Source organism: Paramormyrops kingsleyae, chromosome 8 (assembly GCF_048594095.1).
Source record: "Paramormyrops kingsleyae isolate MSU_618 chromosome 8, PKINGS_0.4, whole genome shotgun sequence".
Taxonomy (NCBI): domain Eukaryota; kingdom Metazoa; phylum Chordata; class Actinopteri; order Osteoglossiformes; family Mormyridae; genus Paramormyrops; species Paramormyrops kingsleyae.
In genome coordinates this window covers 7,594,186-7,733,409 of record NC_132804.1, presented here as the reverse complement: position 1 = coordinate 7,733,409, position 139,224 = coordinate 7,594,186, and the positions used below count along the sequence as shown (strand labels likewise).

The following is a 139,224-nucleotide window of genomic DNA, read 5'->3' as shown; positions in this document are numbered from 1 at the left end:
AGTTGGAAGATGAGGGTGAAAAAGTAGTGAAATACTAACATGGGAGACAGATTTTTCTCCATCACTCCTGTATTCTAACAAGGAACCCAGTCAGATTGGTCTGTACGTCTTTCTTTATGTGGATAACGAGGTAGACTACTGATTAGGTGTCATGCCTCAATGGTTGTGGGTTTAGATGTGTGTATGAATAAATAGATTTTAAAAAATATAAATTAACTAAGGATTTACATGTGAGGAATATTTTCAAGTTAATGTAGTGGCTAAAGATGCTCCAAGAGAAAGGCAATAGCTACTATTTTGTATGGGTTGTCAACGCACAGCCTTCTGATTATGAAATCCAGTTTCTGAAGCATCATACTTTCGTTGTACCTGGTGCCCCATTTCCTGATTTGAAAGAAGCATGAATTGTTAATGAAACGCTGACATTTTAAAGTGAGTGTGATTGCCTGAAACAGGTAATTGATTTTTTTCTTATCTTTTGGTCCAATTTTCTCATATTCATACTGAGCCTATGGAAGAGGGCATAAAATTGCATTGCATATGCAAATTCGTATATTATTTAATATTTTTTTTAATCCTCCTGGGATCAATAAAATATCTTATTTGATATAACTCAATTATGAGTTATATGATCTATTAATGGCTTGTGTTGGACGCATAATCATTCGTACAAATACACCATAACCCCAACTCCAATTTCTAAAGCCATTTTCCTACACCATATTTCACTAATTACACATATAGTGCGTGTTTGTGTGGCCAGGGGTAGGTTGTCAGAAGAAGAAGAAGAAGAAGAAAATATAACAACAATATGTTTCTTTTTTTTAAGCCAACATAATAAAAATGTAACCCTCCCATTTAAACTACCACTCCATCCATACCTGCATGTTTCTTAAGTTATTGCTTTTAAAAGTAGCAATTTCGACATAATGAAAATGGAAGAAATAAATATGAGGTCCAGAGTATGAACATAAAATAAGTTCCAGTGACACTTATTTTTGTGCATTTGAATTTATAAAAACATTGTTAAAGCACCGCACATTGGACGAAGAACGGGGACAAGTCAAAGACGGACTGTCGAATCTGCGGATACTAATCGACGGTCAGCAGACCTTAGAAAAAGGAAGTGAAGTAATAACATTGGGAGTGGGAAACCCAGCAGGTGGTGGAGGAGGTGGGCGATGCGGAAATGTAAACGTCAGGTGTTTACTACTGGTGGCGAACGTTTTGTGGACGCAGATTCTGCTGTAATGGTTTAGGAAACACCACAAATGCTTTCGAGTCTCTGATTATTGAGGCATCAGGGTAGCTAGATGCTTGTCTATAGCAGCGGCATAGTATCGGGCGCTATCACTAGTTAGTGAGCTAGCTAGCGATGTCGTGTTAGTACTAAACATATAGCTAGTTCTTGCCGGCAGTGATTCCCGACTGCTGAGAAGAGGCTCTGTTAATATTAACCGAGGCGTAATATGACATAAGTTACACCCTGGTGAGATGGGTGGTTTGGCCAGGCTCGATGGTAACCGTGACTAGCAGCCCGGTGACGTCACGCCGTGAACTCTGATCGATTTGTCTTGTTTCTGCAGCACCGTCGGCGATAGAAAAAGACCTTTTGACGGGGTCTCTCTTAATAGACTAATGCGTTTTCGTCATTGTTCCTGGTACTACACTCGTTTCGCAACAAATTGCATAGGTTGTCAGTGTGACCAGACAAGTTTTAATTAGGTTATTTGTGAGGAGAAAAATAATGGCCTTATGTTGACGAGAGCGTGTTTTTTTAAATCGACTCTAAGCTTCTCTGCCCACGTCGACCAAGTCAAATGCGTGACCTGCCTGTGTATGATACTCAGTATGATAGATTCGACCGGGTAAATGTGACGAGCACTGCATGTCGTCTTCGTTTCCATAAAAATGGAAACGACATACTCTCGGTTTAGTTAAAGAAGATAAACAAAGAATCCAACAACGCCTTTTAAAATCGCCTCATTGGCCATGGGAATGACACTGAGTGAGCCTTGCATCTATGACAAACTGTCGGAAAGTATTGATATTCTGCGCCAATCTGGATATCGATATGGCATGTCAGAGAAGGAGATAGAGAGGTTCATCAAGCAGGTGCTGGAAACGAATGAGCCACGAAGGGAACCACCGCAGTTCCCCATTCTTCTGGCTACCGTCAAGGTGAGAGACCTCCTGGACACTGTTACCCTTTTATCATGATTGGTTAGTTCGAAAACAACAGTTTGATTATATCATACTGCCTGTATCCGCAAAACACTGAGCCATAATAAATACATCTGTAGTATGCTAAATACAATAATCTGATAACTATATATCTCTGACCCCCCCTCCCCCCAAGTGTGGCCCATCAATTACTGGAATAGATTCTGACAAATGCAGGACTTTGTTAAGCTGTGTGTTCCAGCTGTTCATTAATAAGTAATAGCAGGAAAATTGAGCCACAAGTCTTGACTCATTCAAATACAGGGATGTATTTGATGTGTTTTGTTTTTTCTTAACATTTTTAACTGTATTGTCTCCAGTTTGTAGTTGCAGTGGGCTTCCTTCTGGTGGTAGTGTTGGCCTTCACATATCCACAAAGCCACCCCCAGCTGGGCTGGACCATCACTGGGAGCCATAACTGGTCCTCCCCCCTCAGCCATGTGCGCCTCCTCTCTCTGCCCATTGCCAAGAAGTACAACCTGCAAGGTATTGTGGGTGTTAGGCGGAGGGAGAAGGATTGTGGTCTGTACAAAGGGATTGTGGGTACTGCAGATGACATCAGTGCTGTCCAAGGAGTTCACTGGAATAGATGCTATTGGAAAGGGGCTCTTTAGCCATGTGTAAAGCAGAAAGGGTTGTGCTTAACCTGCACCTGTGCTTCCACAGGGTTCCACCAGTGGTGGAGCATGGGACACCCAAGAGCAGAGTCGGTCAACTGTTCTGGGTGTGCGGCTGTCTCCACCATCCTGGACGTGGTGCAGTCGCTGTCTGGTCCCACAACCTTGCGCAGGGGCGTGCAGCCCATACTGTTCAAGGTCAGCCGCGTGTCACGTTCCTCATCGCATGCTGTCATGAACTGAGTGAGACCCCTTGCCCCTTGATGTCTGTCTGCTGCTTGTGCACTGCGAGTAGTGTTACGTGAGTGACGGCTCCCAGCTCTCAGCCCACACTGTACGGCTCTTTCTGTTTTTGGCTCCGCCCCCCCTTGGGAATGACAGCCCCTGAAATCTGTGGCTGTTCTCCATGTGCACGGCGAGTGACGGCTCTTTCTCTCTCTGGGTCTGCCCCCTGTGTGAGTGACAGCTCCTTGTTCTATATTGCTCTGCCAACTGCGTAAATGGTAGCCTCTGATCTCTGTGGCTTCACACCTGTAGCAATTCATCCTGGTCTTTCTGACCCTGCCCCATGAATTAATAAGTTATTGCTGCTAATGCTATTGGCCTTTGTGTAAATCCCCTAATGTCTGTGGCTCCGCCCCCTTGGAATGAGTGATGACCTTTGCTCTTTCTGGCTCTGTGCAGTGAGTGACATCACTTCCTCTCTGTGTGCTTAGGGTGGGGAAGCACTATGGCTGCAATACCACCAGTTGGAGCTGCTCTACTCTGCACACCCAGAAGACTTCAGCATCCTACCTGGAGATCCAAGAATGTCTCCCTCCCAGGGATTCCCACCAGAGCCTGCAAACTTCACTCTGCTTTTGTGAGTGCCTTCACCTGGTGGGATGTTTCTGAGCTTATAAATATCCTTGAAGATTTGAAGAAGAAATATTTGAAGAAATATCCTTTTCTATCTATGCCTTCCTTTGGACAGGAGGTCCGTGCCGGGCAGCGGGCAGGATGTACTGCATTGGCTCTTCCCTGGAGTAGAACTCTGCCCCCTCCTGGACCTCACAGGAACAATTCTGCATGGCTGCCTTGTGTCCCACACCATAGAGACACAGAGCAGAGTGAGTTTTCCAGCTATATAGACATTGTGCATTACACAAGCTCTAAGGCATATGCACGACAGCAGGCAGAACACAAATGTGCTGATAGTGTGTCCTGTGGTGCCAATTTCATGTACCGTGCATGGCCATGCATGTGTTGGCGAACATTGCTTTTGTGCATTTGTGTGTGCATGGTCCCTGTTTCTGTTGCAGGCCCTGCATTGGTGTCTGTCTCATTACAGGTGCTCTGTGTGTGTCAGTGAACAGTCATTTCCGTTGCAGGCCCTGCGGTTGCATGGCTGGCTGTTAGTTGGAAAGGGCTTCCCTACAGCTCGACTGCTGCCTGTCCCACAGTGTCACATGTACTGCAGCTCCTTCAGCCTGTGGCTAGGCCCCGGGGATCTGGGTGAGCAAGACGCACACAAATACACTGCATCACCCTCCTGCTCATATGTATGGTAACTTTCTAAGATTGTTAGGCACATGCCAAATGTCATTTATACTCTGAAAATTCCGGAAGCACAGAGCTGGGCAGTTCTTAACCTGATTTCCCTGTCAGCATCTGTATTGCATCTGTATTAGTTGCGTCATTCTTATAACAGGCTAACTGGGGAACATGCACAGTGGGACTAATCTTTACTGTCTCTCTGCAGTTTATGCGGACCCACGATTCTGGCAGGTGGAGCTTTTTCCTGGCAAGGGGCAGAATATCGTATGTGATGGCTCAGTCCCCTGAAATAAGTACTGAAGATTGGAGAGAGAAGACGGCTGGGAGGTCACTGTAGCTCCCATTGGCTGAGCTGGCTCTGCCTTTTAATGTAAATGTAGAAGAAGAGGGAGAATTGAAAAGGGGAGGGGGCAGAACTCAAAGCCCTCCCCCAGCCGCCCCCCATTAACTCCTATTGGCTGAGCTGCCACTTTGACGTACCACGTTAGCCAATTCATCATACATTATTTGCATTTAAAGCCTTTGGGTGAGAGATGGAGAGTTGGGTCTCCTGAGAACACAAACAGCACCTGATCTGTGATGGCAGCCTTACATCACTGGAGCTTCTCCGAATTGCTGTTACATCTTTGCTTTGCGCCAGGGGAGCAGGTGGGAGACTCTCATGCAGACTCAGCTGTGTGACACCTGCGACTGCCATTCCAGGCGTGTTAAAAGCACAACACGAACCCTTGTAACTGGCATGTTTGCTTGCACCTGGTGGAATCTGCCCCCCTCACCCTGGCCTGTACTCTGACCTCAGTGACAGGTTAATGCAAATTACACTTACAATTAAAATCAACTGTAATACGATTACACTCTCAATGTAAATGTGACTTTTGAAAATGTTCCAGTTTACCAAACCTTACTGGAGAATGTAAAGTTCAACATAGGTCTAACAAAAAGAATATTTGTAATGATGTACTTAATTTTGCATTTGTGGCTAGCCTTGGGTCAGAATGAAAATCAAACCTTTGTACTTGATAACTACCAAATACTTTGGTAGAACTACCATTCCACCTGGGGCAGACGTCCTCCTTTCCGTCCCAGTGCCATGCTTTTTAGCAGAACCGAAGCTGCCCCTGTCCGCATCATTGTTTGCTGCTGCAGGTCTTGGGTTCGTCCTGTCGCCTGTCTGCACAGCTGCCTGTCAATGCACTTTAACAATCTGCTCGTGTTGATGATGTCATAGACCTGCAGATCTTCTCTCCCCCAGCGGTTCCTGTACTTAAAACACTGATTCTTGCCAGCAACTTATTTCAGATATTTATTCAGCAGGGTGCAAAAGTCCCACTTAGGTGGTTCTCTTAATTTTAATTTATGGAGTTATTCCCACCCTACTCTTATGACAGGCGTACATTTACAAAATTACAGTAATGTATTCTATAATGGCATTTTAAATTTAAAGGTATCGCCCTCATATGATTCCTAAGACACCTGTTTGCATTAGACACTAGTTATCGAACACATTTGAAAATGTTTAGTTTGATGTTACTGTTTTTGCATGAGTACACATATTGCTCACTTTCCCTAACTTTGAATCACTCAGTATTCTGTGGTTATAATAGCCGTTTTGTGGGCAATGGGGGTTATGATGATATGTTTTATTAGGTTGGATTAAGATGCCATTTCAAAAAATAGTCAAGATTATGAAAGACTAAATCCACCCCTGACTCTGGAATAAACTTAATGGGCTATGAGATGGATTATTTTTTTTCGATATTAACTGAAATTTAGCTGTTGATTTACCCTAGATAAACTTCCACAAGACAACGTGTTTTGAATGCCAAAAAAAGTTTAATTACTCGTAAAATTGGATATTGAATATCAGGGTAGAATCTGATATGCAGAATGGCAACTCATCAAGTTGGAAAGTGTGGTGGACATACCAATAGCTAGGTGATGGCTTGCAAAGTTACATCATGGACTATTAAAAAAATAAAAAAAATAAATTAAAAAAAGAAATTTAATAAATAATATTAAAGCTTCGTACGTCATGTAGATCGATGTGGACAGCAGCTTCAACGTAGTCAACGGTAGCTGTAAAACTAGCAAAAGCTTCAATGCCGTCACTCTAGAAGTTAAAAAGCTAGATGACTGTTCAAGTCACCTCGTGATGCACCCTTCAAAATATTGGAAAAAATAATTATAATTTGCGGTTTTTTTCTTATAGTATATCGACAAAACATGTAGTATGGGTGGGAAAGGTTTGGGAGGAAATGATACACATAGTAAGGAGTAACTCATATGATATATAAATGTCATATCATTAAAAATTAACGTAGTTATCGAGAACTGTTCCCATTCTTTTGGGCTGGGACCTACTGGTTGCCACTGTTAGTTAACCAGGAGTTTTACATGGTTCCAACGGCACCTGCATCTTGGTAATAACTTCACAACGCAAAAAAATACAACGCTGCACTTCGTACAGCGTGACACTGCGCCACCACGTTTTTTTTTTTGCCCCCTCCCGCCTGATAAGATGCAGGTAAGATGTTTTGCACACTTTCGGCATTTCATCCAGCTACAGAAACGAAGGGTGTCGCCGAGACAGGAGGCTGACCGAGGATTTGCAGCCCTGCATTCCGGTGGGCAGCTGGATACGGCCAACTTCCGAGCCGGGATCATGGAGAATAGCTTATCCAGATTGCCGGACCCTTCTTCTTGAGCCCACGAAACACTGTTAATTTGCTATCCAGATTACCGGGCACCGCTTCCTGAGCCTGTAAAGCACGGAGGATTAGATATTCATATTACCGGATCCCTGCTACATGCTCCTTTAAAACAGGAACGTTTGGATATTCAGAGTACCGGGCCCCACGTTTCGCGCCAGTAAGGAAAAAAAACACGAAGAATTGCATATTCATGTTACGGGGCCCCGCCGCTCCCTGGTGCATGGCGGTCTGTTGGAGGTGAGTATCCCAGTTTGCGCTGCAACTCCTCGCACCGAGGGAGAGATGGGATAGGAAAAATGGGAGGAGGTGTTGGAGGAGGAGAGGGCGGGGGAAGATAGGAGGGAGAGATTCGACGCAAAAGTCGTTTGCGGGAAGCCGGTTTTCGGTTTACCCTGCTTTTTAATGCGATTAAAGCGACTATTATAAACGCCTCCGGTTCGGGACAGAGAGCAGGACGGGAGGGGGGTGTCCGTCTCTGTGTAGCCGGATGTCAGTCGTGCATAAGCTAAAATGGCAGAGTTAAGATGGACGCGGCCTATTTTAAGTCCCCTTTGCTTTCCCGCACAGCGTTATAAAACTTGGAAAAGGTCTGAAAGCTTAAGGTTGTCATGTCTCCCCTGCAGTCAGTCTCCAAGTTAAAAATAATTTTAAATATTTCTATGTTGGGCCATGGTTACTTTGCGTTTAAACCAATACGTAAAAACATGCAAGTGCTTAACCGCTTTGAATAAATTTGGCCAGCCCGCTTCCGGTTCCCATGTTTCAAAACCTGAGGTTGTGCATTTGAGTCCAAATAAAGCGGTCCGAGCATTTATATTAAGGGGAGCCTGTGTTGGTTAAACCGAAATCAATCTACAAGTCCTACTTCCATGTGCACACATAAGCCCGATTCCCGTTCGCATTGCACTGCATTTTAAATATCAGTTTTCTTCTATCTTATTTCTATGAATTATGTGCTTAATGGTTAAACTGAATGATCTTCAGCACCAAAACGCCTTTCATAAATTTCCTGAATATTAACATAATGTAATAATTAGTTGTATCAGTATGACTGTGCAAACCTAAACATGCGCATTAAAACTGGAAATGTTGTGTAATTGATGTATGTTTGTCATTGTGTGTGTGTGTGTGTGCATTGCGTGTTTAGCAGCGATTGGACTACCGGTTGTAAAGTTATTAGTATCTAGAGAATGATGTAATTCATTGACGTAACTACACTTGTGCTCCTTGAAGAGTCTGTGCCTGAAAGTGTTATATCAGTAATACCCCACCAGTTACTACTGTAAGTTTTTGAACACACATTCAGAATGAGATAGGATAAGTTAAAAAAAAAAAAAGTTACATTTTTCAAAATCTACTAGAAAGTTTAATGATAAGTACATGGAGAGAATTTTATATTAAGGAAGGTTTTTTTTAGTCACAGCAAAACATTCTTATATTTCAACCTTGATTTATATCAATTAATAGGCCTAAATACCAATGTTAAACAAGCAGTGCTTAAAGCCGGTTGTCCTGAAGATGTTTAGCATGCTTTTCTTTAAAGAGCACGATGTCCTCCACGACCGTTCAGCCCTGTACGTGTTTGATTTATCGTGACATCAGTGGTGTCGACTTCAGTCACAGTTTGATCGCAGAGCTGGGGGTTGAAGCCTTACCAGTAGCTTTCTTTATGGACAGTTGATTGCTTGCCCTTCTATCTGGAGAGCAAAACAAAGGCCTGGAATCTTCTGTGAGACCTGCCGGGGGAGAAGTCGCCACGTGCCGGAAGGATGGAGAGCGTGGGGCTCCAGGCCGTGGCTCTGAGCGACGGCTCGACGGCCTACATCCAGCAGGCCATCAAAGGTGAGCGTGTGGCCTGCTCACTGCTGCGGAGGCTGGGCTCAGGGCGGAACGACGCCAACCGGCTATGACTTCAACAGGAAGCCAACATAATTGATAATTAGCCTAAGTCTGTAGCCGAAAGATTATTCCATTAAGTAACATAGACCAAAATCAGGTTCTCTCATCAGTAGCGTTTAATAACGAGCATGATTCTCTTCCTCCAAATCAATATTGGAATGAGTGTCTGACGTATTCCAGCCTTAGGCCTCATACAACCAATGATTTGTATACCCTACAAATAGTGGTTGTTGCATATAAAGGGGAGGAAGGGCCCAGACCTTTAAATGGGTTGGGGGACACGGTAGACTGAGGGCCCCTTTCGTTTTGCAGATGGAAGCTTGGTAGAAGGCGATACCATTCAGCTAGAGGACGGCACCACCGCCTACATCCAGCAGGTCACAGTACAGCAAAAAGGTCAGTAGAGGGCGACTCCCACCTTTCTGCTGCAAAGAGACCAGTGAAGGGAGCTGCTCTACTACTCTAATGAAACTTTCTCCAAAGACGTGCTGCCTTTCGAGGACGGACAGGTGGTCCAGCTGGAAGATGGCAGTACTGCCTACATTCACCACACTCTGAAAGGTAACTTGGTCCCAGCTGAAAGGTTTGCCTCAAAATTACTGCATGCAGCATACCCATGGTCCACAAGTTGCAGTGAGGCGCAGGCTCTTTTGACCTTTGACCTTTGACTTGACAGAGGGCTATGACCCCAGTGCAGTGGAGGCAGTGCAGCTAGAGGACGGCAGCACAGCCTACATCCACCACCCGACAGTGCTGCAGTCAGGTCGCACCACCCATGCCGTGCAGGTAGGGGGAGCCCTGGAGGAGCCCCTGGACCCCAACACCATTGCCACCCTGGAGCAGTATGCTGGCAAGGTACATGCCCCTTGAACAGTTTAATATTTTTTTTCTCTAAGAATTAAATTGGTCAACTCAGCTTTTCTCACTCAAGCAGGAGGCAGAAGACAGCATTGGCAGTGAGCTTCAGAAGGTGGATTCCAGAGTGGAGCATACCACTGTGCAGGTGCTACACCATTGGCTGGGAGTATGGTGGGAGGGGCTAGGGCAAAACCATAGTCAATTAGATATGACGCTTCCAGTGAAGTGTGGCAGGGGCTGGCCCGCGATTGGTCAGAGAGGCCAGATTCAGTGACCAACTGCCTGATTCCTCCTTCAGGTGATGATTGAGGGAAAGGCCTGGGGCTCCACCAAGACCCAGCAAACACCCGAGAAGAGTTTCCGCTGTGACTACGAGGGCTGCGGACGCCTGTACACCACCGCACATCACCTCAAGGTGCCGCTCATGACGTGACAGAAAGTCACTTTGAAGGCTCTATGTTATAGGAACACAGCCGCCAATCACAACAACAGTCACTTACGTCTTAGACAATCAAGTTCTCCATGGTTCTGCTTTATCTCCAGATAATTTATCTTCCTTAAGTGCCAGGGAAGGGGGTGCAGAGCGGCTTGGGATACCAGCCCATCACAGGGCACATCTGCAGATGATTTCCAAATCCTCCATAATGACACTGATTACGAGGCTGCCGTGTCACTTAATCCTGGTTGCGGCAGTGGGCTCTGAAGGTTTTATTTGTGCCTATAGAGCCGTTAAAGAGAATACCACAATTCATATTGCGTCGTGCTGATCAGACCAAGGATGAACACCTTCCTGTTATTTGGAGGGGAGAAAGGCAACATTTGTGAAATTTCTGAAGGTGCTGTAGCCACACTGTGGGCAAACCTCCAGGGTTGGACTTCGATTCACACTCCTCTCTGTTAGGAGTCTGCATGCTCTGATTGGTTAGTGGGCTGTCTTCACTGTCTGCACTGTTTGTTTCTGCAGTTGGATGAATGGGTGTCTCTAAACAGTCCAGAGTGTGTGTGTGCCCTGCAATGGGCTGGCGTCCTCTCAAAGCTGTTTCTTACCTCAGGCTCAGTAGTTATTAAAAGCAGATGCATAGACTGCTTAAAAACCGCTGGTCGCTCAGGTTTGGTTTGTCTGTGGCTCAAATTGTGCTAATCATTCACTTCTGGTGAATCTGTATAAGAGCTGCATGCTGCCTTATGATTGCCGTCCACCGCGGCCGGAGGCCACCTGGTGAGTGAGAGTGAGGTAGTGAGACAGCCCCCCTCCGCGGCAGGTGCACGAGCGCGCTCACACGGGCGACAGGCCGTACCGCTGTGACGTGCCCACCTGTGGCAAGGCCTTCGCCACCGGCTACGGGCTCAAGAGCCACCTGCGCACGCACACGGGCGAGAAGCCTTACAAGTGTCCCGAGGACATGTGCTACAAGGCCTTCAAGACGTCGGGGGACCTCCAGAAGCACGTACGCACACACACAGGTACCGAGCCCAATGTGCTGCGTAAGCATGTGTCAGTACCTCTTTGTTTTGGTTTAATTTGGTAAGATTTAATTGAAACTTTTTGGAATATTGGAAAAACCCCCATCATATGGCACAGACACACTCACATACATGTTTATACTCATATCTTTGTGAGGACCGTCCATTCATTCAAATGTGGAAAAACCCTAATCCCAGCAATGACAACCTTAACCCCTACCTAGCCGTAACCTTTACCATAAGTAACCAAATAAAATAAAATATTTCATTTTTAGTTTTTCGATTGCAGTCGCAGATTTTTATAAAATTGAGAGAATTTATGGGGACTGAAGACACAGGTTTTTATTACATTATGGGGAGTGGAGTATTAATAGTGTGTGCCACACTCCCCCCAGGCGAGAAGCCCTTTCGCTGTCCTTTTGAGGGCTGCGGCCGCTCCTTCACCACCTCCAACATCCGCAAAGTGCACATCCGCACGCACACGGGGGAGCGGCCCTACATGTGTCCCGAGCCTGGCTGTGGGCGGGGCTTTGCCAGTGCCACCAACTACAAGAACCACATGAGGATCCACACAGGTGAGGTGCTGCGCGGCCACTAGTGTGTGTGCCAAACACACGCTGAGCGCACGAACACACACACACACAGATACACATCTTCACACTCATGACCGTCCATTGATTTCTATGGGCAAAATCCTAATCCCAACAATGACAACCTTAACCCCTACCCAGCCCTAACCTTAGCCATAAGTAACCAAATAAAATACAAGACTTTTAGTTTTTTGACTACAGTTACAGGTTGTAATTAAATTGAGTTTCCCCTGGAGGGGACCGAAAACAAATGGTCCCCACAATGTCAAAATAACAGGCTTTTATTACATTGTGGGGATGAAATACATTATAGACACACGCACATGCAGATTTAAAATGCCCATAGATCTCAGGGGCTGCATTGCAGTAGGCTTTTGATGAGACATTTTACAGTTTTTCTGAATTGCTAACACTAAACCCCTTTCTTGGAAAAAACCTCCAACTGCCAATTCTCATTCATTGAGTCAATCACTCATTTGGCAAAACTATAAACAGTGCTCACATAGTTAGACGCAATTCGCAGATCTGAGTCACCCTTTTTACAAAACATTCGTGTTCATCAAAACACATTTTGTAGCGTGGTGAACTCTGATGCAAAATAGAGAACACAGGCCCCTGAATTAAACGCAGCCAGCGCACAGTAATCGTCATTTTAAAATAATGACTCAAATTTGTTCGCACATGTTTCTGAACATGTGAAGAAGCCAGTGAGTGACTAGAACATAGAATACGTGCTGGATGAGCAGGAGGGTGTAGATGGGTCACAAAAGAGGATTCCTCCTCCATTACCAAGCAAAGGAGAACATTTTCCATGATGTATGTATTCTCTGTCCTGACCCAGGCCAAAGAGCTGATGATGAGGTAGAATTAATATTCTTCCTTGACTTTGGCTTGGCAGTTGTACAACATTTTATTTTACTGCAATGAGCCTTTCATTAGGATTTTTTTTACTTTGTGTTTTACAGTATTTTTTTTGGTATTCCTCTTTGCTTTACATACACTATATGGACAAAAGTATTGGGATACCTGGCCATTACACCTACAGAAACTCGCTCCCCCTCCCTCCCTTCCTTTGCAGCTATAAGAGCTGCCACTCTTCTGGGTAGGCTTTCAGTAATAATAATAATTGATCCCCATGGGGAAATTCTCTTTACGTCTCCCCGAACTTGCTCTCTGTAAGTGAGAGCAAGCTGGCTGTGAAGGGCAGCCAGCCATATCAACGCCCAGGGAGCTGGGGGTTAAGGGCCTCGCTCAAGGATCCACAGACATGCTGAGGCTGGGCTTGAACCGGCGACCTTCTGATCACAGGCAGAGAGACTTAGCCCACTGTATCACACGCTGCTTCCGCAAGATTGTTGAATGTGTCTGTGGGAATTTTTGCCCATTCATCCAGAAAAGCATTTGTGATGTTGGACATGAAGGCCTGGCTCACAATCTTCATTTTAGTTCATCCCAAAGGTGTTCGATGGTGTTGAGGTCAGGGTTCTGGGCCAGTCAAGTTCTTCTACACCAAACCCACCCAATCATGTCTTTATGGACCTTACTTTGTGCACCGGGGCACAGTCCTGATAGAACAGGCTGTTCCCACAAAGTCGAAAGCATTGAATTGGCAAAAATGTCTTGACATGCTGAAGCATTGAGTTCCATTCACTGGAACTAAGAGGCCCAGCCCAAACCGTGAAAAACAACCCCATACCATTATCCCTCCTCCACCAAGTCTTACAATGCAGTCAGGCAGGTAACGTTCTCCTGGCATCCGCCAAACCCCTTTTGGTTTCCAATTCTGCATCTCAACATGCAAAAGACCATACTGACAGTAGCCATGTTTCTCTACAAGCCACCAACAATTTTGACTGGTACCATTTTCAGTTTTTAGCTGTAGTGTGTAGTGAACGCTCAGTAGTGTTTATGTATTGGCCGGCTTTATGTGTGACATGAAAGCAGTGTTTCATTTTGAGTACAGTCAGTTTTGAGTAAATTGGTTTTGCAAGACAAGTCGAAGGTTTTGTGAATATAATCTGAAAATTGGGTTTCGTGTTGGCTACTTTGAGAAAAGGTTTCAGGAAACGTGCTTTGGCAATTCAGAAGAACTGTAATGAGCACCTCACTGATACAGGAACCACCAGGCGAGGGGAATTACTGCTTAAAAGCTATTTATCTTAAGCAGTTATTATATGAGGAACAAGCAAAGAGCCATGCACTCATCTCCAGATGAGTCTGGCTCTTTTGCATGTGTGCTGACAGTCAGTTTCATGCCGTAAACATACATAAGTGGGGGGTGGTCCACATGTACTGCACACGCGTGTGTTTGTAACGTTCTGGCAAACTCGGAAACCCCCGCAGGTGAGAAGCCGTACGTGTGCACGGTGCCGGGCTGCGGTAAGCGCTTCACTGAGTACTCCAGCCTGTATAAGCACCACGTGGTGCACACGCACTGCAAGCCCTACACCTGCAGCCACTGCGGCAAGACCTACCGGCAGACATCCACGCTGGCAATGCACAAGCGCACCGCCCACGGTGACTTCGACACCCCCGAAGAGGGTGAGCGCACCGGGGAAGGGGGGGGGTTATCATATTATGAACTGTAACAATAATTATGCTAATAAATTAATAATAATGATGGACTTAATGTTTGAAAGGGGGGATTGACTCATCGTCGCCCCCTCTGGTCTGCTTTGTCCATTGTCGCTCTGCCTTGCCCACCCCCTCTGGTAGAGGGGGAAGCTCTGGAGCCACCTCTCAAACAGTCCCGTCTGGCTTTCCTGGATGGGGGGGACACTAAGGAAGAGGCCTCCCATGTGACCATGATGACCGGTGACTCCATAAGCCCACAGGTGGCCCTGATCACTCAGGACAGGGGTCAGCAGGTCAGTTACGATGTCATTTTAAGTACTTAGTTTTATTTCAATGGCTCAAAGTTGAATGTTTGTAAAAGAGTAGCCTGTCAGCCTATACATAGGTTCTTTCTCAGTACCAAGAACACAAAGACCAAACTTGTGGTCTTGGCAAGAATGGTCTAGCTGAATTGCCTTCCAAGAACGAACTTGGGGTGCAACGAATCATGGGATTGGTCTCTTTTGGCAAGGATACAACCAATGTATCTGAGGCGGGGCAAGAACAACATCTGGTGATTTTTATCGCCCTCTGTACTTGTGTTTTTGAGTATTTTGACTGGTCTTCGGCAATGGATGATGATGTAAAACGGGCACACAAGAACACAAGTACAGTCAAGTACGCATATTGAGAAACACCCATAATCTGATACCTCCTGGACCTGGTAGTAGTATCCTGGAGCATGTATTTTAGAAGATCTTATAAAGCTAGTATTGTTTTAGTATTGTTATGTACCTGAATTTTATCACCCAATTTGCTTTGAATGATAATGTTGATAAATTTCATTATTATTGCTGTGCTTTGCGGAGGGTGTCTACAGTCGGAACATCATGCAGGATGTGAGCTGAGCCTCTGTATCTGCAGGTCAGCCTGTCCCATGAGGAGCTCCAGGTGCTGGGCACGGCAATCACCATGGTGACTCAGGACGGCACGACCATCACGGTGCCCGCCCACCAGGAGGTGGTGGACGGCACAGGCCAGCACACGGTAGCCATGGTTTCCGGGGACGGCAAGGAGCTGCAGCCGGTAGGGGGGGTGGGGGGGGGGTTACTGCCACTTCATAGATGGGGAAATAATCAACACATCCCCTTAAACCCAGGGTGGAAACATTAGTGGTTGGATGGGATTGGCAGGTTTCTTTTGTAGACCAATGATATCAAGCCGGACCCAACATTTCTTAAAAACACTGGGTGAGATGTGAACTCTCTATATATATATAGACATGTTGCACTCTCCTTCTCTCCCTTCTGAGGTTGCCATAGTGACATCAGACAGCATCATGACTGGAGGCACTGGGATATCAGGCCCGAATTACCAGCAGGTGGCGCTTTTGGCCACAGCTAATGGCACCCAAATCGCTGTTCAGGTTAGTGTTGCATGAAAGCTGTTGCATGAAAGCTGTTGCATGAAAGCAGGCAGGAGACAAACTGAGGGATAAGATGCTGTCATGGCAGCTGTTCTGGGCTGTAGAGAGAGGGCGCTTGGCTCTGCCTTGTTGTCACTGCCATGCTAATAGCCAATAATGGCTGACTTTGGATCAGAATGGCAGAATCTCATATAAGTTGATGTGTGTGTGTGTGTCCTCCACAGCTGGAGGACCAGCAGACTCTGGAGGAGGCCATCAGCATGGCCACTGCCGCTATCCAGCAGGGGGGCATGTCCCAGGATGCGGGGCCCTCCTAGGCAGAACCTGAGGCACCACTGAGAGGTCAGGGAGGGGTTGGGGCAGGGCTGTTCCTCAGGAACCCACCATCAGAGCATCTGTAGGCTTCAAACATCTCCTCATCTCTACCCACCACACTACCGCCTTGCCTCAGTCAGAACAACGCCCAGCCTACCCTCCCAGTTCTTTTAGCTTCGAACCGTAAACTTTTAAAGGTAAAAAGCTTTAAAAAAGGAAAAACAACAATCTGCTTTGGTGAAAGAGACCTGGAGAAGGGAAATGTCCTCCACAGCTGGCACCTTTCACCAACCGTTTTCACGAGATGTCCACGTGCGAACGTGTACTGGAGACTGACCAACAGCTTCCTTTGAGGCATCACACTTCCTGAGCCTGGGTTCAACGGTGAGGTTATTTACTAAAGGCCCACACGGGTTTTAGCAGCTTCAGGGATAATCCGTTATGGGTTAAGGAAGGTCAAAGTTCACCCTTTAGACATCTGTAGTCTTCACAATAATATATATTGATTCCCTGTTGAAAGTCCCTGTAAAGTTAAAATCAACAGCATGTCTGACTGTTCCTGAAAAGGTCTTGGTACCAGAACTGGTGTATTCTTCATGTTCTTCATCTTCAAGCATCAGGACCAGTAGAGTTACTGATGAGTATTGCGAATCAGACTCAGACTGGTTAAGTCCTAATGAGGTATGAGGGTTTTGAACGGGCATCACCTGGTAATAAACCCAACTGTGAGACTCAGCAGTTTTAATCACGTGATGCAATGCAAACCCAGACTGTTTGCTATCAGTCTTCCATCCTTGTGTTTAAAGACCAGAGACTTTAAGTACGGGTTGTGTCACCTATCAAGCAGGACGTCACTCCAGCTTTAAGGGCAGAATCGGGGAAATCAGTCTTGCATTTGACTACACATCATTTAATATGTTACCAAACTTATTAAAATGGTGTTGCACCATTTATAAATGTGTATCTTTTTTTAATTCCAAAAATAAAGCTGAATATTTAAGAGGACTGGTTGATATATCTTGGTTGAAGTACACATGTCACATTAAAATTGTGAATTATTTTTCATGCTTACTGGAAATTTCTTGGCCAGGCAACTCGTTTGGCTGATTTGTTTTGATTGTTCTGGATAACTTTGCTCTTAACCTAGTGTTGTCACACATGTACTCCTTTAAGGGTGCGTGAAGCCACTTTAAAATAATTTTTTTAGACATCCCAGGCTACCCCACATTGTTAAATATGTTGGGTGCCCATACAGGATTTATGCTGCCTACCTTTGTGCCACTAGGGGGAACCCTTGCCCAGCCTTCCCTAATGTCAATGCACCGTATTGAGCTCTCTTGTCTGTTATTGGTCTATTACTTTTCTGTTTTTTTTGTGTTAAGACATTGAAAATGTCTAACTAAATTATGCTGTACTCAAACTAGGCATAACAGATGCCTTCACTTCTTTGTAGGACATATAACAATTTGCTTGGGCAGAGTGGTCACCCCTGTGGGCTCCATGGGCACCGTTGCCAAGCTCGCTGTCACATATATGTGTCTGTGTGTCACAGAGAGCAAGATGGGGTAGATGGAAGTAATAAAAATCCCCGCATGGATCAATAAAGTTTCATTATTATTGTTAATCTGTCCAGGATTGTGCATATAATAATTTCTTCAAAAACAAGAAATTAAAGTATAGTCTGGTGACATTCCTCACAAGGTCTTCCAAAACTATGTAAGTCGAATTGCTAGGCTGGTTAATTTTTTTGATGGGCTTTTATAAAAGATCCATGTTATGTTTGTAAAATGCTGATGATTGTGTATGTCTGAATCAGTCACCTGCCCAGTTTGGAGGTCAGTCCTGCCTGTTTCATCGGTATATTTCAGTAAGGTTTTGTGACAGGTCTGGGGACGTTTCCTGCAAAGGGAACTCGCACTTAGAACGCGAATAATGCAGATGGAACTGAATGCACTGGCTTCATGTGTGGCTGGGATTAGTCTAAACAGAAATCTGACATGATCAGTTCGTCTTGCCCAAGGCACCGAGACTCCAGCAGTTGAGCCCAAGAAGGTGGGTTTCCAGCACTGGGGGGCTCATCGGGGGGGGGGGATTGTCGTCTGTGCTGGTTCCCCCCAGAAGAATCCTTATGTAGGAATAAGAATACAGCGATCCTGGATCTGGTTTCCCTGGTTGAAGGTGCAGCAGCATAAGGAAGCGACTCAGAGCTGGTAGTGGTTTCCATGGATATAAGCGGCAGTGACGTGGTTAAAAAAAAAATAAAAAATTGTTGCCTGTCACCTGTTTGGTCTTGAAAGGTGAACGTTCAGGTTGCAGGCAGGCAGGTGGGTCAGTGGGTGGGGCTGCTTTGAGGGCCATTGGCTTCTGTTCTAGTTTTTTTACACATGACTACAGCCTGATGGGTGTGGTTTCTGCCTGTGACTGACAGCAGCTGGCGGCGTGTGGGCGGAGCATGCAGGCTTCTGACCACACCCACGTGTTCATACAGGCGGGGTAGCCTGTACTCTCTGCTTCTGTCATTCTTCCTGATGATCCATCTGTTTTCCCAAACCGCGTATCCAGTATAGTGTCTCGTTGATATTGCAAAGCAAAGATGTTAAATGTTCTTTTCCCAAAGGGGAAAGCTGACATGGTTCAGACATCTCTGCCCTCACCCCCCCTTACCCCCCACCCCACAGTGGTGACTAGCTGTTTAGTCTCTTGGCTCTGAATGAATCTGCTTGTTAAATCTGTCCCACCCTCCCTGACACACACAGTCATCGTTCTGTCCCGGATGAGGACAGATCTGCATCCTGTAAGCCTTCCCGTTGCTGTGTTCTGCCCGCTGCAGGAGGCACAGAGTGAATGCACATCTGTGAATCTCCTGTTAGGTGATTCTCGGCCTCATCAGCAAAGGGCCTTAAGACTCGGCACAATCCAATACTGAGACAGGCTAAGGAAGCACCTTCATTGAAGCACTCGCTGCTTGCTGAGGTAAACTTCAACCTAATCTGGGAGGTATGCCGGGGATGGATCGCCTGAATCTCTACTGTGAAGGCACCAAGTCAGCTAAACCATACCTACAAACTGCAACTAGAGGTCTCCTTGTGGTTACCAACGGTGTGTATGTGACCTTGGATAAAAGAGAACAATCATTAAAAGATCAAAATGATAAGTGGCAAGGGCAGAAAAACGTGTCTCGTTTCCCAGGGTGCTCACCTGTGATTGGGTATGATGACACGACTGTTGCCAAACACATAGAGAGACAAAACACAGCGTCACAATGAAGATGCACACACCCAGTTAGTCATGTTAAAGTGGGGTTACAGCTTTTCATCCACACAGAGGTGTGAGTATAGAGGCTGAGCGGAGATTCCTGTGGCTGGGATGAGGTGCCAGGAAGCTGCAGCGTTCTCTGGACTCTGAGCTGGAGTATCGCATACTGTGGTCACCGTTTTGACTCACGAGTCCACAACGTGTTTAATTAGGGAGTGTTTTCCATTAGGCAAGGGGGAAATGAAAGACACCCGAAAATGTCCGATCTCATGGAGATTTCACTTTCAGATACACTTGTGTTAGGGCAAAATTATGCTCTATTCATCTGTAAATAGATGCGCTAAGATGTTGGCAATCGCTTTTGGTGCATGGCAACGTCCTGTGAACCTGTTAGCTTGGACCACCGTAGATGGAATCTGCCTGAAACTCACACGTAGCTCGTTACCGATGATCTGTTTTTCTCAATTAGTTCAGCACTACCAATACGTGCCAGCTGCACAGACAGACGAGCTTTCAGCTGAATGTTCTCTCATGCCCAGACCTGCTCCCTCTGACCTAAATGACCACCAGAAATAGTTGCCCGTATGTTGGGACGTACTTTCACGCACGTGAACATCTGAGTGAGATGGTAGCGTCCCAGGCTGAGCAGTGAGTCGCGTTGAGCCGTGCGAGACGTGAGCGATGTTTGGGTTGGCCGCCCTGCTCGTGCACCAGTGAGTGGGTCGCAGAGGAATGTCAGTCGATTGTTTTCACGTTATGCCTGGGCGTGTTTTTCAGTGGTGAGCGGGGAGGGGGGGTCTACCGCAGAGCCTCTCCCTGAGGAAACACTCACGAGGCCCCCCCCCGATGAGGAGCACGGGCTCCACGCCCATCCAGAACCCCTCCCCATCGATTTCCCGAGTCTCTGACCAGTTGTCACGGCCACGCCTCTGTATGCTCCTGCGTTTGGGGTCCAGTCATGCCCAGACAGTGTTTTTATTTATAACTTTAAAACAACATAAGTGTACGACTTAAGGCCTTGTACTCTGTCGTGGGGGGGGGGGGGGACACTTTCATCTGCGAGGGGAGCAGCTAGTGTGGGTGTGGAGGAGGAATTTAGGGTGTGGGTCGGTGCTGGGGTGGGTGGGTGAAGGGATTAGCACGAGACAAAGGTGGGGGCACTCTGATATCAACTGGTGTCAGAGGCAGGGGGTTTACTACAACCAGTTTGCTCCAGGGTGCAAGGTGTGTGCGTGTGAGTGTGTCTGTGAGCCTGCGCCCTCAGTAGAGACTGAAGTGACAAAGGAGTAGACCCCCCAAGACTGGGTGTGGGGCCATTACTAAATGAGCACGGGGGGAGGGGGGGTAGTTTCAGCCGTCTCCTCCCTCCCCCACATCAGGACAGCTTACAGTCTTTCTTTGTACTCTTTTTTCCCAGGCTAATAATGGAAACGCACCAAACGACTTCCTTAACACATAAAAAAACATTGACTTCGATCGCAGTTTGGGCACTTCTAGCAGCCGTTCATTGCAAGCATTTTTAATGGTTTTTTTTTTTCCTTTTTAAGTTAAGATGGACTTTTTTAATTCGAATCAGGTGGTAAATGTAGGTGAACCCCTGATTTTGTAAATGTGGGAATTGTGAGAGGGAAGGGGAAAAGTCTGCATGGAGACAGAGGAAGACCAATCAGAATGCAGCGATATTGTAAACAAAGTCTGACTTCCTGGGGCAGCTGCGCGGGTCAAAGGTTGCCTGCCTGCTTCTTTCCCATAGTAGCTGATGGGCTTCAGCTAAGAAGAATTTGGGAAGGATGCATATTGGTGATGTACGCCAAGATTGGGTCACCAAGGCTGTAGCACCCTGCCAGTCGTCCATTAAAGTGTGTAAGTGTGTTTCCGCATCAGTCGGAATGGTGAGGGGACCCAGAACAGCTTTCTCTCAAAATGATTATAGAATAGAGACGTTTTTTCTTTGATTTCTAAAATTTCTGACGTTCTTCTTTAAGTCAGTCTTGATATCTGACTGACTCCCTCTTGACTAATGCAGATATGAGAATGAGGCTCAGCATATCATGCATAACTGCGTAATTATCTTTTAGTTTTTATTAATAATTGCATTATTACTTTCCCATTGTAATGGATTTAGTGAATATCTTGCTATTATTCAATAATTATCATTTGCCCGCCTACAGTGGTACAGCTAATTTTATATCCCCCCCCCTCCCCCCCCCCACCACCACCTACTGCACAGCAACTGGTGTGCCTGTCTGTAGTGGGCGGGGGGCCCAGTTGGGGTTACAGAGCGGCTGGGCGGAAAGGCAGCTGATGTAGAGCAAGCAGCAAGGAAGCCCAACACTTGTGTGGAGGTGGGGGCAGATTTCGGGTAGGGGTGGGGGCGATATTTGCACAAACACGTGTAGTAACATGCAAATGCAACCTTTACAGAGACACGTAAACGAGCAAAGCAGGAACACAAAAGCACAGCATGCAAGCACAGCGTTACAGTTACACCAACAAACACAGTCACTTAAGAAATATACATTGTGTCATTTACCTGCAAAATATGTAAAAAGGTAAGTTATACCGGTATTCATGAAAATGAGTATTTTGGACAATGACGAGTGAGAGTAGAAAGTCACCATTCCCATACTGGTTAAATACAATCCCATGAGCACCGTGAATGGGACTCGACTATAGATCTAAATGACCTGTAACTGGTCCCAGTCTGTGTTGCGATGGTTGCCAGGAGAAGCCTTTGAGGCTCAAACTGAAGTGGGGGGTAGAAGATGGGGAGGGGGTCATATTCAAAGAGGCCTTGTGCTGGCAGTTTGGTGTGGGGTTAGCCACTGGGGGGAGTGAGTTTGCTGGGGTTGGGGGGGGGGGCGCAATGGCTTTCGCAGATGGCGTTGGGGACACTGAGAGAGACTGTGTAAAGGTTTTTGGAAGCTTTACGCTGGGGTGGGGGGGGGGGGGGGTTATTGTCTCCTTCCCCCAGAACACCAGATGCCTCTTTTCATGAAAGGTCTAGCGAGGTAATGCTAGTTACTCCATTCGCTTGCAGCAGCCCCCACCAGTACTGCCCCCCCCCCCCCCCATAGCCATAGCTCTCCCTGGGTTACCCTGGTCCGCCCCCTACTACTCTGTGAGGGGGTCAAAGCCTTTCAGTATTTAGGTCAGTCCTTAATAGGGCTTGGTGAACAGCCAGTGCTGTTTCAGCTGAGGGAGACTGTGTCTGTTCTGGGAGCCACTGAGTCACTTTTGGGCCTTTCTGATGGAAATCACCTGCAAGCAGGCAGCCTGGACCACAGCACTAACAAAGGATCCAGGCCTCATCGCCCCTGCTGCGGTTGTCTGGGAAACTGCAGTTCAGCTTTCCACTCAGGGTGGCTGATGGTACCTCAGATTGTAAAAAAATCAATCGTCACCAGGTACCGTTGCATCGATTAAATGCATATGAGGCTATGTATCTGCATCTGAGGCACAGAGACACGGAAAGTGACACTGGATTATCCAGAATTTCAGATCTCCATCAGCAAATGATCGGTGGAACGCATTTGGCGCTCTAAGTCTTTGTTTCTAAACACTAAATCGCGTAAAATCATCAGCAGAGTATTTGTTAAGCGTTTTCTATAACGTCATTGGATCAAACATAATCCAAGTTCATTTATCAAATGCACAACAGTACAAAATACAGCAGGCAATGAAATGAGTTTCTCTGACAGCTCCCTGTAGTAAAGTCATAACAGACAGAAATTAATAAAGAATAGAATAGAATAGAATAGAATAGAATATAGAGTCCATACTAATCAGCTGCTGAGTAGCCTTAGTGCCTCAGGGCAGAAGCTGCTGTGGATCCGTTTACCTGAGAGCAGCAGCGAAAACGGTTTGTTGCTTGACGACCGACTTGGCTTTCTTAGGCCAGCTACTTATTTAGATGTCCTGGATGTCAGGAAGATCACAACCAGCGATAGCCTGTCCTGTCTCTCACCACCCTCATTGTCTCTATCCCTCCACGGTTAGAAAAAAAAAAATCTATGGTCATTTCAGTTAATCAGTCACAAAAAGAACCTTCCCATAGAATAGAGTCTCAGTCTATAAAGGACCCAGATGTTAGGTGTAGTTTCCGTTTGATGAGGTCAGGAACGATCGTTCACGGGGGTATATCTGACGCTGTGACAATTTTGTTTGTGGCCTCTTTTACAGAGTGCCGAGGCCCTGTCTGACAAAGGGCAGTTTTCCAAAAGGTACTGGACTCATTCAGAGAGTTATGGGCCCCAGTTGAGCAAACTGAAAGCTGCCACCCTCTTGACGGACTTACGCCAGTGGAGAAACTGGGCTGCCCCCAAGCAAATTTCAGGGCAGTTGTCTGATGTGCAAAAATAACAGGAGAAGTGAAAGACCGAAACAGATCTCGGTGCAGAATAAGGAACAAAGATGATGTAAATGCACAACCCCAGGATAAGGAGAGAGGGTTAGTGGTCAGCATGATTTCACTATCAGCGGTACATTTACTCTCGCTGAACCACGTCACGCCTTCCTGGTGCTCTCATACCTCTGTGTGTGTCTGCTATATGTGCCCATATGAAACTGTTCAGTCTGCTGTAAATTCTCCACTTGCAATTAGCACAGTGTGTTCGTTGCGATTGGTGCTGCTTCGTGTCTAAGCTGTGCTCTCGCTGCAGTGGGAGGCGTCACGCTCTGCAGCGTCCCGTTAAAAGGACGTGATGCAACACTGCGTTAAACGAGGGTGAAAACTAAGAAACGCGAAAAGAGGAAGTGATTTAATGATACAAGAGTCTCAAAATGCCGGAACTTAAATATGTAACTTTCCTAAATCTTTATTTTCATCAGGAGTTTGTTTTTGTAATGTAAGAGAATTTCCCCACGGGGATTAATAAAGTAATTCTGATTCTGTTGTTTGCAGACTGATCTGGGTAAAACTGGCTGGAATCGGCCATCCCTCACATGTCCTGACATGCCCCTGCATGTCTGTGAGTGACGCCCTGTGAGATTAACGGTACACAGACATGTGGAGCCAGCAGCCGGAGTTCCAGCTTCCTTTAGTGCAGTGTTTCTCAATCTCCCTAGACGGTCTTAGTTTTTTGATCCTAGGAGGAAGCGAAAATTTTGACTGTTTAGTATGGAGCTGGGAGGGAGCAAAAACATGGACCGTCTGAGGGTCCCTGAAGATGGATTTGAGAAACATTGCTTTTGTGAGCCTTTGGCTGTCAATGTCACTTGCCAATAGACTTGCCCACACAGATTTCGTATCCGGCCTTTTAGGAGTCTGCCAGCGGACCTCAAATAGTAACTTTAGCTGCGTGACGCAGAGTTGAGACAGGCTTTATGTAGAGTTTTCACTTGATAACTGGCAGTCGGTGACAAGACTGGGAATAGTAATCTGGAAGGGGGGGGTCGGTGTTGATTGTTCTCATATTTAACAATGATCCATTTGAGCAGGCTGGCAGTAGTTCTGGCACCTTCTGTGTGGGGATTCCTCCTCCTATTTCATCACCATGATGTAAAACAAACACTGTCATCTGTTTGCATTACGAAGGAACAACGATGGCTAAGCTACCTGACAGGACATTTCACAGGGTGCCAGCCACACACACGCTCAGTCTGTCACATGGACATACATGGACATACTCAGCTATTTATCTGGCTAGTAAGTGTGTACTTCAGCTGAAAAAAAAAATACAATCTAAATTAACAATAGAAAATAAATAAACAAGTGAACAATAAAAGAATAACAAGAATTTCTTCTGTTCTCCAAAACGTTATCTTGTTGGTTGGTAAAACTCTGTTTGGTTCCCAAACCTCTCAGAAAACTCAGCCATTCCATGTATTTGACTTTAACAGATGTAATCTCATAGTTTTACACTAATGTGAAAACCATTTGAACATCATTTTCTTTGACTGCCTTTTGCATTGTAATGTATATATGCCTGTAGATATTTTTCTGTGTGTAATCATACATATATTATTATCTACACATGCAGAAACACACACACACACACACACACACAGCTTGATAGATAGGGTGATGCATCCTCTAACTGCTCAGATAAGGGTAGCTTCTCCTGTCCCTGCCTGCATGCGCACTAGTAATCAACACACCTAGGGATTCACGTCATAACAGGCACACTGCAGACTCAGCAACGTCCACCTACCCAGCATTCTGACACATTGCCGTGTGCTGATGCAGCCCAACGGCGCTCATGTTCTCCCCACGCCACCCGCTGACATCCATCTGGCCGTACCTTCCTGGTACCGGGTCTCCCAGAACCGCAGATACAGTGGCTGAGGGCGTCCACCAGTGGGGATGACAATCCTGGAAGCATTCTGTGCTACGGAGAGGGCCAGCACTGCCCTGTAAAGGCCGTTGAAACATTGTCTTGACATATATCACATTAAGTGGAGAGTTTAACATGTATGTCTTACGTTACGACAGTCCCCAGGTTACGAACGGGATTGAACGAAGTTGAATTTGTAGGTAAGGTAAAAAACAATAATACAGTACATGATAATTATAATAATTATACAGTAATAATAAAAGTAGATAAATACAGTACTGCACTGTACCTCAGGCCGACATTTTCACGAGCGTCACAAAGTAGTGCGTACGTTCGTTATTACGAACCATCGTATTCCACCTGAATTTTTTGTAAAATAGGCTTTATGGCAGTCCGTTCATAAGTACGACTTGTTCGAAGTCAGATGTTCTTAACCCAAGGACTACCCAGTGGGTAGCAATGGCAGGTTTCCACCTTTGTGTGTCTGGAGTTTGCATGTTCATGTTTACACGGGTTTTTCCTGGATTCTTCCCATTGTGCAAAGAGATGCTGTCAGGATAATCAGTCTGTCTAATTTGCCTGTAGTGTGTGAGTGCTTGTGCATCTATGTTTGCCTTGAAATGGCCTGATATCCCACCCAGGGAGTTCCCCGTTTTGTAGTCTTTGCTTCTAGGAACAGGCTCGTTGCAACCCTGCATTGGGTCGGTGGTTCTGGAAAATGGATGCGTGGAACTTTTTTATATATATATATATATACCGTACCAGCCCCTTATGGTAATTATTTAATGTTTTTGTGGCGACACTTTACTCGACGGGACACAAATAACTCAGTTACTACTGAAGTACAAATTATGAACAAGTCATGAACGAATATAATTGCTACTTGATTTAAAAGATGCGTCGCGATTCATTAATGACGAACAAACACGAGATCAGTATTTCACTTGTGTTATTCATGACTTGTTGCTTCAGTAGTTCATAAAAGTTTACAGAAATAACCGATATAGTAACAAATATAGTAACTGCTTGGGATAAAACATTATTCCATTAATGGTCAATTAACATGAGATCAATATGTAGTTATGACTTATGACTACTGACAGTTTGTGGTTAATTAATACATAAGTAGTATGCTATATTATTTGTGCCCCATCTAGTAAAGTGTTACCGTTTTTGGAGATGCCAAGGTTTGATCGTTTTATCTTCCCTCAGCCTGTCCCTCACCAAGCATGAGATGTGCAGTGCATCCACCTGAAAATGCTTAGGTGTCAATCAGGTAACCGAGCAGTGATTCCGCAGCTCTATGGAGGGTGTAATTAGGAGCTTTGAAGAATGAGCAGACTTGCAAATGGTAACGTGAGGATGGCAGATTGACGCGCCACCCCCCCCCCCTGGTTTTTTACTGGTTGCCTTCAGTAAAATATACACCAATAACTATTAGCAAGTATTAAATTGTGTGCTTTGTAAATTAGCTCGGATAATAAGGTGAATTAAGTACATCAGCCTTGTTCTTATGTTATCCAAAATATATCTCCGTTACAGACTAACGTAGATCTTTGCCGTCTTCCCCAAGAAGTGCAGAACACAAAGCAGGGGCTCCCTGGGCGGGACGCCAAGGAACAAAGGCTAACTGTCATTAGAACCACAGAAGATAATACAGAGACGGCCATATGTTTGATGGACCTGTTTGGAGCCCTCATTGGTGGCAAACGTGCAAGGCCTGGCTCCGTGATATCGCAGCCTGTTCTCAGAGCGAGGACTATAATAGGATGGGTGTTGATAGTGACTGTGGTGTGGGGCTGGCAGCCTTCACTGATAAGCAGGCAGACACACGAGTGTGAAATGTGCAGGATCCCAGCGCTCTGCTGGTGGGCAGATTAGATCCCAAATGCAAACATTGCTTCACTGTTATTCCGCCCGACCAAAACAACGCAGAGCGCCAATGAGAAAGACGAGCTGAGTCATTAGCACCAAGAGGGTAACAGATAACTGAAATAAGGACATTAGACACAGATGTAAGCGAGTAGAGCAGCATAATTCTTCACCTCCCTATAATCTGAATCTGCTCATTTGTCTTGTCTAGTTTTGAGGGATCCACTAAAACCTCCAGCAGATGGCTGAGAACATTTATGATTCAGTTTAGTATTTATGTAGCTTATTCCAAATGTTGCCTGACTCACTTGAAGGGTATCTGGCATCTTTGCCGTGTCAATTTGCGAGTCATTTTTTGTGGTCACCACTTTAATACACTTCAATTTCATTTCTTGTAAAAGTAATAAAATTAGCTGGAGACTAGTTTAATGACATTTACATGCTGTGACTGGGGGTTGTCAGTAAATGTATTTGTTACATCAGGTTATGTTTTAGTTGCCATAGTAACCTGTTTTTTTCCCCCCCAGTTTCTTTACATAAGGAATATGGATCACAGTTTCTAATATTTTAAGAAAAGTCCTATCAGAAACCCTTGACAAATTACAGTAGCCCAATAGATAAAGTTACGTTTAGCTGAGGGACATTCAGGGGTCTGCAGGGACACTCCATAAACTGTAAACATAAAGTGAGTAATGACATACCCACGTCCAGTACGTGCAGGTCAGTATCGATGCATATCACAGGATGAATTTAACTAGCACAAGGTGGATCATCTTCATCATAAAGTTTTATTGTTTTAAAATTAAACTTGTCAAGTACAAAACTGTACACTCTGTACATGAACGCACCCACAAAACAAAAATGTACATAATGCATCACTCGCAATTCATCGTGTAGAAATTCTACATTTTATAAAGAAAACAAAACAATAAAACAGTACATGAAATCAGCTGCTCAACAGCTCAGTCAAAGAGAGATTAGATAGGCGGGACGTCACGATCCCAGCATGGGTTTCACGAGTTTCGGCACCATGGTGTTTCACAATCCAGCCCCCACCATAGCCCACTCCCCACAGGCAATACTTTCCAACTGGGGATTTCTACCACTCAAAGGCTTTCAATACAGGAGATCTTCAAAAACGATTTCTCTGAGGAAGGCGGCATTAAAATATGTAAACAGTGGCAATTTCATCCAAAACACAGATTACTGGCAGTAGCCATTTTGGACTGTACCACGTTACATGACTGGGATCCTCTTTGGTTAAACCTGGTGAGAAGGGGTGGAGAAGCTTTACGGCTCGTTCTCCATCATCAGGGGTCTGGTGTCAGGGAAAGGGGTGGGGGGGGGATTTAAGGCCAACAATGCCAGTCAGTCATCTTATGTTACACTCCTCAGTAGCTGGAGTCACATTATTGCACTGTAGTATCAATAACAAAAACATTAGTATCACCCCCCCCCCCCCAAACACCTGGCAGAAGCACTAGGGTGTTTTTGAAAAGAAAGAAGAAAAAAAAACAGCACCCAGGCCCAAAACTAAAGCTGTAGGCAGTGCAAAGAACAGCCAAGGTGGGGACTACAGATAAGTCAGCCTCTCTGTCAGGTCCCAGTCACTTACAGCTAAAAACGCTGGACTTAGTGCATTTTCATTGCCCTGCTCTTCGCAAACATCAGTGGGGCAGGATGAACAAGAGCTTAAAAAGTTTAAATAGTACGCAATAAATGCGCCGAGTTGTGCCTGATGGAGGACGAGGAGGAGGAGGAAGGTAGGATGCCGTCTAGTGACCTGCAAAGCCTTGCTGGGACAGTGGGATACCACCCTTCCTCCCTCCCTAACTGGAGACTGTCATCAGGTAATTTTTTGGCGGGCTGGTACGGCCCATGAGGAAGCTGTTCTGGCAGAACCGGGGCCCGTGGGCAGAACTGTTGGGCCCAAGGGCCTGGGTGGGCCCCGCTTCGTAGAGTACACAGATGGAGCCATCTTCACCGATACGGTACGACACGTCGAACGGGTCCACCCAGAGGGTCAGCTCACGGGGCAAGAGCTGGAACAGCTGAGGGCCACTCAGGCCTACCCTGCCAGCCGCCCGGCCCACTAGGGGGTCCATCTCGTGGTTCATCCGAATGCAGCGATACCCCGAGCCCTTCTGGGGTCTGTCTGGGAACCAGTGGTGCTCATAGTGCTCTAGGGGAGATAAGGCAGATTGTTAAACCAGGACAAGTGTCCCCTCCCCCTCTCTACTAGCCACACAGTCACACATGTATCTCATTGTCATGACAAATGCAGCTTTGCCAAAAGACAGGAAAAGTGACGACAATAAACTGCTTCAACGCTGATGAAACGTGCGTGAAAGACCGCTCTGAATAATTGTAAGAACTCGTTTCAAGAGTTAACACGCTGGCGATTTTGCCAAGTAGTGCGGGCTTGTCTAGACTTGGCCCATTAATTGCCAGAAACAGTCATGGCGTAAAGAACACCGTGACTGTTGGTGAAGTTTAACTCAAGTCTAGCAATCCTGAACAATCACGTTACAATAGCTACTTATTGTATTCAACAATACGTAATAAGCAGATAAACACTGCTGAACAGCGGGAAACGAGTACACTTTACAATCTAATAATTAAAACGACTGTAATTAGTATTATTATACTATAATACATGTCCCCGCCTAGATCTGGGGTACACGTTTCGATGTAGTAAGTTAGACTCAGCCCCCCCCTCCCTCCCACCCACCAAGATATTAACAGATTCGCCTTTCCCTCAAGGAAAAAACGAGATTCTGTTAATCGAGAGACTGTATAAAACTACCTGTCAGTGATTGTCGCAGGCAGTCGTTAAAGACCCGAAGCTGCTGCTCGCTGAGGGATCCGGTCGTCGCCAGCAGTCTGGAAATAAAAGCTGCCGCTGCCGTCACTTCGGGGCCCATGTCCACACCCGGACCGCTCTGGTTAACAGCTGGTACAGTTTGCGGAGAGGTATGGGGTTGAAAAGGGCAGAATCAGGCCGACTGACGGCTGCAGTCAGCTGGCGTTGGTGATGGAAAAAAGGGGCAGCAAAGGGCTGGTAATCTTGCAGATAAGGAGGTGATGTCCCACAACGATGAGGCTGAGATCCAGTTCAGATGCCTAAGAACTCGTCTGCTGCCCGGGTGCGGAGGATCTCAGAAAAAGACTAAGAAAAAAATCCTCCAGCTGGTTCGTACTGCTCTGCCGTGGACTCCTTTTATGAGTGATACACAAAGGAATGACGCCATCGCCACGCCTCCTCGATTGACACGAGCGATCAACCAATGAGAGCGTTTAGAAGGCCTCGCGACTACGCCGAAGAGGGGAAAAAAAAAAACACGCAAGAGCTGAAGCATTTTTCGGGGTTACTATGCAAATTCAGCTACGCCGTCCAATCTTAGAAATACTGACGTCAGAGCCGAAACTTCTGACGACAGAACAGGTCCGATGTTTGTTCGGTACATGCTGGGACATTTCACTTATTATGATGTCACAGCCTGGACATGAAGATTACTCTAACAAGCAAAAATATATACTTATGATTATTGTAAATCTTATCTATATAAACGTTTTTAAAACGACCGTTCAGCGGAAGGTTTGATGCAAACAGCTGATGTCGAGTTATCCAAAACAATGAGTACAGTACTCTTAAAACCATTTTAAAAAGACTACCAGTTTCTTGGTTCCGTCTGTAAAAGCATTCAATGGATTTAAGAAGTGAAAAACTACGACACTGCAGTAAAAATAAAACAATGTTCTTTTTTTGTAGGTTTACAAAGAAGCACATTTTAATAAAACAAGCTATTTGGGATCAGTTGTGGGTTATTAAGTTTACGATGTGCAGAAACATTTTCAAAAAATGTTTACTTACACTATAATCCCGTTTTATGACAGGATAACAGTCTGCCCATTTCCGAAACTAACACGTTTTCCTTAAATATTCAGAGAGAGCAGACAGTCACCGAGGTGTAGGTGATTTGTGAATTTAAAAAGAAGTTGTTGAACCCAAATAAGAGACGGAGACAATTGAGTTTCGGCTCGTCTATGGCGAGCGGTTTCTTGCTTTCATCTTCACAGCTTGAATAAAGATGGAATTAGCAACTTTTTAAAGAGGCTACGCCCCGGGCCTCATTTATTTACGTGCACAATACTGTATTAGGCCACACCGAGAAACCTCTGAAAGAAGGGACAACTGTACACAAACTGTTATTTTGACCACTACTATGATCTAAGAAACAGAATGGAATATATATATATATATATGCTTTTAACGTAATTTTAGATGATTATGATGATGATTATAATAATAATTATTATTATTATTAGTCTGTCAGCTACAGTTATTTGATTTACGCCGTTGTTTCTTTGTATTGTGCTCACTGACACCACGAATATATGTCCGTATCAGGTGATATGCCCAGACTGACGACGCTGTGGAGACACCAAGTGGACAAACATTGAACAATGAATTGTATTTCTTTTTAAGGAGCTACATAATATATAAATACACTTTTCATGCTCTTCGGTGAGGAAAAAAACAGCAGTCTTTTCTGTTCACTATTTGCTCCAATTTATGGTAATGCATGCTTCATGTATGATTTGTGCAGTGTAATGCAGTGTTATACATGATTTTTTTCCGTTTGTCTTACACCTAATGTCACGAACTGACCACTAGAGGGCTCACCAATCATCTGAGTAAAGGGTATCTTAACACCCTGCGCATTTACCGTCAGAAAGCAGGTATGTGTCTTTTCACAAGGTCCCTGATTACGCCGTGACGTGTTAGCGGAGGTGATGGATAAATTAGATGCATATGGCAATAAACCAGGACGGGGGTCCTATGCTTAAATGCAATGAGTGAACCTGTTTTAGCCTTTGTTTTTCCCTTTAGGATACTATTATGGATGTTGTTTATAGGTGGAGTCCAGCTGTTTATAAAAAGTGCTGCTTTGATTAGGATGTCATTATACCTGGTGTTAAATATTTATGAGCCAAAAAGAAATGGGTATAGCGTGATACATTACAACAGCAAAAGAAAGAAAGAAAGAAAGAAAGAAAGAAAGATAGCTGAGGACAGGAACCAATAACTCCCAAGTAGGGAGAGAAAAAAACCTCAGGGGGTTGAAGGTCAACTGGGTGCCCAACCCCCTGGGCATGATAACATTATAGAAAAAGAAAGAGTGGGCTTGCTTGCTAAAAGCTACATATAAACTGTGGTCAAGGTCAAAGCTAAAGTCCATCAATGAGGCAGTTCTGCACGCTGGCCTGTGTAGGGAGGCAGATTGAAGGCTGGACCTGTGATGTTATAATTCGGAAGTCGCATCCACAAGGTCACTCCTCCATGGGACTGAAGCAGGACTCCAGCTCAGATGGTGCCCAGCATCATCTGGAGAAGGTAGGATTGGTCCCTCTTGCTCCCTCTCTCTTACTCTCTCTCCCCACTTTTCACTCTCCTTTCTGATGGCTCATCAGTTCATCTTGTCCTTCTTTTCCATCACACAGCAGGCAGCAGCCCCCAGTCCTCAAGACTCAAGCCTCAGCTTCTCACCCACTCTTCCCAAAACACAAAATGGCCAAAGAGTCCCCCCCCCCCCACACAACGCAACCATGCTGTCCAGCTATGAGCTGATTATAGTGTCCAGTCGCACAATAACTGATCATGTGGTCATGAGTGTGTTCCCAAAGGACTATCTTCCCAGCTTCAGAAGGATATGTACAAGACAAATGAAGCTGGTTCCACCAGAACTTGAGACATGGACTGTATTCTGCTTTTCTGCAGACAAAAAGATGCCAACAGTATTCATCTGCCAGTAAAAGAAGACAACTCAACGTATAGGAAGTTAGGGTTATGACTCATGTTTGACAGTTTGAATTATCAGCTTTGACCAATATCTAAGAGCTAATGCTTCTAGAGGTACTTTAATATCCCTTGGTGAGAACACTCTGAAAGTAGCAGTCGGATTTCTGCTCGCAAATAATTTCCAGTACACTGCAAACCCTGTTATCTATCCCAGGGCTGCAGTGAAACTGGAACCAGTACCAGCCAGCACAGTGCACAGGGCTGAGGGAAGACCCTAGATGGGATGCCAGTCCATCACTGGGGAACCTCGTCCTTTGCTTTGATGCTTTCTCCCTACACCTCAGCAAAAGCCATCTACAGTTGGTGTTTACCTGCTGAACTTGTTTTCTTTCCGCAAAAAGTCAAGTTTAATGCTCTTCCTGACCACAAGCAGTGTTGTCATCCTCAGAAAGATCTTAAGCCTCCCCTGGGAGTTATGCACAAGCCCTTCTGAGGAATTGCGCCTCTGTAATTCACTTTGGCTCCCATTTTAATGAGGATAAATTGCTTGAGTCTTTGCTATTAAGTGTCGCTTCCCTGTGCATTCTGTTGTCTTAGCTGGTCTGTTCATTTTTTTTCTGCCTGTGTAGCTCACATTCTGGCAGTTCATCAAGTCCTGTTCTCTGGCCAACAGTCATCTGGGACGTGTGAAGATCTCCCACCGGAAAAAAATGTCTTCCTTTTAGCAGCCAGCTTGGCCGTGGTCCTCTGAGTAGCACGTCGAGTTATTTTTTGCCGTAGTTCAGACGGTGACGGCCGCTGGTGAAATTACACCTGTGTTGGTGGCAACAGTTAAGCTTCTGACGAGCCCTGCTTCATACAGACAGTGTCTGAAATACCCAAAAAAAGACCTAGGGGAAGATGAGCTTGATTTTATAAACACAGCTTTATGAGGACAGAAAAAAGACGTTCCATCCCAAAGTATCCTTCAGCAATTCATACTTTCCAATTAATTCAACAACAAGCAGGAGAGAAAAATACTTAGGAGCAATTTACTATTTACAAGCGTTGATATTACAATTTTGGTCAAACAATAGAGATCAATTAAACTTTTATTTAGTTGTATAAACTAGAATTGGAAAGTAATTGTTGCTATAATTAATTATATGTGTATGACATTAATGTTCAGTATGTGAATCACCATGTTGTTAAATTACCAAAAGTAGAAGTTTTTCTAATAATGCTATGAAGTATTGCAATATGCAACTTGAACTAAATATAAAATATAATAAAGCAAAATCATTTAGACAGATTGAGCTTCAATTTTCCAAGCTCCTTGCCATAATTTATACCATCACAGCAGGGACCTGCTGAATGATAAACTCTGTGAATGTGATTCAGACTGGTATTTCTGCACACAGATTATGTTATAGTGTTTAAAACCTTCTGTAACTGCAATCCCATCATTCTTGCAAGAGCCTCACAAGATTATCATACCCTGCTCACCCCTAACAAGTGCATATATATAGTAATACGGCAAAGCATAATACGTGTAATATGCTACTTCGTGATACTTAAAGGAGAGTTTAGAATAGAGCAGTAATGTTGTAATGCAGATTATGCATGTGAATCAGCAGCGTGTGTTTGCGAAGACCAGGTGTGTGTGTGTGTGTGTGTGTGTGTGTGTGTGTGGATCAGCTGTCAGCACCACACGCCTCTGTCTCCTGTGTCTCCCTCCTTCTCGCTCGCTCTCACTCGCTCTCTCTTTCTTTCTCTCTCTCCCCACCTCCTCGCTAGACTGCACACCGCCCACTGCTCCAGATTCATGACAGTCACACACACATCAGCAGCATCAGTATCTCACACGCGCGCACACACACACGCGCTCGCGCACGCACGCGCACACACACACAAAATACATTAGTAGTGCTAATAGCTTGCACTATTCTTCATATACACATGCAGGAAGCTCACACTTACCCACAATTTAAACAAAGTCATACATGCAAAGCCACACACTAAACACAGATACCCAAATAAGACATCCCCAAAATAATCACACACACACAACCATACACTAAACACAGACATGCATACACACTCAGTGTGTACAGTTCTTAACAAAAGTCATACACATACAGACATACTTAACCGCACAATCAAATTACACACACCTGACAGCGATTCACACACCTAAAACGCGCAGTTAACACTGCATTTCCTCCTACATTGCAGCTGGAAGGAAGCATCTGGCTGCAAACGAGCTTTATTCACAGCCTGAGTGACTCACTCATAAAGGATTGTCTCTTGAAACACGCACACACACCCTGATACAGACACACCGTCACACACAGGGAAATGGCCGGCTCTTCCACATATCACATGTTGAGTACATGTAGGGTGTCGTCGTGTCACACACGCCGACGGGGTGCAGGAGCATACAGCGCACTCGCTGTCTGAGAGCTTGTCCAGGGACTATTCTGCTCCACCATTTCTAGAAAATGCAAAAATACCAGTGAAAATATCAGTGAAGGAGTGGAGAGAGAGACAAAAGCGAAAAGGGGAAGGTAATGAGGAAAGGAGGAATGGCTTCCTGAAGGGAGGAGGATGGGGGGAGAGAAAAACAGTTTACATAAAAATTACAAGTATCTCCCTTCATCCTGTGAAAGTCGTGACACACTATTCTTTTATCAAACCCAAGCGGAAGGTGCTCCATCCCAGGATTGGCCAACCGCCGGCGGCAGGTGACCAATGGCGGGAGAGGAGGGGGGCAACCCGTCTCAGCTGGGCATCTCTGCATGAGCAAGGCGAGCTGGCTGGGGGGGGTGGGGGGGGTGGAGCTAGCCAGGCTCTGAGGAGGAGAGGGAGAAGGAGAGAGAGCGAGAGGGAGCAGAGATTTCCCTAGTGCCGCTGACAGCCGCACTGACTGGGCTGTTCTGCTACATCCACGGTGCCTGGACTGCAAACGCACACAGCCGGGCTGCTGCATCCACGCCGGCTGCGCAGCCACTCCTGCGGCTCCCAGGCTGCGCACCACCCAGGAGGACATCTGTATCCGAAGCATCTGGGCTACGTCCACCACACCTGGATCATTCCCACGGCAACCGGGCTGCTCCTCGCTCAGGGAGCGGGCTCCTGCTTCGGGGACGTCCCATGCCAGCGTACTCCTCTCCTGGCCCCTGGCACCAGCCGACTCTCTTCCTCCTCTTCGTCCTCATCTTCCTGGACCCCTGTGTGCACAGACTCCCAGAAGCCCCTGCTCCCGCCTACCGTGGGAATGGGCTGCCGGCTCTCTGGGCTGTGGCTCGGAGACGGAATGGGGGTGAGTGTGGGAGTGTGTGTGTGTGTGTGTGTGTGTGTGGGCGTGTGTGTGCGTGTGTGTGTGTGTGTGTGCATGCACACTCAGGTTCACAGCTTGCGCAAGTGCGGGAAACATGCATGTTCAGGGGCTGTACCCATCCGTATGCGTACACATATGTGCTCATCTATGGAAATATCCATGAACCTGTCCATTTGGGTGTGTGTGTGTGTGTGTGGGTGGGTGTGCACGTGGGAGTTGGGTGAAAGATCACACAACGTGACAGTTGTACTTGTGAACTGAAGTAATCTGTGCATATGTTAATGTGAGAGGTATATAAAGTGTGCACCTCTGGATGTGCATGTGTGTGCGTGTGTGTGTGTGTGTGTGTGGGTGTGTGTGCACACATTATTCATGCGTGTTGCGACCTCAGGCGTGTTACTGTGTGTGTCCATGTGTGTGTGCACACAGCCGAATAGACATGAGCGCATGCGCATGACTCACTGTGACAATAAATGGAAGTGACGAAGCCAGATTTTCAACTCTTGTTGCCCCACCGTGGGGCAGAATTAAGGCTGGGAGGATGGTGTGACAGGCCGACTGGCTGCCCGGTGAGCCCCGCTGAGGCCCAGAGCTATGGCACGCCATGTCGGCAGAGCTAGGGGGTCAGGGGCCAACTCTGGGCTTGCTCATTGGCTTAAAGGCCTCTGACACCATCACCAGTCTGGGACGATATGTAGAGAGCATGGCAGGTACTTCTGGTGGTCAGGAAAGAAAGCAGTGTGAGCTTAGGAGAGCCTTGAATGCAAGGATGTTCAGGGAGAATCGCATGAGGTCAGCCTTGCACACAGACAGAGATCAAACACGTGCATTTGGACATATATTTATTTATAACCAGCCTCTCCCTTCCTCTCTCTCACTCCCCCTCTGCCTCCCTCTCTCTCTCTTTCTCTCTCTCTCTGTCTCTCTCTCTCTGACACCCACCTAGGGTGAGATGCGGGGCATGAGTCATTGTGGATGGAGCCCTTAAACGTGTGTGTTGTGCGCATGTATGCGAGCGAATTAACGTGTGCACAGGTACAGGCTGTATCCGTACACATCCGAACGCGTGTCTTGCCGTGTGTGCGTGCATGCTGGTGTGTGTAGCGTGCATGCTGGTGTGTGTAGCGTGCATGCTGGTGTGTGTAGCGTGCATGCTGGTGTGTGTAGCGTGCCTCGTTCTCATGTTAGGGATCGTCTACGGTGAAATATGTGGTATGTATGTGGGTGACACAGTGTCCAGATCTCTTAAGGCAGAGCACAAGCTCCCGTCTTGTCACATTCCCCGGATTCAGTCGCTCTTCACACGCATCTCATTCCCACTTCCAGACGACAAATGCCCAGGCTGAAGAAACTGGTTACTGCTGTGTGTTACTATAGAAACTTTACAAGAGCCTCCTGCTTTCAAGAATATGCTAAATGCACAAGGACATTATATTATAAATACAGAATATGCCGAAAGACCTTGACGGAAAAGTAATTAGAATAACCATTTCAATTATCTCTATTTGAAATACTAACCATTTCTGACTGCATTAGCTAGTCTGGCCTAACTTGTCCACCATTGGTTCTGTCTGAAGGTGAATGGGCGGGATCTGCCTCAGGTCAGCCAATGGGAGGCTCTCCGGATCCTTGGTGCCTACGGGCAGCCGGTTGCCCTGCAGACAGAGGGGCAGACGAACATGTCAGACATTAGCACACAGACAGAAAGGCCGCGAGAGGCCCTCAGAAGCAGAGGAATCAACAGAGGCCCCACATCCAAGCCGCATACCTGTACTGACAGGTAGGGGGACTACAGCTGAGATTTCTTGGTTACATAACTACATTACAAATTACTTTAATCAACACCTCCTCAGTGCCTATATGTATGTGTCCAGCCCCTGACAAATTTCTAATTTAAACATGTTTCGTGAAACATTTTGCTAATGTTGTGGTACTGCAACCATTCTGTATCCTACCCAGGTCCCACTGCGGCCACATGACCCCATCGGGTGAGCCCTTCCTGCCCACTATCTCCCAGGAGATGGAAGCTGTGGACAGGCTAGCTTACAGGGTGAGTGCTTCCCGCTACGGACGCTCTTTTCACGTCTGGGTCAAAGGCTCAAATGCCTAGCAGTGGAGCTCTTTATAGCCTGGAGAGCTGTCACCAAGGTCACCATCAGTCTAGGGGTGTGGAACTCACCCTCACCCATTCTGACAGGCAGCAGCACTGGGGGTCACAGATATTCATTTTGGATCTAAAATTGAAAGCATGTGAACCAGCGGTAAAGGGTCGAACAGGCTCATTGGCTACAATTACAGCACGCGCTCTGTTGGCTTGGATACCGCTTTAGTGGTGGGGGGACTGTAGAATGGGTGGGAGACGCAGATGAGATTTGCCACCTTGGGTGGGGGGAATTCTGCCTCGGAAAGTTTCTGTTTTTGTTGCTATAATTTCATCGTCGAAAAAGAAAAGGGTGGCTCTTTTCTGAGAATTTTAACAATCTGTGCAAAAAGCATCGAGAGGGAAAAAGAGATACCTCACACCCCCCAAGGAATACTATTGCTGTGTTATTTGACAAACCCAGTGAAGTTGTGCTCAGATGTGCTATGCTCTCTGACCAATCAGCTCCAGGACCCCAATGCAACTAACACCGCCTCCAAGCGCCATAGCTGTCTGATTGGATGCTGCACTGCCAATCTGGAAGAGCCCATCCCATTCCGAAGCCAGGTAGGCACTGTACCTCCCTCTAGCCTGACGCCCAAGACAGCTATCGGACCTTCCCTGAGCGACAGGGGAAAGTTTATGAGAATTAATTTAATATTTACAAATTGGCCCAATCAGTGTTCTTTGCTGCAGCAGTGCTCTGATTGGCTAACACAGCTTGCATTTGTGTTGCAGACAGAGGAGCCTCCTTTTGGCCCCCAACTGCTGTTACATGAGCTGGACAGCGGTCTGGGCTGCACCGATGGCAGCTTCCACCAGGGGGAGCTATCCGGGGTGGAGACGGAAGAGGAGGAGGGAGCCGTGGAGGAGTGCACCAGCCGGGGTGGGTCCTCCTCCTCAGAGTCATTCATCTCCTCAGAGCTCAGCGACTCCGGCTTCTACAGTGTGGGCCCTGGTGAATTCCGCCGCTTTCAGAGGCTTCTGGAGAAGAAGATTCGGTTGTACCGTTCCAGGATGGCACCACATGGAAAGCCAGGCTCTAGGGAGAGACGGGCATCTCAGCGCAACCGCCGGGAGCTGGAATCCATCCCTGAAGCACTAACCTTCCAGCCCGTGGAAGCCTACCCACCCCCAGGACTTTCCTACAGGTGCACAGCTGAAGGACCCTTAGCCCAGGGTCGGAACTCCGAGAGCCACAGCCCCAGGATGGACGCCTTGCATTACCCAGTGGCGGCTCCCCCTGTCTGTAGGACTTCCTGCCAGCAGAGGGTGCTACTGCACCCGCACGCATCCAGGGGGGTTCTGAGGAGAAGCTGCACACTGCACCGTTGCCCCCCTCAGGTGATGGACAGGAGGCGGGCAAGCCACCCCACGTCCACTAGCTACTGTAGTGCCACCATGCACCCGAGTCTCCGGTTCAGCACCGACCTCTCCCAGGAGACAGATCTGGACCACAGAGTTTCTCCACAGCGAGACGAGGTCCGGCGGGGGTACTTGCCCGGAGGGGGGTATTGTGGTAGCACTGCCCCTCAGCCAAGCGGCACCGAGGCACCAGCCGGTACCCGGGCCAGAGCCAGGGAGGACCAGCGGCAGGACCACTGGTTTCACACTCTGGGTCATTCGCAGGACATCCACGACACGTGGCCCAAGTCAGCGGGCCGCGGCAGCCTGAGACCCGGGCTGTACAGCACCCTGGACAGCCACGCCCCCGGCGTGCCAAGGGCCATCCCCACAAACCCCAGGGCGCAACGGAACCAGCTGCTGCGGGAGCGGGCTCTGCGGCTGGCAGATGAGCGTGGCGGCGTCACCACTGACGAGGAGACGGAGTCCAAGGCGGGCCGCTACTGGAGTCGCACAGAGCGGAGACAGCAGCTGCAGCTGGCCCGCGAGCAGCGGCTGCAAGCCCTGGCGCGTGGGGAGGCGGGGCCCAGCGATGGGGGGCCCCGGCCCACAACCGTTCTGGAGCTCAGCCATCGCAAGCTCAGCCGGCTGCGTAACCGCAAGCTGCTAGACGACTGGACCACAGTGGAGGAGCTGCTGACCCACGGAACCAGGCTGAGCAGCCGGGACGGAGTGCGCTGCCCCGGCTCCCTGCTGTCCGTCACCACGGTCTAGCCCCCCTGGCATTGAGCCCAACCTTGTGTTGCTTATGCGTCGACCGCAGAAATAAAAGCACACTGGATATTTCGGCGCTGCGCGCTACACACTAATGGCGGAGCACGTTTACTTCTAGGTGCGTAACGAGGAACAGGATGCGCGAGGGACCTGAGGTTCAGATCTTATTGCCTCAAAGCGTGAGTGCGTCTTGTTGTCAAGACCTCTGAGGCCAACAGTCTGTGAGAGGGTTGGCCAAGCTGGGTGTTTTGAGACAGTTTTTATTCTCATGTCAGTTATATTGCAGTTTAGGGATTTTTTTGTGACCTGTGCTCAGTGGCCAGTTTGTTATATACACCTAGTAAGTACAGGGTAGAGCCCACTTTTGCATCCAGAACCACTTTAAGGGTAAACAAGAACATTTAGAGATGCAATTCTGCACACTGAAGCTCTAATGAGCCGTTATTTTTGCTTGTGGCCATCCTGTTAGCTTTGACGTGTCATTCTCCTCTGACCACTCACATTTACGTGTTTTGGAGACAGACACACCATTGACTGGATATTTTTATCATACTATTTCCTATAAACTCCAGACACTAGTGTGCAAAAATCCCAAAATGGTGGCTGTTTCTGTGATGCTTGAACCAACAATCACACCACAATGAAAATCACCCAGATCATGCGTCTTTGCCATTGTAATGATTAGCCATATTTAATCTCTTGACCCTGTCGGTGCTGTATGTCTTCAGCAACCCCATGACTGGCTGTTAAAGCAGAACGTTAGTATTAACAGGCAGGTGCATCTAATGAACTGGCCATTGATAGTATGCAGAAATGTTTCCTGCATTTTCCTACGTTTGTCGTTTTAAACAAGAGGAGACCAACCCTTTGTACCTATATCCTGTTGACGGTGGTTGTTCGTATATTTTTCTTCTTCTTCATATGTTCATAAGTCACTTTCTTTAGCAAGAAGGCATTCAGTAACTTTGTTTTTATTACACTACAATTATTTAAACTCAATGTTACTTAAATGACAATTCACCCAATCTGAACGTCGGGGCAACGGTTGCGTGTGTTTGGAGCTGCACCGGCTGCTGATGTCATCACTGGGAGACGACTGTTAATTCATTGTCAGCCCGACTCTAATGTTCCCTGGGGGGCGCTGAGGAGCTGGGGCGTGGCAGCCCAGAGGCCCGCCTTTGGCCAGGCATATCGGGAGGATGCCAATTTGGCGTGCAGCAGGAAAACCCGGGACCTCCCACCGCGGGGAACGCTGGTCCACGGCGTGTGGGAGACGTGGCGATGGAGCGCAGCACTCTCCGTGAGAGCGACACCGTGCCAGCATTCGCCCGCCACCTACTGGACAGTCCGCGCATCGCAAGTTACATAACTGAATGACTGGAGATACGGATGAAGCCATCTCCGCCGAGCGGTGTGAACGCAACAGGAGGAGGACATGCGAGCTGAGTACAGCCCAGCTTTCCCTTTGCCTCCTTCATCTGCGGCGTGAGTCAGGTCGCTGAGCTCTGCACGGATACAGACCGGGCGGCTCTGTGGCACTCGCCCGTTACTGCCGCCAGCCAGCGTTTCACATTGTCACTGCGATCTGCCTCATCTTCGGGCGCTGTGACTAACTGAGCCCCTCCCTCAAAGGACAACGTCCCCCTCTGCTGTAAAAAAAAAGCAAAAAACAAACAAAAAAAGACTTAAGCTATTTTCTCTCTGCTATCTAGAATTTTCATCAAAACATTGTATATGTGGATGTAATAAAAGGTGAAATGGCGACACCAGCAAATGTGACGTGTGACGGTGGCATTTTCTGCGACTGAGACTAGGGTCTTCCCAGTTCAGGGGGCATCCTCTCCTCTGCTGGTTCTCTAGATGTGATCGTGACAGGGAGGCACCTGCACATTTACAAGTTGTAGCAGGTGCGGTGTACCTTCCCTCTGACATTATTCCCATCCTTTGGGTCGATCCTCTTTCACTGCAGAGAAGCCTTTCGTTGATTTTCACTTGCAGCTTTCTCCTGCTGAAGGCCCCGCAGCCCTCTACTGCTGCAAAATTCACAGCTATATCAGGGAAACAAATGCACACTGCCATATTTAGAACAGGCATCTCAGAGCAACTCAGGTGAGTGACATTTCCATTGACGTACTGCTTCCCGATTACCAGGTATAAAATAGTTACAAAACACCACCACTAAGCACACACGTTAAGCGCATAAATTACTTGATAACACGTACATGTTTTTGGCAGACCTGCAAGTACATTCGAGTCGATTTGGTTTTTAGTACAAAAAGTACACAAAAATAGCTTCGCATGGGAAAGTAGTATCGTTTTGACAGCATTCTGCTGCCCCCTAGTGTTCGTAATCTATTCGGTTCATTAATTGAAACATAACCGCAGTTGCGTAACCGAATGTAGCAAATGCGCCTTAAGCAGCTTAGTCCGTTTCTTCGCTTTTCTTACATGGACAATATTTATATTTACATTTGAATGATTTTCATTACATTTTCATTAAATACGATCTTAATAAAGGCTAGTATTTTATACCAGGAGTTTGTGGGATTATCCTTCACCTATAAAAATGTAGCTTTTATCTTACAGACATCCCAGTTATTGTGTGTATACATGTGTCTGTTTGTGTGCATGTATAAGAAATATATAATTTGATCATTAATTAGAAATCAGTTTTCACAAACATGGATTGGGTTGTGACACTTTTTTCAAATGTAACTAAAATTCTTTAAATGCATTGTGAATAACTGAAACATACAGAAATCATTCACAGCACCCACTAGGATTGTGTCTGACTTACTGCTGGCAATGCAAACCAAACTCTTGCTCTGGTTATATAGGAACCTAATGGCCCAATGACCCTGCAACCCACACTCCTAAAGCACCCCCTCTGGACCCCTGAGGGACAAAGAGTTTGGTTCTAAGTCCACAAAACACATGTAGACTGGCTGGATAGACTCCCACAAACCCTCCAAAACCATTGTGAGGGTAAAGAGTTGGTCCAGTGTTCCATGACCAGGACGGAATCCGCATTGCTCCTCCTCGATCTGAAATCTTGGTCTGGATTTTTATGTCTTGGACCTGAGCTATAAATCCACCTCCTTTGTGATCATAACAAGATTTCTCCGTAGGAAAGCCAGGTTCACTCGCCATGAAAGGGCGCAGAGACCCGAAATACAAAAGGACCTCAAATTAGAGCCACTGCTGAAGGTAGGTTGGGTATCTTATAAGGAATCCACCTACTCAGCTCCCAAGACCCCAGTCCTCCCAGGTACCTCTCGTTGGGCAGAGGCTCAGGGGAACATCCAGGACATCCAGGATTTACTGCCAGCTGGCTGGGGAATGTCTGCAGATCCCCCAAAATGAGCTGGACGCAGGTCTGGTCTGACTAGATTAACATGCTGCCATTGGAACCATTACAAGGAAGAACAGCGTAAAGAAGATGAAGATGGCAAAACACAGAGCCCCCAACACCCCTGTGCATCCAAGAGGATCTGTACAGCAACTAATGGACAGAGTCTCATTATTCCTTAAAATGAACTGTAACTGTTGCTTCTAAACAAGCCTCTGCTGTCTCAGAGTGTAATATCTGTGATGCCTGTGCTGTTCGCCACCTGTGCAAAAACACAGCCAGCAGCTTGGAAACTTGGTGCATCCATGCTGATGAATTAAACATGAGTCGCCCCCCCCCCCCCCCGGAGGCTGGAGAGGGACCAACCAAAGCTGTTAGTTGATATGTGAGGTGCCCCACATCTCTCTCCAATGTTCTGGACTGGCCGTCTAGCTGTCTGGCCGTCTGACTGTCTGGCTGTACCCAGCTACCTGTATTCAGCACCCATCACTGGCCAGTGCATTTGCCTTACCATCTGCACTGACGGATGGTCTGACACCCTCCTGGGAGGTCAGGCAGATGGTGCGAGGCACCTACAGCAGGAAAATGCGAAAGCTGTGAACTTCTGCACCAAGGGTTTTCAACATTTCACTAATTTTCAGTTTTTTGTGACCTATTTAAAGCATAAAAGTATTTTGTGTCCATATGTTCTGTAATTTAAGCAGCAGACACTACATATGACTATGCAAAAAGCTGTGAATTTCTTGAAACTTTTTTTTGTGAATTATTAGAGATATTCTAGTGTCCTTTATATTTATGAAGTAAAATTTTACCTAATGCTCAAGCAGATCAGAATTTTATATAGCAGTAAAATGTTATTTTTACAATTATAACTGCATGTGTGTGTGTGTTGTGTTAATAAACCCATTTATCTCACTTTTATAGACATTAGAAAATATATCCTATGAATGCTGTTCCCCCTTTCATACACATGATTGACAATAATGTAAATTAGCTGACTTTAATATAACTAGCCGGTGTTAACTGCTTAACATATGATTATGTGTGGATGTGTGCTCTGTCATTGATTGACATCCCATCCAGAGTTGTGCCCTGTGCTTGCGGTGACCAAAGTATTGGTGACCCTACCCAGGATAAGTGAATATGGAAGATGGACGAATTACAACATGCTCATGTGGTTTAATTTTGAAAGAGGAGTCATGTATCTTTTTTTTTTATTAACTTTTGAGAACTTAGACTATTACAGGGGCAGAAAGGTCAAGATCATAATGTATCTTATGAAGTAAAACCCTTTTGAATAGAAAGTAGCAGCATTGGTATGAGCACTCGCTGACCCTGAACCTTGACCTACTGCCAAGGCATATTGAACCAACTTCCAGAGGATTCAGATGAACAGCAGCTCCCTTCTGGTCAATCCTGCAGGTCTCAGTTGCCATCTTTTGTCCACCTTCTACTTGAAGCTCACTGATCTGAGGATATATGTTACTCACAAGTCGTCATTCTTATACCTTCGACACAATGCAATGGGAATTGGAATAATGTACCTTTAACCATTAGAACCCCTGCTGGGTAACAATAATACTCCTTAGGTCCAGTGTGTTCATCATCATCATCATCATCATCTGACCAAGGTGGAATACTGCAAAATCTTTTCAAACAACTCTGCAATCAGGAATTATCGATAACGGTTGAGGCCTGCAAGCTTGGTGTAATTATGATGGATTTTTTTGGATGAATTCATCAATCATCAGTACTAGGAATAGCATACAAGGGAATATGATCTGAAATTTCCAGATATGAACCCAACTAAAGAACAAACAAGAACTACATAGATTGACTGTGATACAAAAGTTTTGCCCTCTCAGATTTAACTGGTCTTGGAAACTTCATCCAGGCTGCAGTGATTCTAAGCAGTCAGGCATCTCACCATGGCGACACTGCACTCAGCGGCACTGCGTTATCAAGTACTCAGTCGGACATTACAGTTTTATGTTCACACCCCTGCTTCTGGGGATTTTTCCAGTCTGGTGTCAACTTACCATCCAATTAACTTTTTCCTCTGAAGTTTGTCCTCCTCCACTGATGAAAGTAACGACTCAAGACCAAGCGCATGGACACGGGACGACGTGACCATTTGACCCACCGCATGCCATGAAAAGTACAACACAGGGATGTCATCGAAAGAAAGACATAAGATGACTGACAGACACCGACGAGTGATGACAAATGAGGCACTGAGGGGGGTTTTTAAACTCTCTGAGCAAGTGTGCATCTATTATTCCATAACAAGACCAATGCCAAAATGTATATCAAAGATGTTAAAACAGCCAAATCAGCCTTCTACTTGAGCTCTGCATTCCCAGATAAACTTTTCCCCAATTCCAGTCCCAGAGGGCAGAATCCAACACAGTCTGCAGATTTCTCTGCTGAAACATCTTAATCAACTAATTACCAGATGTAGTAGGTGTGTTTGAACAGGGAAATCTGCAGACTGTGCTGGATTCTGCCCCCCCAGGACTGGAAATGTGGAACCCTAATTTAGGCGCCCAAATATGCTCCTTGCGGTTGATGGCACCTCAGCATTTGAAGTAATTAACAGGTAACCTTCTTAACACAAGCCCCACTGGGACATCTGTCTGATCAATCAGGCAAATGGGTCTGTTATTTGGCAACATTGCAACTCAGGAGTAATAAACAAACATGCACCTGCACCAAAACAGCTGTGGGACTTTATTGCAGTAGGAATAAAAATATACAAAATTAACTGGTCTTCAGCCGCATTACAGCCAGCAGAGACCATTAACATATAGTTACGCACACGTAAGTGTTCTAGCCCTTGACAAATCAGCTTAAGTAAATAGGCTTTTATGCGATACAGGACAGAAAATTTCAGTTTGTCTCCAGAAAACAAAACAAGGTGACTGAGGAATACTAACAACTACATACAGCAGAGTGACAGCAGTAAGAATGACCTGAGATAAGGCTTGGTAGGACACACACCTCTGACATGGAGAAAGACAGCTTTACAATCATCACCGTGGGATTCGACTACACTTCCCAGTAAGAGGAAGCCAGACAGTTTTAAACCTGCTTCAACCTGGCAAATCTCATTCAGTTTCAGAATGGCTGCACAGATGGTCTTAAGTCTTTTTTGAGAGTTTCGACTCAGGACATGTTGAAGTTCCGACCCTCCTTACTCTGCCTTGTCCTTCTGCTTCCCCGTGGTGAGAACTTTACTGGTTACTGTGGAACTCACTGTGGACACACCCCCAGTCACTGCAGACACGCCCACCTTGACGAGGCCAACGCCCACAGCTGGGACAGCGCCCACTGCAGTCTTTGTGATCTCCAGGCCCTTGCCACCCAGCCAGGCCACACTGCCAACTGTGGCACCTACCACCCCCTTGGTGGCACTGAAGAGGCCACCGGTCACTCGCCAAATCATGCCAGGAGGTGGGGAAGGGTGCTCTTTACTGCCATCTGTGTGTAGGAACAGGCACAGACAGGGATTACCTCATCGTCACTAAAGCAAATAATCTTCTCTTCAATGACCTGCCATACACAAACAGACACCATTAGCATTCAGTTTTCTAATGGCGCTACGACCAATCTCACAGAAAGCGGGAACACAAAACTACACATTAAGTAAAAAGTATTCTTAGAGAGCAGGTGCCAAGTAATTATTGGCTTCCCACAGAATTTTTTTCCCAGAAAAATGTAAAATATTACTCCAGAATACTCCAGAAACCAACACACAGGTTTCAGAAGAAATGTGTACCCTGAAGTAAAAATCCCATGATGGGTGGATGCATACACTTTTACTGTATTTCATTGTCTTATATCTATATTTGTACAAATACTATACATTTCTTTGCAGTTTTGTTTTTTCTGCATGTCTGTTCTGTGCAAGTACATAGAGAGCAACGAAAAAACACTGGAGACAAGTTCCTTGTATGTGGCAACATACTTGGCCAGTAAAGCTGATTCTGATTCTTATAAAAACAATTTCACTGTACTTTGTCAGGATGGCCACTAGGTGGCATTCGTTTGTTGACACTAAAGAAGGATTAGTGAGCTCTCACCCCCAGCGCGTCCGTCGGCATCGAAGTCGGGTTGTGGTTCTTCGTAACAACCTCCTTGAATAATCTCGTTGTTCACATTCTGATGGGGTGAAAAAGCACCAGATATTACTACATGTATTAATAAAGATACAGAATGAGGAATCAATAATATTTCGAACAATGAACTCAGCCATGACTGCATTTCTGATAAAACATACTGAAGAGGAAGACATGGCTTTAATTAATTATATTTAAATATAATTAACCAGTAAAATGGGCAGTTTGATTTTACCTTAAGACCCTATTCAATTAACACCGCCTGCGTTGCGTGTACTTGAACTACGCTTCTGATCTAATATCTGACAATTATGAATGCAAATATTTAAAAACTCTTCGCAAGGATTAGGTGCTGCCTGTCTCTTTAAAGGATTAAACCTTTACATTACATTTATTTACGATTACATTTATTCCGTATATTTTTAATACTGACAGGAATGCCCCCAGGCAAAGAGCTATAAGGATCACATTACTCTGAAATGTGCTTTTGCAAAATGAAAAGCAAGCATATATATTTCATTTTCATTCCAGAAGATTTGGATGGATCGATAACCAGAAGGTTTTCGTACAAACTGTTATATTAAACGTGTGCGTGGAATTGTATTTTTTCGGGGGGGGGAAATAAGCAACCATGTATGTGTATGAGCACAGAGTGCTTATTAAAGTTAACAACAATTAAAGACATTCATTTATTTCAACGATGCACGTCAATCAATAAACCGACCACAATTAATTTTAATTTAATAGTTGCACAACTGTGTTTGATAAGTTCGCGAAAGCAAAACAAAGTTCTTACCTTCACCATGATTTCCAGAACGTTCCCAGTAGCTGCGGCGCTGTGCTCCAAACACACCTGAGTGCGATAATCTAAGATCGTCTCCTTGGCAGTTCAGATCCCAGCGGTCCGGCGTGGATTGGCTTGCCACTCGGCTCGGTTCCGCTCCCCTTGGCTACCAGCTTATTATAGGCGTACAATCATAACCCAAAGTGCGGGATTCGGGCACTGCGATCGCCAAGGCTGCACTTCTGCCTCCGGATCTTGCGTCACCCACGATTTGCTGGAAGGGGGGATATTGTTTTGTACTCGAGTGTGATTATTTTTTATTATATTTTTACAAGGAATACAAGTACCTGACACAATCATATAACAGTAATCGCTATCATTTAACAACGTGTAACAAAAATTCCAATAATAATAATGTAAGTATATATATACGTCCATGGACTACATACATTAAATGCATTCAGTTCTTACCAGTGCATGAGTGTGATGGTCTGAAGGCAGATGACTATTGCGTCATGCTTTATACTTAAATGCGGCTTCGATCTTTTTGCGGCGAAACGTGATGCGCTCCACTTTGCCCTTGAACTTAAATGACTAAGGAAGTCAGAAACAATGGTGCTGCGTTCAGTCAAACTCTGCGATCTCTATTGAACTTTGTTCTTGCACAGAAAACATTCGACTGTGTTAAAGATCTGAGCAGAGTATTTGTGATTCAAGATGTCTGTCTTAACTTAATTCCTCACAAAAGAGGAGCAGATGCTCTAGCTCGTGAATCCAGACGATACAAACGATACTCATTCACCGTTTAAATCTGCACAGCAGACGTCACTTTCGTCATACATCAGTTTTTGCTGATTGCGCTGCTTTAGTATTGCCATCTGTATGTCCGCCTTATCTCTATAGCATTATTGCAGATCACCGAGGTTCTTCTTATTCCATGCCTGGGGGGTATTTGTGCTTGGGACAAACATCACCTAAGGGCATCTTTGAACCTTAGGTTCGCTGTCTGACCCGCATGACCATCACATAGTGCCTGAAGAGACCTATCATTTAGCTCAGCATACGTTTCCACAGATTAACATCCCTGATATAGAGATTCTGCAGGCCGTGGACCATCAAGGATGTTTTCCAACAGGAAATGATCTTTGGTGGTTTACCTCAACGAGCAAAACCGCAGTTTATACAGCATTATAATAAATTCTGTGAGACAGGTCAGAAACTAAACACTCACAGTTTAACGATGACCTGTTGGGAAGTTTAAGATTGCATGGATTGCGGACTGTTTACATTTACAGCGTTAGCATGGTGTAGCTGTTATGACTGTGTCTGTCTGATAGAGGGAGCCATGGAGCCTTACGCCTCATCACAGGACACCGTAATTTGTGTGCGCGGTGTTTATTGTATAAATAAGGCTGCACAATACCAATTATAAGTACCGTAACAAAGTGTGTTTTTACAACAGGGCCCCCATAGATATATATGCTACTTGGGTCTGAAATAAATAAATATGTTATTATTACTATTACTATTATTTACATTTATATACTGTATGTGGGCTAAAAGTTTGTCCCCCAGTTGAAATGATCTAAAACTGCCGCTGTTTTTCAATAAATGTTTCTTGAATCCTGCATTCCTTAAGTCAACATGAATTGGTTATGAGGACATGCTTCCTTCCCCATGTTCTCAGGAGCCGTGCCAGCTCTGACCACACCCCTGGAAGACACCTATCAGTCTTGTTCACTGGATGCCTTTGTTCATCGTAGTTACAAATATAAATTTCACACATACTGGAGCTAAAACCGCTATTAGCCATGGTGGCTGCTGCCTGCACTGGGTCTCTCAGGAATGAGGGGAAAGCGGCAAAGCTCTGGTCGATCCGGGTGAAGCCGGTTTGGGCCTGGGAGGAGGAGGAGGTACAGGAGGTGAGAGGAGGGTTGGGGAGTCAAAGGACAGACACCCAACAGCCAAAAAAGAAAAGATTTTATCGACTGGTTGTTTTCTTGACAGTCGTTGGGTCCAGCTTCGGAAAGTTCAGCCATCCATACCGTGCACAAACAGAGAGACAGTTTAGATGATTAGAGCAACAGATAGATAGGTTAGGTGATAGATTAGGCTGACAGGCTGAGGCCAGTAGGGCAGTGAGTTGGGGATGATACAGAGTTTGGGGACGGCAGGAGAATAAAAGCACAGGGACACATCTGTGGCTTCAGCCAGGTTTGATTTTCTGCCTCTGTCTTATCGGTGTGACTTTAATCTTTATCTGCTACCCTGTAGCATGTGACTCTCACAAATTTCCTCCTCGCCGTCGTCCACAGGAGTTGGGTGCTTTGTGGGGGAACGTGAAACAAGTAATCGATCCCTCAGTTCAACTCGAACTTGAATCCCCACTGGGATATTATTTAGCACAGTGTGGCCACTGTATGCAGGTTTTTGGGATAACCTGTAGGTCAGCTGTTCAAACCCAGGTGTCAGGACTCTTCAGCCAATCAGTCCTCTAATTAGTAATCTAATTAGGGAGTTGCAGCGAAAACCCGCATACACACCGGCCCTTTGCGGATAAGATTGGGCATCCCTGACATAGAGGTACGAGCCCAGCCACCATTGCAGGTCCTGCAGGCTCTGCAGTAGGAAGCAGCAGAGCAGTGCAAGTCACACCCTCCAGGAAGGGCCGGTCTAGCACATACACAGGGAGCACTGCAGATAAAAGCCAGTGCCACCACCAAGATGTTGTCATGGAGACGCCACCCCTTCTAGAACAGGTCCAATAACTGCCCATGGCAGCCCATGCCACCTATACCTACATACAAGAGCTGTACAATTCTGGGTAAAATATGAATCGAGATTTTTTCCACTTTGAATCACGATCACAGTTTTCCCTCATGATTTTTAAACATTTATCTCATTCACTATTATTATTATTATTATTATTATGCATTACATATTGTCTTTTATTTTATTTTATTTTTTATTTTTTTTTTAATTTTTAAATGTGTTCTGTCCGACATATTGTCTTTTATTATATTGTCCATAGTGATGAATGAGGGATTTCGTTGGCTCATTTACCACTTGCATGAGATCTCGAAGTACCGGCCTGAGAAATGTTCAGAATTCATTATTAAATCTGCCTTGCAAATTGATCTTCCGTTTTCTACAGAAATCAAAAACAATGTAACATCCTGCTAATCTGCACCTGCAAGCTGAGCAAGTTAATCGGTATTGGCCAAAATGTACGTATCGGTACATCGCTAGCAATGTGATTACTACTGAAATGGCATTGGTACGGTAACTTTGCAGAACAGAAAGGGCACATTCCTGGTTTTCAACAAACAACTCATTTAACAATGCAAGAAATTGAAACCTTGTAGGCTCACTTGTTTATCTGCACCCTCTTCCTCTATGGTGGTGTAACGCAGTCCTATCATTTGTCGATACGGCTTAACGAGAAAAGGGGAGCGCTTGGTTTGATGGCAACAGACCTCCCCGCTAATGCAAACACAGCAGAATCGTTGTCATGTAAGAATCAGAATCAGGATCGCAATTCAAAAACGATTAATCATGCAGCCCAATAGCCTTCAGGTATGAATCGAGATTGTGATTTAAAAATGATTAATGATGCAGTTGCTTAGGGTCCAAACTGCAGAAGGATGCCAATCTAGCCAGTTAATTTCACTATGTCTTGTATACTTGTGTTTTCTTTTGATCAGAGAAGTGCTATCTAGACATCAAAGACAACATCAAGTTCTGTAGTGGTCAGAAATGCCAGTGGTGTAGCTGGTTTACAGCAGGCTTGGACCGGCTCTGCTACCTTGAAAAGAGATTAGGACCACCAACCCACAAAAACCATGAACTGTCATTATTTTTAGACTTACACTATCACACCTGATTGAGCTAATTGTGACACTGGAAGTAGGTCACTTTATCCAAGTAAGTAGGTCAGGCCCTCCGTCGACGATGTGCGCACTAACATGCCACCCTATGAGAGGAGCCACTCTATAGGCTGACATTAACGATCTGTGATGTAATAAAATGAATTATATAACGTCATGCGTTGTTCCCCACGTTCGGCCTCCAAGGCAACTCTTGCGCATGTAAATTCCGAGTATTTGTTCATCTGCAGTGATATTATTTATTCTGATATTTATTGTCAACCACTGTACGTATTGTTTTATATTTCTTTGGCGCTACTGTCTGTAGGAAGTAAGCAAAAATGTTGTTGTACTATGCAGAGGCACTTTCAGGATTGTACCTCGGCATATGCACCACCCAAACACACACACACACACACACACACACATACACACACACACACACACACACACTCTCTTAGCTGTCCATCGTGTCCGATGACGACGCTTGCTCCCGGGGGAAGGGAGGGGGAAGGAGGAGTCAACGCCGTTGACGTTGGTGCCACTTCATATGGCTGTGAAGGCCAATGCGGGAGCCACACACTCGCTTGCAAATGGGGCAAATGTGTCCTGATGTTGGAGCGATTCCGGCTGCCCGCTGGTGTCGTTGGGCACATCTCTCGGCCCTTCTTTTAAAGAAGATGTCGCTGATTTGTTCAGTTGCCTTGTTATCAAACACCCTTTTACGAAGTTGCCCGAATGCTGATGCAGCATTGTTGATGCTGTGATTAATTTCCATGTCAAGAGAACAGTCTGATGTAAGTGTAGAACCAAGGTAGGTAAATTGGTGAGCAAGGTTGAGAGGGCTCCCATTAATACAAAAAAATGATGGTGAGGGAAGTTGGGTGGAGAGCTGAGCCATGACCTCGGTTTTCTTGACATTGATGTGGAGACCGAAAGACTGATATAGGCTGGAGATGGTATCTAGAGCATGCTGCATGCAGTTTGGGCTGTGTGCCAAGACAGCACAGTCATCAGCATATTGGAGCTCATAGATTTGACAGGTTTTTGTTTTTGTGTGGGCCTGGAGTCGCCGGATGTTGAACAGGCTGCCATCAAGGCGGTATTCCAGGTGAACGCCATCGCTGTGTTTCATGGCATGGTGAAAGAGGAAGGTGATTGCTGAGAGGAGGAGGTTGAACAGGACTGGGGCCAGGACACATTCCCTGCTTCACCCCTACGTTTACCTTGAAGGGCTCTGACTGGAGTCCTCCCATAAGAACTCTGGCTTGCATCCCATGGTGCAGTTGCTGCAGGATGGATAGAAACTTGGGTGGTATACCAAGTTTATGGAGCTGTTTCCAGAGCAGCTCACGGCTTATGGTATCAAAAGCTTTGCTGAGGTCAATAAATGCTATGTAGAGGTCTCTATGCTGCTCTCTACTCTTCTCAAGCAACTGCCGCAGAACAAAGATCATGTCGATAGTGGATCTGGACTTCCGGAAGCCACACTGCGTTTCAGGAAGAGTAAATTCTGAGATGTATTCCACCAGTTGGTTGAGCATGATCTTTGCTAGTACTTTTCCAGCGGTCGAAAGAAGCGAGATTCCCCTACTCTTGCCACAGTCTGCTTGATCCCCTTTTTGCTTATAGAGGACAACAATGTTAGCATCCTTCCAGTCCTGAGGGACTTTCTCGCACTTCCAGATATGAGTAATCAGGAGGTGCAGACGGCGTGTAAGGAGATAACCTCCGTGTTTAAGAACCTCAGCCGGAATGGCATCAGGTCCTGGGGCTTTGTTGTTCTTTAGGCCCCTGATGGCCTGTTGGGTTTCAGAGAAGTGTGGTAAGGTATCCAGTTGTGGCATTTGTGGTAGGTCTGGCAGTTTATCAAGAATGTTTAAATCAGCTCGGTTAGTATAATTAAGAATAGTTCTGAAGCGATTTGCCCATCGCTCAATGATTTCTTGCCGGTCCTTGAGGAGGTTGTTTCCATCTTCAGATCGAACAGGGGTTCCTCCTGGGACCATATAAGGTTTTAATGGCATCATAGAAGCCCTGGGTATTATTGCAGTCAGCAAAATGCTGGATTTCTCCCGCTTTTTCCATCCACCAGCTGTCTTCCATGGTCCGAAGAGCCTGTTGAATTATAGCTCTGGTCTTGGTGAAGCGTGATTTTAAACTGAGTGATCCTGGGTTGGAAAGGAGAGCTTTGTGGGCATTGTGCTTCTCTTCTAAAAAAGATTGGATTTGCGCAGAATTACTGTCAAACCAGTCCTGGTGACATTTTTTTCTTGTACCAAGGGCTTCTGAGGCTGCAGAATGGATGGCTGCAGAGAGAGCTGGCCAGTCATTGACTCGAAGCCTGGTCCCCAAAATACATATTAATACATAACTAACCTAATCAGGCATTCTAGCATTGTCAGGAGTAGACAGCTCTTCATAAAAAGGACTGGAGGTTCCTCTTTTATTAAGAGCTCACTGCCAGGGACAATCAGCTGCGGCACAGACAGAGGAACTCTACAATCTTCACTAGGGGAAGATACTATTGAAAAACACACAACTACACGGAAAACACTACTTGGGTATTACATGGATACGGTACTATTTACAATGTAAATGCATGGTACACACTTAAATAACACAGTTAACACATACGAGCTGGGCCTCGCAAGGCATGCCAGTGATCTGAATCGTCTGACCGGCCCTCCACCATCCTATCACCTCCCGCCAAAGGGTCCGCCATCCCTGGCAACCCTGAGTCCAGCACAACCCAACCCTGGGGGAGTGCAGTTGTCATCATGGCTTGTGTGCCACAATTCCCAGGTCCCCCCGCAAGCCTCCCTCCTTTGGTTGCAGGGGGGGGGGGGGGGGGTTATAAGTGAGAACCAGGATTTTAAACTGAACTCTAAAAAGATCTGGCAGCCAATGCAGAGAATACAAGACTGGAGCGATATGTGCTCTCTGGTGAAAAGCCAAGCAGTAGCGTTTTAACTAACTGTAGCTGAGAAAGGAGAGATTTGTTCAGACGTGTGGCCTGTACTACGAAGCAGGGTTACTGGCTTATTGGGGTAACTTGTCGGATTTAAGGTAAAACTGTTTAAATGGACTTCATATTCGCTCACTTACATTTTGCCCAGACTATCTTAAATCCGACAAGTTACCCCGATAAGCCAGTAACCCTGCTTTGTAGTACAGGCCCCTGAATACAGAACGATACAATAATCTAGACGTGAATAAATAAAAGCAGGGACTAGCATCTCCAATTCTGATTTTGAAACATCTGACCTCAGTTTCACATCCTTCCCACTGAGTTTATATGGGGGGTGATCAGGACAAATATATCAGCCGTAGGGGAGGCCTTGCGAAAAAGCTTGAATACCTCTAATGTACTGAGAGATTACCCCCGCCCTACTATGTAAATTCTACCTACTATGGGATTCGCATTTCTTCAGATTAGAAGTGCCAACCCTAGGGGGAGGGTCCAGAATTTCTAGCTAGACGCCTTAGTTCCTGTCCGTGTTTTAAATATACCTCATGGGCTTTGGATAGTGCCAAACTATAAATTCAATTCCTTTCAAGGCTATGTCATTCACACACGGCGACATGCAGCAAAGACCAACTGCACAGCATAAAAGCTCGTAGCTCTTGAGGCAGCCTACCAGTTATCTGCTTGGCAAAGTCGGTTTCACAAGTCGGTTTGTAGGAAGCACAGACACAGCGGCCACTAGACATTTTAAAAATCAATTCCAGTACCAAACACTGTTTATAGACCAGGTTTTATCAGTTTTATTGCTAGAGTGTCTTTTAACATTTATCTCAGAGACAACAGGTACAGAAGAGGTTATCAGTTTTAGGCAAGATAGATGGCTATCACAGTTAAAACAAGCTTTCAAAAAGTGGTTCGCAACAAAAAAACGTCCGGCATCCGTGAAGTTGTGACAAAAGCTTTTTTGAGCCAAACACTGCAATCTGCATAACTATCGATATGTGGCAAATCACACTGGGAAAGATTAACCTGAAGCAGAATCACAGGGCTCTTAGTGGTTGACAAATACCTCAGTGATGTGCAGGTATATGGCTTCTAGGAAAAAGAAAAAACAAAACCTAAAACACAAAATAACAGTAGGCTCACCAGGGAAAACACACTATGGGAAATTCAAAGATGTCAGTTAATCTAACAGTAAGTTTTCGTACTTGCTGGAAGAAACCAGAGTATCCACTGAGAAGCCATTTGTCATCCAGTGATAAAACACAAGCAAACTATATTAATTATATAGGTGTAATACAGTAACACCAAGTCTTATTAGGACAGGTCAACAAATCTAGCAGGCCTTTGACTCCATGCTTGGATTAGATTACAAAGCTTTGACACTCCTGGGATTTGTACCTGTAGAAGAGCAATAAGCAATCCAAACCACTGCTATGTTTGTAATCAGAAGGTACCAGGTTTATATCTCAGGGTCAGCAGTGGGAATTTTATATATGTGATATATATATAATGACAACTCGTAAATATGGTGCTTGTCAAGGTCTGGTTTATATTCGGCACTCGCAGTCGTGCCGAAGACATGATCAGGGGTAAAGACCTGAGGGACTTTGACAAGGGCCAAACCATTATGGCCAAATGGCTTCTGAAACTACAAGGCTTGTGGGGTGCCCATGGTCAGCTTTGGTCTACACCAACAGCTGCACCTCCACCCACCCGTCTGTCAAGCTCCTGAAATTTGCAGACGACACCACCCTCATCGGACTCATCTCTGATGGGGACGAGTCTGCCTATAGGCAGGAGATTGAACACCTGGTGTCCTGGTGCAACGGGAATAACCTTGAGCTCAACTCCCTGAAGACAGTTGAGATGACTGTGGACTTCAGAAGAAGCTCTGCCCCACCTCTACCCATCTCCCTGCTCGGCTCACCAGTCACCACTGTGGAGTACTTCCGCTTTCTGGGCACCACGATCAGCAAGGACCTTAAGTGGGAGATGAACACCTGTTCTCTCACTAAAAAAGCCCAACAGAGAATGTTCTTCCTAAGGCAGCTGAAGAAGTTCAGTCTGCCCAAGTCTATGATGGTGCACTTCTACACTGCCATCATTGAGTCCATTCTCACCACCTCCATCACTGTCTGGTACCCCGCTGCCACTGCTAAGGACAAGAGCAGACTACAGCGCATCATCCACTCCGCTGAGAAGACAATCGGCTGCAACCTTCCACCTCTACAGGACCTGTACGAGTCCAGGGCTCTGAAAAGGGCAGGAAGGATTATGGCCGATTCCTCTCACCCTGGTCACAAACTCCTTCGGACTCTTCCCTCTGGCAGAAGGTTGCGGTCCATTGGGACCAAAACATCACGGCATAAGAACAGTTTCTTCCCCACCGCGGCCCGCCTCATCAATAAGGCCAGGAACACTCACTCAAATCCCATTTCCCCATCCTAACTCAAGTATGTTACATATGTATATATTCCACCCTGAACATACCCAATGTACATTTTATTTATATTATATATTTATATACTGATATATCTACCTCCACATCTCTGGCACCAACCATCAAAGCAAATTCCTTGTATGTGTGAACGTACTTGGCAATAAACCCGATTCTGATTCTGATTCTGGTGAGTACCTACTGAGAGTGGTCTGAGGACAGAAAAACCATGATCCACCGACAGAGTGGTGGGCGGTCAAGTCTCCTCAGGCCAGATGTAAACATAGACTATCTCGTGTGGGTCAAGGCAACAAAAGAGAGAGGAAACCAAACAAACCACCAAGGCATAAAGCACACAGATCAACAATGGCGAGATGAAAGGTGACATCTGAGGACATCAGGAAGAAGGTGGTGACTACAAGACCATCTCCAAAAGATTCCAGCTCCATCCATCCACTGTAAGATAAATTGTTTACAAATGGAGGGCACACAGCATCATAAATTACTTTTGTTGAATAAATAATGAATAATAATGAAACTCCTTCGCCAACTTAATTTCCCATGGACAGTTTCTGGAACTTTTTCGCCCTTTTGCAACTCTATTCGTCATACATGTTGATGCACACAAAGTGAGTACTTCATGAAACTAGGTCACGTATCCAGTTCTTGGAAGTTTTTCATTGACTAACATTTTCTGCTGAAAGAGTAGCTGGTTACGAGGAAAAGGAGAAGACTTATGAAATCATAAGAAGCAGAAGACCTGGAGATTGTATTCCTATCCGACATTTCCGTTCTCTCCCATTTACAAACTTTTCAGTGCTATTTTCCTTATAATAAAAACATATTGGGCGGTCTCATGTTGTTACGGAATGATACCATTCTATCATTAAGCTTTTCAGAAATATAATTACGTTAGATCTTAAACGCACTTAACGTTTCCAGTTAACACAGGTAATGTGAAGCGTGCATAAGTATTACCTCCAAAACGGATAGGTTCACTTGGGGATATTTATAACGTAAGCACCAAAGAACGTGAAGAAAATAATTCCTCACAATGTCCGTTAAACGGGTTCCACCGAAAGCTCAGGAATCCAGCCGTGCAAACCACAGATGCCAAAGGAAACTTCGGCGGAAGAAAAGGGTTTTTTTTTTCCATCACCACGACCTTTAGAGTAGCTTTAAAACACACTTCGTAAGTATTGCAAAATCTAGGCAAGCAACCGCTGAAGCAGAAGCGCGGGTTGCAGAGTGATCGGCTCCCCTTCTTTGATGTACTGCTACCTTGTCGGATTGCGTGACCAGCGCTGCGTTTCTAACGTCCGCGCCAGCAATAAAACCACGGGTCCGATTTCGATTACCCGGAGACACGTCCGCCTCGGAACGGCAGGGCATCAGCTGACAGGTTTCAGATGGTCTCTCTCAACCATGTCCAATAAGCATGAGTCTCCACCCCACACACACACGGAGAAATACCCATGCATATAACCATGAAGCTTTAATGAAGTTTCACGTCGATCGGACACTTTGGTTTTATGAGGTAGGGATCAAAGAATAATATCAGACTAACTTAACTACTGCATGGTGATGACAAATTCAGAGTAGGGACTGCAAACGGAGAAACGGAAGCGTGGGCTTATAGGAACCGATTCGTGTGCAGGTGTTGTTTACCAGACTGGCAGGTAGTGTGACGTTAAATATGATTTGATGACGCTATGTTGTTCTAGTAGCCATCTGTCTTGTTTTGTACTCTCCACCTCATTTTATTGTATATATTTATTTAACTAGTGCAATATAATGTGACCGAAAATAAATACTTTTTATTAGGGGTGATGTCACGTGTGTCGTTAGAAAGTGCACTAACAATATTCAGGATACTCTTTGGCACTACAAAGAAAACTGAAATGGGACAGGTTTTGGTTTAATGGGGTTCAGAAGAATACATGAATATACGTGACTGCATGTATGTTAGGACGGCAAAGGCTGACCACTGCGAGCAATTAAGTCGTTGTTACGGATTCCCCATGAGCGGAACCAAATTCAGCCAGTATACGCATTATTGGTGTTTTTACAACTCCGTTACTCACCAACTCCCCAACTCCCCAGTCTTGCATGCCGTTAAGATGTGCCTTTATTTGTATTGCAGGTTCCAAATTTGCAGTTTTCTAAATGTTTTTGCAGATTCCTCCATTAGCTATATCCAATAAGTTTAAAGATCTACTGGATCTATAGAAATAACCACAAGGCAGATGCGAACGAGGAATTTGACGTCAGTGAGTTAGTGTGAACTTTAAACAGCACGAGCCTGAGAGCGAAAGTGCAGCGCTCACGCGGGTTTCCTTTGCTGGGGGTAAAGCCGGGAGCCCAACTCTCTTATAATCTTATTATTATCTTATTATTATTATCCTATCGAACACGCATGACACCAGGCGGACGCGGCTGAAAAAGAAACGGGGAAACTTCTAAAGCTTCTGTTCTTCTTGCTGTGGCACACGTGAGCTCCGGGATTTTGCGTTAAATTAGGTCTTCATGGCGATTTTAAAGAAAACTGAATAAATGCAAGGCGAGGGCAGCCAATTCCAGACGTTAACGGGGCGCTATGAACTGGGACAAGATAAACGGGGCTCGGGCTCGTCTAAGAAACATCGCTCCTAATTTTCTGAAAAACACAAGAAGTGAGTACGCACTTTATTACAGTTTATTAATTGACGCATGGGTGATTATATAGTGGCTGGAATCTTTTTTTCTTGATTACATCGTCTTATATTCTGCTTTTAAGTTAAACTTCTGATCGCGTAGTTTGCGTATAAAATGTGAATTTTAAAGCGCAGTTTTGTTTGTTTATATTTTTTAAATTTATTAATGTATTTTTATTAACACGTGGGCGATGTAGGGCTATATCGGTGCGTTTTTAAAGCAGATATTGCGAACTGACTACGCTTTCAAACCCGGTACAGGCTGTTTGTTCTTTCCGCTGTCAGTTGACAACACGACAGGCTGCCAGACCGCTAGCGTTTATCTGAGCAGAAGAGACCGGTGTCTGACAGCAGAAGCGCACCGAGATCGGGATTGTGTAGGCTGTCTGTTTTAAGCTTTTCCGGCCACTGATGCCAAACCCTCTTTCTTTTGCGCATTCATACACAGAAAGCGCTGTAAAATGTTTAGGCAGGAAACGGTGAATGGCATTAGTAGCCTACTTGAAAGTCTGCCTCTGTAGTTTTCTTATTACCATACAAAATACATGGTTTTTGCGTCGGAGAGTACCAAAAAGACACGCATCGAAGTGTGTGTAATCTACTGTATTTTCTACTTTATTGCTTATAAGCTGCCCTATAACTGGGGCATAGTGTTAATATTATGTTGTATACATTACCTTATTAATGCTACGTCTGAAATCAGTTTTCAGTGGAAAAAGACTGTAGTCAATGAGGGTAGTTGTCAAGGGAAAATATTTACCCCTCATGTTAATGGGGTCCTGTGTGCCGTAACTTACAAGCTGATTTTTCACTTTCTCTTCTGAGTCTCGCTTATGGTAACCGAACCCTGCGATCCTCCAGCCAAAAACATCGTTGTGTGACAGCTAATTTTCACACTGAGAAGCCCATGTTTGCATGCTTTGAAAATCCGCCAGACTGACGTGGCTCGTTGTTGCAATGAAACCTTAACAGCTGTTCACACAGGACAAAGTGACTAAGCCGGTTCCTCTACTTTTGTCCGTTTGTCAGGAATGTAACCCAAATTGCTTAGTCACCCCCGCCCCCCCTTCCGTGGCAAAAGGCCTGCTGCTCATGTGATAAGGCTTTTCTAAGTGTGAATGCTGATGATGTCAACCTTGCTTGCACCACAATCCAATGCCCACTGAGTCACGACCCTATATCAAGTGTAGGTTTACATTAACGCTATGATCAAACACGTTGTGTACTCCGCAATATATGCCAATCAATGCCTATCGCGCAAATCTGATTGGATGTGCCAGTGAATTTTAAATTAAGCATCTGTAGTTTGGCTTCTTGGATTGGTTGAGTGTTCACCAGTTTTGTACTAAGCATTTGTAGACCCAAGATCTGTTTATATAGAATAATTCTAGGACTGGGGATTTTCCAGCTCTGCCTCGCGACCCCAAATTTGGTTCGTGACCCATGGGTTGAGAATCACGTACTCGGTCATGGGATGGGGGGGCGGACCTTAATGGCTTCCAGTATTGCTGGTGTGTCACAGGCACCTGCCCACAGCTTCACAATCCCAACCACCCTTTCATCTCTCTATTTTACTAACACTTCACTGTTGTCGAGATGGATGCATTGCACTGAATTTAACTTGCGACATTTTCATTGACTCCCAGCCCCTTAAAGTGCCAAAAATGCATTTTTGTTTGCGATTTCTGTATGTGCTGTTGCCATGTTACTTGACGTAAGGAGATGAGTGATCCTGTTGTTTACAGGAGGTGGATGTGTGCAGACTGGAAAGCGAAAGCAGCTCGAGCTCCTTGCTTGGTTTTTATCTGGTTTTGTAAGAAAAGTAGGTCAGGCATGAGGATGTGGGGCTCTTTGCCTGTTGACCTAAAGCAGCGTTGTCCAGTTCCGGTCCTGGAGGCCAGAATCCAACTCAGTTGGCAGATTTCCCTGCTCAATCGCATGTTAACCAGGTAATTACCAGGTTTAATAGGTTGTTTTGGGGCAGGGAAATCTGCACACCATGTTGCAAATTGGCCCTTCAGGTGTGGAATTCAGCATCACTAACCGAAAATATAAGCACAACCAGCAGGTCGCTTATTCATGCACCAGATAGAACCTTGCAGGGTAACCGACTAAGATTCATGACATGGATTACTCTCTAGTTTGTTCCCAGGGTGTATCTCAGCGATTGTCATGTTACTTTGGGCAAAGAGCATCTGCCAGGTCGCTGCGTATCAGGGATAGATGTTGCCTCACCACCCCCACCCCCCTACCTAAAATAAAAGGTGCCATTGTGACTGGTAAGGATGGGGAGGAAGATCAGGGTCCCCAGAAGAGGTTGAGGTCTGTATGGTCTGCATGGTGTGTTTGTCGGAACTGTGGGGATCTGTATTTAAGCTTTAATATGGAACCTCCATTGTTCCCTTCTGTCGAATTTGAGTGCAACTTCAGTAAAATAATTTTCCAGTAAAGATGCTGAAAAAATATAATGTGTTTTTACACCCAGTTATATTAAGTTGTTGTTTTTAACTTCCCATTAAAGTATACAGTTTAAATTTTTAGCTTATAAAGCATGTTTAGTATAAAATATGGCAAATTTAGAAGTGTTCAGCATTTTGTTGTCCATCTGCTGTTAGTTTTTCTTTATTTAAGGATAAATTCAACCAATTAGGTAACTTTACACGTGTATCCCGAAAAATAATCTGAAGAAGCTTCATTTACTTTTTTAATAAGGACCTCTATAATCTATTACAACAAGAGTTATTTCCTGTGACAATAACTGATATGCGAAGATCAGTTAAAATGTATTTTCATTGATTTGTTCTTGATTATTTGCTTAGAGCATCTTCTGAGTTTGTAAACTTTACATGCACAAGAAAATACATTTGGTTGTGATGCACTGGCTATGTTAGTCAGCTTCAGGCGGTGATTTTACACCTGAATAAACACCATAAAGCTGTTTCACGGTGTACTTGGTCAGAGCATTTGTGTGTGTATCAAGTTGTGTGTGTATCATGTTGTGTGTGTATCATGTTATGTGTGTATCATGTTGTGTGTGTATCATGTTGGATACATTTAGTTAGTCACCTACAGTAAGAAAGTATGCTTTGTGTAATGCGTCTGTGTCTCACTTTTGCAGGCTGATAGAGAAAAAATTCCACTGCAGTTTCTGAGATGAGTCACTTGCTGCGCTTGAAACGGAAATGAGGAAAGCTAGTTTTTCCAGTGTTGAGTTTTGATTTGTCAACAATTGCCACATTTCTAATGGACACAATGTGTCTACAGTAGTCTTGTCCACTCTCCAGCTCAGACATGACTCTGTACCCTGTGAATCAAAGCTTCAAAATGGCCTGCCTCTGTCTAGATCTGGTCACTGCTGGTTTTGTAGTTCTTAATCTCTTGATGAGTGCTTGGCTTCATGACAAGTTCACACCAGGCCTACATGTTAAGGGTTCTGCTTTTAGTTGGCTATGGACCAGTTAATGTTGTGGACTAGTTCATCCACCCATTTACTTAATGCTGGGAATCCAGAATCAATTTTCATTCCAAGAGTGAGGAGACAGACATGAGATGTGGGAGAAAAACCCTTTCAAACGAAACATTTTGTGGGGGAGGGGAGTTTAAATCTCAGGGGTCCAAGTCCAACTGGCTGTCTAGAATTCCAGGGAAATCTGATTAGGCAAGTCAAGATGTGGTGGTGGTTTGCAAGCAAAAAATATTACCCATTCCTTCATTTTTCATTCCCACTAGGCAAAAATGTTAGTAGTTGATTGCTTATCTGTCACCAGGGCAAGAGCAGGCATCTCAGTCGGGTCTACAGGCACCCACAGCCAAGCCGGACGACCCCTTGGAGAGGTCTGCTCCTGAGACATACTTTCAGAGTGGGCATTTCTTTGAGTACTTGGTGGTGGTGAGCCTCCGAAAGAGTGGGGGGTGTGCCTACAGCCCAGAGATCACCTACCAGTTCCCCAAGGTGAGCTCCTTGCTCTTTTCTGGCCAGCGATGGACTATCTGTCCTTGCATAGATGGGCTCTTTGATTGGCCACACAATGGTTTTTACCTGGGGCTATCAATGCCAAATCCTTGAACAAAGGTGATCTGTACCTCCAGGTTCTTACCTGGCTTCCTAGCCTCCTTGTTTTCATACAACCTCCACCTCCCTGCTGTCAGTATTTGCTACCTTTACTTATGTCTGGTTTGGCCAGCTCCAAAACCAACCCACTTCTCAATCTCTACATCCTTAACATTTGCATGACATCCCTTGGTCTGATAAGTATTGACTCTGTTCAAATCTGACCTCTGTCCCCTCTGCTGCCATGCTGTTCCAACTTAACTGCTTCAACTATTATCATCTGCTTTCTTTGCTCCTTTACTGAAGTGATGCACTTGTGAAGGTTCTCGCAGACACATCCATAATTGTTACTTTTGCTGCAAAATCTGCATCTTTCACACCTGCGCGACTCTTCTGCCAGTTGACGTCTTCGGTCTCTATTTGGGAGTACAGTGTGATGGCCTGGTGAAGTTCCAGAAGGAGGAAGAGGAGAAGACTCTGAAGGCCATCACCCTGTTCTGCTTCCCCGAAGGGGTCCAGTGGGCACCGCTGACAGAATACCACAGGTGAGATGCCAATAGCAGGGTCTTTCTCCTGGGACAACACCACAAGCTGCCTCTTGCTGTAGCCTCAACTTGGCTTGTGTCTTCATGGAGATCCTGTGACGTCCCCAACTGGCCATTTCCGCTGAAGCCCTGAACCAAAGCAGAGAGCAGCACTCATTCTACAAACCACACAGACTGTTAGTTCTTTGTCCTGGTCTTACACTCCCTGGGAAAAGAAAAGAGTACAAGTATGTACCCCCTCAAGGGTCAGCCAATCGTACCCTTAGCTGTACTTAATTGTACCTTTTATGGTACAGAAAAGGACTCTGAAGAACATTTCTGTACCATCGATGGTACATTAATACCATTTGCACCTTTGGGATGTTCCTCAGAATCAATTTCTGTATTTTAAAAGGTACAGTTACAATGGTACAGCGCCAGTGACAAGCAAAGGTACATATTTTTACCCGTTTTTTCTGAGATTGTAGGTAAAAAAAAGTTAAAGATGCATCATTGTGTGGTTTATGGATATTGAGAGCAGCTGACTCCATTTCTATTGCATATTCTATATGGTGAGACGGTGAGAACTCACACTACCCAGAAGAGTCAATGTCATGGACTGTGTCTTCTCTCCTATTGTCTGCTCCTTGAGGGCACGTTGGGCTCCATAACAAGTGTGTTGTTTTCTCTTGCCTTTCCACCCTCCGCCAGTGAGACCTTCTCCTTTGTTCTAACGGAGCTGGATGGCAGCAGGAGAAATGGATACTGTCGCAGGCTGCTGGTAACACAAGACTCTTGATTTACACTGGTCTCTTCGGGAAGGTGGTGGCTTAGATTTCAGTGTGAGAATCAGATTTGCAATAATAACTATTTCATACCCACTCCACACCCCCCCCACAAGCCCAATGGCAAAGGTGCCCGTCCCCCGGAAGCCTATTGCATCATCAGCCGTTTGGCCTGTTTTGGACTCTTCTCCAAGGTAATCGATGGATCCGACATGCCACATTCTGTTATTCTGTTAAACTGGTAAAACCATTTACTGGTCCTAATGGCCTAGCTGGTAAACACAGGCACAAGTATTAATGTAGCACTTTAAGACTTGCCTAGTAAGCAATTTTCCACAGCAACCTTCTTAAAGAAAAAGGGTTGCATTTATTTTTTTTTTACTGAAATTCCCCATGTGGCCCCATTTCACGTCCCCCCTGCGGTACAGATCTTTGACGAGGTGGAGAAGCGACGGCAGAAATCCATGGCGATGATCTATCCATTCATGCAGAGCTTGCGGGAAGCACAATTTCCAGCGCCGGGGCAGACAGTGAGAATCAAGAGCTTCATCCCTGAGTCTGGCACAGAGGTGAGTGCGTGAGTCATACATTGATCCATAAGTTGTGTCTTTGTCTGACGTTACCCTGGTTGCCAGATCATCCATGAAGCACAATCTTGACACAGTCCACACAGTACCTACAATTTCAACCCTTCTGTGACCACAACTGGGCAACCCACAACTCCATCAAGGGGTGTGTGCTTCTCTCTGTGCAGCCCGGCAGGCCAGATGAATGCTGAATGAATGAGCTCGCTAACTTAGCTGGTGTGAGAATGTCAGGGCAGGATGGCGTCCCACCAAAAAAAACTAATTTCAGCAGAGTTGGACAGAGCTCCTGTTTATATCTGCTAGTTACCAGGATAGTGGCCTTTTGCAGAGTCTGTAAGACTGATTTTAATATAGGGTACAAAAACTCTCGTATTTTGGGACATAAATGTTGGCAGGTATGTCGATGAAGGCATACAATCTGAGCTAGTGGCTAAACTTTGATTGGACACAGAATCAGGTGGCAAACTCAGACACCAGAGATGTGGTTGACTGGGTTCCGGTTCTGACCACCCCACCCCCTCTCCTTTTGTTCCGGCCCAGGAGATCGCACTGACGCGGCCTCTGGACTCATGGCTGGAACATGTGGACTTCCGCATACTGTTCCGCTGCCTGAGTGATGAGCAGGTCCTGCTGGTGTTTGCCGCCACCGTAATGGAGAGACGCATCATCTTTGTGGCAGAGGAGCTCAGGTGTCCAGGCGCCTTGGGTTTGGCCAAAGTAGCTCAGTATGAGGGTGGAATTCTAGATCTCTGTAACTAGGAGGTCACATTCCAGAATGCTCTCCATGCTTTCTCATGAGGTGCTGAGTATGTGAGTGCTGAATGTCGAGCCAAGCTGGGTTAATGAAGAGAAATGGGTGTGAATCTAATTCATTGAGTGGGAATCTTGAATGTCAAATAACTGATGCAAGTCATGCTACTGCAAAACCATCATGATTTAGTTTGAGTAAAACTTGGATTTAATTATACATTTTTTCTATACTGAAAACTTATACTGAAATTTGTCAGTAAAAATCTTACTAACACATTGTCGCTGTAATTTAAATTATATTATCTTATATCCATAAAAGAATTCCCAGAAGTTACAATCTTCATGGAGTGCTTATGGGAAGTTGGCCATGTTTGCCATGTACAGTATCTTCAGGGAATGCTCAGCAGCTGCATACACTTCCCTTATGGGCCATGTTTACCATGTCTACAGTATCTTCACTTTCCATACAGTATAACGCTCCATGCCGCCCCTCCCCCACCACCAGCACGCTGTCCCAGGTGATCCATGCTGTAGCGGCCCTGCTGTACCCCTTCAGCTGGCAGCACACCTTCATCTCCATCGTCCCAGAGATCCTCATCGACGTCGTCATGGCCCCCACGCCCTACCTGCTTGGTGTGCAGAAGCGCTTGCTGGATCTCATCTCAGACCAAAACGACGTGAGTGACCCTCCTGTCCACTGGCTATGGCACTGCGTAAGATGAGGAAGGCCAGTACGTGCCTTTTATTATTTGCACGGTTGTGTGCTGTCTTTGCACTTTGTTTTGCACTGTATCTGAACTCAGTACTTTGAACACTTCACTGCCAGTATGTACATACATACCAGAACTAGTTGTGGTTTGGTGCAGAGCATGACGGACAGGAAATTACGACGTAGGAGAAATGCCCTGCTTTGCAATGTATGCATAACTACAGAACTCGACAGAAATGACTAATTCACAGAAAACAGGCATTTTAAAACAGAATAGCATGAGCAGCATGTGCGAATGACTGCAAAGTCCAAGAGGAAGGGTATGGTCCGAGGTTTCACAAATGCAGAACAGTCCGATAACCTGAAAAACCTGAAAGTAAACAGAATCAGTTGTTCACTGTACTGGAGGGTAACCGTGCCTGGGTGAATGGATTGCACCTGACTGATTGGATTATTGAAATGTTAGGTGAGTTTATCAAGGAGCTGGATGGCTACAGGAAAGGTGATTGGATGGATGGAATCAACAGCAATCTTCTAAGCGTTCCCTCTTTGCCAAGGCGGTGAACAGGTCTTTCAGTGTGGTTTTATCTGGACGCTTTATGCACCTTGCTGCTGTATGCAAGAGAATTTGACCATATAGGTAGTTTCACAGCTCTTGTTGTCTTACATACAAGAAGGCTGTTGGTGGAATATTGACCAGTGCGATTTCCTTATGTAATGTCTGGATTATGCATTTTCACTGCACAATGATATGAAGCCAGATAATGTTACTGCTGAAACGGTTGAAAATTTTACTGAAGTATTTTGTATCCGACTATGGGATCTTTTTGACAAGGCAGCAGCCTTCAATTTGTAAGTTTTTGGTCCTTAGCTAGTCTGCTGCTCGTTGACCTTCGTGCACGAAGTAGACCTCTTAGACGCCTTTCAGAGCGGTTCTCTGGCTAACATTGTGGCTCTGTCCCCTACCTGTTTGCATGGAGTAACTTTATAGAGCTGTGATTCTACAGCAGGTGACTTCGTGCTTTTGGCAGACACCGGGGTGGTTTCTCAGTTCAGTGATCCTGCAGTAGCTTCCCAGGCGGGTGTCGTCCGAACTTGTTCTGCCATAATTTCTTTCTGTGTTTCCCTCTGCAGCTGCTGCTTGTGGACTTATCCGAGGGATCTCCAGAGACCATCACATCCAGCGTAAGCCTGCAGTTCCTCAGCTCGTCCTGTTTGCTACAAAGTACTGCTCTCTGACCGTCACTCCTGTTTCTCATTAACAGAGCAAGGACGAGCAGGACATCCTACCTCCAAAGCTACGGGATGAGATTATGGAGGCCTTAAGCCATAGGAGGAATGACTCGAGTGTGTAACACTTTTTGTGTCAATTACATCACAGATGTACGGAAACCACATGAGCGTTTTTTCCCCATAGCTAAGGCTAGGTTGTGGCCCCAGTAGTTCTATCTTTCATTTGTAAAAGCTCACACTCTGACAGTTGCAGAGAAGGATCCAGTGTGCAGTTTTGGCTGGTTCATGCTAGCTGCTCCTCCATCTGTTCAGCTGGCAGCTTTTTAGTCGTACATGCTGACCTAAAGTTCCATCTGTAAGAACGACCTGCTCATTTTAAATTAGTGAGATATACAGTACACATCGCATTAACTCCCATGTTGTGTTCGGGCAGCGCTGGAGGAGCTGAATGGCGTGGTGTCCAGTGCCTTCCTGCTCTTTTTCGTGAAGACGGTCGGCCACTTCGGCAAGTTCATCAGGCGTCCCAGGAACGGCCAGCCGGCGACCTTTGACAGGCGGGGCTTCTGCAGGGCGGCAGATTCCCGCAGCATCCGCACATTCGTCGAAAAGTTTGTCAAGACGCAGATGTTCGACTTGTTCATCCAAGACGCGGAGCGGCAGCCAGCCTCACAGGAAGGTTAGAGTCCCCGTTCAAGGATCCGATTCACATCCCCCACCTCTTCAGCAGATATTCCATGCTTGCTGACCATGTTCAGGCAAGAGACTCGGGGCCTTCTTGATAAATCTGCCTCCCCCTTTTTCAGCTGGCAGACGGGTGGAAAACAGAGGGTAAATAGGAAGGGCTTTACTTGTCACTGTCATGTCAACACCAGATACCAAAGTAAACGTCATTTTAATGTCGACTTCTGAAGCCTGTTTGACAGCAATCAAAGGGCCATAGTTGATTTTTGCTGGCAAATTATTCTTTGAGTGTGCTTCAACCAGGGTTCGTACACATTTTTACCATTACATTTCCATGACTTTTCCATGACTTTTCCATGACTTAAAGGTAAATATTCATGACTTAATAAACAGTAGTTCTGAGGCACTCACAAGGAATATAAGTTTTAAAAGCCTTTATTTAAACTTGGTTATCCATTAAAAACATGCCAACATGTTTCAGCCTCTGTGGCCTTCTTCAGGGCAAAAAAATGCTGTTAAATTTGGTGCTTTGCACCTTTAGCATGGCTAGATAGCGCTGCTTCTCCCATGTTCGAAATGTCGAACGTTTTATGGCAAAGTCTACATTTTGCTCGTCCCGGGTCCTGGTCTTTCTCAAGCCATGCATTATACTTTTCAGATTGAAGCCAAACATTATTAAAGCGACATTTTCCCGGCATTGTTTATTTTTGCTCAGCTGCAACTGAGTTGCCCCAAGCAGAGAACATGTCACGTGATCCCTGTCAGCACAAGTACGTAGGCAATACGTCGCATAAACGGCGGATGGTCGCATTTGGATCGCGTTCCATTACGAAGCATCGCGTTTTATTCGCGAAAACGTCGGATCGTCGCGGTGTTGAAAAGTGTTGCTCGCTTAAACGCCCAATGTGCAAATGACTGAAAAGCTACTAAATACCGACCTTAAAAAAACTTATCAGAGACGTAGCGCCGACGTACTTGTGCTGACTGGGATGTGACTGATCGCCCGAACGAAAAAATTATTGCAATTTGAAAACCAATATTATCAATTGAACAAATTCAAGTACACGGATATTTTTGAAAAACAAATTTCCATGACTTTTCCAAAACTTTCTGAGTTTATTCATTTTCCAAAACTTTTCCAGGCCTGGAAATTGCCATTTTAAAATTCCATGACTTTTCCAGGTTTTTCATGACTGTACGAACCCTGTTCAACATCTTTCAGTTGACTGTAACATTTTTTCAGTGAAGCTCAATGTTTAATCGCTGGTCTAAGTAACTTTCTTCCTTGTCCTCCTTATTGCAGGATTTTTCCACAAAAAGGTGGCTGAATACCAGGAAAGCAGAAAGAAAGAAAAGATGAAAAAATGAGAATTAAGATGGCTGAAAAAGTTCCAGTTTAAGTATCCATGTTTTGTAAATAATGTACTGTTTTTAACTGGTAAAATGCCACAGTTTCAGTGTTTGGTGGGTAGTTTTGATGCTATGCAGCTACCCTGATCTATATTTATACTTGAGGATGTATTCAGTTACAAATAAAGTTGATAACCTTTGCCCTTTTGCAAATCTTTGTTTTGCTTGAGGGTTCTCTGTGTTGTACGTCATGCAGTGTAAGGTATCACCAGAAGACATTTACAGTCAGTCAGTTGATAGAACAGGAAGTGGGAAGCAATCACCCACCACAAGCGGTCTGCATCACGAAGCTGGATTTCTTGTGAAGCCGGATAACCTGTCAGATTTAAGGTGGTCTGGGCTGAACACAAGCAAACTAAGATAGTCCATTTAAACTGTGGTACCTTAAATCCGAACTCAGTGCACATTGTTTCCTTAGGTTGGCCAGCATAATAGCTGCTGCCAAGTCGATGACTTCTGTCATTCACAGAACTAGGCATTTGACAAAATGCTTTTTAAACTTTTTTTTTTTGGCTGGGAAGCTTAAAAATGAATTCAATTTGTTAAAGTTTGCTTTACCAACTAGTTGGTATCTTGCCTTTGCGGTTTTGGTGTGCATATCGGTTTGTTTTAGTTTAAAATCCACTGCAGTTTGCTGATGCCTGCAGTGATAGAACATGCCAGGGTGCCAGTTCTCGGTTCACTTCCTGCTGATCTCTGGTAACGCTATATGCTGCTCAGCTGGGTGTGGCGCTTGTGTCTGACAATCCAAATAGTGCTTTTTTATTTGTTTGTTTTAGCGCTTACATTTATAACTTCAGTCACGATGCTAGTTTAAACATGCGATCAGCAACATAAAGCTGTGCGATACGGTGGCTGTGTTTGTCAAATTTTGTTCGACCACTAAGCATGTGGGTTTAACCAGACATGGATTGATAGGGTACAGTGATAAAATGGGGGGGGGGGGTGCCCCCATCCCACACAGTTCACCATACATAAAATTTCCTGAATGTCCCTCCTGTTTTTCTGATTCAGTAACTGCAGGAACACTGCAATCTGTGGTCAGAGTTAATGCTCATAGTGGGGGAAATAATTTGCAGTCAGTTTATTTTAAAAAAGGTAAAAGTTTATTTTAACAAATGGTACAGTCCACAAACAAAATGCTATGACAGATGATAAAAATGGTAAGTGAATATCCAATGCAAAATTCAGTATGCCAGTATTATAATCAGAGAAACCATTTTATTTGAATAACTACTAAATTCATCTTTTTAAGAATAACTTGCCATTCTGAAGTAGATCTGAGGTAAGTCTGTAATCAATGCAAGTCAGTTACAGCTGTTGACATGTCAGTTTTTCTGTGTAGAAAAAGATCAAGCCCTCCTTGTAGGCAACTACTGTTTCTGCCTGCTCCAGTTACAGAAGAGTCACTACCCCAAGGCCTGACGATGTTTTGCTATTATCTCTGGTGCCCTCTAGTGGTACACGTGATTCAGTGACTTAGGAGCTGGTTGCAAATAAGGGATATGTCGGCACTGTCCACTTGTATATTAAAAAACGTGTATAAAATCAATCTTAGTATTTTAAAATATTTACCAGCAATATAATTAGTTCTGGTTTAGACGTTCATTCTGAAGCTCAAAGTATACACACCCAGTACACCAGGGGGCAGTGTAGGCTGTGTGTAAGGCATTACGCTGTCCCCAAAAATTAAACCACGAAATTAAGCCTGGTGTGACAGTTCTACAGTGCTAAGTCTGTTCTTCAAAAGTGGTAAATAACAGTTCCACCACAACCATGCTCCTAACCCTTCTAACAGTATTCAGCAATGGAAGTGCAGCTGTTCCCAGGCCCTGTCGCTGTGATCCCACACACGTGCAGAGCAAACACCTGCCCTTATCACACAAATTGGTTACATAAGAACATAAGAACATAAGAACTATACAAACGAGAGGAGGCCATTCGGCCCATCGAGCTCGCTTGGGGAGAACTTAACTAATAGCTCAGAGTTGTTAAAATCTTATCTAGCTCTGATTTAAAGGAACCCAAGGATTCAGCTTGCACTACGTTATCAGGAAGACTATTCCATACTCTGACTACACGCTGTGTAAAGAAGTGCTTCCTTAAATCCAGTTTGAAATGTTCTCCCGCTAATTTCCACCTATGGCCACGAGTTCTTGTATTTGAACTAATGCTGAAATAACTATTCGGTTGAACAGCATCCAAACCTGTTAGAATCTTATAGACCTGGATCATGTCCCCCCTCAGTCTCCTTTGCTTGAGGCTGAACAGATTTAGCTCAAATAACCTTTCCTCGTATGACATTCCTCTAAGACCAGGAATCATTCTTGTGGCCCTACGCTGCACCTTTTCTAAGGCCGCTATGTCCTTTTTAAGATATGGTGACCAAACCTGTACACAATATTCTAGGTGAGGTCTCACCAAGGAATTGTATAATCTTAGCATTACCTCCCTTGACTTAAACTCCACACACCTGGAGATGTACCCCAACATCCTATTGGCCTTTTTTATTGCTTCCCCACACTGGCGAGAATGAGACATGGAAGCATCAACATACACACCAAGGTCTTTCTCATAATCAGCTACCTTTATTTCAGTAGGTCCCATAAAATACCTGTACTTTATATTTCTGCTCCCTACATGGAGTACCTTACATTTGTCTATGTTAAATTTCATCTGCCAGGTGTCAGCCCAGTCACTAATTAAATTAAGATCCCGCTGTAGCTGCTGGTTGCAAAGCATCTGCTTCCAGTCAGCTTTGTGGAAGGCGAGGGATTCAGAAATGTATTGCTATTTCTCGAACCTGGATTCAGAGTTCTGTCCCAAAAAACGAAAACCTTAAGACTCAATAAATTATATGAGGATAGGGCTGCTCAGCTCCAATCAGCTATCAAATGTCAAAAATCTCTGGCTACAGATTTATGGACTGCACTCACTACTGAATCATGTCACCATTACAAGCCATTATAATGTCAATTGGGGAATGAGAAATGCAGTTCCACAAACGAGGGCAAAGCCAGAGAGGCATACTGCTTAAAACCTAGCCAATGGCCTTCTACCGGTACTGAGCAACAGGCATTAAACGGTAAACCAATGGCATGTGCGTATGACAATGCAAGAGATATTGTCTTGAACAACCGCAACCAACTCGACTGGGACTCACATGCTTGTTTTGCAACTTGTCATAACTGATGGGTTTAAGCTAGAAAGTTTCAGTCATGTGGTCGGTTCTGCCAGTCGTACTGTTTCGCGTTTCCATCACCTCACAGTCGCCACAACCGCTTTGAAACAGCTGCATCAACACTTGCTTGTGCACAAACTTAGCACTCTCATAACAAGGTGGAATTCAATTCTTGACATATTCAAGAGACTACCTGAACAAAGACGGCCAGTAGCCGCTGTTCTTTCAGACCAGAAACCTCACCCTGGTAGAAGACAGCTAGAACATCATGGAGGAGCTGATACCTGTACTGAGATGTGCCACTACAGCGTTGTGTAGTGAATGAGTATCTGTTTCAATGGTACAGACAACTCTTACTTACGAACAGACTGCCATGAAGCCTATTATATTAAAAATGTGTGCACTACTTTGAGACACTTGTGAAAACATTGCATGGCTTCCGCGGTTCGTCGGCTTGAGATACAGTACAGTACTGTAATGTAGTTGCTGTTGTTATTACCGTATTATTTTAACAACTACAATGTTTTTCCAATTTACCTACAAATTCGACTTAAAAACAGACAAACTGAGATACATGCCGTCCCCAGGTTAAGCGCAGTGTTGCGTTCACTGGAACAGAAGCTTGCACCTGAGGACCCAGACATCTCTCACAAGATCTCCTACATCTTATTTTTCTTTCCAAGGCACAAACACTTGACAGATAAAGAGAAAGATGCAGTAGAAGAAAATGTGTGTCAGCTCTTCTCGTGTTCAATGAGTGCGGTTGTGGAAAATTACATGGCTGCGGAATTATGGGATACAACAGAAACCGCAGCTAAGAAATCACAGAATGCAAATCGGCTGCTGCTCTTTCACAGTATTCACTTTGTTGTTATCCTGTTCTATGACATTTATGAACTGTTCTGTCTTTGCCTCCCCATCCTTGTGTAACAACTGATCGCAAAAAAAGTCTGCCAATTTGACACAAACGCTAACAAGGGTCAAAGGTCAAGGACTTTCAACACAACCGTCTGTCAGTTGCTTTGTGCTCCAAAAGCTTCTCCAGAAGGATGTAAGATTTCAGAACTGCAGCAAAAATCCTAGCATATTCAAGATAGAAGGAACTAAAGTACCCATAGACTGAAACCTCAAGACAGAACAACAGCATTTAGCAATCTTGTCATTCCATACACACAACCCCATGTGACTTCTTGCCACGAGCCTGCTTGTGGTTTATGTCAGATTAAACAAAATCCCCATAAACAGGATTTCTCAAATAGCTAGATAATTTAAGCTAGAAGTCACGAATGTCCAATAGGAATGCCCCTTACTTAAATTCTTATTGGACAATCATGACTTCTAGCTTAAGTTAACCCAGCTAATTCAGAAATACTGCTTTGTGGAACATAAACAATAAACAGCCTGGTGTAGGGTGTGATGGGAAATGAGTGAACTGCTGGGTCTGGTCTGTCAGCACACAAGTGAGTTTGTCAGATGTATTTGATGCTATAGAGCAGTGTTTCCCAACTCAGTCCTCAGGGATCCCTAGACTGTCCACATTTTTGCTCCCTCCCAGCTCCCTGCAAGACTGTCCACATTTTTGCTCCCTCCCAGCTCCCTGCCAGACTGTCCACATTTTTGCTCCCTCTCAGCTCCCTGCCAGACTGTCCACATTTTTGCTCCCTCCCAGATCCTGCCTGGGGGTTCCCAAGGACCATGTTGAGAAACACTGCTATAGAGTATGCACTATTCGATTAATTTTTCCAAGCTAGATTTTTAAGTTGCCGTTAAGTACGGTGAATTTAGAATTCTGCACCACATAATGTACTATATAGAAAGTACTCTTAAAAATGTACTGTTACTCCGACCGGCAACTGCAAATCTTAATTTGGTTAAAAAAAAAAAACTTAATGCTGTGATTTTCCTAAAGTCAAGTAGAAAGATAGAAAAAATAATCAGGATCCTATACCAACTTTTGTCAGGCCACATGTAACATGGTCATGAAGTCCAGGAGGATTTTACAGCCCCTTCTGATGATCCCCATAGGCTTCAAATGGGTTCCCAGTGCAGGACCTCCACATCACTAGGGAGCGATGTTCTCACATGCTGCCGGCAAGCAGTGGCGATCGTTCCCCATGGCTCAGGTCGTCGTAGTGTGGGGTGTCATGCAGGTGGAGGCTAAGCAGGGTTGCTTCCGCCCGCAGCGTAATTTTCTACAAATAAAGTTTGATCTCTGTTGTAATCTGACCCTTTTAATTGATGACCGTCACCTATTGTCTCACCAGTTAACTCTGTTCCCACAAGGGGGACATGAGAGTCTGGAAACACTATTATTCTGCCATGCACCTGAACCAAGAGCACAATCTAATTATTCTTAAATGGCTGATATACAGCTCAAACTTTCCTGTTTATCCCATTTACACAGCTGGACTTGAGCATGATTTTCTCATTTTTTTCACCCACAATCCCACTACAAAACTTCTATTATGTGAGATCTGTCTGACACCACAATCATGTGATGAAGCTACCAAGCCAATGGCTCACCAAAGCCTGAAAGAGGGTTATTTTAAGTGCTTAATTCATGCATTGTTTCCCCAGGATTAACAACAGGGGCCCGGACATCGCCTGCCACTGCCATACGATCACTCTGGCCTTGCCCCTCTTACCTGAAAGTCTCGGATGTAGGTGAGGAAGAAGCTGATAAAGGAGAATGCCAAGGACCACTCAGAGATGGTGCTGACGATGTGAGGAGTATAGCCCTGTCAGTGAGAGAGAGGGGGCTGCTACTGATGCAGGAACAGATGTACACTCATACACATTGCCACAAAGGTTCTGGCACTAGATTAAAAAGTAGACGAGGCTGCACTACAAGAGACAGTATACACCCGACAGAGACTAGTGTGGCCTGCAGCTCTACCAGAGAGAAATTCCATACCTTAGCCAAAGTAAATACAGTATAAATTATTTATAGAGAAAACAATGAGCTGTACACAGCAGCAAGCACACGCACATACACTCACCGTTTCCCCTGGAATCCAGTGTAGCTTCTTCTCGACATCCACTCCAGGCAAACTGCTGTACATGATGACCGATGATACGAACACTGGCAAAGGTCAGAGGTCAAGGACCACAGCAACATTGAACCTGTCTGTCTCGCCTCCATACCCCCCACCAGTTTGACTCATCACATGGCACATTGCTGCAGATACTGCTGATGATGCTGGTGAAGGTCCAGATCCCCAGTACCAGCCGCACCCAGAAGATGCCCTTCCCGTGCAGCCGTGGCTGCATGCGGTATGACAGCAGCGTCTGCACCAGGATGTAGAGCGCCCCAATGCCAAAGGTCAACACTGCCCCCACCAAGTGCATGGAAAACAAAGTGGTTTTCTGTAAACAGGGAGAGGAGAGGAGAGCAATGTCGCTGGGAAGCAGTGTGGAGAGCAGACACATTCAACGAATTATACTAATGAACAAATTAAGCAAGCCAGTTAAATCATAAAAGCAATGTTGACAGGCAGAGATAGTGTCCCATATTTACATAAAATGGGGCGGGGCATAACCAGTGATGTCACAAGAAGAGAGGCATGAATGACAGGAAGGGTGGAACATGCCTGAAAGTTAGCGACGACGCACATCCCGAAAGAGCTGAGCCAGCCCAGAACCAGGCCGACCTGGTTGAGAATATGCAGTGTGGGCTCCTCGTGGTCCACCAGGGCCTGCACCTGCTTGTACCGGACATAAATGGTGGCGATGCCTACAGAAGCGTTGGAAAAGGGGAAGGGCAGCAAGTGGGGCATGATTGGCACCGGACTGGCTACAGGAATGACTTTTATAGATTCTTATGGTACATCGGTCAGACGTGTTTTCCAGTTACATCATTCTCACTGTCACACACACTGCCATACAGTGAAACAGTCATGTTTGGGTGAATTCATTAATATGTAAGCATTTAACCACTGCTCTTATTACAGTCGTCCCTCGCCATTTCGCGCTTCGACTTTCGCGGCTTCACTTTATCGCGTTTTTTTCAAATACATTTATTCATCAAAAAGTTGATAGACAGTGAAAATGATACGGCACGCGCTCGGTTGTCTGAGTCAATTATACACCACTGTATTACAATTAAAATTCAAATTACTGTACGTATGGACTGTATACCTATGTATTCGAGCACCCCCGCAAATCCTTCAACGCCAGGTGCAGCCGAATAATAAAGAAATAAAGAATCCTACTTCGCGTAAATTCATTTAACGCGGTAGAGTCTGGAACGGATTAACCGCGATAAACGAGGGACGACTGTATAGGAAACTACTACAGACACTCCCTGGGTTACAATGGTTCATGTTACGATATTTCGACTTTACGATGCGTATTCCAGTTCCATTATGTTTTTCACTTTTAGTACATTATTCAAAAAATTACATGAGATATTCAACACTTTATTATCAGGCTTTGTGTTAATGATTTTGCCCAGCTGTAGGGTAATGTAAGAGTTTGAAGCATATTTAAGGCAGTCTGTAGGCTAACGCAAGTGTTCTAAGAATTTTTACGGTAGGCTAGGCTAGGCTATGATGTTTGTTAGGTTAGGTGTACTGTATTAAAATGCATTTTCGCCTTACGATAGGTTTATCAGAACGTAACCCCATCATAACCCAGGGAGTGTCTGTACATTAATTCATACAGCAACAAGGAATACTTCACACCCATGAAGCCTTGACATTTTTTTAAGGTTAATGAGAAAGAGCACACAGTTTATACAGTAAGCAAGCTACGAGTGTAAATATGCAGTCATTTCAGCTTGTCTGCATCTTTAAGAGCAAGGCTTTCTACAGCTTAAACTGGAGTGGATGAGCACTGATCCACTAATCAGGCATCTACAGGTATGTAGCACCAGGTGAGCTTATATGCCAGAACATCGGCCTTGCTGAGGGTAATGAGACATGGGGAAGGGCTGAGGTCCCCAGCAACCCCAGCCGTATGCTATCATAGGTCAGCAGGAGAGGACAGGCTGACATACCGAGGAAGGAGGAGATGTCCAGCATTATTCCAAACACGCAGCGCTCAGGAGCCACTGTCCCCGTGTCACTGAGAACCAGGAAGGATGGCCACTCGTCAAAGAACACATTACTGTCCCATCTACACCCCTGTGCCTACCCCTACCTTGGCAAAGGTATCAACTCCTTCAGAACATATACTGTCAGAAAAAATAGAGTACCAATCTGTACCTCAAGGGTCTGAAAATTGTATACTCGCTGTAGGTAAATGTCCCATTCTAATTTAGGGTACAGAAATGGACTCTGAGGAAGATCCCCAAGGTACAAACAATAATAATGTACCCCGAGGGTATAAAAAAGTCCATTTCTATAAAGTCCATTTCTGTACCATAAGAGCTACAATTACCTACAGTTAAGGGAACAATTAGCAAACTCTTGGGGGTACAGCCCCAATGACAAGTAAAGGTACAAATTTGTACTCTTTCTTCTGACAGTGTAGATCTTACATAATTTTACACATTCCACTTAAACAATACCTTTTACTCTAATGCAGGAACCCACCATATTTTAGCTGTAATGAACCTTTCGGTGGAAAGTAACACTGCTTGTTATTTGCAGGTGAAAGTTAATCAGTGGCTTGGAAATAGCACCACGTACCTGATGTATGGTACCAGTGGGTCCACGTGATTAAGCACCACAGCTGTGATGTAGGCAAAGATGAATGTCGCAGACGTCCACAGCACCAGAGCTGTGGGCAAGGCACACATGCCTTGCTGGAACCACCACATACTCATCTGTGGGGGGGGGGCACTATCTCTAACAAGGGCGGAGGAGAGGAGCAGTGGTCTTCTTCAGTGGCTGTCTCTGGGGGGCAACAGATTCGGTGGAAATTTTCCTGCACGATCCATGAAAAAAAAAAAACAGGATTAACTGAAATGTGACCTGACAGCTGAGAAGTTGGTTTAGTGAATTTTTTTCAGCCATACTTCCTAAATGAGCATTTTCAAAGTCACTTTCATTTTCAGTTCCTCCTTATTCAAGGAGCATCTGAGTAAAACTTGTCCCGTGATCATCAAAAGGGGGAAAAAAGCATTCTCTCCAGAGGTTCCGTTATGCAAGTCAGATATTTTTCGTATTAGCGATTTCCATATTACACCCTTATGCTATTCTCCAAGATCTCATATGTGACAATACATCAGGCCATACACAAGAATAAGTGTGTTCACAGATTACTTTCAGAGGCAGACCTTCGACATTACCGCGAGCCAGAAGTGTTAGTACAACTAGCAGAAGACAGTGAGACACACGGGGGGAAACATACGGGATTTATTTTTGGAGCAATCTGCCGGAATTTTATCTTTTAATGTAAGTTAACAAAATAACTGAGATTACCTGGCCGAGATAACACTTTTGCTATTCATTTAAATAATATTCACAAAGTGACTACTGCGCAAAAAATTACAATTAAATCAGATAGAATATGGCCAAGCAGTAAATAATAGAACTAATCAATAAATAAGTTCGTACTGTCGCTGAGTGACACATACTACGTCACACTTAGTCTCCGCGTTAATCCGTTAGGCGTGTTTATTCACACTGGTTAATTACAATTCATATGTGATTCATTAACAGTTATTTTAATATTGAACCAGACATAAAACTACAAACGAAACAAAACACCTTCAAAAGGCACTATGGCGGAAGTACTTTTGTGCAAGTAAATCGCTGTCAGCTTGTCAGGGCAGGTAAGTGAGAAGCACCGCATCGTGACAGAACACTTACAGAAGACTCAGAAAAGAAACCACATACCTTATAACTTTTACAAAATGTCAATGGACACGAAACGCAAAAGAATGGGCAACGGGTAAAACGATGTGGACGTGCCGCGGCTATATACGAATGAAAATTAAATATTAATGTACAATAAAAACACATTTCACCTTTGCGTGGCGAAGGCCGTTTCAGGCTACCATGACTTCACGATGGAGGGTGAGGGCGCAGCTCCAGGCGGCCCGGCTGCCTTTGGTATCCCGGCCGTCGCTTCGCGCTCGGGCAAACTGGCATAAACTCCGAGGGGACGCGGGTCCGGTTCGTCGCTTCCTCAAACTTTACCCGGCATGCTCTGCGCCGCGCTATTTCCATACGTGCATTAGGGACAGAGTTCGCAGCAAAGCAACGGGTCCTACAGCCGGTGTTTTGTCGAGTTGAGCTACTTTGTCGAGTTAGGCTACCGTTGTGCTAATCGATAGCCCTAACCCCCCAAAAAACCCTAAAACCTTTACTTTAACCCTAATCCCTAAAACCTAACCCTAACTTGAAAACGGTGGAACTGCACATGCGCAAAAAGGCTCGATAGCATGTTTCGATAGGTACCTCTACTCGTCAGAGCACCGCCGATGATGGATTTATATTCAGCATATGCCCTCTTTGTTCAACTGTATAAGCTAACAAAACATAAATGTAAGCCACTTACATTTTAAATGTAAACTTGTGCTAAGGAAAATTTCTGTAGCGCTGGTTAAGTCGCCCATATGCTTATTTACGGGGATGTGCAGATCGGTGGCCTGTACTACGAAGCGGGGTTACTGGCTTACCGGGGTGACATCGAATTTAAGGTACCACAGTTTAATTGGACTTCATATTCGCTCACTTACATTTCTCCCAGACTACCTTAAATCCCGACAAGTTACCCCGATAAGCCAGTAACCCCGCTTTGTAGTACAGGCCCCAGATCTCCCTTGATTAATCAATGTTCCAGATATGGAAAGATTATAAATCTCCCATTTCCTTGTGTGCGGTTTGAAAAGGACCGTTGTCTCAACTGGAAAACGTCACACAAAACCGTGACTACAGTATAAGGACCGGTTCTTATAAAGCTGATAAATAAATAACCTCCGAGAGGCTTAAGCACATATATGGTTTCCATTAAAAGGTTGTTTGTATGTCTAATTGTCTTATTTATGATTTAATGTCAAATATATTGGTGTGACTAAAGGGAAACAAATTTGCCTTGTGCAATGTGCATTACAAGTCAGGGGGAACGTGAAAATGTCTTATGATTAAAAAAGGCATTTTTTTTTACTAAACCCCGGTTAAATAAACACTATGATTTACATTAAAAGTATGTTAAAGCACAGAAGCATGTCAAAACGTAGTTTTACATACAACTTTAATAATTAAATGTTTCTAAATAGAAAGTTTACACTAAAATTTAAAAACAACGTTTTCAAAACCGTACACAGAAACAGTTTTAGAAGATAAAAGCAAGAAAAAATATGCATTTTTTTCCCCAAATGACGTTTTACGTCTGCAGTCAGAGGAACCAAAACCAGCTGTTATTTTTTTGCCGCACGTTAAGTACGTTTAATATATTTCCTCAGTATATTATGCACACAAACGCGAAATGGTAGAACATTCATACGTTATGTCATTGGAAACATGTTCTCATTGCATTGTACGTTAACAAAATATTTTAACAGCTTTCCAAAGACAAAAAATGGTAGATGGAGTTGAAGCAGAAGTTTGTGCAAAATAACGAGTATTCATCATTCTTGTAATGTCAAAGCACGTTTCCGGCTGTGAATTTAAGGATGAGCGAGACAGACAAATTAATTACACCCTGAATGACAATTAGTTGTTCTTATTACTCAAAATAATAAAATAACGGTGGAAACCAAAGCCAAGGTAGAAGGGAGTATGTATCTTACAATAAACTAGTTTGTGCCAAAACGCGGCCTTCAGCCGTTCTGTCAGTGAACATTTCTGTAAACACATGCAAAAGGTAGTACAACTGTGGTATTAAACAAGATTTCAAATTCAGTATCAACGTTAAGGCAGTTTTCTTGTAGAAAAACTACTGGACAGTAACAGCTGACTCGAAAAAGGTAATTTAACATTAACACAGCAACACTTTACGTTAGATTCAACAAATAACCAGTTCATTTTCCATGAAAAGGCATTTAAGACGAGCCTTCAATTTTAAACCGGATTAGATGTCTTGTTAACATCAGAAACACATAAGGACAAAACGTATTTGGGTAGTGTTAAAACACTGAAAACTTAAGTGGGTCTCGAGCTGTTAATACTGATCATCAATAGGCTATATTCGGCAAACCTGCTCACGGAAATCAACAGTGAATCACCTTCCATAAGGAAACTTCACATACAACAGATTCAAATTGGTTCTCACGTATCCTGAAGCTGGTTGTTTGAAGTAAAACACATCTAGCAACATCGGTATTGACACTAATTGAAACTGAGTACCATTTTACATGCCTTTCTTGTGCAGGTCCTTGAGTTTGTCTTGGCGAAAAGGTTTACTGAGGTTTTGGTCCAGAAGGTTTTCTACCCAGGTAAGACACACAAAGCATATTCTTGTACAAACTGACAAACTAAGCTACCCATATTGAACTGTCGCTGGTGTGTCAGTTCTTTGTGTGTGTGTGTGTGTGTGTGTGTGTGTGTGTATGTGGGGGGCGGGGGGCGGTTATTTCCCTAAAATCCAGTAACCCTGATGGAAAGACACCTAAACAGACAGGAATCTAAAATTAACTGTATTTTAATACCCAAATAAATGAGAAACAACCTTGAAAGTCATGACTTGTGTTTTTAAGACCTTGTTCAAACCACCTACTGTATTTAGGTGTTTGGAGACGCGTTTAATGTGTGTCACGCAAAACATGCACCAGTGCATAAGACATGAGAAACTGATATTTGGAATGGATTTTGCACTGGTGCTTGACTGTATGGCTACATAAAAAAAATACAACTGGTCAGACGAGCTGAAGCAACATGATATTCATCTGCTGACTTTTGCTGTGGAAGTCGGGACTTCCTCCAGTAATACCTCTGTACTGGTTTTCTTCTCCCTGGAAATAAGAGAGTTTGCCCCTGATGGGGGGCAGGGGAAGGTTACAGTCACGAACGGGAAGCAGCGATCAGCTGTGAGCACTGAGGGGTCCGGGGCCTAATCCTGAACACAGAAATGTTCAGGTGGGATGCGATCTGATTGCAGACACTGACGCAGTACCGTGCCAGATCAAAGCCTGAGAGGACCTGCAGAAGAGGAAAATTTTATTTGCATTAATGTCATGCACATCATGATATCAGAATCACTGTAATTAAGGCATCATACATGACTGTCACTGTAACCATTTGTAATCTAAAGCATGACAATATCGAAATTACTCTTTACAGTCATAATGCAGCTATAATGCTTGAATTTCCAGCTATTCAATTCAGAAAATATCTGGCCGATTTCAACAGATCACTGGCTCGGTACTCAGATTGACCTATATTAAACACATTCATTGTGTCATGTGAAAGGGTACATTACAGTGATCCTGCACGTTTGCATCTAAGGATAGTGCTTTGACATACTGTTTAACTGCCTTAAATCAATAACTGAAAGAAAACCTATAATTATGAATTGAATGAAATGTACGATCACGTTTTAGCGACTAGGTTTCACCCTTAATTACCCAAGCCTGCCTGAAGGGTTCCCACAGAAATGGAAGCTGGCTCACCAGAGCAACCCAAAGGACCAAATATTCGTCAATGAAACTGCTGAAGTACTGATCCAGGAAGAGCAGGCCCGGACCCAGCAGAGCCACGTCATGGAGGTGCATCTCGCTCTTAGTCATGTGGGCCACCTGCAGATAGGACACTGGTTGGTTTGCAAACTCGTATCTCAGTGCAGTTGCGCTGCTGGCCATTGCCCTGACCACATAGCTATACATGTTCAACAAGTCAAATAACTCTCCTTAACCATTCGAGGAGGAAAAAGAGATCAACAATTGGGGCTCAGGTGACATCATATCGTGGAAAGAGACGGGAAGTGTATGGGGTCTTCAGCTACAAGTAAGCGGCTCTTGATCATTGAACACAGAGAACAAAGAAAGTCCCTGAAGAATGGAAGCCAGCAAACTCACCACCAGCTTGTTTGTGATCTTGGCAGATGCAAAGCCAAACGCCAGCACGTACAGACAGGGGTGCTTCTCAAACAGTCGGACTGACGATTTCTTATGGATCATCACAGCCAGCATGATGACGGAGCCAATGTGAAGGATCGGGGAAAGGACACTCGTGCCCTGTAGTAAAAAAACAGTCAAATACAAAGGAAAAACAACACGCTCAAGGATCAACAACAGTATTTAGTACACAATTCCTGTCCCTAGCTCAGCTATCTAAGCCTCCTACTCACCATTCAATCATAATCCAAACCACACTTTGCCACCACATTTTGTGATTCCTTCAAGTCGTGATCAGACTTTTTAGGTGTACTAACTAGAGATGCACCAATCCGATATCGGATCAGTATCGGCACCAATTCAGACCTATTAGACGGACTGAGCAGCAGCCATATATGACCGATCCTCGTCCGATACTTATTTAGTTCTCGTCAGTCTGTAAAAAGATAAACTCCTGTTTCTTGTTAAATCAATTTGTACGATCAATGGCAAGGCAGCTCTCCCCATTTTAGATGCGTCTGCCCCTCAAGTGGGTGTGAGCGCACTGACTTGCGCCCGCTGTGACGTCATGCACGTACCCTTGCAGTACGAAATCAAATAAGAGATTGACGATCGGGAAGTATTTCACGCTTTTAACAACAACTAGTAGCACAGCAATGATTAATCTTTGTAAAAACAAAGGTTTGCGAGGTGGGAGTAGTGTTTAGTGAAAAATCCCCCTAAACAAAGTGCACGTGCACGTGTCCGTCGCATCACAGATGTCATGTCCGAGTTCCGTGCTCGGGTGCAGTTAGTGATGCATACCGTACCCGAGTCCAACTAAAGCATGCCCAGGCCTGCTTGAAGCCAGGGCACAGTACAGAGCGAACACACAAGTCAAACGAACTACACTTCGGGGGGTCAAACGTGCTCAGGCACGGTACAGATCGCCTAGTGCGAGTACACCCAAACCGGCAAGGCTCTCGCTTCTTTATAGCTGCACTCACTGCAATAGTGGAGCCATTTTTCCCAACGCCGCCGGTGAAGATGACGCGAAAATAGCTTGCGCAGGTGAGGATGGAGCCCGCCACGGTGCAGAGGGCCGGCACGATCTTCATTGGGATGTTTACCACGGGAATCTGTACCAAAAGAGGGAATGCAGGCCCAACCACAGTGGGGCTTTCAATAAAACAAACCACACTTGTGAGAACCGCAATAATGTAATCGCTGTGATTGGATTCTGAGGCACTGCTGAACATTTTATGCTGGGTCACTTGCAGCTACAGCACATCGAAATATGCAGCTCTTAATAAGGGAAATAAATTCATTATACAGATGTTTAACGTGGTGATCATTTCACTGCTCCATGAACAACACTATAGTTTGAATGTATCATCAAGTTATATAAATCACCAGGAGAGAACCTTTTGAATTCAAGTTTTAACTAAGATTAAGATGGACTTTACTGATCCCAGGGGAAAAGGTATGACTGGGTTAATGCATGTGGATTTTGCCCATTCAAACTGAGCTACATACAGATCAAAATCAACATTTAACAAATAATGACTTTACAGTCCATGCACAGAGATTGAGCGAGTGCTCGATTAAATTTTGGATAGTCGACATCACCGATGAGTGAGTAAAGAAAGGCAAGGATGTAATCACCGGAGCTTGCCAGAAAGCATGTCCACCAATCGCAGCCAGAAGGTGCATGACAATGATGAGGACCTGCACCTCAGTCACGTCAATTCTGTGAGGGGGACAGAGCAGGGACAGCAATAAGCACCTCCCACTGCTGTCCTGTCACCTGGGCATTCTGGAGAAGAAACATGCTCAGGAATTCTGGGATATGTAGTCCTCCTCAGTTTCTCTGGCCATTTGAAATACACGTTGAACATCACCTGACCTCACCGCAACCACCCCTGCAGGTTACTCACAGGCCAAAGCGCAGGACCCCAGAGACATAGGTCTGCCAGTGGGCACAGTAGAAGAGGAACATGCCAGCAAAGCAACAGAAGAACATCCAGTCCGGGTGGGTCCCCAGTCGGAGAGCGAGACAGGTGCCAAGGACCACAAACACTACAGGAGAGAAATGCACAAGGAATCATCAGAGGCACACAGTCCAGTGGCGTCCAGTCTGACCCTCAAAGGGCTGGAAAGGATTCTATTCACACTCCACAAACTCTAATAGGAACAGACAAACTGGAATACAAGTGCTAATATTTACTCTCCTGGAAGAAAACACAGGCAGACCATAATGATTCACCAAAGCAATGCTAGACACACTATTTACAGAACGATTATTGTGATTATTGGTCAAACAAGAAACACATCCCTTCCCTTCCACTGAACATACTGGTTATCCACTGACTGCTTTACGGAGTGCATAAATAATACATTATATATTAAACCCTTTACAATTATAATGTACAGTTATATGACCACATACATCTCAGTGCCAATTGCCCTAATCATAAACATTTCCTTCTTTCCTCAATCTTTCTGTCTGTACAGACATCCAAATTCTTGATTTTTTTTTAAACTGTACAAGCTCATTTTGCCAATGCACAGCAGATACATTCTGCTGTCACAACTGTTTGCCCATCAAAAGACAACTGCTCTCAATACACACACTACTTCCTGTACTTGGTATAATTTCAAAACCAAGTTCCAGTAACAGACATATGTGTAGCTAGAAAATCTAGTAAACAAATTACAGATTTCTCACAGAGACTGGAAACTCATTTTGAAGCACACCACAAGGTTCAGATGATGTTACTTGCTTTAATATCTTAGTTAATTACTGGGACACAAGCAAAACATGCACTAATTTATTTTAAGTTGTATTCCCTCAGTCAAGCCCATGGAGTTCCGGCTGTGGAGATGAGTATGTTGACCAATTAAAACACGTCTGCCATTGTGATTGGTGGAGAAGCGTTGAGACTACCTGTGGACAGGGAGTCACAGCCATGGTCAAAGAGCTCCCCCAGTGGAGAGCTGCTGCCAGTACGCCGGGCCTGCTTCCCATCAATGGCGTCCAACGATTGGTAGATGAAAAGGCCCCCTGCACATAATAAGTATGTCCACTGAGGTGCCTGATGAGGGGAAAAAGGAGAAAAAAAAACACAAGGACCACAGTTTAACAGAATACAGATCTCTAAAAAAAAAAAACATAACTAGTATCATCAATGTGCATCATTTTTTATTACGCTGCCTGTCACTTCCTTAATGAAACAGGCATCTCAAAATGTCATCAAGTACCTCTCAGAATGGTGTCCCTGTTCCATAGCCTGAGGAAAAACTAGCCGTCCTGCAGTTGGGCTCCCTACCTGCTCAGTGGCAGTGGGACAGTAGCAGACCAGGACCAGGGTGGTGGCGATGTTGGTGAGCAGGCCCACGATGGTGATGAGGTTGGGGGCGACCCATGCAGGGACCCGGCCCACCAGCCACTCCCAGTAGTGCTGCATGAGGGGCTCCAGCAGGGAGTGCCCCGCACTGCTGTACCGGTGCTCCTCCAGCCTCTTCAGCTGGGCACGGGACAGGGGCGGGGCCGGCAGCCGGGTTAGCTTGCCCAGGAGCCAGGAACCACCCCTGGGGTCCGGTCCCCATCCCCCAGCCCAGCCTGCCCGGGCACTGGGGCCACGGTGGCTGGTCATCGGGAGCCTACCCTCCGGCAGGGCACTGGGAATCCACCGTGAGGCCGTGCTCAGTCCTGCAGAACCGGGATTAAAAAATATGGCTCTGAGGAATAGGGATTTGTGCCCACGTCCAGAGGGTTGTGGGTTTGGTTCCCATGCCCAACGCAATAATACAGCTAGGCCCTTAATCCCAACTACACCAGGGGCACGAGATCTTTCCTCACAAATGAAAGCAGTGTTTTCTCACCTGTACGATGCTTTCAATGAAAGAGTCCATCAACAAAGTGGTCTGACAGCCAGTAAAGGTAAATGGAATGGAGCAGGGTAGGAGGACTGGCAGGAGGTGTGTTGTGGAAGGGGGTGGTGAGTTCTGACACTACTGGGGGGGGGGGAGTTGCATGTCACCATGGTAACCAGCTCTCAATATTGGCACATAGTTCTAACCTCTAATAAAACACATTCAGGCCTGGGCTGTAGGTCAAAGCAAAATTAAATTGGCCAAGCTGAACCTGAAGCAGCACGAGAAGGCATTTTTCTCCAAAAGGAAGGATTTAAGCTTAATTGACTATCACTTTTATGTTGGTTTGCAACAAAACAGGAATATTTCCAAGTGATGCTTCAAAAAAGCCACTTCAAATTCCATGCCCTGCAAGCACATCAATATGCCTTTCAGTACGAACAAAGCAAACCACATAAAAATCAATAAACATGTATACTGACGACTGGGCCCTCCATGTCACACCAAGGCAGAAGTGTAAAAGGAGGATGTGACGATTCTCAAAATGCTCCTCTGCACTTTCATTTCTGAATTCAGGCAACCTGTAAATGTACCGTGAAAATACACACTGAACCCGTTCAACCAATACATCTGCCATCTCCTAATGGCAACAGTTTAACAGCCTCCATCGATGAGCTGCTGAAACATAGCAACACATACGCTGCCTATGAAAGATAATTAAAAACTGCGGTTCAAAAAGTGAAGTTAACACCTAAGCTAGATGCCCAAGCTGCAGTTAATAATAATAATACTAAAAACAACAGTTTGGTGTTGCAGGGAAAGCAAACGCGAAGCCATTCAACACTCAACTGCGGCTGCAAGTGTAAATAAAATGAATGTTCATTGCGCAGGTGATGTCCCTGTGGCATCCGGTTTTCCTTACCTTCTGCTTAGGAAACAGGCCACAGGGCTGATCGCCCGCGTCTCTCCGTAGCCGGTACAGAGCAGCCGAGCCGAGCCGAGCTTGGAAGAGGGGATCAGCGGGAGATGCACGGGTGCCAGCCAAGCAGGCAGCCGCGTCTGGGCCGGTGGCTCAAAAGGGGAGCGGTCTCGGCCGAGATAGCAGCCCCGAGACTCGCAGCGCAACCGCGCACTGCAGCCCCAACCCCATACACTACCAGGGGAGGGGGAGAAGAGAGGAAAAAGCCCCGCAGCCGCTTCCGTCTCTCGCGACGACTCGGGGAACGACACTCGCCTGAGTCGGTTCTGCAAATTCACCACTTAGTCGGCATCAATGGCATGACAGCAAAAAAAGAAAACGTATTAATAGCCAAGAGCTGAGACTGCATGCAACAAAACCTCTAACGCATTCCGAGGACGTCCCGCTCCCATCCCCCTTGAAGCGACTTGCAGCTACTTGGGGAGGAGGGGAGAAGTATTGCGGCTCGGGAACTTCAGGGATCCAACAGAGGCGGCTTAGGGGGACATGCTTGTAGAACCGGTCCGCCAAGGTCCGCTCCAGATAGAGGTTACATGATACCAGTACAGTGACGAGAACGGGCGACAAACCGCTTTCTAACAGCGGATGGGATGCACATTCTGAAAAGACTGTCATAAATAACGAACACCTCCTTGCCAGTTACCAAGGAAGGAATAATACGCATCACACAGTATGGATACGAACGGATTTTTTCAAAATATAACAATTGTCTCTTTTCGACTTGGTTTAGTCTGAATACATCATTTCCTATTTTAGGACAGTTATTTGTAAAGCACTGATGCTCCAGCAACACGCTGACGCAGGCACAGTGCTTCTTGGGATATGTAGTCTGGCGTTCACAGACTTATCCATAGAATAACTTAATTGATTTTTCTGGCATTTCAGAATTAGGTGTTAAAGGTGCTCAGTCATGGTGTAAGAATTTACACGTCTTGGATTGTTAGTCATATTAAACCCTTCAGTGTCCCACCTCGCACTTTGTAAAGAGCTGGAAGATCTCTGTAGATCAGAGATACGCAGCTCTCCATCTCCTCGTGCAGATGTTTACCAGCTTACCAGTTGCCTCTTGTCTTTGTGTACTAAATCGCAGATGTTCTTTTTATGACCGGCGAAGTTTTTAACCGCAAAGCACAACTCGTAAACGTAGGATTACACGCTGGTCAGATGCTAAGACTTCTAGAAACATTTAACAAAGAGCCGCTTATGCAGAACTTGGCTCCGTTGTCTTTCTCTGCAGTCTGAAAACAGACGCACAAAGAATTTTATTGTAAAGGTACAGCATGATGCATAATTTACATGTCATTAAAAGCGCCTAGTTATGAATTCCTTGCGCATACATTTATCGTCCTCTTTACTTGCTAGTGGTGTGAAGTACTGATCTGGTTCTTCAAGTTAACTATAAGCTAGAAGATGAGCTCATTAGACTGTATTCATTTTTCAGATATAGTTAATTGTAAATGTAGTCATTGGTCAGAAAACCTGCTAATGTGTTATTAACACATTTGTTTAGAATTACCATTGTATATATGTAATCATTTTTGAGGTTGAAATATTGAAACATATAAACACAACATCCAAAGTTTTGTTGGCATTTTTTAATTAAAAAAAAATATATAATTTATGTATAGATATTTTATATAAATTATACAAATTCACTGTTTTAATGACAGTAGTCTGCTGGTGCATTCCTGGCTGGTTCTGTTTGCAGCTATATATCAGTCATATTTTGGTCATTCAGGGTTTACGGAGGTTAATTTTTATGTTACATCATTCCCATTCAGTTTTCAATGATAGTGAAGGCTAGAGTGAAAACCTGTATGAACAGTGTGGTATATCTCAGCACCATCACAGACTAGTTACAATGACACAGCACATGCATGCTATTTGCTTCAGGCACAAACATTCTCTCACAATCTCTCTCATACAGGACGATTAATCTTATAGCAAAAAAGGCTCTCTGTCTATCACAGTGTGATTGTATGCATGCAGTTGCAATGGATTCCTCCGCTGCAGGTTCTGCATAATGTGTTTGTTGTCCTACCCCCCATGATCTGTAGTCCAAACTAAAATGCCAACCTTCTTCTCCCAGCCTGTAGCTACTAGTCAAACAGCACAGATGTGACGTTTGACCCTCAGCCCTCAAGCTAAGGGCACTGATTGGCTCGACTCAGTGGAGCGCTTGTCTTATTGCACACCTAGCGCGCTAAGACATGTAGTTCCACAATAAATGCAAATGTATTGTGGTTTTTTGTTTCTTTAAGCTCCTAGTTATCTCATTTTGACTAATATCTTTTGTCATCTATTTCTGTTGACTTTCTTGTAGACTAAAAGCTGTAACTGTTATGTAATTTTATTCACTGGGGTATATTATCTGGAATCCATCAAGGAGAAATTGAGAGCAACTCAAAATTTAGCTTAAATATTTTTTATTGCGTTGCTGGTGTGTCTTCAGTTTAGCAGGTTTTTGTCAATTTTCCAAATCACCGCCCCTGGCTGCTGATTGGCTATTATCCTTGATTGACACTTGTCAGCATGTACCCCAGCAGAATCCATCCTTGCTTCCATCTACATATCCCAGGGTGGGTTAGGGTGTGCCCTTTGTTGCTGATCCCAACCTGGATGGGATGCCAGTAAACCACCGGGCACACACTTTCACACTATATGCAAATTATAGGCATCTTTTAATAGCATAGCTTCAGATTTCAGGTGAAAATCAGAGTATCAAGAAGAAACGCAGTAGGAGAACATGCAAACTCCACACACACAGAGCCACCCTTCCAATATTTACTGAAAGGGATATTTACATATTTCCATCATAGGTTATTGGCTAGTTAGTCTGTGGGTTGGTCTAGCATCCATAAGACAGCAGAGAGAAGAGTTTTCTAAGGTGTCAGTATAGAGAAAACAGGTTTCTGGCAAAATATCTTTATTGTCTTTCCCCCAAACCCTGATGATAACAACACTCATACACGTAAATGTGACAATGTCTGCAGGAATGAGAAACTGGCCAAAATACCACATATTACACAAGAAACAGGGCTGCAAATGCGGCCTGAGATTTCTGAACTGCAACACAACCACCCGTTAGAACAAGCAATATAATCAATGCTTAAAGAATGTGTTTCTGTCTTTTTTTTGTGGGGGGGGGGGGGAGACAAGATTTGTTGCATATCTTTAAGACCAACACAGCAATAAGATGGGAAGATCAGTGGAACCAGACATCATACAGCCCTCTGTCTCCATGGTCTGTTCACAAACCATGGAGGCAGCCACCTATAGCAGCACCCAGGGAGCTGGGGGTTAAGGGTCTTGCTCAAGGAGCCACAGACATGCTGAGGCTGGGTTTGAACCGACGACCAACTGATTACAGGCACATGGGCTTAGCCCAATGAGTCACATGCTCCTGTTCCTCAAGATAAAACATCTTAAAGAAATTTAAGCTTGACTTGCATCAAATTTCTCACCTGTAGGCAAATTAGAAGGAATTGTGCTACGGTAAACATGCATGACACTTTGGCTCAAAGTACATGGACACCAGCTTGTCCAACATCTCATTTTGAAACCATGGGTAGTGATATGAAGTTGGTCACCCCATTGATGCAACGATATCTACTCTTCTGGGAAGGCTTTCCAGTAGATGTTGGAAGGTGGGATTTGCTGCCTTTCAGATTGGGGTATTGATGTTCGCCGGTCAGGTCCCTTTCTGTGAGTTTGTCTTTCTACCACTTCACAACTGAACTCGCTCCCAGATGTTTCCATTTCACAATTGCTTCACTTGCAGCTGACCAGGGTATCTCCAGCATGTCAGAAAAGCGCCAAACTGACTTGTTGGACGGCATCCTATAAGGGTGCCAAGTGCAAAGTCACTAATCTGCTCTGCACAACCACCTATTCCGCTGCCAGTGTTTGTTGTGTCACCAGTGGGTATGGCTTAATTAGACAATTACTGTCATTAATAGGGTTGTCCACATATTATTTGGCCATAGTTACTACTCTGTGGGTGTCTATGTCAGGCCCAATAGGGACCCCCTGTACTGCTAAGAGTTGGATGAGGGACCCTTCAGTACGCAGAGGAAAATGCAATAGGTCATAACAAAAGGCCAGACCATCCCTTCTTTTGTCTAATACAACAGTCTGGATACTGGCCAGTTTGGGAGGAGTTTGGCCATCTTTGACCTGGCCAATAATTCCCTTCTGGGAAGGATTCAATTTTATTATCAGTTTGGAGGGGAAAGTAAGAGGAGGAAGTAGCCAGAAGTACCAAACAACCGCAATAGGAGTAAAGCTAAGTCAGCTAGTTTTATGGACGATGTACACAAAAGGGACATTCCTAAAGACAGAAGTTACCGGAACAAAGATAACGTTTTAGTTTGTTCTGAATTCACTGATCTCCAGGATTCAGATTCAAAACAAGCTCACACACAGAGACACGTTTTATATACAGGAATACTATTCAATTATCGTTATGGCATTTACAAATAAAAATAAAATTCCTCAAAGTTACCTTTAGTGTAGGTCATTGGAGAAAAAGCCAGTAAGTCAACATGATGGGAATGAGAGAGCTGAAGAGGGCAGAGTAGCTGCCACGGTACGACACGGCACTGTGCCGGCCTCTATAGCGCTGTACGCTAACAGCAGTGGGGACAGGTTTGGGAAGGAACTGGCAGAATGGCCAAACAGAGTCCTGCCGGGTATATTTACGTACAGAAAATCTGCATGAACGCTGCTAACTCAGCAACGTTTCCAGTGCAGAGAGAGGGTTTTGTGCTATCTGGTGCAGAGGTGGATAGTCCAGGTCCAGAAAGTAAAAATCCAGACCATGATATTGCTTTAACCAACCAGTTGAGTACTCTGTGACTGTTCTCTATACTGAACTGGTTGGTTGAAAACAAAATCATGGCCTGGATTTTTACTTTCTGGACCTGGACTATCCACCTCTGATCTGGAGCCCAAGGTGTCATGACCTTTCCTGCTCCAGTGCCCGAGACCATTTCAGCCTAATGTAGCATTAGCTGTTTCTGGGCGTGGTCTTGGCCAGCTCAGTGTAGTGTTACTCTCATCTACACTTGGCATGGCTATTCTCCAGGCTGATCCTGAGATGGGTGGGGCTAAGGTCACTCTTAGCTTCTGACAGGTATCACCATGGTTACCCTTAGCCTTTGGTCTTAGGTTACGTTCACACTGCTACGTTTTTGTCTAAAGTTTTCCAACGTAATCCACACAGGCGTTTTCAAAATGTTTATAAAAGTATTTCCGTCCACACTGAAATGAGCAAAAACGTATATGTTGTAGCTATTAGCCTATATTGGGCATGCATGCTTCAACAACCAGTAAATTTGTTTCTTTTGTTTGTTGCAAGTTAGAATACTGTTTACATCTGTGTAGGGTGACCAGCAGCTGACCAGTCAGACAAAGAGTGTAACAAGCGGGACCAAATCATTGATGGGCCATTTGATGAGACCAATTAGGGTGCTCCTAAGGTCTGTGTTTTCAAGTCTTTGTTTTCATCCACACTGCAACGCTAAAATGGAATTTTCAGAAGTATATGGCTCTGTGAGTGTTGTCAAAAGTCTCTGTTTTTAGGGTCTGAAAACTCCAGGGTAGTCTGGACAAAAGGCAAAAACGGAGACTAATGTCCCCATATAATGTAAACAAAATCGTAGAAGTGTGAACGTAGACTTAGTCTCAGATAAGCATGACTGTGTCCAGCTCAGCGCAGACTCTGCTGGCCACAGTGTCTGATGAAGACCCCACAGTGATGACATGAACCTCAAGCTGACCCCATATGCACCATGAGCTTCCTCTGAATCTCTTATAATAGCAAAAGTCAGAAGAACCTCAAACCTCCAATGCAGACAGAGTGACGGAGAATGTGTGAGCTTTGTGATTTTTTTTGCCATTCCTGCACTACATGAAATCTATTGTTATCTCCTCCCTATACTCTCAGAAAAAAAGGGCAAGAGTTTGTACCTTTGCTTGTCACTGGGGCTGTACCCTCAAGGGTCTGCCAGTTGTACCCTTAGCTGTAGGTAACTGTACCTTTTATGGTATAAAAATGGATGATGAGAAACACTTCAGTACCACTGACGGTACAGTAATGCTTTTTGTACCTTTGGGATGTTCCTCAGAGGCCATTTCTGTACCTTAAACAGAACAATTACAAGGGTACAGTCCCAGTGACAAGCAAAGGTACAAAATTGGACCATTTTTTCTGAGAGCGTATGTTCTTCCTATATTTATACATAAAAATTCAGGTTGATTATTATGTCACATAGATTGACTGAGGATGATGCATTTCGGAGACTAAGGGCCATTCTACTAGTTTAAAGTAACACTGGGCAGGACCTTCCTTGCTTCAAGGAAGCAGGAGCAGCTCTGCTTCACAGCTCATGTTAGCACAAGCTAAGTACCAATTACAGAACCAAAAACACCTTCATGCGAGGAGCTGGACAAACAAAATCCGAGAAACGACAGACAGAAAAACAATGTTATCTCCTTGGTGATGAATATCTCTAGTCACCACACCCTGAAGGGCTATCAACGGGAAGGAAGCCTAGCAGGCATGAGGGGGGTGGGGACGTAGGGGAGGGGCCACAACAGGTTGGACACATGCAGTTCTGCTGAGGAGGTGCTCCAATCAAATTGAAGAGCGATGACCATGTGATCATTCATTGGCTAGGTATTCCTCGGCGTCGCCACCAAACTGGATCACGCCCCAGCAGAGCGACACTGGGTAGAGTGGAGGGACGTGGACTAGGCGGTTCTGGCGGTCCCCTTAAAGATGGCGGCTAGGGTCAATCCAAGGCCACCGTGGCCTTTGCAATAGGCACTCTGCGGAAGAAGAAACTGGAGCCTCGGAACAGCTGCCCCTAGTGGAGAGAAATGCTTGTGCAGAAATTCTCAGAGGAACAATACACAGGCACAAGCACGGATGGACACAAACCCACCTGTGCGCTCAGGTGTTTCCAGCAGTGGATCCAGGACCTGAAGATGGGCAGGTTAGGGGGTAGGCCAGCTGCCAGGCTGCAGAGAAGCAGACGGTTACAGTGTCACCTGAGAGCCAAGCTCACCCCCTGTGTGTCTGCATGGCTGCTCATCCTCCCCACAACCACTAGAGGGTGACATTTTACCCTGAGTGAGTGACAACCACAGGCCGTCAACTGTGTTCTGCATCTACCCAGTGACAATTATGAATAAATGCACCCAGCTGAAGTACTCCAATAAATTTTTTATTTGGCTAAATAAAATAACTGGGTGTTCGCCAAAGATATTCTCCTGAAGCATATTTCTCAAAGTCAGCCCCTCCGAGGCAATGGAATATCAAACTGCCCCGGTAAGCAGTTTGGTTTAAGGGCCCCCTGCTGGCCACCAGAGGTAATAGGTGGCTGTTAACTCACCCGCAGTTGTTGATAGCCATCAGGTCAGCCACCAGCATGAAGGGGTAGGTCAGTACGCTGACGGCGATCTTCAAAACAATACCAAAATTCCAAAAAGAGAAATTATTAGCGGATATGAGAATGAGTTGTGTGTTAATTCCACAATCTTCCAGAATACCTAAACCAGAATGGATCTAATCAAGAGAAAGTGTGCCTGATCTCGTACAGAAAACAAGCAAGAAAACACAGCCAGTCTCACCCAGAACAAGCTGCCCACATACAGGAAACAGTTATGAAATCACAGCTAAACTCACCCAGTCAATTACACCTACATTCATCGCATTGCAAACTCTCCAAATACGGGAAATAGCTATGAAATCAGAGCTAAACTCACCCCCATTACAAACTTGGTGTAGCTGCGGACCGCAGGCGCTTGGCTGAACTGCAGCAGGGAGCAGGAGAAGGACAAGAGAGCATTGGAAAGGGATCAAATCAGCATTTCACAGTACAGTCCATCCATGCAGCCTGGAGCTACAACCTTAGAGGTGTGAGACCAGAACATTACCCAGCAAGCCAACAGGATTCTCACGTAACAAACATACTATTGAGGAACCAAAAGCGCTCAGGGGACCAACAAAAACATGCAAACATTACACTTGCGACAGCCACCAGAGAGCATCAGAGAAGCTCAAGGGAAGCTAAAGAAGCAGGGTGAGTGAGAGACTGAAGCTGCTGACTGAAGCTCCAACAGAGAGGGTCCTGGGTCTTACATTGTCATCCACAGCGTAGGTGTTGATGAAGTGCGCCAGCAGGTTACAGCACCACAGGAAAATGACCTCACCCAGGATGTGAGGCACCAGACCTCTGGACAGAGAGCACAAGGTTCAGGTCAGCCAGGGACGAGGCCCATTTACCAGTTTAATACCTCATCCTTTAACACCAGTGCTTTGCAACCCAATCCTCAGGGTCCCCAGACAGACGACATTTTTGCTCCTTGCACACCTCCTTGCACACCTGAATGAAACAACCAAGGACACCGAATACATGGTATTTACTGAGAGGAAGCAAAAACGTGGGCTGTCTGGGGACCCTGAAGACTGGGCTAAGGAACTTTGCTTGAGACTCTGGCTCCATTAGACATGCCAGGACCAGACCCATAAAGGACCTGAGGGTGAAACGTGCCGAGACATGACCAAGGCTTCAGAGGAGGAGTCTGCAGGCCAGAACTGTTCCTCATGCTGTTTAGGTAACTGTTTCCACTGTTGCAAACACAGGTTTGTGTACACAAAAGAGACGGTCCCACCCTCACTTCGACTCACGTACACAAAAAAGCCAGACACGCCCTCCTCCTGGAAGATCTTGACAATGCAGCTGAACAGGCCTCTGGGAAAGCGAGAGGATAGTCAGGAGAGGACGAATTTTTTTGTCAGAGCAATAATGGGAGACGGCTGTGCTGGTGAATACAGCCTTACCTGTACTTGACCTCCCTGCCCACAAACTGGGCCATGCAACGGACAGAGATGACTGGTAGAAGAATGGAGAGACAGAGTTAGTGTGGAGGCTCTGCAAGACTGTGGCTGCAGAACTGAAAGTTTTGCAAAGCTTCCTAGACAATAGGCTTCCAGCGGAAAGTCCCCGCAGGGGACTCAAACACACAGCCCGCAGGGGACTCAAACACACAGACCGCAGGGGACTCAAACACACAGACCGCAGGGGACTCAAACACACAGACCGCAGGGGACTCAAACACACAGACCGCAGGGGACTCAAACACACAGACCGCAGGGGACTCAAACACACAGACCGCAGGGGACTCAAACACACAGACCGCAGGGGACTCAAACACACAGCCCGCAGGGGACTCAAACCTACACCCCGAAGATCATTGACCCCTGACCACCTGAATCATACCATGGAAGGGATGTGTGGCAATCCGGGACAGGCACTGGACCAGCATCTCATGAGAGGTCTGAGGGAGAGAGAGAGAGACAGAGAGAGAGAGAGAGAGAGTCATAGACTTGCCAGTACCCAAACGAGCAAGTCGCTGCTACCTTTCTCAACAACCTCTCACCTCTCTCACAACCTTCCTGAGTGATGTCTTCAGGTCATCTCGGTTGGACACGTGCTCCACATCTTCCCTGGGGACCACCTGGGGTGACAAAAGACACAGACTGGTGGAGCTGTTGCCTTGGTGGCATATATCTTGATTTTCATCACCTTAATATAATGATTTCTGCCTGTTCTTCCGATTAAGTTGTTGCCTGAAAGTATTCTTACAAAGTATTTACTGCTAGACAATGGGCATCATTAGAATGTGGCTATTACATTAAACAGCAGGTCAGGTTGGGGAAAGACAGGAATTTGGTGACGGTCCCTAGTGTCAACTGGCCAACTCACCTGCTTGACCTTGGTACGGACCACAGTGGAGACGGCACTGGACACGAGTCGGGGGGGCAGGCCACGGAAAAGCCCCCGCCTGCCATCCACCTTCACTATATGGCGCACTGCAGGGCAGATACACCACATTAGAGAGCTACACTAAATTATCAAGGAAATTTGCATAATTTCACTGACATCCTACATTAGCAATGACGGACAGGTCCATGTATATTATTTTATCCCTGTGCTGCAATTCATGACTCAAGGTAACCTTCAGTGAATCATTTTCATTGTCCTCCCCCCTTAAATATTCCAGTGAAATTCCTGCCAAGGGTCAAAACCAGTTCCTCACATTAAAGCCTTACTTGCCCTGAAAGCATGTTAAAAATTAAGTACGGTGGATTTAATTATAAAGAAACCAAGTTACACTTAAATTTGATCTTAGAAGTACTGTCCAGGAGCATCAGTGAAAAGGAAATTCAATTATTATCTGCAACATAAAATTAAAAACAAGGAGCAATCAAAAGTTTAAAAATGCAGTGTGAACACCAAGAACAACTATTATTAATAGCTTACCTTCAGGCATGCTATTATTCTTAATGCATAATATCCCGTATTTAAATTAATGGCAATTAAAGGACAATCAGCTACTTGAGTTTGAAGGGTAACAATGGAGAAATGGACGTGCGACCCAGATGACCAGGACGGCCAACAACAGCACAGATGGAAGTTAGTGGTGGGAGACAGAATCGGGGTGGAGCAGAGCAACTAACCATAAGAGAAGAAGCCAGGTAGGTAGAGGACTTTTCTCCCAAACATGGTGGTCCCCGGCGTGGGAGCCAGGGGCTCATGTCCAACCTGGGGCCAGACGGAGAAACACAGAGGTGTTCGAGAAACTTTCTGTAGCAGCCTGTTCTCAGGCAAAAGCAAGTGCCCTAATTATCAGATCAGGACCTGTAACATTTATTCAACACTGCTGGAGAAGTAGCTTAGGAAAGTCTACCAGGATGCATCTGGTGTGCTTGTTTCAGAAGCTGTGTCCCTGGCCCACATTAGATTGGCTGAGTGACTCCTGCTGGGTCTTACTGGCTACGTAAATGCACCAATCAAGACAGTGCTGCATTAGAATGAACCACTCGATCCATGGGGCCTTGCTGCCAGATATTCAGCCTCCTGGGAGGGACCATTACAACTGGCATGACTTATAGACTGCAAGTAAGTCAAACAGTCATGGACTGGTGCCAGAAACCCCCCCCCCCCCCCTTTCTACATGGGGGTAGGCTGGAACAAAAAGTCCTGAACTACTTACCTATAGTTAACAATCACACAGTGTGACAACAGCCCCCAAGGAAGTGAAACACAAATTCTGACGGCTGCCATTCTGTCACTAACTGAGAATAACATCAATCCAAACTAAATGGAAACTGCTTCATAACAGCATCATGATATCTGCTCTACGTCAAATGATATCTGCTCTAGGTCCCCTGCCATGACCTATTAATTACTACTACGTTTCTGCCTTATTGACCTATCAGCTGCAGCGGAATCCTTTCTCACTGACCTATCAGCTGCAGCAGAATCCATTCTCACTGACCTATAAGCTCAAGTGAAGTCCTTTCAGTTCCAGCATCCCACTTCCCTTACTAATCATGTCTGCAGCATGGAACAGGTAAACTATTGTCTAATTGTGCTATAATTGTCATCAACAAACACCACATCAATCTCTACCAAATTACTTATTGTTTTAAAATAGTGTTTACATAATGCAAAACAATTATAAAGGCTTGAGGCAAGCATTTTGTCATTATCAAGAAACACATCCATTATTAAATAAGTAACTTTAACAATAACCTTTAAAACTGCATTCATCTAAATTAGCAACGATTTAAATTATTAAACACTGTCTTCAGTTATTCCAAGTTTAACAGTGTAGTACATTGTTGTTGTATAACATAAATATATTCATGCATTTTTCTTTTTAAAAAAATCGGCAAAATTTCTTTTAAAAAATTGGAGTCTATTACAAACAGAAAAAAAAACTTTCAGAGTTCTGGGAGAAAGAATATTCCAAATAATAATTCTAAAACTTTAATGCATTTTTTTTTATTAATGTTAACGTCAACATTTCTATTTGTAATTTCTGTTAATTCTGCTCATTGGGCCAGTGGTAAAATGTATTGTTACATTTAGGTTGTATTAACTAGATTGTGCCTGGGGATTTTTGGCAGAGTGCTGATATACAAGGCTCAGACCAATTTTCCTTGTGTTGTGATGGAAGCCGCACTGTGAGTGATCGTTTTATTGCCCATTTGTTGTATTTCTCGCAAATGAAATAGGGAAATGTGCATGTGAATAAACAGTGGATGGTGGAATGATTCCCGCAGCCCATCAAAAAGCAATTAAACAACATAAGTATATGTTATCGTTCTGAACATGCACATGGAGCAAACGTATTAGTTAATCCACGATCACATAAAAATGCATGAAAGCCACGCAGGCTGGTGAGACGATCTTATCTACTGCAACATATCCAGCGTTTCAGCAGAGCTCCGCGTTTTCAGCGCTGTATGAGCCCCGGACGCGACGCGGCAGTCGCGCTAGACGCAGCCGGCTGCGCCGCAGGAATCACTTTGCATGCACTCCTAATTGCAGCTTAACACTCATGTCAGTGTGCGTGGCTTTTCTCTTGGCCACACCCAGGTTCAAGCACAATTCGCAGGTTTTACAGTCACGTTACCTGAATTAGCAGTTTTACATAAAGTAGGGGATGTGTGATTGCAGTCACCCCGGCTCCGAGCAGCACGATGGCCGTGTCCACATCCACCGAGGTGGCGGTCGCGGCCGGAACGCCATTCCGGTCGAAAAGGGGGGCTCGCTGTCTTCCCCCTTCATCAGTCATGTCTTCAACTGTCACGCCGGTAGCGAACAGGAGCGTAATCCACCTCCGCCGGGGCTTCGCAGTGAGAGACTCCGAGACTCGAGTGTGTAACCACCCCGAGTCACGTGACTGCACCGGGAAGTCAACCAAAACAACTGATGACGTCAGAGCAGAGGTCGGCCCTGAAACCTCGCCGCGTAAACGGCAGGTGGCGCTGCAACTTGGAAAATACGAATCCTCCACGCGTGACACAACCGCCAGGAAAAACTTCTCGTATATTCCTGTTAGTTTGTTTGGCAAATACAAGTGATCTTGAAGTGATGTATAAAATTTGATATTTATTTCATATAATATTCATTCACAAATACAGCGTATTTTTTATTTATAACATTTAAAACACAAGAAAATCTAAACATTTTTTTTAATATGTCAAATATAAAATAATTAGGCCTAACTATGATCAATCGTATGGTGTTTCACAACAAGTTCAAAATATGATTGCATTCTTAGTTACAAAATGATGTGTATTGCAGTTAAAATGTAACCAGGGTGTGACTGTACTTTGGCCATTCCTGAATAAACACAACCAGTAATGTAACTTAACCGGAAGGCATATTTTACTTTGCAGCTCACCAGAGCGATGAGTGGGAATTCAAAAAGCTGTAACAACATTTTGAAAAATAACACAGAATAAAGTAATAAATAATAGTAAAGAATTCATAACATACACATGCATCCCACTGCCCTGCCCAGGATGCTAACTCCTTAGGACAAGAATCAGAAACATAATATAGAGGTTAGCTTAAACCTACAGTACAGACTAAGATATAGTCAGTTTATACTGAGGTCACGATTCTGGATTCTCAGCTTTCAACAGAACTGTATAGTTCTTGGAAGTGCAAATGAGACTGTTCCCCTAACCGCCATATCACTCCTGCTACAGTCCTGAGTCTGAGATCTGGATCTTCACTGTGCACACCAGAAACGTAGTGCCCTTTAAACAGGATTACGACTGAGGATCTCTGCTTTTAGTGAGGTCTAAACCATAGCAGAATTTGGCTCAGGATTGTACACACCGTCCTCATCAGCACCCGATGCACAGGAGTGACCGGCAACACGAAACCACCATTAATGCTTATAAAATAATTTTTAAAAAGCCCGGATAACAGGCTGTTATCTGCAAGTGAAAATAATAATTCAACATTAAGGGAAATAGTTCACAGCAGTATTTTCTTTGATCAATAAACCTGGGAATATAAGAAGGCGTCATTCCTGATTTTTATCAATGACAGTCTCTTTCTAGTGCTTAATTGCAACTATGAAAAACATACTGAAACAGGGTTATCGCTGTCAATGACACTCTAGGCAGACACTCTAGATCTAGCACGCAGGGTGAGCTCACCCATAAAACCACACTATGGTGTGATGTCACAGTAAAAAGTCACATCGTCATGGTGACGGGGCCTACACAAAGCTACAATCTGTGGCTGGCTCTGCTTCAGCAAGGTCAAAGCAGTGGTCACTGTGGCTCTGGAGAAGTGCTCTGGCTGCGGTCTCCATGTCATCCTGCTCGAAGCCCAAGGCCTCTGCCATCTCCTGCTTCACCACTGACACAAACTGGGAATCCTGAGCCAGAATGCTTAGACCACCACCGTCCAGTACCTGTAGGGCACGACACAAATCCAAGAGAAACTGAAGTCCAAGTCCCTGAGATGATGATGATGATGATGATTATTATTATTATTATTATTATTATTAGCCTAGGAAATACAATGTGGCTTATAATTTGCCTAATTATAAATTTTAATGATAATTACACAGTAATGTTAATAACCGCAGCTCCCCTGCTCAGAGTTACTGGAGCAACCTTTTGTAATTTTGTGTTGTTAACTGCTGTTCTACTGATATCTATAGAACTTGATCACCATCCAAAGCTCCCAAATTAACTCCCACTAGTTTCCTTTGTGAACTGTGAATACAGAAGGCTCTACAGAGCTTGTTAGCACTTACCTTCTGGATAAGCTGGTCTATGGCAAACACTGATTGCAGCCCCATGGCATGCTGGGAGTTTGAGTATGCCAACCTGACTGATTGCTGCCCCGTGGCATGCTGGGAGTTTGAGTGTGCCCACCTGTGCTGAATGCAATGGCGTGGGATCTGAGAAACAGGAGGAAACAGTGGAAACATAAATATTATTATGACGTTGTGGGGACATTTTTCCAGTCCCCACAAGGAGAAATTGTATTTTCTAAAAATCTGCGAATGCAATCAAAAAATTAAAAATGCCAAAAGTCTTGTATTTTGTTTAGTTACTTATGGTTAAGTTAGGGCTGGGTTGGGGTTAAGGTTGTCATAGTTAGGGTTATGTGTAGGTGTTACCTCAGAGCTCACAGCCTTTGCGCTGATGCCCTGATGGTTTCCTGCTCTGCTGCGTTCCTGTTCAGGCTCAGACCCTGGGAGACCCACTGCAGAGAACATACATGCACTGTACACCTGACATCTGTGTGAACAGCACACATCACTGTGCCTTTTGGATCAGTCAGTTTTTTCCCTAAATTATTATTAGAACATTCTAGACAATATATTTTGATAATTATTCAATTTTCATTTCTAAGGGCACACATGCAAACAATTGCAATAAATAAAGTTTTTAACTGACTTGAAACTTGTAGTTTATTTTCTTTTAAAAGGCTGTGGGTGTCCTTGATTGGCTGGAACTGTGGCCCCGCCTCCCATTCACAGGGAAACCTAACCCAGGAGATGCATCACTAATTACACCATTTTCCTAGTTCATAATAATAATACATTCTATTTATAGGCGCTTTTCAAGTCACTCAAGGATGCCTTACAAAGACAGTGAAATCAAGCAACACACAATGGCAAACAATCAAGAATATATCACGGTAATAAGAAGACAAGATATAAGACAAGAAGACAAAAGAAGACAAAACATAGTAGCAATCAATTATTAAATCAAGGATAAATTGTAAATCAAAATTGTGAAACAAACTTAAAAAAACAGCTAAAATATAATTCTTTATGACTGCATGTGTCATTATGATTGCAAGTTACAAAGAAAGACATAGTCATATTGAATACTCAATATAACACACAGTGATGCACAGAATATGAGCACAAAGCTGATCCACCAGACTCACACTGTACTGTTGTTCATAGTGTTGTTGTTGTTGTTGTTGTTGTTGTTGGTGGTGGTGGTGGTGATGGTGGTGGTGGTGGTGTTAGCCTTCTTGGGCATCCTGGGAAAGAACTGGGGGCTGTGCAGGAATACGGTGTCAGGTGACAGATCCCCCTCTTCTAGCCGGTGGTCAGATACTTGCAGGGGCCGATGGCTGGTGACCTGTGTGGGCAGGGGGGTGTTCCTCTCCAGGGTGAAAGGGTCCACATGGTTCCCAAACAGGCCCCCTGATCGCTGAGAAGGGGCAACACAGCCTGTTAAAAACCAAATGAGTATTTTCAATAAGAAAAGTTCATACCGTGCATTTCCACGCACCCTGAAGATTGCATCCTCCATAGATTCATCCAGTCCCTGGTCAGTGTCCTCCCCAGCCATCAGGTCCCCCGAGATTGCACGCTGCAGTTCTGGTAGAGCCTCCTCCTCCATACTGCGAAGACCTGCCTGTCCAGGGAGAGGCGTGGGGGGGGTCACACACAAAAGACAATGAGAAAATGGGTGCCAAAGACAAATAGACTGAGGGGTACAGCAAAGGTTGCCAGCATGGATGGTGAGAGGGAGGAAAATGATTTAGAGGAACACTCGTGAAGTATGTGAGGAGCATGTGGTGAGAGGATCTTATTTCAAGGGGGAAGGGCACCTGAATCTCCATGGCGTTCTTCTTCTTGGTGGGCCGATACCCGTAATACTCTTCTCGTCTCTTTATGTACTTGCGGAATTGGTCTTGGATCAGGAACGTGGCATAGAACTTTCCCACGGTCACTTCGTCGTCTGCCAGGGCGGCACAAACGAAAGATGGAAGGTGGATGTCCTGTCCAATGAAGAATGATTTAAGCAGCTCAACACCATGTTGATAAACATCTCACCTCCAACTGAAGGGATAACCTGGTCCAGCAGCTTCATGCTGGTGCGCTTCCAGATCTTCTTGATGATGGCTCGCAACTCCTCGTTGGCCTGCTGAAAGTTACCTGTCCCAGACAGGATGGGAAGAGAAAAAGCTGCTGTTTCAAGGAGGCCGTATGTTTAGCTGTATATGCCAGTGTACTAAAGCCGTCATCTTAATGGTAATGTTTAGCTAGCACTGCATGTGACTTGTGTGACGCACGGCAGTGGTGCACCCACCCTCGGTTTTGATCTTGAGGGCCGTTCTCACCAGGGAAAACAGGGTGGCGTTGAAGGTGACAGTGCCGTCGCTGTTCATCGGCATGTTCATGGAGACCAGGCGCTAAAGCCCCAGACATAAAGCCCGTGTCATTTCCCAACACCTCACGTGTTTCTGCTGGGTCCCAGCACCTACTGAATCTAGAATCTAGAACTACTCAGCTGTTAATAACATGTCGATACTTATGGATGCTTTGTGAAATATGGTGCTTAATGTTCAGCCGGACGTGGCACGGTAGGTTTGCCGCGGTAAGCTGGACTCACCTTGCACGCGACACGGTGAGGGCAGAACTTTCCGAAGCCCAGTGGGGGTTGGATCCTGCGCAGCAGAGTCACCACATCCAGATGCTTGATTCGCCCCCTGCAGGACAGGGAGGCAAACTGAAACCTCTTCAGAATACTGCTATTTATATTCCAAGCCTCAGAAAAACTTAAAAATAAACTAAAAATAAAGCACAGACTGTTAGTTGAGGCATGGCATCATCTGTAATCCAAGAAAAGTTTTCAAAATGGTGGGGTTGTGCTATTAATGCATTTATAGAGAGTTAAGTGAAAATATAGTTCCAAGGCATCCGAGGTGCCTGTTGAGAGAAGCAAACATATACGCACGTGGCTTCAGGGTCATACTCTGCCCAGATTTTCTTAAACTCATCCAGGTGGTGAGGACCAAGGATTGACCAATCGCGTGTCAGATAGTCGAAGTTGTCCATGATGACTGCCACGAATAGGTTGATGATCTGAGCGGTGAAAAAAACAGAAAGGGACAATGTGAGACATATAGTCTGAGGAAAAAGTCATGTGAGCAAGGAAAGCCTGTGTCCAGTATCTGTGCCTGTTTAGTCACAGGCATTTCCCTACCGGCAGAGAGATGTGCTGTGGTTTGCGGTGGCACAGTGTAATGTGATGTGAGTGTGTGGCCGCTCACCAGGAAGGCACAGAGCATGTAGAAGCTCATGAAGTAGACCACGGCAAAGCTGGCCCCGCACGTGTATTCCTCCCCGGGCTGGTAATCTGATTTGGGGTCACACAGCTTGCCGTACATACATGCCAGCATGATCTCCTGCCACGCTTCACCTGTGGCACACCTAGAGCCGTAAACACAATCGAGCCCATTCAGCTTAGGAAAGACACTGCAGCCGTTCCTGGAAGATTGTGGGCAGAAAGGCCAGCGTGACGCTCACCTAAACAGCAACAGCACTGCCTGCGGGAACGTCTGGAAGTTGTTGTTGCGGTTGATTTGTGTGCCGTCCACCAGAGCAATCTTACCAAAAACCTGCAGGACAGGGAGTGACTCAGACGCTATCTTCCATGCCATCTGGCCTCATGAAGAATAGGGGAAAAGGGAGAGAGCAGAAGAGAGAAGAGGAGACCCCCCTACCTGCATCCCAATGACGGCGTAGATGAAAAACAGCATCACAATGAGCAGAGCTACATAGGGAAGGGCCTGCAGAACAGAACCAAAGGTCTGAAGGTCAGAAACTGCCTAGTGAGGCTCAGCAGGACTGCTGGAAGGGGGTTAAAAAGGTCCAGGCTAAATAAACCAGCTAATATAGACTGAAAGATAGAATCTAACAGCACTGATAGAGTAAGCAAACAGGCCGCGGGAGTGACTGCCCATGAACACAGCACCTGTCCCGCCTAGCTGGAGAGGAAGTGACATCAGCACTGACCTGGAAGGACTTGATGAAGGTCCACAGCAGGTTGCGGATGCCCTCTGACCGGTTCAGCAGCTTCACCAGGCGCATCACACGAAACAGCCGGAAGAAGGTGATGGAGACCCGGGCATTTTCCGAGTCCTTCATGGAAGCAAAGCATGGGCCTCACAGCGAGAGACCAGCGAGCAAACAAACAGCCATGCTCTCATCCACAGCTACACTGGCCATTGTGGTAAATTGTACACCAGTAAGTACCAGTACAGCACATTCATCTAAATCACACCCATATACATAAACAGACAACATATAACCATAAATACTCACTGCAATAGCTTGCATTGGGTTCACCTCCTAGAAAAATTAAAAGATGCATTAGGTTCAACCTATTGCTACCCCTGAACAAACTCACCTAAGATATTGATGTGATTTGTATATTTCATTTATTCTTGAAACAGACTTCCTTTCTCTGAAATTTGCTATTCATTTAAACACTATGCTCTACAACAAAATAGTCTATTCCTTGGCGAAGGCCTTGGTTTGTTCTGTGTAGGACATAGCCTTCGACATAATGGAGGTGAAGATGTGCAGCATTTTTTGTACTCAACAGTTAGACATACGTGAGAACACTGGCTGTTCTGTACAATTTAAGAGCTACAGGGTGGACTAAGAGGTTTTTCTGAATTATCTGTCCCGGTTTTCAGTAATTTTTTTTCCCTAATAATAACATTCTAAGTGGTCTCAGGTTATTGGTGCTGAGTTTGTGCTAAAAAAAAGCAAATGTAACACTTTGGGATAAATGTTTTTTAGATAGGTGAAATATTTTAAAATGTCAAGGCATGTCAGACTACCCCGAAAGTGGCTGAGAGGCCTCAGACCCCAGAGGATTAATGTTCAGAGGAATGCTTTTCACAAGGAATATTATACCAAAATGGACAGCTTCACATAATACTAGGAAGGATTGCAGCAAAGGTAAGACCTGGAAGGAGGTCCACTGGACATGGGTCTGAGTTGGGCCGGTGCAGCACTGCTTACCGCGCAACCATGGAGACAGTAGAGTCCGCCGCTGGATGCAAGGGCAGTCTACTTGAGGAGATGGGCAGAGAGAGACAGCATAAGCCACACAGAAAGAGAAGGAGAAACAAACAGGAAATGGCAGGGTGAGTCTGAGTGGGAGAGATCTGGACAGGAACTTGACTATGAACCAGAAAGACAGAGCCTAACAGGAGAGAGAAACTGGGACTGGGACTGGGAACTTGGTGCTGAGCCTGGGCTCTGTGCTATAAATCATTAGACAAACTTAGTCCTGGTTATTATTTGATAAGGGATAAGCACTGGGATACATTAGAGTGGATTCTGCCTAAATCATGCAAAAGTAACCAATGGGAAAAAAAGAATGATAGGTAGGCAGCAGGAGGAAACACCCACATCAATCTCACTGAGAATGACGTCCACAACGCTGCCAATGACAATCAGGAAGTCAAACACGTTCCAGGGATCTCCGAAGTATCCCTGCGGAGAAGGATCGTAATGGGTATCCGGGCATAAATGATGGGTTCAGGGTGCAGGTTTCAGAAGAACCCCTCATTCACCTTAGCCTTGAAGGCCAGCAACTTGAGGATCATCTCCGCAGTGAAGAGTACGGTGAAGATCACATTAAGCATGTCTGACAGGTGGGTGATGTGGTCAGACTGGTCACAGTGCTGGTGGGAAAGGTGAAGGATATGGAGGATCAACATGGACCCAGCTCAAGAGACCTAAACAGAAACAGTGTCGACTTCATTGTACGCCCAGGTTTACCTGCATGCCCAAACAGAGGGTGTTCAGCATGATGAGCAGGAACATGAGGTACTCAAAGTAACAGGAAGTCACGATGTACCACACCCAGTACTGGTAGGTGTCCTGGGGGATGTAGCAGCGTAGGGGGCAGGCTTTGAGAGCATACTGGACACATTGGCGCTGCCAAACAAGGGAACAAGCAACAAGGGGAAAGATTTAAGCGGCAATTTGGCCTGCCACACTTAGAACTTGGGATCCAAGCTATATTAAAAAATAGCAAGTACACCTATAAAATGTGGACCCCAGGGATATGAGAAGACAGAAGACTGAATACCTGGATAACTGGCCCATCAAATCACAGTGGAAGAATTATATGGGGTAACAAAGACAGATGAGTAGGTTCCTGGTCTAACTGAGGAAAAGGTAAAATGGTACTGTACCTGATTCTTGTCCAATTCGCAGTTCTTGTACTCCTGCTCACCCTGCTCCTGGAAGGTGACGATGACAAAGCCCACGAAGATATTCATCATGAAGAAGGCGATGAGGATGAGGTAGACAATGAAAAAGATGGATATCTCCACACGGTTGTTGTAGATGGGGCCCATGTTTTCAGCTTGGGAGTCGATGGCCTTGTAGAGCAGTCTGCAGTATGGATGGACATCTGATGCGATTGCCCAGGCACACCTTACAAAGCTCTACAGCACACTGTCCAAAAATAACCAGCCTTCAATTTGACACTTTATGTTGTTCCTTTATCATAAAACTTTTTGAGCTTATTTATGTCTTATTTATATGTAATTGAATCTAATTAGCGATTACACTTTGATCAAACACTATGGTTCTTCAGGAGATCAGCATTCATAGCACTGTGTGATCAACAGTCTCAAAATAAGGATCGGTACTCAAAGAGGAAGAAGAGGGGTTAGGTGGCCCTAAATCTCCCTGAGGTGGGGCCAGCGTTCACACGCATGGGGCCAACACTCACTTAGGCCATCCCTCAAACGTAGACACGGTGAAGAGCGCCAACATGCCATTCAGCACGCTGTCGAAGTTCAGGTCGCTGTTCATCCACTCTCGCTGCCGCACCTCCATCTCGTGGAGGGCATGTTCCTGGTACTTGATGTAAGTTCCCCTAGGAAACACGTGGGTCGAGAGTACGAGTGCCTTTATGACTTACAAGGACCATCCACTTTTTAATTCTTTTAAAGCCACAAATGACAAATGAAATCGGCATTTAATCAAACTTGTGACAAACTTTGGCAGGCAAAGGGTTGAAATGTGGTAAAAAAATATTATACACTTAGAGGTAAGAGAAAAATCTTGCTAACAAAACATGAAGTTCAAATTACTTGCACTCTGCTTCTGTCATTTTGGAGGGGTCTGTGCACCTGTGAAATGTACCCTGGGAGGGGAGGGAAACGTCGATTAGTCTCTTTATGACATCATGATTTCATTGCTTATGTCATAGTTACAACTGAAAATCATGTACGAAGAAACCATCCATATGACATCATTTATATAATTGGATGTTTTGCTGCAGTAATTGGTTAAAAGTCTTGCTTAAACCCTAAATACAACATCCTCTCACTGACACATGACACCTTGTAGCGTATGTAGTTCATTGATGCTTTTCTTAATGCAACGTGGTGCGTCTCCTCAAACGTGCCAAGGTATAGAATACACTTTAGAAAGCCGTGGCACTTTACTGTTGCTTCCAGTGAGTGACAAAGTACCAAGTTTGTGAGTTTGTTCATCAGGTTCTCTGACCTTGAAGAGCTGGACACCGATGCAGGCAAACATAAAGTCCAGCAGCATGGTCACCAGGACAATGTTGCCGATGGTCTTGATGGCCACAAACACACACTGGACCACGTGCTGCAAAATGGAAGCGAAAAGGCACAAACAGAGACTTCAGCAAGGATGCTAGGAACTCAGCATGGGCAGAAAGACAACGAGAGTTATGGATATGACTGAGATGATGGTGGACATGAAGAAGGTGCCGATGAGGACATGGTGAGGGTGCATAGGATGGTAAACATGGGAAAGGTATTGTTGATGGTGGGGATGAACATAGAGATGATGGCAGTAGAGAATCTGGCCTTGGTGGAAGAGGTAAATGATAACATGCGTGTCGTCACCTTGAGGCCCTTGGCTCGATTGATGGCTCTCAGGGGCCTCAGCACCCTCAGCACCCTCAGGATCTTTACTACTGAGATGGCGCTGGACCTGCACACAAAGACAGAAAGTCCCCCAGAATGAAAGTCAGGAAGACCACTCAGGCAGGTTCCAGCGAGCGATGCTACCGGTCACTCACTCCATTCCCATGGAGAGCAGGGACACACCCACAACGATCAGGTCCAGGATGTTGAAGGAGTTCCGGCAAAAGGATCCCTTGTGAAGGATTGCACCGTACGTGGTCATCTGTGGGAAGGGGGGGGGGGGGGTAAATCAGAGCCGTTGCATGTGTGGTGGGTTGTGAAAGAATCCAGGACGTATGGGGAGGCACCTTGAGCACAATCTCAGCGGTGAACACCGAGGTAAAGACGATGTCAGCATAGGCCAGGACCTACGCAGAAGAGAAGGATTACTGTCACATTCAATTTATATCTGTCTGTCTGTACATCCAGCAAGGACATGGCACCAACATTTAATGCTTTATTCATGTGGTGTTCATCAGCTTCATGGAAACATTGAAATATAAACTAGAGAAATACTCTGTTAATTTACGAAAAATATATACAAATACACTGTATATTGGTAATAAACTGTTTAACTTCTCTCTCCCGATAGGAGCAATTTGCCAGTATTTTTGTGTCCGTATATTAGTCCTAAATGGGAATAATTTGCCGAGTGATTCGTGTTGCCTGGTTTCTGAAGGATTCGGGGTCAATGGGGTCTTCGGCCGCCAAAGAGATGCTGCTGAGGAGGATGAAGAGAAGGATGATATTGGTGAAGGTGGTGGCGTTGATGATCCGGTGGCACAGTTTGCGGAACCTGTAATGAGGCACGACCAACACCTGTGTCAGCTTTTGCCTTAAACATTAGTCAGAGCCTGATCTTCGGCAGCTCCTTCCCAATTTAATCGAAACAAAAAAGCCAGCAAATGCCTTAGCACAGGTATAACTGCTGTGTCTGATGTATGTGTCCCTCTGTGTTACACAATACCATTAATAATCAACGCTTGGCTGCAGTAGCTCCTGCGGTGGATTTGACTGTCCATGTCCAAAATATGTACAATGAAAGAGAACAAAGGTCAGAATCTGGCCCCAGTCTAACCAGTAAGCAAACAAGGAAAGTTTAACTGTTCCTACGACGAAAGAAATAGCATCCGTACATATATATTGAATGAAGAACCTCATTGCAGATAAACCCTCCAAGAATGACCAAACAGGGCTCTGCAGGCTACCAAAAACGATTCTAATGTATTAGCACTAATGAACACCAAAGAATGATGTGTGGAAGGACTTGGCTAAATGCCATTCTGTGGGAGCAAAAACCCATTTAGTCTGAGCAAGAGCTGAAATGTTCTGCTCAGGAACCCATTTAGTCTGACAAAGAACCTGGCCAGGAACCCACTTGTTCTGAGGGCCGAAGATAAAGAAGGAGCTGGCCTCGGGCATGGGTACAGCCTTCTCTTTCAGCTGCAGATCCGCCATGGGCCGGGGTCTGGGGCTCACTGGGATCTCTGGATCTTCCTCCTCATCATCCCCTAATAAACAGGAGTAGGGGGTTACATCTGCTGTGCTGGCAGGAGCGTCGTGTTAGTTGTGTTAGGCACCATTTCAAAACGACACAGGTGACATGACAATACACATACGCAGGTATTAGTGTTCTGGATAATTTATGTAACTATTATACATTCGAACATGCCCAGCAAATGGTAACTGTTACCAGAAGTGTTACATTTAGCTAGATGACTAGCTAGTTAACGTCAGCCTTTGACAGACCAACTATTATAATAATATAATTGTTGTTTAAGATAATTGTTTGTTTGACATGGACATGGAAAAGGCTGTGTTATGTTGGTGTTTGTGGCTAGCCAGCAAACACTGAAGGATGGTGTCATTTGTACAGGCAAAACTACAAAGTTGGTCTGTCATCAATTGTTTGTTTGACATGGACATGGAAAAGGCTGTGTTATGTTGGTGTTTGTGGCTAGCCAGCAAACACTGAAGGATGGTGTCATTTGTACAGGCAAAACTACAAAGTTGGTCTGTCATCTACCTTTCCGGCTAACGTTAGCTAACTGACATTAACATAAGTTCGTAACGCAGCTTCACAGCACATCTCTGTATTAGCACATTGATTACATAGTTAGCCAAGCAGATGTGTGCATGATATATTTTGACAGTTTTAGGCTAATGCAGCATATATCTGTCGGACAACAATACAAAAACAATTCAGATGCCTTCTTATACTTGTAGTAGTACAGTTACTTGGCTAGAAATTGTAAACAGCTAAAGATACCTATCCTTGTTTACTGCTGCTGAGTAATAAACGTTACGATGTGACAACTCGTTGATGATGCTTTGAGCTATCGGTAGAAGACGGGAGTGATGAGGGATGGGGAGGGGATTAAGAGATGTGATCTGACGGAGGAAGATTACCCTGACTGCAAGTTTACTGCAAACTTAATGCCGTTTTATTCACAGTCAATGTAGGCATGTCATTGGTTGACTGAATAATTGGTTCATATGTTACATTTTTACAGAATATTGGGTAGGCATGTGAATACCTAAAATGATTGACACAATGCCACTGTGTGCTGTCTTCTACTGTCAAAATTGTACGTGGAATGTTTCACCCAGGTAGAGAGAGAGCAGTTACTTTACCGGGAAAATCTGCTGGTGGGAATGGGTCCTTGATTTCGTTGACGTTTGACTCAAACTCATCCACTTTTAGCTGAATAAAATAAAAATATGCAGTGAAGATCAGAGGTCAAAATCCAAACAGCCTGGAGAATAGTCACCGAAGTTCTGTTAAAGAAAGCAAATGGCTGGTTCATAGTGCTTGGGAAGCCTGACCTTGGCTGTGGTGGGGATACCGTCTATCTTAGCTCTCTGCTCTGCCAGCTTCTTAGCCATCAAGATTTTCTCTTCCTCTGCCTTGTCAGGGTTGCTGGCGCTGAATGAAGATAGAATGAGAGAAGAACTCTGGTTCCTGAACCTCTGTGCTACTTGTACCTGAACGTCCAAACCGAGACCCCCCACCTCAGCAACTTCTTGCGCATCTTCTCCTCCGTTTTCTCTTTCTGCGCCAATGTCAGACTCTCTGCCTCAGCCAGGTTGTCCACAGCAATGGCCAGGAACACATTCAGCAATATGTCTAGGCATCAACAATCAAGGAAGGACTCAAGAAGATTTGAAACTAATCACTAATAGTTTACTCTGCATAGCGGATGTTTCTTTGGGGCGTATCATTCTGTTCCTGGCTCCACCCACTATTACGTTTCATACCTCTCCATTTCGGTTGGCTGTTTTCTTCTTCCTTACTTTCATCACTTCTGTCATAAGGCCTGTCCAGGCAAGAACGGCAGGCCATTGCTTTGGAATTTGCTTTGTACTTGTTGTGCTGCTGATATTCATTGTGCTTGACCGCTGTTGCTGTTTGACCATTGATTTTGATTAGCCTTTCTTGGATTTGGTTACTTTGGATTTCTGTTTTGTAAATAGCCTGTAAATGTCTGTAAATATTGTGTTCACTGTGAGTAGGTGCGACACCATTTTGGATTGATTACATTTTCTCACTGTTTTGAAGCGGGTTAGGGAGATGGGTAACAGGTAAATGGTTAGGTACAGGAGTATCTTTATTCTAGTTATAGAGGTGTTTTGTCTGTTATTTTGCTGTGGTTGGCTCCTAAAGTGATTCCCTCTGCTAATACATTCACAGGCACAAACAACATAGTGGTCTCACTCCAGCTTTTTGTTGCGCCTGACCCCTAGGCTGGGGTGTAACAGTGGACCCATGGATAAAAGATACAGTTGCCGCAGATGAAGAGGATGATGAAGTAGATGCTGACCAGTATTCCAGGGAAGACTGGTCCTCCATAAGACATGATGCCATTGTACATCACAGTGTCCCAGTCCTCGCCTGTGAGGATCTTAGCCCAAGAAAAAAAGATACAAGCAATTTTTGATAGATTGGTGTCTATGTTCTTTATGGTTTGGCTTCATTTGTAAGGGGAAGGAGCGCAAAACAAGCATAGTGAAGCTTGAAAAATTCCATTGACATGAACTGGTTGCCTGTGTGGGCCTGAAAGCAGGTTTTAGGTTTTGAAGAAGACTGGCCCACCTGGAAAACACTGATGAGAGCTTGGGGGAAGCTGTCAAAGGTACTACGCTGCACCTCCTGGTCGGGGAAGTTAAACTTGCCCCCAAACACCTGCATGCCCAGCAGGGAGAAGATGACAATGAAGAGGAAAAGCAGCAAGAGCAGGCAGGCGATGGAGCGCACAGAGTTCAGTAGGGAGGCCACAAGGTTGCTGAGGCCTGTCCAGTACCTGAAGAGGAAGGGTGGGTGAACTGTTAGTCATGAGTGATTTTGAGCAACTTTTAGTTGAGCATGGGGGCCTCTAGGTTTCTGAGGCTTGATATTTGAGGACCAGAGGAGTCCAATAAACTGTAGCTGTAACTTGTATTTCAATAATTTAACAGGAACTATCTAGACAATGAATAATGCTCTTCTATCCATGATGATTAACTCCCATGATATCTATTTCCTGCGATGGTCCCAATCCAACAGCCTCCATTTCCCATAATGCCCATGGCACGGCTTATCACATGACATCCCCCATTTTACGCACAGTGCCCACTTACTTTGTGACCTTGAGTAACCGTAGGAGGCGGATGCAGCGCAGCACGGAGATGCCAAGCACTGACACCACATCCATCCGCACCAGCACCAGCTCCAGGATGCCCACAGTAACCACAAAGCAATCAAAGCGATTGAACAGAGATATGAAGTACGAGGGCAGCCCCAGGGCATACATCTTCAGGCACATCTCCAGTGCAAACAGCAACAGCAGCACCTTGTTGGCGTTGTCTACAGCCAGAGACAGTAAGTAGGAGAAAGCTTTTGAGCTTCAGGAATGGGGTTGTGTTCTAGCAACCTACTTACCTGGCTTCACCACTATATATTAGTCTGGAGGTTTGAAAATTAAACCTTGTATCTGGGTTGTGTCAAAGGCGGTGTCTGAATTCAGGGGCTGTATCCTTCAAAGGACGCGGTCCAAGACCTTTGTAGACTGCATTCTTTGAAGGTCGAATGAAAAGTCAAATGGGACAGTCTGGCCGTCACCACCTGCTCCTACCCTTACCCATGAGTCACAAAGTGCCGCTTCTATCATCTAGCAGAGACACACCCACTTTACCTCTGTGCAATGAATCCTGGGATATTTTGGCCGGAGATGGACCCATTGGATAGATCCTTCATGACTCAGCAAAAGGAGGATGTATTTATAAACCGTATTTGAAGGACCCTTCGAGATGGGACAGCCGTTGATGCAGTCAGTCTTCGAATGCAGCTTTGGAAGGATGCAGCCCTTGAATTCGGACACATGCAGCAAAAGTGTCAAAGTGTGAAGGCCATATTGTATTGGAGCATACGTACTGTTCTCTTAATCAACTGAAGCTTAAAGGATTCGATTAAAAGTATCTGAACAATCTAGATGATAGCAGCTGAAGCCCAGACTTCTGATGTTTTAGTGGCTCCTTTTTCTAGTTTTTGAATTTTAGTTCCATACATGTAAACCTTCTCAGTTTTGAACAAGCGAGGTAGAGATACGTTGCCCAGTGCATGATGCATTTTCCTCAACGTGACAAAGGCCTAAAAACAAAAACATCTTTGTAAAGAAGTAGCCTTGTGCCCTTGGTGGGATGGACCTTGCAGGCTGGTGAGCCCCTCGGGCTGTTGGTGGTGCTCGGTGGCAATGGCCAGAGTGTTGAGGAACACCAGCAGGATCACCACCCAGTAAAACAGCCGAGACTTGACCCAGACACGACATTTCCTCCGGAAGAAGCGGTTCCAGCGGCGCCAGTGACGGCTGAGAAGAGAGTAACGGGCGGTCGGGGACGTGCCTTGAACCTCCTTAGAAGTCGATCATATTTAACCTGTAACCTTCATAAGCATTTCAATTACATGGTCTCATAGTGTGTTAGATATACCTAAGAGTTCATGTCGATGATGTTACTGGATTTTCACAGTTATCTCCTGTCAAGAGCCAATCTCTCCCCTGTACTCACAAGTAGAAGCGTAGACGGTTCAGACCCTCTATGTCATACAAGCTCTCAGTATCTGAACCACCTTCATCCAGAGGCAGGAGTCCTGGACAGAGGGATTAGCCTAAGTGAAGCCTGACTTACATTGCCGAATAAGGCTTGGGGTCCAGTCTGAATTGTGGGTTAAACCAAGCAGTGCCAAGAGCTAATCTGATGGACATCAGGTAGATTAAGATGAGAACATCCTGAGTCTAGCCTGAAGGGGAATTAGTGTTTGGTTACCCTTGGGTTTAGTCTTAGTGCCAGAGGTTCAGAAGTTTAATACACCATATGGGCAGATGTGACAGATTAGCAGAATCAAAGGGCAAGTTGTCTTTCTTGGTGAAAGTCCTTGACTCCATCATAACTGATCTAGTTTCATACACATTCTGCTCCTTACTGGTTCTGTCACTGTCATGGAGAATGTTTATCTACCTTGTCCCTCCTGGTCATTATCAATGACTTCTGCCTGGGTGATCCAGTCCATGTAGCCTTTCAGGTCCTCGTCCAGCTGCTGTTTTTCCCGCAGCTTCTGGAACTCCCCCCTAGACTTCGCCTTCTCCCGCTCCTTTGTGAACTCCCTGAGGGAAGATCGGGGGGGGGGGGGGGAACATAATGAGGACAGAGTTATGAGGTTAAATTTGTATACATAATCTAAAGCTGTAAAATCTTGAAATTCCACAGATATTGCAAATGCTAATACTTTTGCATCTTTAAAATCCATTTCCGAAACTGAGAATCTTATTCACATATTCCTGCATGCAAATGATAACCGACAAAGGTGTTCTGACCCGCTGAGTACGCCCAGAACCAGGTTGAGTATAAAGAAGGAGCCCAGCAGGATAAGGGTGACGAAGTAGATCCAGGGCCATTCATTACCTATGGCATCATTTACCTGTAGGACACCAAAGAAAGAGAAAGGGTCAGTTGAATGGGAACCAGGAAAACCACAGACTTTGCCCTTCATTAGAACTGAGTCAGGTGATAAAAGGCATCGGTCACAGGGACAGCTTTCCCAGTGCACTGCGATTGTGCAGCTCCAGCACTGCGAAGTTGGCATGAGTTTGAGTTTACCCAGTAGAGAACCTCAGTCCAGCCCTCCATGGTGATGCATTGGTACACCGTAAGCATGGCAAACCCCAGGTTGTCGAAGTGCGTGATGCCATTGTTAGGCCCTGGCCAGCCTGCCCGGCACTCAGAGCCATTGATGGTGCAGCGCCGCCCGTTGCCAGCCTGGGCACAGGGTGATGCCAGTTCATCCTCCACTGTGGCAATAATGTCTGCCAGCAAACCAGACAGAAGAGGGAAATTAAATGCCGGCTTACATAATTCTTCTGGATCCCAGCTGCTGTCGACTCCTGAGACAGTTATTGAAGACTATAAGCTAATTTGTTTGCCATCCCCCCCATAGGCCTGGCCAATCTAGCACCATTTACTTGTCCCATTAACCCCTGCCAGCCTGCCAACCTGTGCCAGTGTAGTAGCAGGTCTTGTGCATCTTGCACTTGAAGAGCTCCAGACCAACGATGGCGTAGATGGTGACCATAAAGAACACCAGCAGGGCAATGTGCATCAGAGGTAGCATGGACTTGAGGATGGAGTTCATCACCACCTGCAGGCCTGAAGAGGGACAGCAACTTCATTTTTTTCATTGTTCCAGCAGTTCATGAATTGTGCCGCCGCAAAAAGGGAACGACGATCAACTATAAGGTCTGACAACCAGCACCGCTTCTGAAGAGTTAAAACTGACCACCGAAAGATCATGATTTCCAGTCACACACAGGGGGACTTAAAATTAGATAAAGCTGCAGGTACTGCACTGCTTGGCCTCCGACCCTGGGGCCTCCTGTCTTGGGCCCAGTGCTGCCTGGTATTGGCTCCAGGCTCCCCCATGACCCTGCACTGCAGAAGCCATCATAAGACAAATAACTGGATACTTTCTAGTATTTTTAGGATGAAAAATTTTACATGTTTTTATGTAAACACATTATTCGCTGCTGGCTTTGGTGGTATTTAGCAGTCACTGTCAAGCCCAAGTTTTCACTGCAACTCCCTAATTAGATTATTAATTAGAAGACTGACTGACTGAAGAGTCCTAACATCTGGGTTTGAAGAGCTGACCTAAAGTTTATCCCAAAAACCTGCATACACACCGGCCCTTTGAATATAAGATCGGGCATCCCTTGATCAAGCCTAATACTACTTATGTGGCATTTAAAAATAATTAAGCCCAGTTGAAAAGAATTAAAGTCCAATGAAGTCTATCCATCTTCCGGCTGTGTAGGCAGTATAGTAATCCCTGGTCTGGAGTGAAACACACTATGGGCAATTTAGAGATGCCAATTAATCTTGCACTTGTAAGAAAACAACACAACAGGGGGAGTTACATGCTGATTCCACAAACACTGGACTACTGTAGGTCTTCTTCTGGACTAGGTCTTCTTCATGATTAACAATATCACCACACATTATGTAATAATGCAGCATTATGTAATAAATTGACAAAATGTAACAAATTTTTGTCACATAATGAGATGTTATTACATACTGCATTGTCACACACCATGTAACAACAAATTATGTAATAACACCACATTATGTAATAGCACCACATTATGTAATAGCACCACATTATGTAATAACACCACATTATGTAATAACACCACGTTATGTAATAACACCACATTATGTAATAGCACCACATTATGTAATAACACCACATTATGTAATAACACCACAATATGTAATATCTTGATCAAATGTTACAAATTTATAGACTACAATATAATTATATATTGCAACATTTCCCTATTATTATTATTATCATCATCATTCAGTTTGTTACATTCTGTCAAGTTATTACATAATGCTGCATTATTACCCACTTTAACAAGTAGTGGCTCATTAATACTGTCATCCAATCATCATACTGCATTGATTAAGCACCTAAAATGTAAATCATCCAAACTATTTTTGCTAAATTAAGCAAGCATCCCAAGATAGTTCAGGCTAGAGACTGGAGTTTCAGTTTTGCTTTACTGTAACAAAGAACTTGACGGAGGGATGTGGTGGATGGTGAAGTGTGGGAATCCTCCCTCTTACCGGAGTGTGATTTTACAGGAGCTTAAAGCTCCTGCCTCATATGGTGTTGGGTGGGGGGTGGGTGTCTTACTGGGGACGCCTGAGACGAGCCGGAGGGGCCTCAGCACACGGAATGCCCTCAAAGCCTTCATATCAAAGCCTCCGCCCTTCTCTCCTACCGGGGCCTCCACACCACTGATGTGGTTGATGGTGTCCAGGATAATGGTGAAGAGCCTGCAGACAGTGCATCAGCAAGTTAATCAATCAAAAAAGCCATTGAATCAATCAATATACAACGGCAAATGTGAAGGAATTGCTGCATGAAACATTTAAATCAATCGAATGATGCACCAGCGCAACAGCAAACAATCAATACAATCCATCCACAGTGATGGAGAGGGGTGAGGTGTTCAGAGACTGCTTATGGCAACCCTCACACGCTCTCCATAATCAGGTTACATCGCCCCCTGCTGGTGAGCTCACCCCATGAATACTATGACAAAATCCAGTATATTCCAGCAGTTGCGCAGATAAGCGTCAGCATGGAACAGCAGGCCGTAGGCGACGATCTTCAAAAAACACTCCAGGGTGAAGATGACCAGGAAAATGTACTCCAGGCTCTCCTGAACACACAGTAGGGGTTAATGCAGAATAATAAAACCTGCTTTCAACTGTCTCATCATTCTCTTTCCAATCATTTCTAATCCCAGTTTTTGTTCACTTTGGTGAAATAAGTTAACATGAAGTTTGAGGTGTACTCTTTGTGCGGATTTTCTCCGGTAGTCCAAAAACATGAAGACAGGTAAATTGGTGCCCCTAAATTGCCCATAGTAAGTCTGAGTGTGTGCTGTAATAGACTGGGACTCCATCCATAGTGTCCCCTGCCTAGTGCCCTGTGCTTCCAAGAACAGGTTCACCGTAACCCTGCACTGGCTATGTGACTGTGGAAAAACGTACAAAGAAATGCAGCTGTAACATCTGGTTTAATTTCTTCACAATCTACTTCTTATTTTAAAACTTATGGGCATTGTACTGATTAAGGAGCAAAAGCAAGCCAGTCCCAAAAATGACTAAGAACTACAGGAGAGTAAACTAACTAACGAATAACAGGGTTGTCAACTTTGGTCAGCAGGCTGGCGTGAGAGTTTCAATTCGAGACAAGTCTGCACACGCATGTACATACACTTACATGTATGTAACCGTTTTGTTATCATGTAAATATTCTGTACAGTTTGCAAACTACCCCAGTGCTTTAAATGGAGCTAATTTTAGGGTTAAAATGGAATAATATAGATTTGCCGACAGATTTCTTGCGCGAGCGTGAGAGTCTGAAAGTGTGAGTGTCACGCCAGAAGTGTGAGAGCTGGCAGCCCTGGAATAAAATAAAATAGACCGACTGCTACATGCTAATTGCATGATTCATACTGCTACTACATGCTATCTGAGTGTTCAGTGCTGTATTCTAAATGGACAAAAAGGTCAAGTTATGTGAATGCAGTAAACAAGAACACCATTTTCCCTCAGGTCCGGTTGCCCCTGACCCAGTGTAAGCAGCCCCTGACCCTGAACGTGTAACCTGCACCGCTTATGTGCCGCTTCCCAGCCCCATAAAGTATTAGCACACTGGGTTTAATGAGATCAGTGCGGCCACAGTGATGGCTATAAATAAGGGTGAGGCTCATGCCAGCACTGCCAGGCACTGGCACCTGTCGCCAGGGTCAAGGGCCCGAGCAGCAGCTGGGCTGTGTGATCAACCCAATGGCATTCCCCACACATGGGCACGCACGCGTGCACACACACAGACATACACACATGCTCCCGCAGACACACAGGCATCGTCCGCCATCTTGGTGCATTCCTCGTCTGGTCAAGGTTCTCATATATACTGTCCTTCCACAAGTTTACAAACCCTGTCGCAGCTCATAGTATCCTCCCTGGCATGGCTTAGGTGGTCACCTTAGTCAGACGTACTGTATGATGCATGCCCTAAATCGCAGTCTTTGCGATTTGCTAATCGCATTATTCCAAATTGCGATTTCGAGAGAAAAACCAAAATATTTGTACAAAAGAAACAACAGACATACACACACTCGCAGCTGCAGACATACATACACACTCGCAGCTGCAGACATACACACAGACTCGCAGCTGCAGACATACACACAGACTCGCAGGTGCAGACATACACACACTCGCAGCTGCAGACATACACACACTCGCAGCTGCAGACATACACAGACACTCGCAGCTGCAGACATACACAGACTCGCAGCTGCAGACATACACACACTCGCAGCTGCAGACATACACAGACACTCGCAGCTGCAGACATACACACACTCGCAGCTGCAGACATACACACACTCGCAGCTGCAGACATACGCACACTCGCAGCTGCAGACATACACACAGACTCGCAGCTGCAGACATACACACACTCGCAGCTGCAGACATACACAGACACTCGCAGCTGCAGACATACACACACTCGCAGCTGCAGACATACACACACTCGCAGCTGCAGACATACGCACACTCGCAGCTGCAGACATACACACAGACTCGCAGCTGCAGACATACACACAGACTCGCAGCTGCAGACATACACACAGACTCTCCTGGCCTTGTCTTCCTAAACACCCTCAGTGGCACAGAGGTTCACACTGTGTATCCTGTATACCAGATTTCCCATTGCATTGGTACTTGATACTACTTGACTTGATTCTTGTCAAACTATACAAATGCATGCCGTATATTTTCAGGTTTTTTGCAGCTGCAGTTTCTACTTCCAATCAAAAGAGTAGCACAGTTGCATTGAATTAGGGAAATAGTTCAAATATTGGGAAATTAATAACAACTGCTAATTTTAAGAAAATTAATTGAATTGTTGAATTGCTAATGTTTTTATTTTGTTGAAATTGCTCTGGCATACTTATGCTAAATACCTAAAATCATCTGTAAAAGCACAACAAAACTTCTAATTAAAATTATAACTGCATAGACTGTATAGCAATAAAGCATAATGTCTCAAAACTATATTTGTGTCCGACAGAAGCCCTTTAATTCTAAGCCATCCACAGGCAGCAGCGTAGACAGCAAATTACAGTCAGTCTATGATTTAGGTCAAACACCAAGTAGTGTTTGGTTCCCTGTCTCCACACCCCACTAAAAGCTGCTTCCAGGCCCTGGGAATCGCCCTGCCAATTGCAATAGTAAGACAAGAGACTTTGTTCTCTTGATTATGGTGGTACCATCAGAACTTGTTCCATGAGAAAGGCTGCCATAGAAGTTCGTCATGTCCATAAGTAAATCTGAATTAGGTCTTCAAAATCGTCCTGGGGCACAACGTGTGGCACAAAGCCAGGTTGGTTAGGTCAGTGTTTCCCCACCTGGCCCTCAGGGATCATGCTTTTGCTCCTGCCAAGCTCCCTGCCAGACGGTGCACATTTCTGCTCCCTCCTGAAGCAAAAATGTATGCTGACTGGGGGTCTCATCATGAGCTCACCATGTCAGTGCTGGTATTGCAGATTGAGAGGGAAGGCAGACACATCAGGCTGGATTTGCTAGCTAAGGGGAACTCACCAGGTCGGTGCCGATGTTGTAATTTGTAAGAAACTCACCAGATTGCTGTTGGTGTTATTGGTGTCCTCCTCGGGCATGGGCAGGAACACAGCCAGGGCCACACAGTTGGCAAAGATGGTCAGCAGGATGATGATCTCGAAGGGTCTGGATGTGGGAACTCAGGAAAAGCGCTTGAAAACCAAAGCTAAAAAGTACCTATGACTGAATGGCTGTAAGCCTTTTGTGCGTAACCCATATCTGACAGCGTGAACAGCCAGGGAGATATACGGACCTACCAATGTACAAAAAAGCTCATAAAATGTCTATGAAATTGGATATACACATAGTATTCCGCCCGCGACTGGGACGTTGTGCACGGAATTAAAATTAAAGGCTTTACGGTCTTAAGACTGCACTAAAGGGGTAATTATGAAGCCTTTGCTCTGTGCTACTGCTTATGCACTTAAGAATGCATTCTAGGAAGACATAAGAGGGAAAACAGCCATCAGTGTTGGTATCTTTCATCTGCCCTTCCAACAAAACACAGTACAACACAGAACTTCCTTCCGAACAAACAAGGTTCTGCGACCTGCATCCCAGGCAAGGAACCTTCAATTTGAGACGTGGTGGCTGTTCGCAACCAGCGTGTTTTATGTCATTGACATAAAACAGCAGCCAACCTGACCTAATGACTATCTTTAGACCTGATTCAGACGTCAACTGTTGCACTTCAACCTGTAAAAGCTGATGAATTAGTGATATTGATGATTACAGGACAAAATCTCTCGGCTGGCCTGGGAACGCCTCGGTGTCCCCCCCGAGGAGCTGGTGGGGTTAGCTGGGGAGAGGGAGGCCTGGGTGCCTCTACTGAAGCTGCTACCCCCGCGACCCGAACCCCGGACAAGCGGAAGATGATGGATGGATGGATGGATGGATGGATGGAGGACAAAATCGAGTTTTTAATTTAGATCGATATTCCTCATTTTTATCTTTAAAGAAATGCTTTTCCAGTGATGACGTCATTATGTCCTCTAAACATAGTGTCCTTCTGAACATGCCTCTGCAGTAACGAATCAGTCGCACATTTGGATTGTCCAAAAGCGGCCTCCTGGAAGGTCGGCCGCAGTGACATGAGCAGCGGTGCCTGTGAGGATCATGCGGCATTGAGGCCAGTGGCACACATGACCTACGGTAATACAAACTGACTTGTCCCATTACTTTATATTCAGTTTCGCCATGCATACATGGAATCCAGCCCTGCTGCTACTGTCGGAGCGCATTGTCAATGTCTGCCACCGGGTGGCTCTCTTCAGAAATTACTCAGGCTTAGCGGCTCTGTTTTTAGGCTCTGGCATGAATAGACAGCTGTTTGCCCAGAATATCTGAAAGAACCGAAGTTCTGTCGACAGGTACAGTAGTTTATGACTCAATGTGTTGCCCTGGCCAACATGAGAACGAGGCTTACGTGGCATTTTTCACAGCTTTAGACTTAAGCATTTGTCATGTCGCTTAGTGGCGACATGCTGACTTAATTTTTTGAATGTATGATTAATATGCCTTCATAACTATACCACACTGTCACTTAAAGAATGGCCATCTACATTGCGTAAAAGATGAATCATGCATCATTTATAAAGACGTTTCTTCCTCTTATAAATGAAATGACAAGAAACATCTGAAGCGTTATTTTTTAACGTTGGCTTTGTTCACACCAATATCTAAAAACAAAAGATTGCTCTGAATTAAATGCCTGCTTTGAATCTGTGAATTTCAGCCCAGCTAACATGGCTAAACAATACAATTTTAGATCAGTCGAGCATGCAGACTTAAACCAGAGAATCTTTAAAACAGAAATATATAATTAAAGCAACATAACGTCCAGTAGAAGTGCTGACTTTGTTCTCCTGGGAAGAGTAGCTGAACCATCCATGGATTTTGCATCAAAACCATTCAAAATGGCCGCTTTCACAAGTTCCTTCTCTTATGCTTTTATCCTGCGTCCCACTGTGTCTATGCGTGACGTTTTGTTCCATTTATAACTTCCTTGAATCTGTTTTTAAATTGTGAGCATATATTCAAAAACACAGGATAAAATTATAGAAAAATCCCCTGTCCCCACCATGCACTGCATACTGACATTTTCTATGTCTTCCGCTGTCTCCTTTCTTATGGATTGTTTGTTGGTACATAGTAGCCAACCTGTGTCCATGTGCTGAAAACAATGTTGACATGTGTAAATCAGGGGCGGTTCTGGGGGGGGGCAGTGCCCCCGTGACAACATGCATGCCCCCCCCCCCGGTGGGTGGTCTGAAATAAAAGTATTATTATTAATACTATTGTTATTTACATTTCTATATGTGGACTAAAAGTTAACGACACAAAATCCAATAATCAAGCTAATGGAAGGAAAACTGTCTAAACATGAAATCAGAGTGAGTTACATATTTGCAAAACTGTAAAATGTAACTGCAAAGCTTTGCATAAATAACGATTTTCAGAACTGCCTTTTGCTTCTTAATGCTAGCAATCTAGTGTAAGTAATGCTTGGAGGACATTAAGGTCAAATTCATCTGGCCCCCCCTAACAGAACAACTGGCCCCCCAGTTGAGATGGTCTAGAACCACCACTGGTGTGAATATACTGCTGTTCACTTTTGGACACTTGCTCATCATCTGTCAGCGTGTGTTCAGAGGTGGGTAGTTCAGGCCAGAGAGTAAAAGTCCAGACCAAGATTATGTTTCAGTCAACCAGTTCAATACTCTGTGACTGTGACTCTTTATGCTCAGCTGGTTGGTTGAAGCAAAATCTTGGTCTGGACTTTTACTCTTTGGACCTGAATAACCCATCTCTGCTTAAGCTGCACAACACATGTATGTAAGTGATGACAGAAAGCGTCGGCCCCACAAAGCTATGTATGTCTAAAGGATACTTCCACTCCACGATGCTGATGCAGGCCTTGCGGAAGGGGTTCTTCAGCGTGAGGAAGAACAGCGAGCGTGCAGGGCGGGGATTCCCGCCCGTGGCCTGGAGCTTCTTCAGCTTCTCCCGCTGCTTCCTCTTCAGCGTCTCCTCGTCCATGATGTAGGAGACCAGGGCCGCCCCATCGCCACCCTCCATGTCGGACAGTATCTGGGAGCACTATCACGCCCCTGCTGAACTCCTCCACGGTCCTTACCGTCTCTTGTCGGACCACCTCTCCTGATTGCCCGCCTCCCTGGGCCTCCTCTGTCGCCGTCCTTCTCTCGCGGTGTGAGATCTATAGTCGTTCTGCCTGCCGAATGACACCACACCAAACAGATCGAGGTGGTAAGCAGGAGTGGCAGTTGGCTCTGGCTTGGGGTAATTTTAGAGATGGCTTTGGTAGATATAGATGGGGGGGAGGGGGGAAACAATAGCAGGGGCCCTCTAAGGGTGTCCACTTCACACGACCGGTCGCTGACACCGCTGGGCATTGCTCATACAGCGCCATAGGCTGCCCTCATAAATACACTGAGTAAAGTGACCACCTATCCAGATTTAATCTGGACAGTCCGGTTTTCCAGCCCTCTGTCCAGAATGCTGTTGGGTGTCCTCCTTCTAGCCCCCTTGTCCTCCTTTTCCCCTCCCCCTACCCGCCTCCCTGTCAACAAGTAGAACAACTGTCCCCCACCCCCTGTCGCTCAAAAAACGTGAAACACACACATGCTACAGAAGTCAAGAACGCCAATACTTGCAATGATTTTTTATGTTAATTATCGTGATATACTGTTCTCGGCTTCAGTAATATGTGCATGATATAACCCCTCCCCCCCCCCCCCCCCACACTCAAAAACTTTTCATAGGATTCCTCCTTTTTAATCCTTAGTCCTTTTTGGACACAGGTGTCCTACCATTTTAAACTCAAGCCGGTGGTGGTAATCGTAATAGTGACCCAAAACTTCTCTTTGGAAAATGTGAGATTTTTGGACCAAGATGATCACACAGGCATTTGATAGTGCTATCATTTCGATGTTTTGTCACAGAGTATGGCATGACAATCTAATAGTTCTCTATCTGATTTATACGACACCCTAAGAGGTACATATGTAAAAATGTAGCGACTTGGTGTATTTGAAGAAAAGGTTCTTTTAGCTCATTATATGCTTACAATGTGGATTATGTTTGTGCTTTGGCATCATAGGAAAAATCACAATGACAAGTTTGTTACATTGCCTCCAGCTTTTAAAATCACCAAGGCCGCCGCCCCACAAAAATCAAGCGGTTCAGTGAATTAATGAACTTTGAAATAATTGGCTCTGTCTCAGTGTTTCTGGAAGTTAATATAAAAACCAAGAAGTCTGTCTTGCTCCTTAACTGTAAAAACCTAACGATTTCAGTTAACCCAGAATCTGAATTTGGCAGTAATTTACTACCATTGAATATGCATGTAACCTCCTTTTGTTTGACGTTACTGACATTCAGTGATGAAACCCTCCAAATTAAGACACCACACTCTCTATTTTATTTTTTACCAAATATCTTTATTGATCTTTATGAACATCAGTTCTCCTTTTATTTTTCGACGTGCTGGATTCTTAAACCGGAAGCCAATGGCTGTTTTATTTCAGGGTTACATAAAACAGATAGAATTTCCCCAAACTGTCCATCTTGTTGATGTCTTTAAGCATATTTTACGTATTCAGTAATATCAAAAAGCGTAATTAAAATGAAGGTTCACTGAAGCCCTCAGCTCAAATCAGAACTCATGAGGAGGAGACATTGAACCAAAGCCTAAAAATCACACTGAGTGCCTCCTCCCTTCATTTTAACTGGCTTATTTGGAAATAAACACAGAGCGCAGTACCAGTGTCGGCCATGAAGCACTCAGGCCACTATCCCTAACCGGCCTCAAGTCCCACAGTAGCCTCTTAGCTTTGATGCTAAAACCTTGCTGTTGGGTCGTACCCTACTTCCATGTAATCACCAGTGATTCATTCATGTCATAAATAAAGTCTTGAGGAAAAACTAGCCTCAGAAACTTCAGGATCCAAAGTACTGTCCTTGTTTGTGGTTCTCCTTCCCTCAGCCTCTTCCATCTCGTCTCTCTTGTCCTTCAGGCTAACATGGGTCTAGCTCCCGCTTCCTTCTGACTCCTCACAGTAGAGCCTCGGAGAGGAGGAGCCAGACTCCGCATCACTGTGGCCCTGGTCTCCCAGAAGGAGGGACCTGCAGACGGGGTCCTTGCAGGCGGGCTCCCCGGGCGGCAGCTGGCTAACCAGCGCCTGCAGGTGCTTGATGTAGCGGATGGCGGCGCGCAGCGTCTCCACCTTACTGAGCCGCTTGTCGCCGGCGGCCGCGGGCAGGTGGTCACGCAGCTTGGCGTAGCCCTGGTTGACGCACTTCACCCGCTGGCGCTCGCGTTCGTTGCGCTTCTGGATGAATGCGGGCTCAAAAGGACACTCATAAAGCCCCAGGTGTCCACGAAAAGCAGGGAGGTAGGAAAAGAAGGGCGAGGCACCCCCATAGGGGCCCTCATAGAAGCCTGCATCCACACTGGTAGGGTACAGCAGCAGGGGCATGGTGTGGGGAAAGGAGTCGCTAGAGAGGAGGTGTCGATGCTCGGGGTGGCCACTAGAGGGCAGCATTCCATACTGCAACCCACTCCGACTCAGTAGATTGGGCTGCCGCTCCACTAGTGTGTGGGAGAAGCTGTTGCTCATAACGACCCCGGAATGTAGATTCGTATTGCCAATTTGTAAATCAGTTCTCATTTGCAATTACAGCCTTGGGAGTGAGATCAAGCGTTAAATGAAAACAAACCAGGAAAACATTCCCCTAACATTTGTGTTCATATGCACTGTGACAGATGTTTGTCCTACTATGGAAATTTTAAGATCGATTATAACAGGCCATTACATCTTTCTGTCCGAAGGACATGCAACTATCGGGTGTGAGAAGATCCTCCCGTCCTGCTTCAGGATGTGTGCTGTGGCCGTCAGCCAGAATCAGCAGACGCAGGAGACTCAAAGATCATCTTCGTCAAGTCGTCCCAATGCTGTGGAGGAGGAGGGGTACAATCAAAGGAAAACAGGAGATTAGTCCTCTGTACAAGACAAGTTGGTTTCAAAGGCAGGCTTAAGATAATAATGCGACAGTGTTCAGGGTGGGGCATCAATGCGACAGGGTTCAGGGTGGGGCATCAAAGCGACAGGGTTCAGGGTGGGGCATCAATGCGACAGGGTTCAGGGTGGGGCATCAAAGCGACAGGGTTCAGGGTGGGGCATCAATGCGACAGGGTTCAGGGTGGGGCATCAATTCGACAGGGTTCAGGGTGGGGCATCAAAGCAACAGGGTTCAGGGTGGGGCATCAATGCGACAGTGTTCATGGTGGGGCATCAATGTGACAGTGTTCAGGGTGGGGCATCAATGAGACAGTGTTCAGGGTGGGACATCAATGCGACAGTGTTCAGGGTGGGGCATCAAAGCGACAGGGTTCAGGGTGGGGCATCAATGTGACAGTGTTCAGGGTGGGGCATCAATGCGACAGTGTTCAGGGTGGTGCATCAATGCGACAGTGTTCAGGGTGGGACATCAATGCGACAGTGTTCAGGGTGGGGCATCAATGCAACAGTGTTCAGGGTGGGGCATCAATGCGACAGTGTTCAGGGTGGGGCATCAATTCGACAGGGTTCAGGGTGGGGCATCAATGCTAACATTCAACATCAAAGTGCAGCTTTTGAAGCTTGGCTCAATACCCTGATCATAATGAACTGTTTAGCATCGATTAAAACAACATTGTGCTAAAAAGCTGATATGAATCGACTATTCAACCCTCAGCTGTGAACATTCTGTCAATCTAGTGGTAGAACGTACTTAAGCCTTTTTTCTGTAAAGTGATGTATTTAAAAACATCGGGTGTGGTGTGATAGTTCAGTAGGTAGCTGTATTGCTATACATCTCCATGGACGTGGCTCAAGTCCCTCCTCTGTTCTGTGTGTATGGAGATATGCATGTTTCCCTTGTGCCAAAAATATGCTTAAATTATCTGTGCAGCTACCTACTGAACTATCACACCACAGTGTGAGTGTGTTTCCCGGCATGGTCCTCTCAGACCCTCAGACAGCCCATGGGAAGCTTGGAGGGAGTAAAAATGTCTGGGGGGGTCCCTGAGGATCAGGCTGGGTGACCCCGACAAGGATATGCCATTAGAGAACGGATGGAGGTGTAGACTTTTCTCTCAGTACCGAGCTTGTCAGCCATTTTTTCAAGAAGGTGGGTGGACCTCCAGGACCAACAACTTGCAAGGTGTGAAGAATCAGACTTCACAGCCTTTCAGGATCTGCCACCACTCATCAGTGTGTTTCGGAGCTCTAAAGGCAGGTGGGAGATCAGAGCGGAATTCCCCGTCTCTGTAGGTGGGTATCGGGTATCCCAAAGCGAGTGCGGAGTCGCCGCCAAAAGCCATTTCAGCGTTTAAAGGCAGAGTGACGCGATTCGCAGCTGTCCATCACCCCGGCGTGCTCCAGCATTCCCGATGGAGAGCCAAACAGGAGCAAGACCCTAGCTTGCTGAGGGAAACACCGCAGCTGCAAGACCTGAAAGACTATGGGAAATTCTCCAGTAGGACTGGAAAAATGCTGGAGGCCCAACCGGGAATAGGTTTGGAGTAAAGCAGGACTGCTTGAGAGGAACTCAGGTGGGAACAGAAAATCCCACCAATAAAATGTGCTTGTAGCCACAGTAAAAGCTACGGCACTTTCAACACTGATATGTGATAGAAATAGCTTGAAAATGCTATATTTTTATATAAAAAGCTATATGCTGTCATTATATGGTAATGTCTGGACACATGGTAAGCCCACCCACAATGCATTTCAAAGCTTTATTCCTCCCATGGCCAGACTGACTGCTGTGGTGTACTAGTTATCAGTTATACCTTTTCAGTTATATGGTGTCAGTTGGGTGGTTTCAGTTATATGGTTTCAGTTGGATGGTTTTAGTTATATGGTTTTAGTAGGATGGTTTCAGTTGAATGTTTCTGTGGCTGATGTGAGGCCAACACTGTTACCCCTATTTCTCTAATGACTTTTGAGTGATGATCCCAGTGACACTCCTGCTCCCAGGAGCGTGGGTCAGAGCAGCACAGTATTTCTGATGCTCTTGTGGCAGAAGTACAAGAAAGTGAAGCTGAGACTAAGCAGCTTGTAAAGTTAGAGTAGAGGCGGAGCAGATTGTGTGTGAGCGGAGCCCTTTGGCTTTTTCCACTGTTCCCCCTCCCAGTCACGTTGCCGCTTGCCTGTCCACCTTTCTAATGTTTTCATACTTCCATAAATTTCCTATCGTAACCAGATGACATCAAAAGTAATAATCTATTTCATCATCTTCAGAAAAGCATGCATACAGAAACCTATAAATTACATTTGATGTGAAGCTGAGATGACATTGGATTTTAAGATGCGGGTTCTGAACCCATGAAGGGACAACTGCAATCATCGCCTATAGTTTTACTAGTTTTAATTATATTCAGTAAATCTCCATTTGCATTAAACATTGATTGTGAAGCTTTGCACAATAATAGTGACGTTCACCCCACCCTCTGGGGCAAATTTTGTGCCCCAAAATGCCACACTCCTTCAAGCGCCACTCTACGTGTGTGTGTGTGTGTGTGTGTGTGTGTGTGTATAGTACTGTCCAAAGAAAATGATGTTTAAATGATCTTCATGTTCGTACAAAACTATGCTATTATACCTGTCAAAGTGCTTAACCATTTCAAAAAATCTCCCAAAGTCATCTTAATATTTGCAGCAACCATCCAATACACCTATGTATGTTTTGACTTGACCACAAGTACATCTTATATAGCTAATCAATACCTCATTGACTTTTCTAACTAATTAAATTAATTACTTAAGTGAGCTGGTGGTGAAATTTAATATGGAATAGCTGAGGTGCCCCTGAGGAGAGGTTTGGGAACTGAAGCCGTGTTCATCTAGCCGTCCAACAAGTCATCAGTAAGTTTTTGGAGAGCAGAAGAAATTCTTGCTAGTTTTTGTTGTGTTACTCTTAATTTTCACAAGTTCCAGTGCTAAATAGTATTTTTTTGCTCTGAGCAGAAGTACACTTACTACCCAGATAAATAACCTTAAACACAAGACTTTTGCACAGTACTGTGCGTGTGTGTGTTATTATATATGCATATATATACGTATATGTATATATATGTGTGTGTGTGTGCGTGTGTGTGTGCGTGTGTGTGTCTGTACATATGTAAATGGCTGTCTTTTGATTGAATAGTCCCTTTAGGTTCTTGCTGTGTTGATGATGCATTGTATAGCTCTTACTCTGATACTGCTTACTCTCGTTACCGGTCATTCCTCAGAAGCTCAGCCTAGCTGCACTGACGCCGAGCTGCACTGACGCCGAGCTGCACTGACGCCTAGCTGCACTGACGCCGAGCTGCACTGACGCCTAGCTGCACTGACGCCTAGCTGCACTGACGCCGAGCTGCACTGACGCCTAGCTGCACTGACGCCGAGCTGCACTGACGCCGAGCTGCACTGACGCCTAGCTGCACTGACGCCGAGCTGCACTGACGCCTAGCTGACTCCTTGACAGCTGCATGTTTGTAACGTGCTATCGGCCCTCACATTGCATGTCACTTTGGACAAATAAAGCATCTGCCAAAATATAAGTAATCGTTACATCAGAGACGGAGATGAGAAACCCACTTAACGTCTATGCGGGTGAGTTATTCCATGGTGAAGCTGTCAGGGTGGCGGCCCCTGTGGCTGGCTGTACCCCCCCGGGCCCAGCCCTTACCTGCAGAGCTGACGATATGCCAGGCTGTGATTCCGGCTCAGACAGACGCCCTCTGAGTTGGCAGGCTGCTCCCTCGCTGTGCTCCTCAGGGCTCCTTCCATCGAGTGCACGCAGACTGGTGGGAGGTGGGGTCGACTCAGGTCTTTACCTGCCCCACCTCACCATATTCCGCCCAAAAAGGGGGTGGGGCTTGTGCTGTACCTCGTGAGGGGGGGGGGGATTGTAGCCCTGGGGCCCCTCTAGCGTCACAATCAATGAGGCACAATTAACACTCTAAAGCAGTGATATGTTAACCAGAAAGCCACAAAGAAAAGGAGTGTAACGTCAACAACCAACCTCTATGAATAACTGTCATATGCAAGCTGACAGGCGTAATACCTACCCGTTACCCTTTTAACAAAACGGAAAATGGCTGTCAGTGTTTCTCTGATTTTACAAAAGAGATATTACATGATTTTTGCACTTAAAAAATGAAACATAACCCCAAGCATTACTGATCATCTGAAGACAGGAGGGAGCAAAAATGCAGACTGTCTGGCAGGGAGCTCGGAGGGAGCAAAAACATGGACCGTCTGTGGGTCCCGGACGACCGGACTGGGAAACACTGTGTTATATAAAAATCTTTTTCCCTCGGAGGATGAGGATCCCATGCTGGACTGGCATAGTAGCGACACTACAGTTTGCAAAGCTGAGTCAGATCCATGTTCCTGCTGCCTGGAGGAACCCATAAGTACAGAGGAAAAAACTCAAGGCACACAAGTTCAACACTAGAGCAATTACAGTTGACTAATTACATAATTTATTGGCCACAGCATGCAGACACGGATGCCCCCAAGTCAAATCTGGGGGAAGAATCACACACAATTCGCAGCCAGTATAAACCAGCTCTTAGGAATGAAGCGGCGAGTGGTGATGGAGAGAGAACTACACCAGTAAACCAGTACATGAGAGTTCATGGTGGAGTAAATAAATAATTGTATTTTTTTCTCAGATTTATAAACTCATCTAACCCAGGGCTTGGTGGGGGGGGGGGGGGGCATCACAAGAGGGAGTGAAACTATGCCTGAGATCCTGAGATCAACTCATGTGAAGTTGGACAGGAGATAAAAGTATCTTAAGGGCCTTTTTATCATAGTCCCTGGATTTAGAAGTGTTGGTTTAACAGGGATTTCAGTCTGATGGTTTGACTGAGCACATTCTTTTCATGTAGAAGAGGAAGGTACCTTCACGACATCGGCCAAACCGAAACACGCGGGTAATGGTTCACGTTTAGACTGGGACTCTTCAAAATATTCCATCAACTATAGAGAACATCAATAAATGATTAATCCGCATGATGCCAATAAAACACTAACTGCCTCACAATCACATGTCCAGATAGGCTATTCAAACTGCTGTTTAGCCGATGACATTTATTGCAATCGTCTAGTTCAGACTCACAAATCCGCCGTTAAACTACCTGCTTGAAGTTATATTTGTGCTGCTTTCGGGTTAATCCCCCATTTCCAACGCTAATTAAACAGTCTGGCTCTTTGCACCCCTTCCCCAGATCCGTGACCGGCAATTAGCTGCGGTACAGTAAACTGAAATTTAGTCTCGCGAACAATGCGAAGCAAGCTGCTGCACGCTCGCGCGCTTTGAACTCGGATGCAGTGGGGACGCTGCCGCCGCACTGGGGAGGGTTAGTAGAGGGGTAGGGGCTGCACCCACAGCTCCGATCCGGATCGGGTTGCAGCCGCAGCCGTCTTCAGCGCACATCAAACGCGCGAAGCAGCTTTTGAAGCCTCAGTCGTCACCCTGTGTCGCGGCGAGCAGCTTTCCGAAGAGAATGAACGTGTTGAATCTTCCTGACATAGATGTTCCAAATGAGAATCGTTATCCGAAATTTGAAGACCTCCTTACAGTCTTTTCGGAAGTCTTTATTAAGTGTCTCTTTGGATGAATGTCCTTATAGGTTATGCATTGAGGAGCTGACCAATGGGAAGACCAAAATCTATTATATATGAATGAATGAATAAATGAATGAATCAATCAATCAATCAACGAATGACTGTATACATGCATTGTCATTGTAGAAGGTACAACGAAATTGGGAGACTATCCTTGTCGATGCCAGAAAGGATACAAATACAGAAAAAATAAGTAAACAATATAAACAGAAAATAGAATGTAAATAAGTAAATAGAATATAACATTGAATATAAAAGGAGAGTAAACATGTAAACAGTGTAAAAACAAATAGAAAAATGACAAAAACTAGATGTTTAAATAAAATAAGTTTTATGGATATTCCTGTCTTTGTGATTCAGTTTCACAATAAATATGAAAATATTGCACATTTCAGCAGTGTAACTATGAATACGCTTTTAGGTAGTAATTTAGGTAATTTACGCATATTGTGAACTTAAGCAAAGCACAACCAGCATTAGATACTGGCAACACAGTGAAAGATCAAATGCTACTTCAATGCAACCAGCAAGATAAGGTAAATATCCATAAAATTCCATAATTTAATTCAAATGGTTAAAATTCAAACTGGGTAATTTTTTTAGCACTCCTTTGACTCCTGTTGCTTGTGTGGCACAGAAGAAGCCATAGCATAAGTCACCTGACCATGGGAGCTGTCTTCAGCTATAGGATTTGGCTCAGACCTACATTTTTATTCCTATTGTGAATAGAAATCAGCATTGATCAGGGCACAGGTCCACAGCAGGATAGGAAAAAAATGTGTATTTTCATGTTGGGAATCAAACGGACTGATTGGGGAATAGGAACTGAAGACACAATATATACATCAAAAAGCTCAGAATAAGCCATCTGATGGAGTAAAAGGGACAAACAAAATGAGTTTATAGATGTAATAGTTGTACTTACTCCTTCAACATAAGATAAAACTTTATTGAAATTCCACTGCATACAGCAAGGTATGTAAGTTTACTCATTTACTAAGTTTACTCATTTACGGATTTTACTTATTTACTGATGTTCCTCATTAGTCTGATGCTGTCACCAAATCTGACTGACAGTAGAAGGAAGGGTTGCTGTTTATGTGCTTCATGTGCACACAAACAAACATATAGTGCAAAACAAGACGCCGGGCAAAGGCAGCACGCATAGTGCAGACAAATAAACAGCGCAAAACGAAGCGGGGGCTGATGGTGAAGGAAATACGCAGTAAACACAGAGCACCACGGCAACGCCAGCCACCTCCTGCACAACAGACGCCCATAACCCAGCCACAGCCCCCCCCCCC

The 139,224-nt window shown here is 45.1% G+C and overlaps 11 protein-coding genes across 21 annotated transcripts; 4 read left to right on the top strand and 7 right to left on the bottom strand.

Moving 5' to 3' along the window:
• The first annotated feature begins 1,115 nt into the window (after nucleotides 1-1,115).
• c8h6orf89 (chromosome 8 C6orf89 homolog) lies at nucleotides 1,116-6,112 on the top strand. 2 transcript variants are annotated; one of them, XM_023841112.2, is made up of 7 exons: nucleotides 1,117-2,181; nucleotides 2,544-2,709; nucleotides 2,890-3,038; nucleotides 3,557-3,702; nucleotides 3,814-3,949; nucleotides 4,211-4,334; nucleotides 4,582-6,112. In XM_023841112.2, exons 1-7 carry the CDS (start codon nucleotides 1,993-1,995, stop codon nucleotides 4,662-4,664), a joined length of 993 nt encoding a protein of 330 aa, XP_023696880.2. In that variant the 5' UTR covers nucleotides 1,117-1,992; the 3' UTR covers nucleotides 4,665-6,112. The 2 variants fall into 2 exon arrangements, with proteins under 2 accessions (XP_023696881.2, XP_023696880.2); XM_023841113.2 differs by lacking the exon at nucleotides 4,211-4,334 and having other exon boundaries at nucleotides 1,116-2,181.
• A 308-nt stretch (nucleotides 6,113-6,420) lies between these two features.
• znf76 (zinc finger protein 76) lies at nucleotides 6,421-17,252 on the top strand. Of its 2 annotated transcripts, none has more exons than XM_072715098.1 (14): nucleotides 6,421-7,324; nucleotides 8,765-8,929; nucleotides 9,299-9,382; nucleotides 9,470-9,547; nucleotides 9,663-9,841; nucleotides 9,918-9,989; nucleotides 10,143-10,259; nucleotides 11,107-11,308; nucleotides 11,704-11,888; nucleotides 14,247-14,439; nucleotides 14,614-14,765; nucleotides 15,376-15,537; nucleotides 15,764-15,877; nucleotides 16,102-17,252. In XM_072715098.1, the coding sequence occupies exons 2-14, from the start codon at nucleotides 8,857-8,859 to the stop codon at nucleotides 16,192-16,194; spliced, it is 1,704 nt and encodes a 567-aa protein (XP_072571199.1). In that variant the 5' UTR covers nucleotides 6,421-7,324; nucleotides 8,765-8,856; the 3' UTR covers nucleotides 16,195-17,252. The 2 variants fall into 2 exon arrangements, with proteins under 2 accessions (XP_072571199.1, XP_072571200.1); XM_072715099.1 differs by having other exon boundaries at nucleotides 6,422-7,324; nucleotides 9,921-9,989.
• An 11,111-nt stretch (nucleotides 17,253-28,363) lies between these two features.
• On the bottom strand, nucleotides 28,364-30,842 carry LOC111858888 (protein BTG2-like). Its single transcript, XM_023841066.2, has 2 exons — nucleotides 30,401-30,842; nucleotides 28,364-29,776 (listed from the first exon to the last, which is right to left on the bottom strand). The coding sequence occupies exons 1-2, from the start codon at nucleotides 30,516-30,518 to the stop codon at nucleotides 29,424-29,426; spliced, it is 471 nt and encodes a 156-aa protein (XP_023696834.1). The 5' UTR covers nucleotides 30,519-30,842; the 3' UTR covers nucleotides 28,364-29,423.
• A 4,785-nt stretch (nucleotides 30,843-35,627) lies between these two features.
• On the top strand, nucleotides 35,628-42,738 carry LOC111858898 (uncharacterized). Of its 2 annotated transcripts, none has more exons than XM_023841088.2 (5): nucleotides 35,628-36,698; nucleotides 38,294-38,496; nucleotides 38,676-38,766; nucleotides 39,322-39,423; nucleotides 39,595-42,738. In XM_023841088.2, the coding sequence occupies exons 1-5, from the start codon at nucleotides 36,654-36,656 to the stop codon at nucleotides 40,972-40,974; spliced, it is 1,821 nt and encodes a 606-aa protein (XP_023696856.2). In that variant the 5' UTR covers nucleotides 35,628-36,653; the 3' UTR covers nucleotides 40,975-42,738. The 2 variants fall into 2 exon arrangements, with proteins under 2 accessions (XP_023696856.2, XP_072571198.1); XM_072715097.1 differs by lacking the exon at nucleotides 35,628-36,698 and adding an exon at nucleotides 37,605-37,751.
• A 4,300-nt stretch (nucleotides 42,739-47,038) lies between these two features.
• On the bottom strand, nucleotides 47,039-50,486 carry LOC111858926 (transmembrane protein 263-A-like). Its single transcript, XM_023841134.2, has 4 exons — nucleotides 49,697-50,486; nucleotides 49,238-49,499; nucleotides 48,406-48,484; nucleotides 47,039-47,803 (listed from the first exon to the last, which is right to left on the bottom strand). The coding sequence occupies exons 2-4, from the start codon at nucleotides 49,244-49,246 to the stop codon at nucleotides 47,517-47,519; spliced, it is 375 nt and encodes a 124-aa protein (XP_023696902.2). The 5' UTR covers nucleotides 49,247-49,499; nucleotides 49,697-50,486; the 3' UTR covers nucleotides 47,039-47,516.
• A 9,496-nt stretch (nucleotides 50,487-59,982) lies between these two features.
• Nucleotides 59,983-72,062, top strand: LOC111858925 (DENN domain-containing protein 2D-like). 2 transcript variants are annotated; one of them, XM_072715096.1, is made up of 12 exons: nucleotides 59,983-60,036; nucleotides 64,938-65,144; nucleotides 65,676-65,788; nucleotides 66,479-66,548; nucleotides 66,669-66,746; nucleotides 66,981-67,121; nucleotides 67,680-67,828; nucleotides 68,395-68,566; nucleotides 69,733-69,783; nucleotides 69,864-69,945; nucleotides 70,265-70,507; nucleotides 71,816-72,062. In XM_072715096.1, exons 1-12 carry the CDS (start codon nucleotides 59,998-60,000, stop codon nucleotides 71,878-71,880), a joined length of 1,410 nt encoding a protein of 469 aa, XP_072571197.1. In that variant the 5' UTR covers nucleotides 59,983-59,997; the 3' UTR covers nucleotides 71,881-72,062. The 2 variants fall into 2 exon arrangements, with proteins under 2 accessions (XP_072571197.1, XP_072571196.1); XM_072715095.1 differs by lacking the exon at nucleotides 59,983-60,036 and adding an exon at nucleotides 60,601-61,171 and having other exon boundaries at nucleotides 64,960-65,144.
• Nucleotides 72,063-74,655: 2,593 nt separating this feature from the next.
• Nucleotides 74,656-82,631, bottom strand: LOC111858891 (DNA damage-regulated autophagy modulator protein 2). The gene is made up of 8 exons (XM_023841072.2): nucleotides 82,017-82,631; nucleotides 80,734-80,971; nucleotides 80,100-80,167; nucleotides 78,694-78,836; nucleotides 78,292-78,469; nucleotides 78,103-78,185; nucleotides 77,749-77,841; nucleotides 74,656-77,295 (listed from the first exon to the last, which is right to left on the bottom strand). The coding sequence occupies exons 2-8, from the start codon at nucleotides 80,868-80,870 to the stop codon at nucleotides 77,182-77,184; spliced, it is 816 nt and encodes a 271-aa protein (XP_023696840.1). The 5' UTR covers nucleotides 80,871-80,971; nucleotides 82,017-82,631; the 3' UTR covers nucleotides 74,656-77,181.
• A 597-nt stretch (nucleotides 82,632-83,228) lies between these two features.
• Nucleotides 83,229-91,658, bottom strand: LOC111858928 (choline/ethanolaminephosphotransferase 1). 5 transcript variants are annotated; one of them, XM_023841139.2, is made up of 11 exons: nucleotides 90,823-91,658; nucleotides 90,383-90,481; nucleotides 89,910-90,041; nucleotides 89,354-89,736; nucleotides 88,972-89,119; nucleotides 87,962-88,103; nucleotides 87,690-87,774; nucleotides 87,032-87,163; nucleotides 86,007-86,165; nucleotides 85,602-85,727; nucleotides 83,229-85,131 (listed from the first exon to the last, which is right to left on the bottom strand). In XM_023841139.2, the coding sequence occupies exons 4-11, from the start codon at nucleotides 89,678-89,680 to the stop codon at nucleotides 84,994-84,996; spliced, it is 1,257 nt and encodes a 418-aa protein (XP_023696907.1). In that variant the 5' UTR covers nucleotides 89,681-89,736; nucleotides 89,910-90,041; nucleotides 90,383-90,481; nucleotides 90,823-91,658; the 3' UTR covers nucleotides 83,229-84,993. The 5 variants fall into 5 exon arrangements, with proteins under 5 accessions (XP_023696907.1, XP_023696906.1, XP_023696912.1 ...); XM_023841138.2 differs by having other exon boundaries at nucleotides 89,910-90,038; XM_023841144.2 differs by lacking the exon at nucleotides 89,910-90,041.
• A 2,130-nt stretch (nucleotides 91,659-93,788) lies between these two features.
• Nucleotides 93,789-103,664, bottom strand: LOC111858923 (mitochondrial carrier homolog 1). 2 transcript variants are annotated; one of them, XM_072715094.1, is made up of 12 exons: nucleotides 103,372-103,664; nucleotides 101,408-101,492; nucleotides 100,653-100,759; nucleotides 100,327-100,404; nucleotides 100,167-100,224; nucleotides 99,728-99,779; nucleotides 99,579-99,638; nucleotides 99,026-99,119; nucleotides 98,650-98,697; nucleotides 98,277-98,344; nucleotides 97,827-97,902; nucleotides 93,789-97,748 (listed from the first exon to the last, which is right to left on the bottom strand). In XM_072715094.1, the coding sequence occupies exons 1-12, from the start codon at nucleotides 103,531-103,533 to the stop codon at nucleotides 97,674-97,676; spliced, it is 963 nt and encodes a 320-aa protein (XP_072571195.1). In that variant the 5' UTR covers nucleotides 103,534-103,664; the 3' UTR covers nucleotides 93,789-97,673. The 2 variants fall into 2 exon arrangements, with proteins under 2 accessions (XP_072571195.1, XP_023696896.1); XM_023841128.2 differs by lacking the exon at nucleotides 98,650-98,697 and having other exon boundaries at nucleotides 103,372-103,648.
• Nucleotides 103,665-103,885: 221 nt separating this feature from the next.
• Nucleotides 103,886-129,506, bottom strand: LOC111858929 (dihydropyridine-sensitive L-type skeletal muscle calcium channel subunit alpha-1-like). 2 transcript variants are annotated; one of them, XM_023841145.2, is made up of 45 exons: nucleotides 129,124-129,506; nucleotides 126,254-126,359; nucleotides 123,117-123,256; nucleotides 122,725-122,867; nucleotides 121,020-121,172; nucleotides 120,627-120,832; nucleotides 120,344-120,447; nucleotides 119,988-120,133; nucleotides 119,538-119,619; nucleotides 119,178-119,338; nucleotides 118,113-118,338; nucleotides 117,589-117,796; nucleotides 117,277-117,397; nucleotides 116,508-116,622; nucleotides 116,322-116,421; nucleotides 116,130-116,199; nucleotides 114,874-115,006; nucleotides 114,162-114,291; nucleotides 113,804-113,863; nucleotides 113,612-113,718; nucleotides 113,436-113,523; nucleotides 113,065-113,172; nucleotides 112,647-112,699; nucleotides 112,283-112,429; nucleotides 111,738-111,939; nucleotides 111,319-111,477; nucleotides 111,111-111,221; nucleotides 110,947-111,030; nucleotides 110,554-110,601; nucleotides 109,846-109,872; nucleotides 109,537-109,662; nucleotides 109,245-109,310; nucleotides 109,048-109,139; nucleotides 108,792-108,951; nucleotides 108,476-108,603; nucleotides 108,131-108,227; nucleotides 107,828-107,930; nucleotides 107,572-107,673; nucleotides 107,346-107,476; nucleotides 107,024-107,149; nucleotides 106,671-106,942; nucleotides 106,172-106,260; nucleotides 105,892-105,977; nucleotides 105,523-105,669; nucleotides 103,886-105,174 (listed from the first exon to the last, which is right to left on the bottom strand). In XM_023841145.2, the coding sequence occupies exons 1-45, from the start codon at nucleotides 129,309-129,311 to the stop codon at nucleotides 104,977-104,979; spliced, it is 5,649 nt and encodes a 1,882-aa protein (XP_023696913.2). In that variant the 5' UTR covers nucleotides 129,312-129,506; the 3' UTR covers nucleotides 103,886-104,976. The 2 variants fall into 2 exon arrangements, 1 of the variants encoding a protein (XP_023696913.2); XR_002841709.2 differs by lacking the exons at nucleotides 103,886-105,174; nucleotides 105,523-105,669; nucleotides 105,892-105,977; nucleotides 106,172-106,260 and having other exon boundaries at nucleotides 106,805-106,942; nucleotides 107,024-107,145.
• Nucleotides 129,507-130,811: 1,305 nt separating this feature from the next.
• LOC111858930 (achaete-scute homolog 5-like) lies at nucleotides 130,812-136,060 on the bottom strand. The gene is made up of 2 exons (XM_023841146.1): nucleotides 135,972-136,060; nucleotides 130,812-132,207 (listed from the first exon to the last, which is right to left on the bottom strand). Exon 2 carries the CDS (start codon nucleotides 131,921-131,923, stop codon nucleotides 131,282-131,284), a length of 642 nt encoding a protein of 213 aa, XP_023696914.1. The 5' UTR covers nucleotides 131,924-132,207; nucleotides 135,972-136,060; the 3' UTR covers nucleotides 130,812-131,281.
• Nucleotides 136,061-139,224: the final 3,164 nt, after the last annotated feature.

Bases quoted from the DNA above. Each gene is read 5' to 3' on its own strand.
- LOC111858888 (XM_023841066.2), bottom strand. From the start codon at position 30,518: ATGGGCCCCGAAGTGACGGCAGCGGCAGCTTTTATTTCCAGACTGCTG. The intron at 29,777-30,400 runs GTAGTTTTATAC...TATCTCCCCTAG, and splicing joins CCTGCGACAATCACTGACAG to AGCACTATGAGCACCACTGG.
- LOC111858929 (XM_023841145.2), bottom strand. From the start codon at position 129,311: ATGGAGGGTGGCGATGGGGCGGCCCTGGTCTCCTACATCATGGACGAG. The intron at 116,623-117,276 runs GTATCTTTTATC...GTTGATGCCTAG, and splicing joins CCTCTTCATCTGCGGCAACT to ACATATTGCTGAATGTGTTC. The intron at 115,007-116,129 runs GTAAAGTAACTG...CCTGTTTATTAG, and splicing joins CCCACCAGCAGATTTTCCCG to GGGATGATGAGGAGGAAGAT.
- LOC111858926 (XM_023841134.2), bottom strand. The intron at 47,804-48,405 runs GTGAGAGCTCAC...TCCTACACACAG, and splicing joins TGCCGACGGACGCGCTGGGG to ATGGCAGTAAAGAGCACCCT.
- c8h6orf89 (XM_023841112.2), top strand. From the start codon at position 1,993: ATGGGAATGACACTGAGTGAGCCTTGCATCTATGACAAACTGTCGGAA. The intron at 2,182-2,543 runs GTGAGAGACCTC...TATTGTCTCCAG, and splicing joins TTCTTCTGGCTACCGTCAAG to TTTGTAGTTGCAGTGGGCTT. The intron at 3,703-3,813 runs GTGAGTGCCTTC...TCCTTTGGACAG, and splicing joins GCAAACTTCACTCTGCTTTT to GAGGTCCGTGCCGGGCAGCG.
- LOC111858923 (XM_072715094.1), bottom strand. From the start codon at position 103,533: ATGACTGATGAAGGGGGAAGACAGCGAGCCCCCCTTTTCGACCGGAAT. The intron at 100,225-100,326 runs GTGAGAGGTTGT...TCTCTCCCTCAG, and splicing joins TCAGGAAGGTTGTGAGAGAG to ACCTCTCATGAGATGCTGGT. The intron at 99,780-100,166 runs GTATGATTCAGG...TTCTTCTACCAG, and splicing joins TGCCACACATCCCTTCCATG to TCATCTCTGTCCGTTGCATG.
- znf76 (XM_072715098.1), top strand. From the start codon at position 8,857: ATGGAGAGCGTGGGGCTCCAGGCCGTGGCTCTGAGCGACGGCTCGACG. The intron at 9,383-9,469 runs GTCAGTAGAGGG...CTTTCTCCAAAG, and splicing joins GGTCACAGTACAGCAAAAAG to ACGTGCTGCCTTTCGAGGAC. The intron at 15,538-15,763 runs GTAGGGGGGGTG...CTCCCTTCTGAG, and splicing joins ACGGCAAGGAGCTGCAGCCG to GTTGCCATAGTGACATCAGA.
- LOC111858930 (XM_023841146.1), bottom strand. From the start codon at position 131,923: ATGAGAACTGATTTACAAATTGGCAATACGAATCTACATTCCGGGGTC.
- LOC111858891 (XM_023841072.2), bottom strand. From the start codon at position 80,870: ATGAGTATGTGGTGGTTCCAGCAAGGCATGTGTGCCTTGCCCACAGCT. The intron at 78,186-78,291 runs GTATCTGCAGCA...GACCTTTGCCAG, and splicing joins CTTCACCAGCATCATCAGCA to TGTTCGTATCATCGGTCATC. The intron at 77,296-77,748 runs GTAAGAGGGGCA...CTTTATTTGTAG, and splicing joins CCTACATCCGAGACTTTCAG to AAAATTACGCTGCGGGCGGA.
- LOC111858898 (XM_072715097.1), top strand. From the start codon at position 37,692: ATGGAGCCCTTAAACGTGTGTGTTGTGCGCATGTATGCGAGCGAATTA. The intron at 37,752-38,293 runs GTACAGGCTGTA...TTCTGTCTGAAG, and splicing joins GCGAATTAACGTGTGCACAG to GTGAATGGGCGGGATCTGCC. The intron at 39,424-39,594 runs GTAGGCACTGTA...TTTGTGTTGCAG, and splicing joins CCATCCCATTCCGAAGCCAG to ACAGAGGAGCCTCCTTTTGG.
- LOC111858925 (XM_072715095.1), top strand. From the start codon at position 61,096: ATGAACTGGGACAAGATAAACGGGGCTCGGGCTCGTCTAAGAAACATC. The intron at 61,172-64,959 runs GTGAGTACGCAC...ATCTGTCACCAG, and splicing joins TTTTCTGAAAAACACAAGAA to GGCAAGAGCAGGCATCTCAG. The intron at 68,567-69,732 runs GTGAGTGACCCT...TTCCCTCTGCAG, and splicing joins TCATCTCAGACCAAAACGAC to CTGCTGCTTGTGGACTTATC.
- LOC111858928 (XM_023841139.2), bottom strand. From the start codon at position 89,680: ATGACCAGCCACCGTGGCCCCAGTGCCCGGGCAGGCTGGGCTGGGGGA. The intron at 87,775-87,961 runs GTGAGTAACCTG...TCCCCCTCACAG, and splicing joins GGGGTCCTGCGCTTTGGCCT to AATTGACGTGACTGAGGTGC. The intron at 85,728-86,006 runs GTGAGTTTGCTG...TCCTATCTGCAG, and splicing joins AGATCACAAACAAGCTGGTG to GTGGCCCACATGACTAAGAG.